This window comes from Diplotaxodon limnothrissa, linkage group LG2 (genome assembly GCF_057381915.1).
Source record: "Diplotaxodon limnothrissa isolate DT_005_m linkage group LG2, D_limnothrissa_male_GT1.1, whole genome shotgun sequence".
Taxonomy (NCBI): domain Eukaryota; kingdom Metazoa; phylum Chordata; class Actinopteri; order Cichliformes; family Cichlidae; genus Diplotaxodon; species Diplotaxodon limnothrissa.
The window spans coordinates 24,782,426-24,926,604 of record NC_140597.1 but is presented as its reverse complement, the minus strand read 5'-3'; the positions used below and the strand labels follow the sequence as shown (position 1 = coordinate 24,926,604).

Genomic DNA, 144,179 nt, shown 5'->3' with positions numbered 1-144,179 from the left:
GCAGATGTAAGAACATGTCGAGCCACACTCCAAACAGCTACCAGATCAGCCTTTTTTCTTCCTTTTTTTTAGCTGTACAGTGCTTACAGTACAATACCCTGCATCAGACTTCTGGAGGTATACACTGAGTATCGTAGCCTCTCAGGGTCTTAATGAGGACTCTGACATTACACCATTTTTCGTAACTGAATACTTCATGACATGTTTCCAACAGTAACACTGGTTTTATGTCTGTGGAAGTCTGTGTGTTTCACTTTTGTACGCTTCATTTTTTGCCTATTGTGTTACGCCTTAAATCCCCTTTTTAATGGTTTAATTATAGGGAAAGCAACCCAACTCAAGAGTGACGACAGTACGTTTTTAACGCCATTGTCAAAAATAAATAAATAAGTAATAATAAATAAAGAATAAACCACAGATAGACAAAGTCAGGCTGGCTGTATTATATCCACCAGTGAAGAAGGTAAAAAAGAGGACAAAAGAGAATTAATCAACCTAACACAACAAGTTTTTCATTTGAAAACTTTATAATCCATCACAAAATCGCCCTTTGCTTGACAAGTGGAAAAGAAAGCAGGCGCTGAAGAAATACGACCCCTGTCACCGCGCAATGTTTAATTCTCTCCTCCAAGTCGGAGCAGAGTGGCACAGACACCGGTGGTCCAGAGGTGTGGATATTGACCAACAACAGCAGACAGATGAAAGAGTCCAGCTCGTCTGCTGTCCTTCATTAGGACTTGTCCGGGATGCAGCTGGATGTACTTACCTTTAATAGTGCTGATAATTAGCCCTGCCATTCTAACATTCCCCCCTCGACATAAACACACCGCCACTCACACACTCGCTCACACAGCAGAGTTTATTACTTGGACGGGAATCATTATCAGGGATAATTTGAAAGCAATTTTGAGGCTCACCTATTACCTCTGTTTTGGTTCCTTCTGGTCATTAGCAGAGCTGTCAGGAAGATTGAATATTACACATTTAGAGGGGGGTCCCTGACTCCAGGTGTCAGGAAAGGTTAGGCAGAGCAAACGCAATGACACACAAAGCCGCTGCACCGTCCCGTGAACTCCATCTACGTTTGGGCTTGGAGCTGAAAAATGAGTTTGGTTAGTAGTTTTGCTAGTTTGTGTATTTATCGCATGGGGATCGGGGGATGAGGGGGGTGTATTATGACTCTGGTCAAGATAATTCAGGATTCTGCTCGGTTAAGCCAGTCGTACAGGAGGAAGTTAAGCACGTCTCGCTTTTTTCTTACCGCGAAAGATTAATCACTGTTTCAGGTGATGTGCCAGAGAGGCTGTGGAATATCAATAAAGGGCCTAATTATGAATCTGAGGTGCGGCCATTGTCTGCAGAAGACTTCCTCTTTGCTGGATTAATTATGAGGCCGCGTTTTACCTGCTGATTTTATTAAACCTTTTCATGTCTCAACTTCCATCGACTCTTTGGGCATTAATATGCAGATCAAAAAGAGAGACAGACTTTCTCTGGCAAACAGTGAGGTCATGCTTCAAATTAGCATATAACTAATCTACATAAAATATCTCCAAAGACAGAGCCTTGTTAGAGACACAGCTCTGGGTGCAGTTTCGCGTCGACCGAACCATGACAAGGTTGAGCGAGCTTGTTATTCTAAATGTAACTCTATTAACTTTACACTGGTACATTCCATGCTGTGCGCTTGCATATATTTCGCTTTAATGGCGACGCATCCACGGTATGTTATTTCCAGCTTTTGCGTTGGGTATCGGTGTGTTTTAAACTTCGCTCACTCTACTGTTTCATCCGAGTGAAATCAAAGACAGAGAGAGATGTCTTTGGCAATGTCTGAAGGATTAGTGAGAGACACTTGTGGAACAGGAAAGTCTAAACCTATGAATAATCTGCCTGAGTGTTGTTGATATTTACAAGCTGAATGCAAATGTCATCGTCTCTATAGATCATCTTTTTACACCCCCCGCCCGTGCCTGGTGCTTTGGTCTGTTTTGTATTCTCTCAGCACTTTAAGGTAAAGCCAGAGAAAATTAAATCATGAAATCATTACTGAGAAAGGTCAGAACATAAATATTTCATAATCTGATATTTTCTGTGTAAGATTGAGTTTATGCATGGCGACGTTAAGGCTGGGAGAATACCGAAATATCAGGCTACTGTGTCTTAATCTCGGGTAAGCAGCTTCGTGGAGTAATGGAGGCAAATATTTTTGGACAACGATAGGCGGAAACCATAGTGGCAGTGCTTCTTTGTAGTCGCTGCTCCAGCTGCCTTGCATAAGTTGGTTCTTTTTACCACTTCAGGCAGATCAATAGGGCTATACCTGCTGGGCGGACTAATAAAATGGTCGAGTAACCCAAGTCTCTGCAGCCTGTCCTGGAGTGTCGAGGCCCACAAGTCTGCGCGCTCTGGCTTCCACACACCCTTTCCTTTCTTAATGATCAGGATTAGAGAGGCTGGGGCCTCTACTGTAGGAGGAAGCAGCTGCTTCCATGCTCATTATAACCTCACAACTCCGGAGAGTGGTAACAGCTGGAACACACGTTTTGGAAGGAGAGGGCTGGGATACTGAGAAGATCTCATGTGGCAAGGAGCATTCCACATCGAGCGGCGAGCCGAGGCGTCGCACGACAAGATGACAAGGCAAACAGAAGTGAGGCTGACTGATGCATTCGCTTGAGCATTTGTTTGGAGATTCTGCTCAACTTCCCATTATGTTCATGCCGTATTATAATCACCCAAATTTCTGTATAGATGAAGAGATGGATTCATGGCAAAATAACAACAGTGTGTCAGTTAATGGAGCACTTTAATCAAGGGCTGCGGCGCGGTTAAATGACAACCGTTATCTGCAGCAGACGATATCTGCTGCTGATGATAATAACAAGACGAGGTGGGCTAATGAAAGGGACGGTGGAATACGCCGATAAGGCTGCATATCCACGGTCCAGGCTCAAACATTACTTTAATGACTTGATCATCCTTTGCATTTATAATGGGATGGAGCTCGTCTGCCCTGGATTGATAAAACAGTTACAGTTGGCAACAGTGACAGGCCATTTGCTGCACGTAAAGCCTCACAGCCATACCTGCAGGGAATGTAGACGTATGAGTGCAGCTGGAGGAGAAAAAAAAGGAGTCAGACATTAGGCTTGATGTGCACACTTCTCACAGTAATGTTTAAGATTTTGAAAGGCAGGAGCCGCCTCACTCGACATCTCCTAAATACCTGTAGAAATGGAGTTTGCTCCCATTTAAGTACTCTGAGAGCATCCATTTTCTTTCTCCTGCCAGCGACTTTGCAATCTCCCCGCTGTGCAAAATGTGTAATATCCTTCCACGGATGGCAAGGCCAAGGCTGGGGCAGAGGCGAGACGGACTCTGTAAATTACCCGACGTCTCCCCTGCTATAATTCTCCGCTAATTGTCTGGAAGGCTCTGCATTCAGGTGTGGAATAATACTGGCCGAGTGGCGTATTGAAATTCCGCTGCTCTGCTCCCTGGGGTCACGTTCACAATATCCAGCCCTACAGAGCTGTGAATCTGGAGTTTAGCCTTTCTGCATGAGGTAATGAATAGCAGCATGCATTCAGAGGAGTTCCTCATCCGCCACGATGAGGCAGTGGCACCAATGGGCCTATTATCGCAGCACCGCTATGACAGGTACGTACGCCTCACACCCAGACACCCTGAACTTTCATTACAGAGAGACTCAGAAGAGATGCGGGAATCATAACAAGGACTTTTATGTTCCTACATTCATCGAATCAAGCCCGGGATAGAGAGCTCTAATAATAGGATGACACAGAAGGAGAAGAGAAGAGAAGAGAAGAGAAGAGAAGAGAAAAATAAGCAAGACAATAACAGAGAAGTGGGGAAAAAAAGATTTTGCATAATAAAGTAGCTCGTAACAAAGGCTCCACAGCAGACCTAAAGCAAGCCTCCTTTCTATTGTAACCCTGCCATTCAATGCATGGGCACCATGTGGGTATGCATACATCCTCCACCACCAACTCCCCCGTGATGACTAATGAAGTTGACACAGGGCTTTCAACTATTCATGACTTGAGGCCTGAATTATTTGTTGGGTTGATGTAAGAAGGCAAACTGTGTTTCCAGCGATCAGACCCTGGAAAAAAACAGAAAAGAGAAAAAAGGGGGAGAAAAAAACTGTCCCCCTCTGTGGGAATCTTCTGACTAGGCGTGCCTTTGATTTCAAAAACACTGTCTCTGTTTCCTACATCAGCCCCTCACAGTTTACAGCAGCTCCTTGGGGGTGGACGTTCTGTGCAGCTGTGGGCATAAGAGAGAGAGAGTGAGGGAGATGGAGAGACAGATAAAAAAGAAGGAGAAGAGGCAGAGCTAAAGCTCATTATGCATCTTGCTTACAGGCGTTGTGTGGATATTCTATTAGCCACATCTAAAGTGTAATTGTACCATTGGGGGGGACAGTGTTGTAGGGGTGCCAGGCTTTCTCTCAGCGACTAGCGAAGTGTGGTAATCTCACACACCATCTCATTACAGTTTAAACCCCCAGCAGCTGCTCGCATTAGACTTTTATTACACGCTGCCGCTCACAGCTGTGCTGGCATAGCCCTGGACAGGATGGTGAGAGACAGGAACAAAGACAGACAGACACAGGGATTCCAGCACAACATTTGGCTCCCATCAAAAAAAAAGGGGAAAAAATTGAAATATCGAAGCAGAGGGTTGTAATGACCCTAACAGCCTCTCAGTGTGATAACTCTACACCCCTCCCTTCTACCCCAAAACCCTAAACCAAGGCCAAGGACAGTCGCACAGATGGACCAAGTCAAACTCAGTCAGATTGGGATTCAATCAAAACTGCCAGAGTGGTGGTCACGCAAAAGTTTCACGCAGGGACAGCTTTCATAAGCATTTGTCTCATTCTGAAAACAGTATGCGGCATCGCTGCTCTGTTATCTCAGCACATCACATCTGTTTTACGCGAAAGTGTGCATGATTAATGCGTCGCTGTCCTTCCGCACAGGCCACGTTCACGGAAACAAGAGCAACTCGGTAACATGCTGGTTTAGCAAAAAATACTTCATGTTCTGAGACTGAGATCCTTGAAAACACTGTTAATTCAGTTTTCTTTTTGGATGATTATGGGATTTCCCAATATGAGGTAGAGCTCTAGATTAATACAAGTCAGATATGGGTGGGGTATGATCAGCCTGGTTTTCCTTCTATTTATCCAACTCTGTGAAATCCAACTACTCAGTTTTACAGCATTAATACTAGGCGAGCTATTTAAAGTAGACCAAATTTAATTCAACCTTTATTTTAAAAACTTTTGTACCATGGCGACATGCTGCAAAAAGGACCGGTAAAGGACACCTGGAAGAGTAACTGACCATGTTTTTGGTACACTTAGAGCAATGATAGTGTTTCTGGCTCTTCTTAAAAACATGGAGACATACCCGTGGAAATGGTTTCTCTGATAAAAACGACAGCATTTTATCCTGACATCCTCTCACTTGTGTTTCTGTAGTAATGCAATCTAGTCTCCTCAACTTTAGCTGGTTGGTTGTGGCAGATGGCTGCTGCTGGAAGTTTCTTCCTGTTTAAAGGGAGTTTTTCCTTCCCACTGTTGCCAACTGCTTGTTCATTGGAGTTCGTTTGATTGTTGGGCTTTTCTCTGTAGTATTGTAGGGTCTTATAGGACCTAGATAGGGCCATGCAGTATAAGGCAACTTGAGGTGACTGTTGTTGTGATTTTGTGTTATATAAATGAAACTGAAATGAATTAAAGCACAAAAACATACAAGTTTTTTGGATAGTTCCACTTGTCACGTCCTTCTCCCTGAGATTCTGTATATTTAATTTGAAATGAAATAATTTCAGCATTGATTTGAGTGGGTTTGTGTCAGTGATGAAAAAAAAAAAACTGTGTGGGAGATATAGCTATTTTAACCACACGGTGCCCAGACGGCAAGATTCAAAACTAATTGGAAACTGCCACAATATCCCTTTGAGCCAGGTGTGTGTTTATTCAAAGTTTCCTTCATGCATAAAAGAGCTCCGAAGTGGCTCAGAGAGAGAGAGAGAGCGAGAGTAAGATGAGATAACATGGCAGAATCTGTCAGAGAGAGATATCAAAGGTAAAATCAACAGTTGGTTTCCTTCTACAAAAAAAAAAAAAGAAGCCTGTGCACACAAGAAACTTGAAAATGGCAACCCATTTGAATAGTTCAGAAAAAAAAACCATTTATGGCTGCACAAGTCCTCGATGGTCTCCAGGATGAAGGCATGCAACATCTGGTAAGACTCAGAAACAGATAGGCCAAGCATCAGTTCACAAAAATGTACAAAAGTGAGGCAGTGTTGTGGAACAAAGTTCTTTGGTCTGATGAAACAAAACTTCACCTCTGTCAGGCGGATGAAAAAGAACAGCGACATGATTAAAGCTGCCACTAGCGCCGGTACGCTGGTATTCGTTGATGATTTCACTGACGCTGCAAGCAGCAGGATAAATGCAGAGGTTTGCAGGGGGATTTCTGTGCGCTCAGGTTGAGCCAAACGCATCAAAACATATTGGACGTTTCACAATTCAGCGGGACAACAATGCTGAAGCACACAACGGAATCGGCCTTAAATGTGTAGGCTGGAAATCCTCGTCTGCTGATCTCAACCTGATTGAGCTGCATTCCACTTTCTTGGAGCAGACTAAAGGTGGAGAGCGCCCACAAAAAAAAGCAAAAGCTGAAAACGTGTGTGCAGTAGAGAAGGTGGATTGAAAGGATCTGCAGATGTCTTTGTGTCAAAGACTCCAGGCGGTCACTGACTGCAGAGGAATTTACACAAACCTCCAAATATTATTTTAGTTCATCTGGTATAACTTTGGCCACACTTGTTTATATTGACATAACACTCCTCTAAGTGCAATTTGATGTAAAACTGGGTTGTTATAATTCAAATTGACTGAGCCTGCAGAACAATGCCAGCTTCTGCAAGCTGACTAAACTAAACCTTTGTCCCAAATGGAATTCATGCTACTTTGTCTCTCTTCTTCTATGCAGGGGAGATTCTCTCTGTGTGGATTTGAATGAGCCCCAGCATCGGCTCTGTGTGTGGGTACACTCATCTTTGTGTCTCACCTTGACTTTGCTGAAGGTGGCATACTTGCAGAGGACACTGGGACACAGAGCCCAGCTGGGGAGGGAGATGAGGCACAGCTGGGAATAATTAAACCCAGCACTGTCTCCATGAAGGGGCCGGGCAGCCAGGCTGGCTTGGTGTCCCCCCCAGACAGAGCAGCTTGTACAGAGACTGCATACACAACAGTCTCCCTTACTCTATTCCCCAGTGAGGTGAAAAAAAGGCACAAATCTGACAGTGACTCAGTGGTGGAATCCCAGTCACACAGCCAAGACACAACTTGACTCTAATGTTATTTCCCTAAAAGAAAAATACTCCTACATACTTATTGGCTCTCATCTGTGCCCCTGGAGTGATAGACAAGCGCACAAGTGGAGGAATCTGTACAGATAATTGGCCGGAGCTGTGATAACGCAGAGGTTCTCTGTAACAGACCTGGCCAACTTTATCAGCTCTAAATTTGCCTTGGCTCTAGAATGCAAGCTGGCCATATCACACAGCCAGGGTTTGCCGGCATCAAGCTGGGGCTGGGGTTTGTCTCATTTGAGGAATGCTTTCTTCCTCTTTCTCCTCCACAAACCTGATTAATTTACAATGGCATGGCTTTCTGTCTGTGCCGCGCTGATCCACTATCATTGGAAGTGAAAAAGGTTTACTTTGGATGTTGCGTTAGAAAAGTGAAACTCTCCCCAGATCACTAAATATCTTTTTAAAAACCTGCGCCGCTTGCCAACTCAAACACTTTTAGGATGAATGAATTGACTTGTGCTACATTAAAAAAAAAAAAAGTCTGCTCTTGGTGCGATGATAAACAGCGCTTTTTCCAAGAGCCATCCAAGTCCTTCTCAGTGCCAGAACTGCTGAGGTGAATGACCCAGCGCGCAAAAATTCTAGCGCGATTAATCAGGAAAGGCTTGGGAAGAACGCACTGCCGGCTGTGGCTGTGCTATCACCGCTCTTTTCACTCCCTGCTGTTTGTTTGAATAAGTTAGGCCGTTGAATGGATTCATTTGATTACAAAGGCATTGAGTTGGCTCATTAATGATGCTGTTAATGGCATCCTCCATCATTCTGGGATCACTATGTTGTTGCACAGGCAGTCAATGCACCATGCATTTCACCGCCTTTATTAAGTTACACTTTACTGGTCTGTAAAATTTGACTGCAGACATTTTATTTGCCACTTCTTGATAGCTGTGTGTGAAATATGGGCCATGTGGAGCATGTAGGGGCATCTCTTCAGCCCGTCTTACGCCAACTAAGTTGTAAATAATGCTTGGCTGGTTGTCTCCCATCTCGCTTTACCAACTAATGGCTGCTTCATTGCAACCTTCACCTGTGTGCAACTTTGTTGCCTTGGTTGTAAAAAGAGAAGAAAAAACTAGTCCAGTGGGAGATTATTAACTGTGGCTTGGTCAGTCATTTTCCTGATCCGAGCCTCAGCAGTTAGCATGAGAACATTCAATATATCTCTCATACAGAAATCATTATAATGTATTCCTCTGTAGTGGAGAGCCTGATCTCAACACTTGTAAGCGAACAGCTAAAGGATTTTTGATTAAATCCCAGGGTGCAGACTTAGATGAAATGAGCTTCATTGGCAGCAATATTACCGCTTATTGCCCGAGCTTTCACAAGAAATTAAATTTATAACAAAGCACAGCTCTTTTTACGTTGCAATCAATTCCACCAATGCGAACAGCTCTCATTGGAAGATACATCAGTAGCTCTGCTGTAATCAACACACACACAGAGACACAAAGACACGTGCACATACCATGACCAGTCAGGCACGGGTTGCAAAATAGACTCTGGATTCATTATCAGGTGGATTAGAAACAATACTGATAAACCCTGTGAGCAGAGCAGTTCACAAACAACTCATCTGTTTGTTCATTTGGCCTCCATGTTTACTCCGGTCTCTGTAACCGGGAGTGAATGAGTACAACACTCATTTCATATCTGGTAACTATAGAGATTAGCAAACACGCTCTCTGGCTTCACTTGCAGTCGTAGCGGTGATAACAGGGCTTCTCGCCTCAGTTTTACACACGACACAGCGCAAACCAAACATTTTAATTTAAGTGCATCTCCATGTCCACGGAAGGATCATTAAACTAAGTCCTAATAAATGTGTATAACCATGATGGATGGCTGAACAACACCGTAGTCCTTCTCCCCTCCCCCCCCCTCCCGCTTCGATGGAGATAAGTTGCTGCTGCGCTGCTTCGTGTATTGTGACGTCTCCTTCGGGGTTCTTGCAATGAGGAGAACTCACTCCACCCATCGAATCCATCAGGCTTTGGAGGGAGGCTTTATTCAGCTTGTTAGAGTAACACGTATGACCATGTAGGAGCTCTAATGAGTGGGGAGCTAGCCGGGAGAACCGTGTCTGGACGACAGAGAACATAAATCTCCTGTCCTGCTCAGCGCCCTGGGGACTGCACGAACACCAAAATTGTATGAGCCCACAGAATGTGTGTGTGCATGTGCGTGTCTAGGTGGATGTGGATGCATTATGTGTGAGCATGCAAGCACACACATAATGCAGATGACTACAACAGTACCCTCCTGGGAGACTCATCCACCATAGTTGAAAGAAGCAGGTTGTCTGAATTATGATCTAACAATAGTGCTCCACTCCCACTCTATAAAAGAATCCAATACGGGCATATCTATCATTACTGCAGCCCTTGCGCTCAACTCGCTTCTTGTTATTTGGAATGAGTTTCGGAAATCAATCCAGCCAAACTTTGCTTTGCACAAACTCCCTGCAGGTTATGATAATTCTTTCACTCTGTTTTTTAGATTCCCTATACATAAACTGCAGTCTGTGGTACAGATCAGACTCGGTGCGTCTGACTCACTTCCTTCCTGCTTCCTGACAGAGAGAGCTGTGTCTGATATGCTTATCAGCTGTATCCAGTGATATTGAGTAACATATACACTGGTATGCTCTTCCTGAGGCATGCCTTTCTTCACCTTGCGGGACAATTAGCTGCAGCAAGAGGTGTGTAATGAAAGTACGAAACTCCATCAGAGTATTGATTTGTTGGCGACATTTATCTTCCCATGGCGGGATGTGAACTCAAATGCAGTTTTAAATAAAAGTGTGTGCTCATGCCTGGATTTTTTTCCCTTATTAATCCCCCTAGGGGAAATTGATTCTATGTATTTAACCCATCCTAACTGTGAGCAGTGATGCCTCTCTTCTGCAACTGCTCCCACACAATTCAATTTAGTTTTATTTATATAGGGCCAAAAATCACAACAAGTCGCCTCAAAGCCCTTTATATTATAAGGTAAAGACCCTACAATAATAAAGAGAACAACAAGAGAACAGCCACTAACAACTCCAACATCATTGTGAAGTTTGCGGACGACACTACAGTGGTGGGTCTTATCACCAACGGTGATGAGACGGCTTACAGGGAGGAGGTCAGCGCCCTGACCCACTGGTGTCAAGACAACCATCTCACCCTCAACGTCGCAAAGACAAAGGAGTTGATAGTGGACTTCCGGAGGTGCAGAGAAGTACACACCCCCATCACCATCAGCGGCGCTGCTGTGGAGAGAGTGAGCAGCTTCCGGTTCCTTGGTGTACATCTGGCTGAGGATCTTATGTGGTCAGTACACACAAACAAAACAGTGAAGAAGGCGCAGCAGCGCCTCTTCTTTCTCAGGAGACTGAAAAGATTCGGCATGAACCCCCGCATCCTCAGGACCTTCTATCACTGTTCCATTGAGAGCATCCTCACTGGATTCATCACCACCTGGTATGGCAACAGCACCGCCTACAACTGCAAAGCTCTCCAGCGAGTAGTGCGGTGCTCTGAACGGATAATTGGAGGTGAGCTTCCCTCCCTCCAAGACATCTACAGGAAGCGGTGCCTGAGGAAAGCGGGGAGGATCATCAAGGACTCCAGTCACCCCAGCCATAAACTGTTCAGACTACTCCCATCAGGAAGGAGGTTCTGCAGCATCCGGTCCCGAACCAGCAGACTGAGAGACAGCTTCTTCCATCAGGCCATCAGACTGCTGAACACGTCATAGACACCTCAGCTTCACTACTGGAACTTCAACATTATGCACTACATACTGTACAGTAATGCCACTGTTTTGCACATATTCAACTCTGTATATTTTTATATATTTTATTTATTGTTGACTCTATTTAATTTGTAAAATATTTATACACACACACACACACACACACACACACACACACACACACACACACACACACACACACACACGTAGAAAAACATTTAGTATACACATCCAGAAATTATTATTATTTTTGCATATACTATTATATATTGTACATATATTTATTAGTTTCAGATTTAGCCATTCGTATATTTTGCCTGTTTATGTTATTGTATTTTGCACAACTCTGTTGCTTGTGAAGCTCGCACACAAGAATTTCACTTGCATGTGCTGTACCAATGTACCTGCACATGTGATGTGACAATAAAAGTGGTTTGATTTGATTTGAAAACAACAACAATCAAATGACCTCTTTGAGCAAGCACTTGGCGACAGCGGGAAGGAAAAACTCCCTTTTAACAGGAAGAAGCCTCCAATAGAACCAGGCTCAAGGAGGGGCAGACAAGAGACACACTGTGGAAGACAGAGATTAATAATAACTAATGATGAAATGCAAAGTGATGTAAGGATTTTCTGGACTGAAATGATGATGTTTTTGTATGAAAAATGTATTAGCATCACTTTACAGCACAGCTTTATACTATTTGACATTTGACAAGTGTTCCCAAGAACAATAGTTTGCATGCTGTTAAATGATTGTCTGTTTATATAACTCCCACCGTCATATTTGTACTTTTTGTGCCTCTTTTCTGTAAATTATTTATAACAAAATAAAGATTATTCAAAAAAGAGTTTAAGGAGCAACAGGCAACCACAACGAAGTGCCAAAACTCCAGCTGTAAGCCAGAGCCTTAGTTAAGCAAATACAGAGAAAATATTGATCTTGGCTTAATTATGGCGGAAATGGAGCCCCCAGATGAATCCGCACCAGCGCTAGGTTCAAACCCAGGAGTGACGTGCTGTGAGGTAACAGTGCTAACAGCCGCTGAGCCACAGTGCAGCTTGGGTCTACAGAATGTGCTATTAGAGAAAGAGAGCGAGACAGAAGTATGGACAGTGCGTTCCCATGTGTGCCACAGGAATGTATACCAATGTGTGTGTGTGTGTGTGTGTGTGTGTGTGTGTGTGTGTGTGTGTGTGTGTGTGTGAGAGAGAGAGAGAGAGAGAGAGAGAGAGAGAGAGAGAGAGAGAGACAGTTTATGTAGCCTCAGGGAGCTGCTATGGTCATATTTTAATAAGTTGCAGTATGTTGGATTATGTACTGCAAGCTTGTAATATCACACCGTCAGGGGCAAAGCCATAACAGATTCTCTGTTAGCTGGTCCTTAGCACAAAAACACACACACACACACACACACACACACACACACACACACACACACACACACACACACACACACACACACACACACACACACATATATATATATCAGGGGACTCTCCAAAACATTGTTTTCTGTTCTGCAGCACTTGTGAAAATGTGAGCTCCCACATGATTCCAGTTCAAAGGTACGCCTTTGCCGTTTTGTCTGCCTCAGCATGCAGTGGTCTCTCTCCCAGCCACAATGAACAGAGCTCCAGGTTTAATAGGCCTTAAGTAGCACACCCCTTTGCTGCCTTTGAAGAGCAAACACTTTGCTGCTCTCTCTCACACACACACACACACACAGAGTCATATATGTACACGCACATTGCTGTGTGAGCAATAAAAAAACAGTGGAACAGTGGCTAGTTCTCTCTCTGACACATCAAAAGGGGAGCTGAAGGGAGTAATGTGTGGAATGATGTGTGTGTGGACCAAGGCTGGGATGCCATTCATGGTTGTAGTGTTGTGGTTTTAACTGCCTGAGGAGACTTTAAGGCTGTGACTGGCAAGTTCTTTACAGTAGTTTTAACACATGGCCTGTCGCAATCTCAAACGCTGTTTGCGTCTAAAAAAAAATGCTGCTTGCTTCAGAATCTTTTTTTTTTTAAAAACAAAATTTTATTTGAGCAAAGTGCAGAAGATATAACTATATGACTATCATGTGCTTGACAAAATAGCTGCAGTGTCACTTACCCTCATTAAAGCCACGTGCCTCTCTCTATAAAGCAATAAAGACCACAAACAACCTTGGGAATTGTCCCCGTTTTTGAGAAACTGAAGCATGGGTGCGTACGTGCGTGTTTAGGAGCACATATGCGTGTTTTCTGGGTCTCGAAGTGAGCGATCGCATAACTCAGGCACTGAAGGAGAAGGGCAAAGTTACAATTAGCCTGCTGCCGAGAGCGTAGCCTCATTGTATGTGGCATGTTTATGCTTTGCTCATGCTGTAATTACATATGTCTTCTTTTGTTTTCTATTCCCATAAAATGAGGAGCATAATGAGGGAAAAAGCTCATTTCTACACAGAACCGTGTAACGCTACACAGTGCTCTTTTTGTCTTCAAGCTCATTTAGGCCTAGGAGAATGTCTATGGGGTTTGAAATGGGAGGAGAAGGGAGGAAGAGAGGACTGTAAACAGCGACATTGCTTCTCCAGATGGGAAACTTCTGTTAAGCTGTAATGAGAATGCATAATGACACAAACGAGCTTGATTAAGCTAGACATGCCTGCGCCTTTGTTGGGGAACATGAAACCAAGAAACCTATTACAACTTTTCTTTTTCTTTTCTTCTATTATTCTCTGTGATATCCTTTTTCGAGCCATAAGAGGAAGAGAGATGTCTTCATTAAATGTTTGGGAACATGTTTCATTTCTCTCTTTTTTAAAAATAAAAAAAAAACAAAAAAACCCACAGCCATACCCAATAGGGAGAGACGATGAAAAGGCAAGAACAAATGATTAAAAAACAAAGCAAAGGAGTGACTGCTCCTAATGGGACTGTTTTCAACAGCTGCATTAACAAGCCTGCTTGATTTCCTTTGCCTAAGTGAAGTTGTCAGCCCATGTGTCCAGTGTGCTATGTTTAGGATGTCTAAAAGAGTTGTGTTTTCTGGCACCAGCAGATAATAAATGCGAAATGGTTGACCTAACGTCTCTTTCCCCCGTGTTGCTTTACGGTCATTCTCAAAACAGACCCGAGAAATCCTCCTGAGTCGAGGTCAAGAATCCATCACCATCCCCCCCTCCCCTTTTCCCTACATGAACATGCATTTCCATACCGGCTCTGTGTGAGAAGCAGGCCCGAGGGAAAATGATAAGAAGTGCTTCTACTTGCACTGAGCCCCTCTCAAAACATCATAAAACCAACATATTGCTTCCAATTGAATCTCTTGTGCTTCAAATTAGGTTAAAATACTTGTACCTCTCAGAGTGTGGATCTTTACATATGCAAATGCGGGAATACCGAATTGTCTGCCTTCATTTCCATAATGTGAATCATGAATAGGCCTTAGATTTGCTTGGTTGATTTCCAGCTATGCTCAGAAACAAAATCCATATTTGGCACCGCAAAAAGGAACAAAGATTAGAGTTTTTTGAAGGAATGCTAGATTACGCACCCTCATACTGTATTAGACCCAGTGTATGCACAAAAACATACACTTTTCATAAAGCAGCATGTTGTGAAAGAGTCCTACGTCACGGATTACTTTACCATGACTCCTTTGATGAAAATGTATTGCTTTAACCTTGGAAACATGGCACGGCAGTCGATATGGTTTGAGAGACTTGGAAATACTCGTGCCTGTGGATTCAACAGACTAAAGACGCTCTTCGACTGATGAAACAATAGCAGGAGGAGGAGGGGAAACATTCTTCTGCCGAGTCAGCATTATTGGATTTGGATTGTAACATAGTAAGTCAGGCTGAGAGGGGGCCTGTGAATATCACGTTGGAATCATAATAGACAAGGGCCGATTGTTATTGCACCACACATCCATTAATAATTCAATCATTTGACCCGTGACATGATTTCCCGTAAAACAATCTGATCCTCTGAGGGCTGATGGAGATATTCGAAATCTATGAGTGTGTGTGTGTGTGTCTGTTTTTGACCTTCCCAGTATGACACAGAACTGATGCCCGGGGCGGCCACTCTTAGTCTAAAATTCAGAGGGAAGAAAAGACAAGATACCAGAAAGTGTGCACGCTAACTAAAGTGTGCTGCAGCATTCCCCCCCCCCCGAACTAGATATGTGCCCGCCCCAAGGGTGCGCCAATAAGCACGCCACAGGAATGGAGGGTCTCGCACGAAGCGTGCACTTAAAACTGAGCAGCGCTCTGAAAGTTAAGCGCAAAATCAGAACAACGTATGCAGAGTGCATTAGATATAAAAACACTGCGCGTGAGTAAGTGGAAGCAAAGCCCGGTAATATCATAACACATTGTTTCAGCGATTACTACTGACAGGGGAAACGTTGCTGTTCTAAGTTCAGGCCTGCTGCAAACACAAAGACTAACACAGGTGCAGACGTAGATGAATGTAGGGATGTAAAAGCACACACAACTGTGTGCACGCCCACAAAATAACAACACTGGAGCATGCACGCGCAAGAAAAAAGCAGGGGTACCATCTATCAGGCTGCAGACGGGAGCCTTGGAAGGGGAAATCTGTCCTGTGATGGCCCTAAATGAGGGCTTTGGCGGCGCTGTCACATTGTATTTGGCTGGGACATAGGCGGTATGAGGGCCTACAAGAGATGGCCTGTGTGTACAGATATAATGAACTTGGGAGGTGTGTGGAGCATGGACAGGCAGTGTGATTCTGTCACAGCTAGCGGTGCTCCGTGCCTGCTGTGAGGATGGAGGGAGGGAGAGATAGAGAGAGCGGCGGAGAGAGACGAGATGTAAATTGAGTGCGGAGAGGGAAAGAGTGAGGAAGAGGCGAAAGCAATGATCAAGACAGAAAAAAACATCAGAATGAGAGATGGAGAGGGGCCGGGAATGAATAAGCAGCCCTGCAGAAAAACACAGAGCTAATCGCTGCCGGATTGGTGAGGCAATACCGCTGTTATACCAGAAGAATATTTGCTCTAATTAGAGCCAGCTAATGTGTCTCCAGGTATAAAAGCTGTTGGCGTTTTCCTGAGAATAATGAGAAACACAAAGCTCGCAGTGTCCTGCACTCAGAAAAATTATGGTTCTTAAATGGTTCTTCAGATGTCTTCATGGTTCTTTAAAGAACCATAATACGTCAAAGAACCTTTTTATTTTGTGGATGGTTCTTCAGCTATTACAAATGGTTCTTTAAAGAGCAAAGGGTTCTTCATCCTTAGCAATCTAAGTTTGATGGTGTAAATGGCATAAATATTTATTCACTATAACGAGGCTGTGAATTATACTGTGTATTTTCTTTGTGTGCATGTGTGTGCGAAGGGGGAGGGCGGGATACCTGGCAATTACCCTTTAAGAGAAGATGGTAGGAAACTGAATATTCAAATAAAAGTTAGAAATATTTGCAAACAGTAGACACAATACACACATTCAAATACTGTACTTTAGTTTTAAATTTTAATAAAGCATTACTATTTTCTACTCCAAGGCATTACTTTTGAGATTATTATATTGTTACACCCCAGCCCAGGGAAAAGCGGCATGCGACAATTTTGAAAATATAGCATAATGATAATACTAGTTATTGTAAACGTTACAATATTATTGTAAAGTCAAATTATAAAATACAAGTGAATAACAATTGCAGAACAGAATGTCAGTGTAATGAACACACACTTCGTTTTGACAAAGCACTGCTTAGGTAAATGATCTGAGTAGTTGTTCATCACTGAGCAATTTGTTAATGTGTGTTTCGAGCCAAATAAATGACAGGGAGAGAGAGTGACGTCAGAACACGTCATACTATAACCTCCCGGGAGCGTACGGAGGGGGTCAGTCGTTGGGATGCGCATGCGCATGCGCAGACAGAGTGTGCGAGCGGCGGGCCTTGACCTTTCGGGAAAAAAAACTCACGGACGGTGACAGCGAAACGGATAACAGTCTTCAGTACCTGCTAGACTTTGAAGCTGTGGATTCTGGGACTGTTAGAAAAGGTAAAACATTTTCATTAAAACCTTATTACTGTTTTGTTGTTGTTACTCGTCATTGTAGCTTGCTGTTAATGTGCTAACAGTAGCGATTAGCTAGATACGTTAGCCGTTGAGGTCAGCGCAATTTAGTATCCAACTGTTTTCCTAACAAAACCACTGTTATAATTAAGTGAAGCTGCTCCCAGCTAATTTGAACCTTTGGCTTCTAAAATATGTGGTTCAATTGCGTGCTGCGTACATAACCTAATGTCAGCTAGACCGAAATTAAAATTTAATATATTGTTAAAGTCACTAAAATGGCGCCTGAAGCCTGTTGTGACGTGAGCTCTGTGTCTGATCTAGAAACTCTGAAATTCTGTAGATCTGAGCTGTACATTAAATACTCACATGAACCTGTACTTTGAATTCTGTAAGAGCTGTATAAAATACAGCTATGCATGAGTGTTTTGAATGAATAATTAGATTAGATACAGTAACTCTTTATTGTCTAATCAAATTATATAGAAATGAATAGAAATGTGACATGAGAAGGTGTGTCTTTGACTGTTCCTGCATAACTTAGTTTCGGACTAGTTGACAAGTTATGCTCCGGTCATTTGATGTTTCCAAGATAGATGTTCTTTTGTAATATAGTTAATTTTTTTGTATATTTCATTTATCCACCATCATACATCATACATACAAGCCAAGAAGAGGTCGTTATACTAACAAGAGGTATCAGCGCTGGGCCAAAGTTCAGCACATGGTTAAAGTTTGTAATCCAGCCAGGGTGTAAATATCACTCAGCAGCCAGAGCTGAAGCAGGTAGCATCAACACATAAATCTACTCTACCCGGCTTAAATCACAAGAGCACCTCTGACCAAAAAGCTGTAGATTTTTCTTGTTTGCACAAATTAATCCAGATTCACATTAATTGTGTTCACAGCTCCAACAAAATGAGGAAGAGGAGGGGGAGAAAAACAATTAGGTTGAGTTACAATTGGATGGAAGGCGAGGACAAGGAGAAGGAAGCTTAGGATGAGGAGGAAGAGAAGCAGCAGGAGCATCTTTAGGGATCCCTATGATGTCATTGAGGTTTGTTTCATTAGTATGGTCCTCTCACAAAGAAAGATGACTTGTTTTAGTTCACCTACTTCCTGTATTAAATAGTGATGTGCAAAATGTTGTGAAAAACCATGGAGCAGGCACGTATAGTGCATCTGCAGGTAAATGAACATCAAATCTCTAAGACAGACTGAAATCTGTATATTTATCACCCTTATGATAAAACCCATGTCAGCCATTGGTTTATGGACTTTGTATTTTGAAGCCTCAACATTTGCTTTATTGCTGTTGCTATGTTGGGACCATATTAGGATGAGGGATCAAGATCTGGAGTCATGCACACTATTGTTTCATTTAGTGTGTATCCATAAGATTCGTACAGCAGATCCAAGTTGTGCCTTGAAAACAGGAAAGTCGTCTGCATAGAGGAGAACTGTAATAGCAGGCTTGTACAAAGTGAGGCTTTGTGCACTCGTTTTACTTCTGTCACCCTGTTTTGCAGATTTCACTTGAAATCAGGCAAGAACTGGACTTATTTTTTATGTGTTCTTGTGAATTGATTGTGTATCGCATACATTTGATTTGACTTTCTGCAAGACAACAGTCGTCCACTGGCCAAAACAGTTTTCCAAATACCTCCACGTGATCTAGCCTGGATTTAGAAAAGAATAGCAAAAAAAATCTGCACCTCCTGCTTCAGATGCAATTTGTGTTTGTGTGTTCAGAGGCAGCAGCGAGAGGGGAGACCTCGGCTCATCCAGCTGGAGAGCCTGACCAGGAGGAGTCGAACATTAACTCAGCTCTTCCAGGGCACCCTGCAGACTCGGCTGTTGGCGTCGACGAGGGATGACGTGAACGCCAAACTGGAGTCCATCACAGGTCAACTGCAGGTATGCGAGTCAGACCTTCTGAGGAGGGTTTCACTTTTCTCTCTTCTTTATAATTGACTCTTTTCTCTCTCTTTCAGCTCCTTGTCTCAGAGTGGGAGGGATTTGAAGCACAAAGGGAGGAACTTGTTGTTTGGTTGGCTGATATGGATGTCTGCCTGAGTGAGGTTGACCAGCTGACAGGAAACACCAGTGAAAAACTGAAACAACTGCAGGTGTGGGCTTGTTTTGATATGACATATATTTGATATGATACATACGTCAGAGACATTGTCCTAAACTGGACTAACAAAGGGCCATGAGTACAACATGAAAAGTACATTACATAGCGTAAGGCTGAAGTTCATTGATCATTTTAATCATAAACTTGTTGTTGAAATGTTTTTACTGAACATGCAAACATCTGCTGATGAAAATGTGTTGATTTATTGGTCTGTTATGAAGCTATTTCTAATGTGTTTTATCACTTTCTGATGTTTTATTAATTAAACAATACATGTGTTATTTGTTGTGTTATCTGTAGCTATAGTATTTATATATATTTATTTATAGTATAGCAAATATATTTAATTATTACTGTTTAAAACACTAATATGTGACATGTATTAGTAGTGATGTTGTGCTGAGGGTTAAAATGCCTTTTTGTCTTTTGGTAACTACAAAATGACAATAAACCATTAATATATGTCTATGCTGTGCTCGTATTTATTTTACCCTGCTCAAATTCAATTTATGATGCATTTTATTTTGAAAGATTTAAAATGGTTTTTTAAAGAACCACTGAAAAAAGGTTCTTTAAAATGGTTCTTTTAAAGAACCATTTGAAGGACCTTTTTAAAAATGCTTCTTTAAAGAACCATTTTTAAAAAGGTTCTTTGAAAAACCTTTAAAGGTGCCCCAAAGAACCATTTCTTGATGGTTCTTTGGGGCACCTTTAAAGGTTCTTCAATGAACCACTGAAAGAAATGGTTCTTCAAAGAACCATTGTTTGAAAGGTTCTTTGTGGCACCAAAAAAGGTTCTTCTATGGCATCAGTCTAAAGAACCACTTTTGGTTCCAGTTGGCACCTTTATTTTTCTGAGTGTGGAGAGAGGTGCAAAACTCCCTTTGTACATCATTAACAGTTCACTGACAACAAAAGTGGTCTTAATAGAATGTAATGTGGTCTCCTCACCTATCTGTTTGTTCAAATGTCCATTAGGGGAATGCAGAATAATTCTCTCCTTCTGTGCTTCAACCACAACCCATTTTATTTCCAAAGTTCTGCCTCCATTTGCTTCTCTCACCTCTGTCCTCCACATTAAGATGATAAACATGATTTCACGGAGCACTACAATCATCAGTCTTTGTAAAACACGCCAAAATCCTCGATAAAAGAATTAAGCTCGCTTTGGAGAGACGGGGCCAAACGTATAGATTTACAATTCCACACTCAAGTTCCCCGCCATGTTTTAATGCATCATAAACACTTGGTGTTTTTTGGTCTCGGTTCCAATAAAAACAGGAGTGCGCGGGGGTGTAATATCTGGAGCTGGGGGAAATTAAAGCCGAAGTTCCTCTCGTCTCCTCCTCCGGTGCAACTCCCGGCTCGCGCGCTCACACTTGAGCACGCGCGCACGCAAACACGTACGCACGGCTAATCAGCAGCCCGGAGAGAAATCTAAGACCACATCTACACCCAGTGGAGGAACCTGATACAACCACGTCGCCTCCTCCCCCCTGCAGCCCCCCTCCGCCACCTTCCCACATACCCGTCTTTCTCTTAATCATCAGCTCACACACACTAAACGCTCCCGCTGATAAATTAGACGCGAGGTTCAGTATGATTAACTAAAGTTAATGAAGACTGAAAGCGATCGCAGGCGATGTAACCATAGAAGGGAGAAGCATTTGAGAAAACATCAAGACTACATTAGAAAACCAGCAGACATTCTTTTTTCCCCATTTCTGCTGCTATTTCCAAAAGTCCTTTCAGTGCGCGGTGACAAACATAACCCTTCTGACTGCTGGAAAAATAAATCATACTTTCAAGTGAAGACAAATGCCTTATCCGTTGGGAGTAGCTGCAGGCTATAGTCATAATGGCCTTTCTCTCTCTCTCGCTTTCCTCTTCTCTGAAGGCAGGGAGTTTCCCTGAACTAGTTTGAAATGTCCACAAAAACCAGCGTTACGCAGCATAAAGCAAGTTTAGGGCTGATCGGTAGCAGGAATGTTGCTCTTTAAGACTTATTTTACGATGAACCCCGTGATGGTGAGAAGCACTTATGGTCCTGGAAGCAAAACTGCTACTCAGCCTCCCCCCCCCCCCCCCCCCCCCCCTTCTCTTCTTTTTTGACCAAACAGCAAAAACGCTCATCGCTGACATCTTTAACCGATAAAACACGCTTACGCTCAAGATCATTACTCATCATGTCTGATGTGGTGTCACAGTCTCAAAATTCGTGGATTTCCTATCACTGCAACCCCCCTCTACACCCTCTCTGTACGTTTGGCCCTGCTCAGGCTTGGCTCGGCTCGGGGCAGACCAGCTGCAGAAGTCTGTCTCCTCTCCTCTCTCCCCTCCTCTGCTCTCAGTGCTATCAGGTTGCCACTCCTCCTCCTCCAGCCCATTACACAGGCCTCTTTATGCTGCGCTAAAAGCTGCTCATGTTCAAACACTCCAGGGAAAAGCTCCTTAAAAACATGTCAGGATGAGAGGCCCTGTCTGGTAAAATATTAATAGGAAGTTAATTGGTTGTTAATGGACTGGTGCTTGGGTAGGAATCACCCTCCATTAGATAGGCCACTGAAACACCCCATTCAGGGGTGTCATCTTACCACCTCCACCATCTAATTGGTTTCCGGTCACCGTAGCAGTTGAGTTGCGGTAACCTGGTGTTAAAGACATTATCGCTTGAGTTTTATATAAGCTCTGGCAAAGAAAGTATTGTACCAAGCGCAAAGCGCGTTTCCCCACCACTCTGGTATTGTGGGTGTTCAGTTACTTTGGGGTCAAGCTCGGCGCGCCCTTTCTCTTTTAATTGGGCGCCCTTTTTGTCTTTCCTCGTGTTAATCTTTCCTTCTTCTACACATAAGGAAATAGTTTTAACTTTTGTTGTTTGTGGTCAGAGTCACTGCGCTTTCTGTGGTCGTCCTTACCCGAAAGAAAAAAAAAAATCCCCTCCTCTCTCAGAGCAGACATGTAATATTGATGCGGAACAGACTCGGAGAAACACAAAAAAAATCAAATGTCGACTTCAGCGCATACATTTTTGATCATTGCAAACCTACCAGATGCAATTCCCTTCAAGGGAAGCCACAGGGGCACGCCGAGCAAGGGACGTATTTAGAAATAAGTGATATTTCAGCGTGTCTTTCAATCCCGACTTCGTTCAGCTCCGATTCATTTATGAGAGGGACAAATACTTGCTGAAAGAGGTGGTTCAGGAAATGGGACTAAAAATGGCGGCAGAGGTTACCCATGTTTTTATGGATGAGGCTTTCAAATGTACCACGTAACTAAAATGAGCCAGCTCTTAAAGTAATCTCATTGTTTATCTAGACTTACAGACGTTATGTAAATGCTTTATATATACTGTTTATAGTGTCTCATACCTGAGTCTTTCTCTGGAAAAGGAAAGAAAAACATTTTTTTAAATCAGTTATTTCAACATCACAGCCTGGTTAAATGTGAGGGTCCTACACTCAACATTTATATTAAGTTTTTCAATCCTGAATCATGCTTTTCATGCAGCCTTTACTTGCTGTTACTCTTTAATGCACTCAAGTCCACTCTCGTGCCTCGGTCTATTTAATGGTAACCTCACTCAAACATTGAGTGAACCCGTGTCCAATTACATTACAAAGCAAATGTCAATGGATCCAACAGATGTTGTGCTACTACACAACTTCCAAGTTTCATTTCACTGGTGCAGGTTATCGCAGCCGCCACTAGATGGTAGCGAAAGGCTGGAGTTACTGATTGGCAGACAGGCTCAACTGATGAAAGAAATCCTCCAGGCCTGCTATTAAATATCCAGCTCTGTGCCGTGTTCTGCTGTAATGTATTACTTGACTGGATGGAGAATGTGTGATAACCCCGACTGTGGGTAATGCAGTAGTAGAAATGTCTGCCTGATGTTTCGTTCGCCCTGCTCAGCCAGTTAAACTCCTCGCGGGCTTGAATTGAATGAGGCGGAGGGGAAAAACTGGAATATTCACCCGTATAATCATCAAGACAATGAGATTAGCAAAAAAGAAAAACCCATCAGGTATGCACTCAGACTTTGGCTTTATTTTGTTTTATTACATGTCAAGCTGTAAATGTTGCAACAATAGAGCGGGTTCTTGGCTGGACCTTTAGCAAAAACTGTCATAAGCTACGAGGATTACATGGTAATACACAACAAAACATTTGCAAAGAACACTTTAGGAAACTGTAGAAAAGTTACAACAGTATGAAACGTCCACTGTGGAAAAACTTTACTTTAATAATACTTGGCACTGAAAAACCTTTTTTTTTCCTGATAAAAAAAAATAAAATAAAGTCACCCGTGGTGTTTCTCGACTAATGGAGTCATTTTGTCCAATTACGTCCTTCACTGTGACTGCTGTGACCTTTTTGGCATCAAAAATGGATAAATATACATTTGAAATTTGGTGACGCTCCAGTCGCACCTTGAAAGTGCTTTCATTTTGACAAAACAGAAATCTAGTAATAGTCCGATATTTTTTTAATAGATGATGACAGCTGTCAAAAAAATGTTTTTATATGCCTCCGGGCCAGATAGCTTTGCTTCCAAGCATGAACGTCACAACCGCTTATTAACTGTCAGTCACTGATTTATTAATTTTTTTCCTTTTTTCATCTCAGGTGCACACAGTAACATTCATTGTGAAAAATAGCTAGTTCAAAATGTCATGCTAATGCACACAGACAAGCTACCGGGATGTGCTGCCTTCAAACTTGGCCCCCTGCACCGCACGCCCCAGAAGAGTTTGTGATTATCCACATGAAGAGCCGAAGAAGTTCACATGCCATGAGGTTCACCATTAGTATGTGGACAGAAATGCATGCAAGTATTTTAATCAGCCCCCAAAAAGCATTTGTGTATGTGCGGGATACATTCAAACAGGCAAGAAGAAGAAGAAGTGAGAAGATGAAATCAAACTACATTAGACTGGAAGAATGTGCTGTCTGCCCTTCTGTTAACATCTGCTTACACCTTGACTGCACCCTACTCTCAGGACAGAAGTGTAAAAATCATTGAGAACTCTTTCCGGTCGGTGTGGCTGATGAAAAGACAGTCTTGGAGACTCTCACTCACTAGGCCGCGTTGTGGAAAAGGATGGGCTTGACCATCCCAGAGAGGATTTTGGGCACGTGGACGCTCACAATCTCCGAGATCATCTCTGGGAAGCTGACGTGCATTTGCATGGACTGAGCTTGGATGAACAGATCGTAGGTGAACTGGTGTAATTTCCTCACAACCTATGTCAAGAGACAAACATGATACATACATGTGTTGGGGTTATTAGAAACAAAGAGATAAATAAATATGTAATGTGGAAAACATGTAGATGCTGTCTATTGTCCCTGTATAATAAAGACTAAAAATGCCCAAATAATAATACGAATGAACAAAAACAAACGAGACTTTCATGGCACAGCTTAAGAGGCGGTTTTAGGAGATAACACTTATTGTGACACTAAGCTCCACAGACAGGGCAAAGCTGAAGGAGTCCTCATCAACTCTGATCTTCTTCCTAAAGGGCCCTTCCAGACAATCTCTGGCTGCCCTCCAGCTCAAAAGCCACAAAGCCGAGCATTTAAAGGTAAATCCACAGTGAAAGACAGGAGGCTCAATCTGTTGTGGCTCCTCTCCACATAGCGCTTTAACTCTTCTGGTCATACTCATATAATGATGTAAGGGGTTTTTCCTTTGATAGCTAATTGTTCTCATCATTGAGATAAAAGTACAAAAAGAAAAAAAAAATCCTAAAAAGGGTTAAAAGTAGTGCATTTACACCCCCTAGTGGTTGCACATCTACATCAACACACTTCCCCCTCCTAAACCTCAGTAAGGATGAGATGAGTGATTAGTGTGTATTACAACAACAAAAGAAAGTTCACCAAATAAAAAGAAAATAAAAATGCAAGAAATGCACATCGAGAAGTCGTAACAGGAAAACTACATGTGTTTTTAAGTAGATACACCTGCGTACCTACAATACCACGTCAGTCTTTTACGGCTTAGAGGTAAAAAGGAAAAAATATTATTAACAAAATAAACAGAATATAAATCTAGAAATACACTGATGGCTATCAGCGTGTGTCTTATTTAGGGTGAATTTAAACTAAATTAAAGACCTTTTATTACTCATTCAAATCTACCTCAAATGCCTGGACTTGGACTTTTATGCCTTTTTTTTGGTTCATAATCTTTCCATTTTCTTTTTTTACTGAAGGTCACAGCACAACTTGACCTTTCTATATTTTGTTAAAATATAATAAAAAGCGCTTTTAAAAAATCTTTTCAGGTGTTGCTGATTTTGCTGGTATTGGGTATATATGTGCACAAATGTTTGACAGAAATAACAATGAAACTCGTTAATCAACCTTCTGCATGGTCGCGCATATGAAGGCAAATCTTATGAACCTGCTTTTTTATTGCTTATGCATTTGTTTCGAGGTTTAACACTACTCTTATGACATCACGTCAAAATTATGGCCACAGATTAAAGTGTTTGGTGTGTGAATAGGTACATGTGGCTTGTAGTGAAAAGTGTTTTGAGTGAGAGTAGAAAAAGCAGTCAGATGCAGTCAAATTCAGTCAGAGGTTGGAAGTAAGGAAGTACAAATACTTTTTATACTTAATACTTTTTCTAGCAACTTTTTACTTTTACTCACTAGATTTTTAAACAAATATCTGAACGTTCTACTCCTTACATTTTCAAAACAGGCTCGTTACTTTTGTTTTAAAATGATCATTTATAGCATTTACACTCGGGGTTAAAGTGGACCGATAGAAGTGCAGGTTCACGGTACGCGGTACAGCATCTAGCTAGCGCTGCAGAGGAGGACAAAGAAGGAAGGAAGTGACATGTTTTTTGGTTTTCTGGTGGTTAAAAGGTGGTAATTTCAAATTCAACGTTTCTATCAGCTAAGATAAGAAAGACAGGACAGGAAGAAGAGAGGTTTGAAGGTAAGGACTGCTCAGTAATACTTGATAAACTGCAAATTTAAAGCTTCATTTTAATCACATATTGGATTTGCATATGATATGTTTTGATAAATTATGTGTTTTCATGTTGTGAAATGTCCTGCAACACAAACTAAGCTAAACTCATTTTGTGTTGCATGAAAATATTAGGTAGTTTCGACTTTTAATTCCCTGTCACTGCACAACAGATTGAAACTGAGTGGATTTCTTAAAGTTAGACTCTAGATTCAATAGCATTGGTATTCTCATGTACTAACATTATTTTATTATATTATTATAGTGCAAAGTTCAGTTGCCTTTGTCCAAAAATGCTTTTTCACATTTACTTGAGTAAAGTTGTTTCAGTGCTTCAACTTTTACTGTTTTTTTGACAAATGTATCTGTGCTTCTACTTAAGTAAAGAAAGTCTGTACTTTTTCCACCTCTGTATTCAGTCATGTGAAAACAGCCCATAATTTGGTAGCTTGTAAAACCACATTAAGCAGCAATAACTCAAAATAATAATTTTCTGTATGAAGGTCATATGAGAGAGGCTGATAAAGGTTATCAGCCTCTCACATAATTCTGGAGGAATTTTGGCCCTGTGTTCTTTGCAGCATTGCTTCAGTTCTTTGAGGTTTGCAGGCAATTGTTTAAGCACAGCTTGCTTATGTCCTGCCACACCATCTCTGTCAGGTTAAGGTCTATACTTTGGCTGGGCCTTTGCAACACCTTGATTATTTTCTTTGTGAGCCATTCTGTTAGAGATTTGTTGCGGTGCTTGACTCTAGAAACCTTTGGTATACTGAAGAGTTCATGTTGAACTCAATCACTGCAATGTGTCCAGGTCCTCCGGCTGCAAAACAAGCCCAAATGAGTACTATGCATTATGACCAAACATCTCCAGTTGAATTTTTTTGACGTTGAAAACATTGTTTCTCAAAATCTCCAGAAGCAAAATATTCAGTTGCACCTTTTCAAATTAAGTTATCCTGCCATGTTCTTTTCAGAGAGAAGACTTTCTCCTGGCACCCCTTCCAAACAAGCTATACCTTTTCAGTCTTTCTCTAATTGTGCTGCCATGAACTTTAACATTTAACATTCTCACGGAGGTTTGAAAATTTGCTGGGACGTCCACTCCTGGGAAGACTGTGGCATTGTGTTAACACACATGAACGCTTTCACAGAGCTACTCACAAAGCAGTAAAGGCCTCTTTAAACTTTATTTTTCACATGACTGTAATTAGCAGTTCATTTACTGTGTCTGGGTTATTCTTCAGTCCATATAAATAATTTACAAATGGAAATCATCTTATTGGCTTTAATACAGCAGCATCTGGCACCACTATTCTTTTATAATTGTTAATTATCATGGTAGGCTGTTATGGATTAGGCATTTCAAGGAAGCAAATCTCAAATCCAGGTTATCATATAATCCGAAACACAGATACACAGTAGCTAAAAGAGAATAAAAAAATAACAGGCTTAAACCTGTGGAGAAAACAAGGGCTTAGATATTAAATGCAATGTCTGACAGACTCCTTTTTCAGGCAAGTTTTGTTTTTTGTTTTGTGTATTTTATGTTCAATATAGGTATTTGTTGTGCCTGAAAATGAATAAATAAATGAAATGAAATGAAATGAATGAAATTCGGTTGAATGAATCCAGCCGTGAAATTTTAAAACAATAAAAATCTTGCTTGTGTGTTCATAATAAGTTTACAGTTGTATTGCAAGCCTGTATAGTGTTGTGTCTGTCATTTTGTGCGAGAGGAAGGAGCATTATTTTAAGATAAGATAAGATAAGATAAGATAAGATAGAACTTTATTAATCCCTCGGGTGGGTTCCTCTGGAAAATTCGATTTCCAAAAAGCACATCACTGACAGAAGTTACAGTTACAGAATATTATATATATATATAGACACACACACATACACACACATATATAAATACAGAGAAAAATATAAATAAAATATACGAAGGGGATAAATAGAATAAATAGGAATAAAAATAAAAATACAAGTGATTTGCGCTCACTCTAAAAAAATGACATGTGCATCCATGTCCAGTGTCACAGCATGGTGCATTTTTTGGAATGCGGTTGTGTGTATTACCGACTGGAGGTAGTCCAGCAGCTGCGTGAGCTGAAACAGTCTCTGCGTGCGGGTGGTCTCTCCGTGGTGGCTGGCCAAACGGTCTAGCTCCTTGATGTAGGAGGTCCGCAGTTTGTCAAAACAACTCTGGCTCTTCAGGCCCTGCACTGGCACTGTGACCACAAAGCCAGAACACAACAGTAACTCTCACAGACTTTATCCAGCCCATCAATTCTCTAAAGTATGGCTGTACTCTATTGCAGTTGTATTTCACATGTTGAGTTGACATTCGCGTCATTACTCATGGTCCCGGGTGACTCACTGATGCTGAGGAGGACCAGGACCTTCATGCAGAGGAACTCCTCCTGGGTAACCTTGAGCATGCACAGCCTTTGGGATAGTAGCTTCATCCTCACACAGTGTTCATACATGCTGGACACTTGCATCCGCTGGCTTTGAGGAGGGATAAAAAAGAAAAAAGGGGAAAAAAAACGTGACACAGGAGGAGGGTCACGTAGTGAGAAATGTAGAAAGGAGTAGTTATTGGGGCCATGAAGGGGAAAAAGGGAGAGAAAAAAGGCACCAGAGGTGAGAAAAAACGAGTTAGATGGATAATGGAAAATAGAGAACGACAGTGAGGCACTGAAAAATGAGGGTCAGCAACAAGGGCATGCGTATCCATTACTATGCAGGTCAGAAGCAGCCTAATAGAGTGACATGGGTGTAACACAGACAGAATGAGTGCTAACGTCACGCAAAACACTGACCAATTCAGAGCTGCCATGAGAGTTGGCGAACATCGTCATACCTTCTTTGTTCTTGACACAACAATTTACTGATAACAGCCTGGGGGGGGGGGGGGACTCATGTGCAGTGATTTTTGTGACACAAACTCTGTTGTCTGGGTTTCTTTTGGGAGTAGAAAGAAAAAGACAAAGGCTGGAGTTGAGGTGTCAGAAACATTTTGATAAGGGGCCGAGGGGGTGAGGTTGGAGTGTAAATTAAAACTTGTCAGAGTGGAAGTTCTTGGACACTGATGAATGGTTATGCGATGATGAAAAAGAGCAAAGCATTTGAGACGATTCCCTCCGCCAGCCGCATTTATCAAATGCAAAGTGACGGGTTTGCTGGTGTGCCCGGAGAGACATTCGCTGTTTGTTTTCCTCCTGCTGAAAAACACCAGAAAAGTGTCGCACCGTGCCTTTCATCGCATTTCACGATGACAAGTGAAGTCTCATGGCATCGCAGCAAACCCCATGCCACAGTGATAATTTCTCGTTTCTTAGTTTGATAAAGATTTTGTGTCTCCTTTTTTGTGAATTCGTTGTTTGATGTTAAATTGAATATTTGCTGAAACTCACTCATTGAAAACCAGGTCTGGAGCAAAGTACAGCATAGAGCTGTTAGTCAGCGTGTAGGATCTCCAGCCTAAGGCAAACACCATCACCCCCATCCATGACAGCTGAATCAGTGACATCTGGTCATCCACATACAGGTCCCGAAACCCTGTTAACAAAAGTCGCTGTTATCAAGCTCTCCTCAGGGTTAAGCATTCACAGTTTTATTATTTTTAAAAAAAATCAGCTGATTTGGCTTAATTAAATAACTGTTGAGGCAAACATGGATACAATGATGGCCATTCTCAGCCTTCCTCTATTTGATCTTTTTTGTTTAAATGGGAAACATCCCCCTCTAGTGGCTAATATTTGAACAACTTTGTTTGTTTTGCATGGACACTAAACCAGCGCAAACTTCTGGAAAGGTATCTCATCTTTTGACCTAGGTACTGAGGCCTTGCTCAGTGCTGGCAGATTAAATACATTTCCTAACAGTGGTACTGCTCATCCAAACCGCAGGGAATTCTAATGTCATTTTTGATTGAATTACGCTTATTTCTTCTCAAACTGCCCATTTACCATCCACTGTCTTAGTCAAAGTTGTTTACAAGTCTGATCTTTCAGGGTTTTGCTTAACAAGGAATGCAAGTGGTATGTTTGACTAGAAACCAAAACGGAAGCAGCCATGGAAATGTGCTCCCTACCAGATTCTCTGGAAGAGCTACTTGGAATTAATTACCTTGGCTCAGATTAGTTTACCTGGTATTGCCTTGGCCCAGTGGACCACGGTTACCAGCTGCCGTTCTCCCAGCTCGTTCAGGCTGGTGAGCAAGGACACGGGGCTGTCTGGCTGGGCAGGATCATGCCCGGCATTGACCAGTGCTGGCTCAATAGCCTGTAGGATGCTGAGCAGCGACAGGCAGGAGTGCAGGGGTGGGGGGATGGCCGCAACCAGGGCCTGGGAAGCTGCTCGAGATATGTAGATATGTAAAAACAACATGAAGCAGAAAGTGTGGCAAGATCGAGTCTTTTCTGGCAAAAGTAAATTTAGCGTTGAATAAACGTGACATTTGAGCTCTGTGCAACTAATCCTTACCACCTTGAGCCCTGACAGCTGCATTTCTGGACTCCAAGACTGCATCTTTCTTCGCTGCCCTCTCTTCTTTTTCTCCGTGTCCCCAGCTAGCTGGCTGTTGCTCCTCTTCTCCATTACTCGCCTGCCCGGTTCCCTTCAGCCTGCGACCTAGAGAGATGATTCTGTTAGAATTCAGATGGAGGGCTTCTAATCTAATAAATGTAAGGAATCTGACCATGCTGACCTATTTTTTTAAAACTGCAAAATACTTTCCTTTATTTATGTCTCATTATTTCCTCGTCTCTGGTAGCTCACCTTTAAGGCTCATTCCCGACATGAAGCATCTATTTAAGCGACACGACGCGCAGTTCTTCCGCCTCAGTTTGTCGATGGTGCAGTCGTTTCGGCTGGCACACAAGTGGTTCTGCTTACCTGGAGGCACACAAGAGTGCTGGGCGATTAGGAGTGCGAGTTCAACAATGCCTAGGCTTCCACTCATAGCAACGATATGTGGGCGTTTACTGATAACAAATAACTCGACCTCATAATGTCAGGGTCACTGTGCCCTGTCTACAGGAGAGAGCAAGTGGGTGTAAGAAATTAAAATCAGTGCGTGAGTAATTGTGTGTGTGTGTGTGTGTGTGTGTGTGTGTGTGTGTGTGTGTGTGTGTGTGTGTGAGTTGCACCCACCTGCAGCGGCCCTCTTGAAGAATACTTTGCAGCTGCCGCAGGTGACTGCTCCATAGTGACAACCCGAGGCGTCATCTCCGCACACTTGACACACTCTCCTTTCTGACAGATACACACCTGGAAAAAAATCCTCATGCCTGGGCGCGCGCGCACGCACACACACACACACACACACACACGCGCGCGCGCACGCAATGGTGTTGTTTTAGTGTCTTCCCTCAGTTTTTAAACCCTTTTACCGTAAAAACTGAGGGAAGACACTGATGAAGAATTGCAGCAGACATTAAAAAGCACTCACACAGACGCTATCGGTTTTGGGTGTGGTTGACAATTTGTCAGCAAAGGGAGTCAGTTTGCTCCAAAGTAAAAGTTGTGATTAGCACATGCCAGAGTGAAGTTTTTTTTTAATGAATCCGTAACTTGTAATAAAATAGAAGGTTTTCTTTCTAGAAGCAGAAACAGCAACAGGTGCTGTATCTCTTCTTTATAGGGACACTGATACATTTCCTACTGCTGCAGTCCCAGGGCTTATAAGGACATTTCTGGAAAATCTTAAGAATAGGATAAACTTTAAGTTGCTGTAGCTGCATGCTATAACATGATTTAGAGAAAGCCAAAACAAAAAAACAAAAAAAAAAACCCCACACCATGCTGTTGGAGGACAAAGGGTTCAGTGCTGCTGAACATTTCAGGACTCCACAGAGTATCAATAGAAGTCATGGCTGATAGCGATATATAATGATCGCGTTCGCTGCCTTTGATTTATTTGTGCTGACACTTATCCAATTAGCTTATGCTTTGTGGCTCTCACAGAAACGTCAAGAAACTAAGCATGAAATCCGGAAAGACAGTGCACCGTTAAACATCTGCGAACTTACGCCTAAACTCATTACAGCACTCCTTTTAGAAGACAAAATGACCAAAGCCCGACTGCATTGAGCGCAGTTACTGGCACGATGCTCATGCTGTGTGTTTCTCATTAAAGAAACGTGTGAGAGATGGGAGGGATCGGTAATACTGAATGTACTGTACTCAGTATGAATGGGCTTTTGACCTGACGCACACAAAACAAATCATTCGAATCTGATCTTTACCTTAAACTGCGATCTGTGCAATTCATCCACACCGAAGGCTCGCTCTTGATAGTGGAGAAAGTGCTTTGCCCCTGAGGAATCGCACTTGGGTAACTTTCCATTTGGCCATATCCTTGTGCCGTCGCTCGCATGCGACCTTTGCCACCCTTCTCACCTCTACCGTACCAGATACAGCGGCATTCCTGCCTGTTTCCGCGAGGAGCTTGCCCACAATTACAGTATTTGCACAAAAAATTATGTTCCCCTGATTCTCCCCTCTGTGGCTGTGGCTGTGGCTGAGGCTGGGATCGGTCGATGTATGCGCGCTCATTTGCGCACCACATTTGCGGTGGGAAATCCCTATATAGGTCTGAACTGGCATAGTAAGACGAAGGTGGTTTTAAGGGTACGACCTCGGCCACCTGAGGGGTCGCGGGCAGCTCCAGCGTGGGGTTCATAAACACATTTGACTCCCTGCAGACGTATCTGGATATCACCGAGCCACGCGTCACAGTTTGCGCACCGTCCATTTCGCCCGATCCGAACAGATCCATACAGCTCACCTGCTGTATGCCCTGGCACACTTCTCCAAAGTCGTCCTCTCTAAGGCTGCTGTCACCCAGGACAAGCAGGCTGCTGTCGGAGTTCATATTTCCAGTCCTTCTCAACTCTGGCACTCCCCGAGAAGTATCCGCCACAGTGGAGTCGCATTCTGCGAAGGCGCTGCTGGAGCTCTGGTTCATATTATTGGGCGGAGAAGACACCGAATCCAAACCCAAAGACACCGACACCGCTTTACTGAGCTCATAAGCCGGACACGCATAGATGGTGGTATCCAACCGATCCCCTTCATTCATCGTTAAAGAGTTTGTTCCTTCCAAAACCGAGTGAAAGGACATTTTCGGCTCCGGTTCTCGGAGTTAGAGTGCACTGGGTGCGCGGCGAGCAAACAAAACAACACTTTCCAGGCTAGAAAACGCCTACCCAGTGACACTACTCTCGTGCGTCTAGGCGGATGGGAAATGCACATCAGTCGTCGACGTAAGTTACGAAGGGGAAGGGACGTCCCGCCGGTATGATTTACAAATGACGGGGGCTTTTCGACACTTTTATAGTAACTTTCTTTTTTTTTTTTCAACGCAGGATTAAAATTCACCTCACGAATTACCAAAAACCAAAAACAAAGAAAGAGAAACACCAGCATAGTGAGAATTGGTTTTCGCACAGACTCTTCTTTATACAGTGATTAACGAACCCAGTGTAGGTTAACTTTTAGCAATTTTAAAACCCAGCTGCGTGCCTCTCACTATTTTACGTGCAAATCTAATGGCGTCTCAAGAGCATAGCTGCGATTAATCATTACATGTATTAGTACGTTTCATGTGTAGCTCAGGCTCAGCGTCGGGTTTCTCTGCAAGCACTCTGTGCAGTAGTTTGTTTTCCTACTTAGAGTTATATAAGCTTGCTTGTGTTTGTCGGTCTGATTCACACAGAGAATCAGGTTAACAACAAACCAGAATGCACAATCATTGATGTGTTTAAACCATATTAAAATAACAACTAAAAAGAACGGGGTGGTCAGTGGAGGCTCTGATAGGTAGTCACGCAGTGCTTTCAACTATTTATTTTTGGATAGCTTGTGATGACTCAGCACACGACAGGAGCTGGGGACTGCAAATTAATTTTACCCAGTATATAGAAAAGGTCTGGATTGGGTTGGGGCGTTTGTGGAAAGCTTCCTTTTTGGATTGCAGGAGGAGAAGAAGTTAGGCAGACCCTTTTTTTAATGGGGTGACACAAGAGGGAGTGAGTGGCGCACACTCACATTCAGGGTGGGCACATGGGAAATGAGAAAATCCTATCAAAAATGTTGTGCTTTGCAGGACAAGACAAGATAATTTTGTCCGGTTTTAATCAGAAATATGGTTTATCGTACTGAGTTGGCGAAATAAAAAAAAAGTCTGTGCACTCATCTTGTTTTAGGTTCCTCTTTGCAGAGTGAAAGACTTAATGAACACTGTAAGAAAAACCCTGTAAAATTTAGAGTAAAAATATTGGCAGCAGGGTTGCCTGCCCTGTAGTTTTTGTAAACGTTTTTTTTACAGGATGATGCTGTATTTGTTTTACAGGACAATTATGTAAAATCCTAAAGATGCTGTTAAAATAAATATATCAGAATCAGAATCAGAATACTTTATTGATCCCTGGGGGAAATTATTTTTTGTTACAGTGCTCCATTTTAAACCAACATTAAGACAAGACAGACAATACGCTAACTAAGAATAGTACAATATATACATATACATACATACATACATACATACATACATACATACATACATAAGTCACTTATAAATAAATATTTGGAAAAGAAACATGTGTAGTTGTAGCAGCAAACAGTGTGTTAAGTGGATGCGTTGTACAGGGAGATGGCCACAGGCAGGAATGATTTCCTGTGTCGTTCAGTGGTGCTTTTCGGTAATCTCAGTCTCTCACTGAACGAGCTCCTGTGACTGACCAACATGTCATGGAGTGGGTGGGAGGTGTAATCCAACATTGTCTTTATCTTGGACAGCATCCGCCTCTCCGACACCACCTTGAGGGAGTCCAGCTCCATCCCCACAACATTGCTGGCCTTACGGATCAGTTTATTAAGTCTGTTGGCATCTGCGACCCTCAGCCTGCTCCCCCAGCATGCAACAGCATAGAGGATCGCACTGGCCACCACAGACTCATAGAAAATCCTCAGCATTTTCTGGCAGATGTTGAAGGACCTCAGTCGCCTCAAAAAATAGAGACGACTCTGGCCCTTCCTGTAAAGTGCTGTGGTGTTTTTAGCCCAGTCCAGTTTATTGTCAATGTGTACTCCAAGGTATTTATAGTCCTCCACAATGTCAACACTGACCCCCTGGATTGAAACAGGGGTCAAGTGTTTCCTGGTCTTCCTGAAGTCCACGATCAGTTCCTTGGTCTTTGCCACGTTGAGCTGCAGATGATTCTGCTCACACCACGTGACAAAGGAGTCGACCACAGCCCGGTACTCTGTCTCATCATCCCTGCTGATGCATCCAACCACCGCAGAGTCATCAGAAAACTTCTGAAGATGGCAGGTCTCTGTGCAGTGGCTGAAGTCTGTGGTGTAGAGGGTGAAGAGGAAGGGGGAGAGGACAGTCCCCTGTGGTGCCCCTGTGTTGCTAATCACCTTGTCAGACACACACTGTGGGAGACGTACATATTGTGGTCTTCCTGTCAGGTAATCAACAATCCAGGACACCAGAGAAGCATCCACCTGCATCGCTGCTAACTTATCACCCAGGAGGGTCGGCCTGATGGTGTTGAAAGCACTGGAAAAGTCAAAAAACATGACCCTCACAGTGCTCGCCGGCTGGTCCAGATGGGTGTAGACACGATTGAGCAGGTAGATGATGGCGTCCTCTGTTCCGAGACGAGGCTGATAAGCGAACTGAAGGGGATCCAGATGTGGTCTTACTATGGGTCGCAGCTGGTCCAGGATGAGCCTTTCCAGGGTCTTCATGATGTGGGAGGTCAGTGCCACGGGCCTGTAATCCTGGGGGCCACTGGGACGAGGCGTCTTTGGTACAGGGACGAGGCATGATGTCTTCCACATCACCGGGACCCTCTGCAGACTCAGACTCAGCATAAACAGTTTATGAAAGACTCCACACAGCTGGGGGGCACAGGCCTTGAGGACAAGGGGACTCACTCCGTCTGGTCCAGCAGACTTGCCTGAGTGAAGTCTCCTCATTTGCATCTCAACCTGGTATTGAGTGAAGGTGATGGGTGGGGGAGGGGTGTCAGGAATCTCACAGGAGGCAACATGTGAAGAGAGAGGCTGGCACAGTGGTGTGGCTCTGGATTCCAGGCTGACTGCAGGTGAGGTTGTGGGGGTGTGAGCAGACACTGTGGTGTCGAATCTATTGAAAAACAGATTCAACTCGTCGGCTCTATTCTCACCTCCCTCAGCTCCCCTGCTGTTGGTTGGCCTGAATCCAGTGATGGTCTTCATGCCCCTCCACACCTCTCTCATGCTGTTCTGCTGGAGTTTCCACTCCAGCTTCCTCCTGTAATTGTCCTTAGCCTCTCTGATCTTGTCCTTTAGTAACACCTGGATCTTCCTCACCTCCTCTTTGTTGCCCCCTCTGAAAGCCCTCTTCTTGTTGTTGAGGAGGGCTTTGATGTCCTTAGTCACCCACGGCTTGTTATTTGGGTAACAATGAACAGTCTGAGCTGGAACAATGGAGTCGGTGCAGAAAGTTATGTAGTCTGTGATACACTCAGTAAGCCCATTGATGTCCTCGGCGTGAGGCTCACAGAGTGTTTCCCAGTCGGTCACCTCGAAACAGCCCTGTAGTTCCGCTATTGCCTCCTCTGACCACCTCCTAACAGTCCTGGTGGTCACAGGTTCCCTCCTCACAATTGGCACATAGCGGGGGGTGAGGTGAATCAGGTTATGATCTGACCTACCAAGTGGGGGGAGGGAGGAGGAGCTGTATGCATCCTTGACGTTAGCATACAGTAAGTCTAAAGTTTTCTCTCCCCTGGTGGGACAGTCCACATATTGTTTGAATGTTGGTAGTGTATTGTCCAGTGATACATGGTTGAAGTCACCCGAGATCACAATAAAGGCACTCGGGTGCTGAGTCTGTAGCCGAGCTATGGCAGAGTGGATAGTGTCACATGCAGCTGTGGGGTTAGCAGAGGGGGGAACATAAACAGCCACCAAGATGACGTGAGAGAATTCCCTGGGTAAATAATACGGCCTGAGTCCAACAGCACACAGTTCAGTGTCCGGGCAACAAATCCTTTCTTTGAATGTTATGTTGGCAGGGTTACACCACCGGTTGTTAACTAAAACAGCAAGCCCACCTCCTTTACGCTTACCGCTAGCGATGCTGTCCCTGTCCGCCCGAACAGTGTGGAAGCCTTCCACGGAAGCATTCTCATCGGGAATGACCTGGTGCAGCCATGATTCGGTGAAACACATCAGGCTACACTCTCGGTATTCCCTCTGACTCCGTACCAGTGCTGAGAGCTCGTCGATTTTACTTGCCAACGATCGCACATTTCCCATCACGATAGACGGCAGACACGGTTTAAACCTCCTCCTCGCTTCGAGCCTCCGCTGTCTCACCGTCACCTTTTTTCTTCTCTTCTGTCCTTGACCTCTGCATCCCCGATGTGTTTTCCTCCAAATTTCAGCTGGTACTTCTGCGGGCACTTCTGCGGGCCGGCATCAGGGCGATCAGCTGATCTCTGGAGTAAACAGTCCGTGCGTGTAGGAGATGTGCCGCGGTCCCGTTCCATGATAAAAGTAACAGTTCCACGGCCACCAGAAGAACAAAAACTCTCTCAATCCACATGATTGAGTAAGAGATAGAAAACGGAGGAAAATACAAGTCAGAAAAAAAAAAGAATACGTAAGAAAAAAGAGCTAAACTAAGAGAAAAGCAGGAGCGACTGTAACAGGCTGCACGCTGGTTGGCGCATGCGCACTAAATAATGAAAAGGTTTGGTATTACTTGCTGAGCACATCAACTTTTATTAATTTAACCATAAACTAAATTCGTGATTTGCAAAATTATGATTAATGCTGAAAGCTGACCTTATGTATCAGTGCCAACAGCTCCTCTGTATTCACTTATTATTACATCAGCAACAATCAAGCTAACCTTAACCTTGTTAGCAGAAAATGAGCGGTGATATAACATTACTTTCAAAAATGTCGAATTTAAAGCTGCTAAACACAAAGAGTGAAATATTAAAATTAAGAAATGAATTAACTAAGTCACTTACCACCACTAGAAATCCCTCCACGCATTGCTGGAAATTCTCACGACTATTCTAAATCCCACAATGCATCTGTAAATATGGAATTTTACAGTAGCCTATAGACTTTATCCAAGCTCCCAGAATGCATTGCTGTTTACAGAATATTACTGTATTTTTTGAAATACTGAAAAATTATGTTGTAAGATTTTTATTTTTACAGCAATTTGTTTTCATTTCTCATATCATAAAAATCAAAATCATCAAATAAAGTTGTTTTTTTTTTATTTATAAATATGCTTACAAAGGTGCATTTATACCAAAAAGGTTCATTTCTTCCCTTGTTTTCATTGACAGGGCCAGTTGAATTTAAGCCCCCTTCAGCCACATCCCTGCTCCACAGTGGCAAGTTAACTTCGCCTATATCACATTATATTACACAAACATGCATTTAAAACTGATAACCAGCAGCAGATTTACTCATTAGACACCCAATATTGCTCATGTGGAAAATAATGCACCCAACCCACATCAGTTGTGTCTCTCTATTTTATTTTTTACTTCTATTTCCAAGATAAAGAAAAGATGATTTCACATTTTGCTAGAATAAAAACATTTGCCTTAAATGTCACTGCTTCAATTAATCAACATTAATAAGGTTTTCAATAGGACATATTGGAAGTGCAGTAAGATGTAATCAGACTGATAAGGGCAACAGCAAACCTGTTTATAAATGAGAAGTGGGAATGTGGGTGTGTGCAAAATTAAAAATGCATCTAGAAGAACAGCTGCTACATTCTCACTGACTTGCTTACTAAAGAAATCGTCAACATTGTCTATAATATAATTTGTTTTCGGGTTCACACTGTCATTCTTAAGCTAAATTTACGATTAATGTGATAATGTTTCCCCTACACTTCTAAAATCTCTGTGTGTGTGTCCAGCTCATCCGAACTTAGTCTCTCCTGCAGGCTGAGCCAGCCGACAGCACTCCCGCTCACATGGACTCAAACTCATCGATGCGTTGTTTAGTGTTGCCCTGACGAATCTGACGCAGGGTCTTGTATTTGTCACGGCCCGCCCTCACATTCTCAGCGTGGATCAGGTCATTGGGGGTCTTTTTGCTCTCGTCTACAGCTCGAGCCAGTTCGGTGCTCAGGAACTGGGGAAAAAAAAGAACACAAACACAAAGTGAATAAAATCCTCTTACCTCAAAGTACAAGACTGTTCACAAGCCTTACCCCACTCCCCTAGACTCCCCCTCAATCCCATCTAAAAAACACTCTATTGTGCCCAGTTATAAAGTCTATTTTTGTGTTGCGTTGTCTATGCAGCATCAATTCTCGTCACGTCTGTGAGATAGGGGCACAGACGGGATTTGCAACTTGAATAAAAACAAAAGAATGATAATGTACCGACCCACCAATGTTTAACCCTTTAAGACCTACCATAGAACCAAGTTCGCCAGAGCTTATATTATATTTTTACATGCTGTGGAGCCATTTTTGGGAGCATTTCAAGTTGCTATACATCAATACAACCATTATAGCCCAAACTTTAATAATGTGTCTGCATTAGGTGCATAGTAATTACATAAATTGCAAAAAAGTGCAATAAACTACAAAAAAATTGAAAATCGTTTTTGTTTTTTTAACATATATTTCTAGTTAGAGAAATTTAAGAGGCTTATCCCTCAAAACTGTAAATACAAAAAAGTTACACAAACTAGTTTCCCACCACAGGAAATTTATTTTGAGTGTCTTCATAGTTTTATTTTTGAAATACACCAATTTTTATATACTGCAGGAAAAACGAAAATAAATATTATAGTGCAAATTTGCAAAATAACAGCATATGCATCAAAATAAACTATTTCCAGCAGTGCAATATGAGTCTTAAGCATCCCAGAAACGACACAGAAAGTCATAAAGTCAAACATAACTTTTTAAAACACATAACAAGTAAAACACAAGCTCATAAGGCCCCGATCGTAAAAAAACTACATTTCCGCAAAATGACGTCACTTCCGGTTTCGGGCAGGTCATGCGGTCATGTGATAGTTCGCGCTGATGGACGTAGGAAGTGTTACAAACAGCTGATGGATCGGCGAAGCGTGTTTCTGGAATATCATGTTTTTGTTGCTGCAAGTGATTTTTATGCAGTTTTTGCAAAGCTATATGTGGAAGGAAACTGTGACCTAGGACAAGCTGATGGCATAAGATGTAAGTACAACTCCTCCAGTTTCATATGCAAAAAAAATTATTGCGCTAGCTTACTTGGTTGCAGAGCTACCGGGATTTAAAAATAGTTACGCAAAACAGAGCGTGCCCGCTCCGATCGGCTGTAAAGGGTTAATTATGTAAAGTGCACTTAGCTCTGGTGAAACACAATTTGTGGCAGTAATTATGTGGCACGTCTTTACAGCAGAGTCAAAACCTCCATACAAATGTGTCAACAAAATGTACAGAAAATTTAACAAACTAGTTTAAATGTTTGTGACAGCACAACAGGACAGCAGGAACTAAAGATGCGATTTTCAGACTGTAGGAAAGAACAATCAGCTGGTTGGCGGAATAGGTAAGAGTTCACAACTCCAAACCAGATTGCAATGGTTATTTAAAATGAACATGACGGCTAGGTGAAGAACAACAATCTACACTAGAGGATGAGGCTCACTGAGGATTGGCTTGATATCTATCGAAAAGCATGACTAAGAGAGAATTTGGGAGGGCAAGTGGAACATGGAAACGAGAAAAAAATGGCTGCGGCGGACAGTTATGCATTCGCTGCTGGAAAGGGTCGGTTTGAGGTGTGGTCCCACTGTTAAATGTCAAATAAATAATCTCTAAAAATGTAACTCAGCCACTTACTACAAAGTATGTAACACCAATACAAATTTAATAACAGATTAGAATTCGTTTTTTTTCTCGCAAAGTTAATAGTTGGAGCTGGATGGGTGTAGGCTCTGGGGAGATCCCATGATGCAATGAGTGTTTTTTCTTCACTCACCTTTTTTAACTCTCTGTGTGCTTTCACACCACTCTGCGTTTACTCATTAGTTATTATTAATCTCTGGCTCTCTTCCACATCTTGTCTTTGTGTTGTCCCCTACCCCTAACCAACAACTTGCAGCTGCAGATGGCCCCGCCCCTCCCAGAGCCTGGTTCTGCTGGAGGTTTCTTCCTCTTTAAAGGGAGTTTTTCCTTCCCACTGTCGCCAGGAGTTGTACGATTGATGGTGTTTTCTCTATTTTCTGTATTATTGCAGGGTCTTGACCTCACAATATAAAATTGTGATTTGGGTCAATATAAATAAATCTGTATTTATTATATTTTATTATATTCACCAAGTGGCACTTACAAGTTTGCAGTTTTTCTCAATCGCTTTCACACATTTCTTGAAACATGTTTGAAAATATTATAACTGATACACAAATTAGTTAAACTACAAAAGCCATAACTTGCTTAAAAGCTTATTTTCATGCTTCAGAATCCAAAGTTGTGTCAACAAATAGAGCAACAGGGCAAGTAACTTTAACATGACACCAAAGTGGTAAAACAATTGCTGATATTCTACGATAATGACAGTGTACTCCTATCCTTCCAGTCTTGTCCTACACTGACATTGAGCGCTGTGTATCAAAGGAAATACTGATGGTTTGAGATGCATATGATTTTACATTGTGTTTTGTAAAGCAAAGGAGCCCTTTGCATATAATGAGAGGAACAAAGTGTTTATTTTGGAGGCACACAATGCAATGGCCACTCAACATATTGCGATGCAGTAAAGAAAAAACATAAAAAAACAAAATAAAATGTGCAAAAAAAAAAGTGGACAGAACAAAAACATTTAAACTATTAAGACTAAAAAGCAAATAAATAATAATCGGCACACTCTGTGCTACACTACAGCCGCTTGTTTCGGTCACAGAGTCCCAGTGACCTGACCTCTAAAGCTGTCCATTGCAAGGTTATAGTTGGTTAAGTAGAAACTAAAACTAGATGTGAAAAATATTTGATGGAAGTTAGAATGAAAATAAAAACTAACAGAAGTTATTTTGTAAAACTTGTAAAATTAACTAAAATAAAATAAATGTATGTATTCAAAAATGTATGATTTTATTGCTATATCTTGTCTCTGCCTCATGCTTTTATAAAATAACTACAAAAGCTAAAAGTAACACTGAAACTAATTCAAACTAAACTAAAACTAAACATCCTGAAAGGTTGGTTTTGTTCATCTGAACGTAACGTTTTCAGAGGGAGAAATGTTTCATCACTCGTCCAAGTGACTTCTTCAGTCTCAGCTGACTGCAGGTGTCTCCAGCCTTATAAACAGTACATTTGCACAATGACTGAAACTAGCACCGAATGAATGAACAATGAGGTCAGTTCCTTGATTATTAATATGCAAACTGTCATGTCCATTGATAAACAACATCAGATCAAAGCTGACTGATCATTGCTCATAAGCTGCCAAAAGTGAACACCCTTAATGTTCCTGTACGTGTCAGGAGTATCGAAACGGCTGAGACGCATTTTTTCTGAAAACAGCGTTTCCGTGGATTTTAAACCCCAAAACCTGCTCCACCAAAAACTGTTCCAGCCCAAGGATCGGGTCACCTGACACAAACAGAGTAACATAGTGTACGCTGTTAAGTGCCAGGAGGATTGCCAGGATTTATACATCGGGGAAACCAAACAACCTCTGGCGAAGCGGATGGCACAACACAGAAGAGCTACCTCGTCGGGCCAGGACTCTGCAGTCTATTTACACCTACAGGCCAGTGGACACTCTGAGCGTACACATCTTGGACAGGGAGGAACGCTGGTTTTAGCGCGGACTCAAGGAGGCCATTTATGTGAAAAGAGAAAGACCATCTCAGAATCGAGGAGGGGGCCTAAGGGTACATATTTCACCATTGTACAATGCTGTGACTGGAGCCATTCCCCAACTCTCTGTGAATGGATCTCATGGGTTTTGATTAGTGGGCTTTGATCAGTGGCTGTTGATCAATGGTCATGACAATTTGCATATTAATAATCAAGGAACTGACTTCACAGCCTGTTGCTCATTCAGTGGGCTGGTCACTCATTGTGCAAATGTACTGTTTATAAGATTGGGGAAACCTGCAATCAGCTGACTGAAGAAGTCACTTGCATGAGTGACGAAACGTTTCTCCCATTGAAAACACTACATCCAGATGAACACCACTAATCGTTAACTGTGTGGAGAGGGTGGCAGACTTTTGCTTCTTGGGGAGTTAATATAGAGGAGAACCCTTCCAGGAGTGTGAACACCTATGAGTTGCTGAAAAAGGCCCAGTACAGACTGCACTTCCTGAGAATTCTCAGAAGGAATTACATCAAACAGAGACTGCTGGTGTCCTTGTACAGAGCCTCCATCGAAAGCATACTAACCTACTGCATATGCACCTGGTACACTGGCTGCACAGTGGCTCAGAGAAAAGGACTCCAGAGGGTCATTAACAGCGCCCAAAGGATCACTGGCTGCCCTCTCCCCACACTGGAAGACCTACACAGCTGTCTGTCTTAAAAAAAGCCCAGAACATTACAAGAGATACTACTCACTACTCACTATGGCCACTTCCTGTTTGAACTGTTGCCCTCTGGCAGACAGTACAGAGCAATCAATGTAAGGACAGACAGACTCTAACACAGCTTTTACACAACTGCAATAACAGCTCTTAATGTTGCTACAAAATAATGGTCATTATGCAGCTTATATGGTTTATGCACTGAGTGAGGTATGTGTGTTTGAATGTACGGGAATTGTTTGTTCAAACTGCTATATTATTCTTATTAGCACTTTAAGTTTTTTTAAATTTTTTATCTTTATTGTTTTTATTTAATTTTAATTTTATGGATGATGCACCGATCGGAGACCACTTTCATTGTACCTGTGACAATGACAATAAAGACATTCTATTCTATTCTATTCTATTCTATTCAGAATCAACCTTTTGGGATTTACTTACCTGGATGATTGAGCATCCATCAAGCCTAAAACTAAACATTTTCAACCTGTAAAAACTAACCTGAAACCCCTTGTGGAAACGAACTGAAACAAAACTGAACCAAAATAGAATGTCAAAACGAAATTATAAAAACTAATTAAAAACTATTAAACTGTAATAACTGCTCACATGCAGTCTAACAGGAGGATGGCCACCTGCATGTCTCTGCGTCTTCACTGTTGTCTTCCCCTTTCTTCACTGTCACACCCTTTTACTCCTCTTCCTTTTCTTTGGGCAATCTGTTTCCCTCCTAAAATCTTCATCTGAGCAGTCCGTGCATGGTCCCACACTGCGACCGTGCTCTCTGTTGTGCATATGCTCTGTAAATATGTTTACTTTGGGGCAGATTTTGACTGTTCAGTAGGACTGCTCTGAATGTGATGTCTAACACTGTGTACATACACCATTACATAATACCAGCATATTTGAGAGTAAAGACATTAAACTGAGAAAAAGTACATAATCTATTTCAATCACAAAGGTTTATACAACCGACAGTTTTTCACCCTGTAAACAATTACGCTGAGTCTTTTACTTAAATGTGCTAAAATTTGCAAACGGTAACAAAGAATGAGAAATGCTTTAGGTTGTGCAGAGGACAAAGGGCTTTGAAAGACTTCAAATCCTGTCGTGTCAACAAGAAAAACTGTAACATTTGGATTTACTAATTAATGCAAAAGGAATTAGAATTGATTGCATGTGTGTGTTTGTGTGAATTGTTCCCACATTGGTAGAATGGGCTCATTTTAATCCAGACTCATTTTGCAGGAACTGGCCATTTACTCATTGTCACATTAGTCTCAGTATTCAGCTTGAGTGGTTTCTAATTTACAGAATATTATTCAGAGAACCTAAAGCTTTTCAATTAAAAACAACAACAACAATAAAAATCGAGGGTATTTTGTGAATAATTTGTCCGCTCTCTTAAACAATCCATGACTGCTAACTTCTAGCTGAATAGGACCTCTGGCCAGACTAGGTGATGTGTTACTAGACAGACATTTGACTGTGTTCAGCTGACCTCACCTTTAGGTTTTTCTGTAGTCTCTGGTTCTTCTGGGCCTCTGTGACTCTTTCCTCCTCGCTGCGATCTCGGACCATCCCCGGAGAAGTCAGCTCAGCGCTCGCTTCTGCGCTGCTCTCATCCGTCTCATCGTGGTCGAGGATGTTAGAATGGACCGAATCCTGGATGTGGACACCCATGAGTTTAGTCTTCAGCTCTTCTTTTGTTTGCTCCAAACCAGCTTCTACCATCACTGCCTGTTGACAGACATGACTTGTACTGAAGTGCTGGGTTGGAATGTTACATTAAAAGTAACTGAGTAATTGAAGTAATTATTCACTATTATAATATAACTAACATGGGAGTCCCATTCTTAAAAAAGGTCTTATGGATGTACAATCACTGAAATAGCTGACCATGACATCTATTTATTATTTTGCTTGACATTTATGATTATTTTTATTAATGATATATAAAGGGGTAATGACTGATAATTGTTAATGCTTCAGATTCCCTCATCAAACGAATTTTTTTTTTTTTTTAGAAAAAAGTCGCTAAGGGGTCTGAAAACTCGCTAAATATAGCGACAAAGTCGCTAAGTTGGCAACACTGATATCAACATATTTTTAGTATTAAGGCATGGGTGCTATGTGATAGTAGACTATGTGGACTCACAGCTAGTTTAAAAGGTTTTTCATAGAAGCTCTTAGGTGATCAAAGAAGCCAGACCTTAGCAGAATAAATAAAGAACTATGATGATGTACAGTTTATGGTTTGGATTATCTGTTTCATGTTTTCGTCTTTCATGCAATTACATTATAGTATTTGCAGTATAGCATTTATAGCTAGATAGAGAAATAGATAGATATACTGTATATGATAGTGCAGTGATGTGGGTAACACTGTATTTGTCTTTTGTACTCAGGTCTGTTGACAGATATGTGTATAAGCTTGAAGCCCTTCTTGATTTCTCTCATGATTCTTTAATTTACCCTCACCCTTTTCTGCCATCTTTTCGCCTCTTCATCCTTTTTCTTCTTTGCATCTTCCAGCTGAGAGATCTTAGAAGTAAGGTCTGCCAGCTCAGTGGCCTATACAACAATGGTTAGGAATGGACAGAGAGTTAGAAGCCCTCCTGGTATTAGGTCATTGTGCTCTTTTAGTGCAACGTGTAGGAGAGAACGTATGCTTGCATGCACTTTGCATTTAACTGAAATTGAAATTAAAAATCAGATTTTATAAAATAATCTCTTTCCTAGCTTCACGGATTGAATCTGTATGTAGGTTCGTCAATATAGGATTCTGTGAATTTGACTGAAAATGAATAAAAGGCTGCTGTGTGCAGTTGTACCAGGTTTTCCTGATTTTTGATCTGGGTCTCAGAGTGGTGCAGCAGGGCTGCTTTAGCCTCTACTGCAGCTCTGCGGTCTTTGTCCAGGCGCTCAGCCTCCTCCAGAGCAATTTTTCTTTCCTTCTCTAACTCAAGCGCCCTACGAGTTTTCTCCTCCAGCTCTGAAACAAACGTGCACGTTCACACAGACACATCCAACACACATCCGTCCCAGCACACCCAAACATGCCCGTTTAAACTTTACAATCACGAAATATAAAGTGTTTAAATTCGCACAGCCATGCTTCAGTGTTTTGTTTTTTTAACAGAAAAATAAAACCAAAGTTAAGAAATATTTGCATTCAGAAAGTCGTCAGACCATCTTGAGCTCGCTTTGTCTGTTCCTCAATCTGTCTCAATCTCTCCATCAGCTCCATGGTCTCCCGAGCAATCTTCTCTGTTTCCTTCTCAGCATTTTCTCGCTTTTTTTTCTCACTCTCGAGCAGAGCCCTGACAGGAGAATTGTGCATAAATACACATCCAAAGAAAAAAAAACATCATCTCCTGACAGTCCTTTCTTAAAGCAGAGAGAACACACTGTAAACTGTAAAAATAAACTTACATTATTCACTCCCTGCCCCCCAAACACCACCACCACTTTCTTACCTCTCCATTTGTCGCTTGTTTTTCTCCTCACGAGCTTGGGCCTTCATCTGCTGCACCTCAATGGTGTCGGGCTTGCGTCTGCGCATGTACAGATCATGATTCCCCATGCACAATGCCAGGATGCGTTTGTTGATGCGAAGACGAGGTACATAGAAGACAAAGTCCTATACCAAACACAACGCAGCAATCGTTGAATGTCCAAGGATTGGTTTGTGATAGGCCCCTAGCACATCAAATCCATTTTACCATCAAGGATGGGTTTAAATATTCAAAAAGGATAGTTTTGTTTTTGAGGAAAGCATTAGTTTTTCTAAACTCTTGGGCACTTTCCAAGTCTCTGCATGCAGTCAGAAGGCAAATTGGACTGAGGGTCTAAACTCATGTTTGTAAATTAGATCAAGCAGAAGCTCATTACACTACTTGCTGTAATTTATGCGTTTGCAAAGTTTTTTATTTTGGCAGTAATAAAAATATGGGATTCGCTCACACCTCCTGTTTACAGTCACAGCGAAATATCGTGAAAAAAGCCTATGTTTGAATACTAACATATTATGTACCCTCCCTGGTACACAAGGAAAGACTATTTAATACCGTCCATGAGCATCTATGAAGTGAGTTACGATAAGCACACCATCAAGCTGAACAGAGAGGTTGTTGCCAGATTTTAGTTTAGCTTCATGGAAGGCGATGTTGCCACCGTTAACGATACCGTTTCGCATACCGGAGCTTTCCTGTCGATGGGCTTGATGACAAATTTCTTGTCGTTGAAGGAAATATTTCTGATCTCACTCCAGGGAAAGCCAATCTTTGGAGTCAGCCTGCAAAAAAAATGGTGTGTGGTTTTTCATTATACTGTGGTGTACAGGGAATGTAACAGATGTTAGCATGTTGAAAATACAAAACAGACGGAAACTGATTGCCTACTGATAGGAGCTCTGTGACTTTAGCACTAACATCAGCATGCAAATATCTTCACAATCACTTTAACATATTAGCATGATAGAATTTGATAATCAAACAAGAACCAAACTACATGGTAGAGCCTTTTTCAAGCACTTGATTATATGGATAGAAAAATCGACAAAAAGTAGCTCATTTCATTCAAATGAAAAAATGGTGTCTCTAGGATAAAGAAAAGCAAAGTCATCTGGCCACCATGAATGCCAGTGGTTGTGATCCACCAGTGAACAGAAAGATTTACAGACTGTGATGTATGTAAATGTCTCAGAGGCATTCATGAATTATGACTCACTTGTCCTTTTTGTCATAGATGTTTAGCCCCAGTGCGTCCACCCCTAACCACAGCTCTGAGCCTTTCTTGTTCTTGATGTTGAAATAGTTGACCCCATACATCTCCAGATCCTGTGCTATCTTCAGGTACTCTAACATTGCATCTTCTCTGTGTGGAAGAAAGTATCATTATGAACAAAACACCAGAATGCAAAAAAAGTGTATTCAAACCTTTTGTTTTGTTTTGGTTTTTTTGCAGTAAAACTGTAGTACCTGAGTATCCCTTTATGCTCTTTATGCCACACCTGGATTCTTTCCTCCCACTGACTCTTGTTCAGCTTGTGCTGCTCCAAAACCCTGGTTCAGTCAGTAGAGTAGGTACGCCAGTTAGAGTTAAGGTCGCAGAAACTCGAAATTAAGGTGAACTCTGGCTAATGCTAATATTCACAGGATGTACTACCTCTGTGGCAACAGCTTCTCTTTTGCGAGATATCCCGGTACATGATAATCGTCCCTGTAGTCTCCGAGCTTGACCTGAACAGCATATGAGGCCAAGAGCACCGCAGTCTCAGGTGGACAGTATATATCATCATTTAAGATGCTCTCCTTTACCTAAAATAGAGAACAAAAACTCACGAATAACCCATTTTATAGTAGGACAAGGATTGCAGTATTGATGTATAAATACACAGAGAGAAACCCTGTGTATTCTTGTCTTTAACTAGTGCACCCGAATGCACATTTTCCAAGGCAAGCACTCTCTTATGGAAACAATGCAAAACCTGCTGTTTCTTTTTACTGAAATTTGTATTATTCCTATTGTTGTTGTTTTTTTTTTTTATCTAAATGCAAATGTTTCTTATGTTTCAGTAAATTTGCCATTTGCAATAAACTGACAGGTGTGAGTCGTCTTAATGGAAAAAACAAATGGTTCCACATGAATTAGAATGACTAGGAATGCTCATCATTGCAATTTTTGGTGCAAATTTACATAACCTTCCTTTCAAAAGCTTGGGTTTTTGTAAATGTGCTCATCTCCAACCTGCAGAAAAAAGAGCCGCTGAGTTGCCTCTTGGATCAGCTCTTCGGCGACATCCTCGGGGTAAAACTTGGCCCTGAACTTGATCAACAAAGGGTTGTCCCGCTTCACATCTTGAGCAGTCACCTGATTTATTTGTGTTTTTTTTACAAGCAGAGGGATGAATAAGTAGCTAATAATTAGCCTCACAATATGACACAGTGGAAACAATTTACATCTCGTTCACCTCACCCTCTTGTTCAGCTTGAGCCAGGTGGAGAAGCCTTTGCTGTCCTTATATTGAAGCCCAAAGAACCACGTCTCCCTCAGCCCGATTGTCTTCACTATCTAAATACATGAAGGAACACAATCAAAGTCATGCTTTTGCAAGTCAGATGATGTCTTTGACTGTACTTGCACGGCATACCTGGTCAAAAAGCTGTTTGCCAGTTGTGCTGGGCAGGATGGCAAACTCCAGCTCTGCATCCATGGTTGTAACTCGGACATTTATCTGCCAGAGAAAAACACTCTCACTGAGATACAGGGGGAAATGCTCCCTGCTGTGCATTCATCTGCGTCACTGGAGAAGCATCAAGGAGCATGGAGAGCAACTGGGTGGAAAAAAAGAGCACTACAAAATCTGTACTAACATTGTTCGTTAAAAAAATGCTAAATTTCTTGGTTCTTTTACAGCAAAACAAAAAGAGAGTGTTCCTTACATTCTTCTGTTCAACCAGGAGCATCCAATCGCAAGAGGTTGGTGGGGACTACAATCAAAAAATGAAGCCCACAGTGTATTTTAGACTTAACTTGCAACATGTTGGGTTTTTTCCATGATGCATTAGTAGTATTTATAATGATGGGTCAAAGTAGCGACACCATATATATAGCACATACTTTTTGCAGTTGTTGATATAGACCAGGGGTGTCAAACATGTCGTTTGGGGGCCAATAAAGATTCCACTCTGGTCCACTAGCTGACTTTGGAAAATGTGAAGGAGTGCATACATTTTAAAACTTAACTGTATTTTCAGACGTTTTATGTTTTTCCTCCTGATAAAGACATCCCTCATGTTACACTAAAGTAGTTAAACAACAGTTTTTTCACTATCTACTATTGAAATGTCTGTTTTTTCCAAATTTGTCGACAGTAAAAACAACATTTTCTGTGACTTAACAAAAATTTTCTGCTTTATAATTACAGCACAGTCCGGCCAATGAGCTGCTAGATGCTTTTCTGTAATTTTGCACATGTATTTCTCACAATTTAAGCACAAAGAGCTGACAAATTTCTCTCACTTACTACAGCAGCGTTTCTTTATCATGTAGCAAACAAAGATAACTCAGAGATTAAATGTGTAGTTAAATTTCTTTAGACCCACAGAAAGGGGAGTTTCACTCTTCCAGGCCAATCAAAGTGGGGTGTATGTGGCCTACAATCTAAAATGTAAGTTTGACATCCCTGGTATAGATTGACTTGTAAAATAGCGAAAAAACAAAAAAACACCAACGTGGGGGGAAAATTGTTTGCGCTGTTCCCCGTAAGGCTTTTTAAAGCTTTATTAAGCTTCCATTAGAACCTGATTTAATTATGACAGAAACAATAACAATGTCGCACAGCTGATAGTCTCACCGAACACACTGTTTCAGTGAATAGGCTACACATGAAAGAAAGAACAGAAAGCTCAACTTTGCAACTGTTTTGTTTGTATAGAGAAAAAACTGAAACAATAAGCTTCGATACATGCAGGAACACAAATGCAAATAATCAGAAACACCTTTTTAATATCACAGCTTGATAAGAGAAGCACTAAAAATACCTCTAAGAATCTTGTAGCTTTTACAGACGAGGTCCAATTGCCATACTTAAACCACTTATGTAGCGCAGTATAATAAAAATATAGAAAGATAATAAAAGTCAGATTACTTACAGTTGACATTTGTATTCTGTTTTAACCTATAGTCAAAACACTTCTTCAGAGAGGTGCTTGTAGTTGCCTTTTTGCTGCCGAGTCATATGAAACTGCTTGCAATACCTGCAAGGATTATACTGAATGAGAATGGGCCATTGTATTATTCCCAAGTACTTTTCATTTAGTTAATCCAGTGGCAGCCCTGGCCCACAGGTTTTAAAGTGGCAGCCTTCACCCACTGTCTACGCTTTTCTTCATGAATCATTGAGGTTTTGACCTTGTATCACTCGCAGTATCTCAATGAGGCATGATGTGCGTCTGCCAAACCTGTCTGTAGACGGATACAAATCACCAGTAACTAACCACAGGCCATTATTTCTCAGTATCAGTGAATGCGGCAGTGCATTCCTCTAATCTATTAATCCTCTCAGAAATGTTCAACGCATATGTTGTTATGGCATACAGTTTAAAAAGGGAAGAGTGTTTGTTTTTTACTTCACCTGGAAGTAAACTGCAATAAGCCCCCCCCCCCCCCCCCCCCCCCAAAAAAAAAAAGTTATACTAAATATTCCTTGTTTATGCACTCCATAGACTCTAAGATCATACATTTTCAAAAGTACATTTTTCTCAGCTTTACAAACACACACAACCAAGTACAGAAAGTTTGAAGAGTTAGAAACATCTAAACTTGTGAAGTGAAAAAATTATGTTTCTGCAGTATTTAAACACCAGCAGTGTGTTTTTAAGTAATTCTATGGAACTGATCCCTCTAACCGCCTTGTGCACATTGTCAGAAGTTACTGATTTGCATCCCTTTTGCTGAAGCAGTGTTCAGATTACACTCGGGGGGATTCATCAGAGTGTACTCATCAGAGCCTTGTTAAAGAAAATGAGTTTCCAGCCGTTGTTCTTGTGGTATAACAAGAGAAGTCTGGGACTGCATACCTCCTCCAAGACTGAAAATTTCCTCCATAACATGAGTTTAGTCTCCCAGATCCAAAAGGATATCTTGATCTGGATTAGTTTGTGTTATTTCTTGAAGACATCATGATAATGTCTCCCATTTCCCTCCGTATTTCCATAACTTTTTGATAAAACCTTCTCTCAAATTAGAACAGGCAGCTCAAACTAATCACACAACCTCCTTGGCTAAGGTAAATTTGGTTGTCCTGCCAGTTTACAGCAGAAAATTTCAAAGGGAAACCATGAGCAATGTAGAGTTTGACAAAATCAGCGACAGTCTGACCAAAGAGTAGCACTCAGTTATTTAGGGACATGCTCCAACTTCTGGCTTGCACCTTTGTAGAAAAGGATTCATACTGCAGTGCCGTAATAAGCCCAAACACACTTCCGAGCTGTGCAAGAACTACTTGAAAGAAGACCAGAGAGTGCTGTCTTTTGTGCGCTTTTCTTCCACAGTCACCTGACCTCAACCCCATCACACTTTCATGGAGCATAACAAGCATCAACCCCGCGGGAGAGCTTGGGAAGTACAATAGAGAAATTCTTAATTTCATGAACAAGTTTTCAGAATACTCTCTTAATTTAAACTATTAAGCTGGTCTTATTTGTAAAAACTGTGCATGCTATGGATTCAGTACTGCAAATTAATGCTTGGAAATAGCACTTTAGACTTTGACATTTTGGCTTAGATCTGATGCCATGTTTCCCACTGCCAGTGCTACTTCGTAAGCTGGAAACTTGAGGCACAGCCATATTTATAACAGGTGGTGAACAATGACTGCATGATGATTTAGCTGAATAAGACTCTGATGAGTACATCAAATCCATCTGAACCTCAGTGAAAGGTTACAACTTAAGGAAACGTGATCTGTTGCACAAAGCACTTAACACAGTCACAAGTATATATATATATATATATATATATACTTGTGACTGTGTTAAGTGCTTTGTGCAACAGATCACATTTCCTATATATATATATATATATATATATATATATATATATATATATATATATATGGTTCTTGTGCTTTGTTTGTTTGTTAAATAGCTTTTATATAGTTACTTTAGAGAGAGGGAGTGGACAGTTTGTACTTGAGTGTCTCGCAGGTTGCTTGGGGTTGCTTGGAGCAGGGGGCTCGCGGTTCCACTTGTCATTACGTAGCCACGCTTTTACAGTACGGACGCGTGCTCGTGTGCGCGCTCGCGTTGGCTATTGTGTTTTTATCAACAAGGGGAGCACCCTGGCCTCGCGGGTAACTGAGCTGGCCAGCTGAACGACTAGTGACTGGTGAATGATGGCAGACGAACAAGAAATAATGTGCAAACTGGAGAACATCCTGGAGATACGGTAAAACTCAGATGTCGGATACAGTTAAAGGTTGCCTGAATGTTTGGCACGTACTAAGTATACGCTATGTTAGCTAACATTAGCCGACCAAGGTAAAAGCCCCTTTGGCTTCGCTTTTGTTACTGAGCTAGCTAATATTAGCCGATCTGCTCTGTGTCCTTTCTTTAAACAGGTTTGAGCGAGTGTAGCTCTGTGTTAACTTGTTTTTGACCGAAGTGGCAGGCGGGCTGAATATGACACATATAAGCAAGTTGTAATTTAACCGCATATTTGAGCCATGTGCATCCACATTCCAGATGTGTGACAACAAGATGCCAGATGTGCGTTGCTAATTGTTACTGTCTGCCAGGTAGCTCCTTAGCTTAGCAGGCTGTCGGTGTAATGTAATGTAGTGTAGTGCAAAGTAATGTTTCCCTTGCTATAACGCTTTGATAAAGTAATTATGTATGAATTAATTACAGTGCAGGCTCACTTAAATAGGTCATAACATTACTGCAATTAGAGCTTAGAAATATGCACAAATTCAATACCGCAAAGCAGATGGAAATGTGTTTGTGTTTGCTTTTATGTTTAAAATCTTTTGCGCCGTGTGCATAGGAGTGACTGAGACAACCTGGCAGCTCATGTCTTTTTCCTTGTCCCACTGCCTGCAGGAATAAGACTATCCAAATGCAGAAGATTAAGTCTCGTCTGAAGATTGAGTTTGAGGCTCTGGAGTCTGAGGAGAAACATTTGAAAGAGTACAAACAAGAAATGGATCTCCTGCTTCAAGAAAAAATGGCCCATGTGGAGGAGCTGCGCCTCATCCATGCAGATATCAATGTGGTGAGTGGGTGCTGTTCTCTAGTAAGTGCCACTAAATCACTGGTGAACTTTCATGTGATTTCACAACAACTTCTAGTCACTGCAGTGTCTGCTGGTGTAATGTAGCAGGATGAAAGATTCCAGTGGTTATATGTTACTACAGATAGCTTAGGCTGAGTATATTACATGTGCATTTCTCAAAAATCAGCCCCTGCTTTGCTTGTGCTTTTAGATGGAGAGCACGATCAAGCAATCAGAGAATGACCTCAATAAACTGCTTGAAACAACTCGGCGCCTGCATGATGAGTACAAACCACTGAAGGAGCATGTTGATGCCCTGAGGATGACTTTAGGTCTACACAGACTCCCTAACTTGAATGAAGAAGAGGAGAAGCTCTCCTTGGAGTCAGTAAAAACACACACACACACACACACACACACACACACACACACACACACACACACACACACACACAGTGCATCCAACGTCATAATATTTATGCAGTAAATCTCATCAAATTTTTTTGTCAACATTAAGTAGTTGTGCATACTACTACTTGTTCAGTAGTTCAGCTGTTGAGTTTGTCTATTGCCCTCTTGAGATATTGCTGTCTAGATGCAACAGGATGGAAATGATAACAAAGAATGCAGTGCTGTTAAAAGACAATGTGATCTACAGTGTGTCATGGGTAGAAAAAATACAGCAGTTTGAAAAACTGAATACAAATTTAGTGAGAATGTTATGACTTCATATTGTTTTAGTTGTGCAGCTAATATCCACCAACTTATCTCCACTTAGAGGGAAGCTGCATCACGTAAACAACATTAAATATGATTTCCTGCTGGAACAGTAGACTTGAGTGACCTCTTGTTTCTTTAGTTTCCTTTCAAAGACCCAGACTTTCTTGTACTTTTTGTAAAGTGGTATTGAGCAATAGTTCTCCAGGTTTTCAGAATGTTTTTCAAACTTATTCTTTGGATACTGGCTGAATTCTAGTCCTTGTACATAGGGCTGGACAACTGATTGAAAATCAATCAAAGCTGTCATGGATGTGACTTGTGACTTTTGATTTGTGGTCATACAGCCCAGCCTTACCTGCCCATTTTCAAAGGACTGTTGTTTATTTTTTAGTTAAGCCACTGAACACTGAATCATTCAAGCATAGACACCTAACCCAACCAGACAAACCAGTGCTGTATCTACACATAATAGATAAATTAGCAAAACAATAATTTTAAATGATTACTAGCAACCGATTCTTTTAGTTGAATCTACAAAAATACCATCGTTACCACAGTTTGACAGGCATAAAATAGCATTTTTGTACCGACAAGCTGATTCCTAGATATTAGCCAATAACTTAGCATATTTGTGTCCTTTAAAAAAATTGAGGAAACTGATTAGTGGGAATTGCATTTGGCCCTTTGAACTGGTGCCTTGTACACCCTGTGTTGATCCACAAAACAAGGCACAGAAAGGCAGCCAACAACCAAAGAAGAGCTTTGGAATGTCCTTCAAGAAGCCTGGAGAAGTATTACTTTTTCAAATTTCAAGGAAGTGATTTCAGGCTCTGTTGAAAAGTAAAGATTTCCATACAATATATTGACTTTAAAGCTAGTTAAAGTGGTAAAAAAACGTTTTGTATACTTGCATGTTTCATTAAATCGCTACACTTATTTCCCATTTCCCAACAAAATATAAACGAACAAGGCACAAAACAAGAGTTTTGCACAGTACTCTATATGCATACACCATTTTTTTTATGCTACATGTGGGAAATAAATGACCAGATGTTTCCAGTCTCAAGTATCCAAATCTGAACAGGCAGCATTTGAATAAAACTTCAGGAAAAGGTGACAATCTCACTTTAGCTGATGTATTTCGGTGATGTTAACAGACTGACATTATGTTTTGTGGAAGTGCTACCTGTTTACCTTTGGATACTTGACACTGGATTGCGGCTGATGGATTAAGACTACAGATGAGTATGCTAGGAAAGCTCATCCTCTTCAGAGATTGAATTAGCAAATTCCTTGGTGTCTCTCTTTGGCTGCTTTTCCAGCATTCAGAAGGACACATAGATCTGACCAACCACAATCACTAAACCTTAACTCCCTTATCACAGCCATCAGGTCTAATAGAAACCCTGTAGTCATTTTACTATAATGAAATAGAAGTATTTACACATTTAAATGTTGTCACTTGCAATGCCCAAAGGTAACCAGAATCATAATTAGTAGTTAACTTTATTATTGCATTTGCAAAAAAAAGGTCCAAAAGTGGAACCTTGTGGAACACCTCGTGTAATCATTGAATTTCAAATGGATGCAAATTTCCATTTGGTAAAAAAGAAATAAAAACACTCCAGTTCAAATCTAAGAGTCTGTTGCTTCAGGTAATAATGATACACAGGTGTTCGACATTAATCATGAAACACAACCAAGCAGCAGGTTTTATTTCTCAACAGGCCCCAACTTGTAATTAATGACCCGATGACAGGATCTGTTTCAGAGACACTGTGTCAGAGGGATGAAGCAACAGCGGAATTCATACTTGAAATTTATTATTGCATTATCCAGTCACTAATGGAAAGTGGTTTGTGCAAAGGCATGTTGTTATTTTTTAATTTTTAATTTTTTTGGCAAATGTGGCACATAAAAATATTCACACACAACCAAAGGACAGACAGCAATTTGGTTTCTACACAATTTTAAATGAGCGGGATTCTGTTGAGGTATTGCTGACGGGGCTAGAGGACTTGTATATTGGGATGAATTAATTCACACAGAGGGATCAGTCTAGTGCATCTCACTGTATTTTGATAAGGGTAGGGAATGTCAATAAAGAGATCTAAAAACACACTCCTAAATTTCTAAGATTAGAAAAATTTCGCTGTCAGTACTTAAAAAGAAAATGACACCAGGATGAGACATAAAATAGTTAGCCTTTAAAAACGTTTATTGTTCTTGTTGCTCTATTGCTCTACTTTTGCTGTAATTAAAACAGAGATTGCAGTAGTTACAGAAAGGAAGATTTACTTCTGGCTTTGGATCGCAAACAGCATTATCTAAGCATCAGGCTCAAAGTCTATTCAAGTGATTACAAAGTTATCAAAGTCCAAGACGTTATCTTTTGAGCAAACAGGATAGTATTTCAACAGTTGTGATGTAATGTTCATGAGAGAATCTGCCTGATCACGAAAATGAAAATTTAGTTTGCCCCAACCATGGTGAACTTAGGCTACGTTCACACTGCAGGTCTTAATGCTCAATTCCGATTTTTTGATCAAATCCGATTTTTTTGTCTGCTCGTTCACACTACAAATAAAATGCGACAGCAAACGCTCTCTAGTGTGAACGCTCAAAGCGGCCCGCATGCGCAAAAGAAGATGTCACACACAACGCGCTCTGTTTAGACCCAGAGCAACAGTATTGTTTGACTGATGGCCCTTAATATAAAGACTTCGGTCTTCACGTTTCCCAATTTTTGCTTTAAGTTATTTTGTTATTTACATAATAATGTAAATAACCTAATAATGATCCTTATTGCCGTTTAAGAGAGGAGCGGTGCTTCAAAGGATAGCTGCAGATTTCTGTCAGAATCTGCAGATTATACAGTACAAATAAAATGTTTACGTTGTCTTCCCAACAGTTTCACTGACATCTACACTGGATGGCCAGGAAGCGTTCGCGATGTCTTCTCGGGCGCTTCTCTGGCGCTGATAATTGGCTTCAGTCTTGTGTCGGTGACGTAAAAGGCGGATTTAATGCGACTTGACCGTTCAAACAGCAGTCGCTTTCTAAAACATCGGATATGTATCGGATTCAGTACCACATACGAAAGTGACCCAGATCGGATTTGAAAATATCGGATTTGCGCCGTTCACACTGTCATAGCATGATCGGATATGGGTCGCATAGGGTCAAAAAATCGGATTTGATGCGCTTTCGCCTGCAGTGTGAACGTAGCCTTAGTACAGTCAGTGACTTATGTGGCTATAATTGGCAGAGTAATGGCTCTCCTGTGACTTCTGTGCCTTGGCTTATTTAGTACCATCACACAGTAGTTAAGTCATTGGAGAAAACTGCTGAGATGAAAGACCATTGGATTGGATAAATATCTACAGAGAATGACAGCTGCCTTTCCCTCTCATCAATATGGTGGAGCAGGTCCTTAAAGGAAGACTTGACAGTGCTAAAACACAGATGCGAAAAAGAAGGAGAAAATTCTTTTAAGAGCAGAAATTTGGCATGCTCCAGTGGCGAGGCAGATGATTTCCTGGAATACTGCTTCATTGTGTGGTCTCGTGGCCATCTCTGGTGTGTTGGATCCCTTAGTGTTTTTAATATTTGGAGTATTTGGTTTATACTAAGTTTAGTTTACAGTGGGGCAAAAAAGTATTTAGTCAGCCACCGATTGTGCAAGTTCCCCCGCTTAAAATGATGACAGAGGTCAGTAATTTGCACCAGAGGTACACTTCAACTGTGAGAGACAGAATGTGGAAAAAAAAATCCATGAATCCACATGGTAGGATTTGTAAAGAATTTATTCGTAAATTAGGGTGGAAAATAAGTATTTGGTCACCTCAAACAAGGAAAATCTCTGGCTCTCACAGACCTGTAACGTCTTCTGTAAGAAGCTTTTCTGTCCCCCACTCGTTACCTGTATGAATGGCACCTGTTTGAACTCATCATCTGTATAAAAGACACCTGTCCACAGCCTCAAACAGTCAGACTCCAAACGCCGCCATGGCCAAGACCAAAGAGCTTTCGAAGGACACCAGGAAAATTGTAGACCTGCACCAGACTGGGAAGAGTGAATCTACAATAGGCAAGCAGCTTGGTGTGAAAAAATCCAGACCTCAACCCCATAGAAAATCTGTGGCGGGAGTTGAAAGTCCGTGTTGCTCGGCGACAGCCCCAAAACATCACTGCTCTCGAGAAGATCTGCATGGAGGAATGGGCCAAAATACCAGCTACTGTGTGTGCAAACCTGGTAAAGACCTATAGTAAACGTTTGACCTCTGTTATTGCCAACAAAGGTTATGTTACAAAGTATTGAGTTGTATTTTTGTTATTGACCAAATACTTATTTTCCACCCTAATTTATGAATAAATTCTTTACAAATCCTACCATGTGGATTCATGGATTTTTTTTTTTTTTTTCACATTCTGTCTCTCACAGTTGAAGTGTACCTCTGGTGCAAATTACTGACCTCTGTCATCATTTTAGGTGGGGGAACTTGCACAATCGGTGGCTGACTAAATACTTTTTTGCCCCACTGTATATACACTGCCAGTCAAAAGTCTTAGAACACCATATTTAAAAAAATAAATGGTACAGAGGTAAGTGATGAACTAACTGAAGTTTTTTTTTTTTTTTTTTAGTAGTAGTAAGGTTATCCAAAACTGAAAACGATGTATATTTCAGCTATCCAAAAAGGTTTTTATTTCAAGGAACAAGAGATGGGTTAACAATTTATAGCTGTTCTGCAGCAATGGAGGTTGATTGAGCTTTCAAAGTTAGTGCTAGCGATTCCTACAGGTGTCCCAAATTTTCTTGATTACTTACAACTCCATATGTCTCCATAAAAGTACAAACACTGTGGTGTCGTACCTGCTTGAGCATTATTTGAACAGTATTGTACTGCAGAAAGTAGTGTGTTGTTATAAAAATGGTGAGAAAAAGGCAATTACCAATGCAAGAGAGACAGACCATCATAACATTTGAAAGTGTAAGTTTTTCCTACAGAGAAATTGCGAAGAAAGTCAAGGTGTCAGCGAGTACGGTTTCCTTCACCATCAAAAAGCACTGAGAAACTGGGGGAAACGATGACAGGAAACCACAACAGAATCAGAAGACAGGTTTTTGAGAGTCAACAGCAGGTTTGCTAGGCGGCTCACAGGAACACAGCTTCAAACACAGCCTAATAGCAGTTGTAGGCACATCTCAGTTTCATCTGTGAAGAGAAGCTTCATGTTGCAGGTTTTACAAGTCGATTTGCAGCATGAAAGCCATCAGAAACCTAAGACATCAGAATGAGAAAAAGAGGCTTGTCTGAGCCATGAAACATCACCAATAGACTACTGAAGACTGGAAGAAGGTGTTATGGACTGATAAATAAAAATTTTAAATATTCAGTTCATCACTGAGGATTTAAGCAAAAGGATGGTTCCACACTGTGTGACATCAGCTTTCAAACATGGAGGAGGAAGCATAATGTTCTATGGCTGTTTTGCTTTGTGAGAGAGTGAGAGGCACACACTGAAGACGGCTACCACAGCATTCTGCGGCGCCATGCAGTTGCCTCTGGAATGCGCCTAGTTGGTGAGGAGTTCATTGTACAGCAGGAAAATAATCCAAAACATAAGTGCAAGCTATGCCAGGACCACCTTAGGAAACAAGGATAAGGTAGTAAGCTTGAAAACATGGAGTGGCCAGCACAGTCTCTCACCTTAAACCCCATCGAGCTGGTTTGGGATGAACTGGAAAGAAGAGTGAAAGCAAAGCAACCTACAAGTGCCACACTGAGCAGCTCCCTCTGCAGCTGGATCCTTAGCTTCCTGTCTGACAGACGCCAGGTGGTCAGACTGGGCAGCATCACCTCATCCCCCATCACACTGAACACTGGTGCTCCACAGGGGTGTGTACTGAGCCCTCTCCTGTACTCACTCTACACCTACGACTGCACAGCCACTAACAGCTCCAACATCATTGTGAAGTTTGCGGACGACACTACAGTGGTGGGTCTTATCACCAACGGTGATGAGACGGCTTACAGGGAGGAGGTCAGCGCCCTGACCCACTGGTGTCAAGACAACCATCTCACCCTCAACGTCGCAAAGACAAAGGAGTTGATAGTGGACTTCCGGAGGTGCAGAGAAGTACACACCCCCATCACCATCAACGGCGCTGCTGTGGAGAGAGTGAGCAGCTTCCGGTTCCTTGGCGTACACCTGGCTGAGGATCTTACGTGGTCAGTACACACAAACAAAACAGTGAAGAAGGTGCAGCAGCGCCTCTTCTTTCTCAGGAGACTGAAAAGATTCGGCATGAGCCCCCGCATCCTCAGGACCTTCTATCGCTGTGCCATTGAGAGCATCCTCACTGGATGCATCACCACCTGGTATGGCAACAGCACCGCCTACAACTGCAAAGCTCTCCAGCGAGTAGTGCGGTGCTCTGAACGGATAATTGGAGGTGAGCTTCCCTCCCTCCAAGACATCTACAGGAAGCGGTGCCTGAGGAAAGCGGGGAGGATCATCAAGGACTCCAGTCACCCCAGCCATAAACTGTTCAGACTGCTTCCATCAGGAAGGAGGTTCTGCAGCATCCGGTCCCGTACCAGCAGACTGAGAGACAGCTTTTTCCATCAGGCCATCAGACTGCTGAACACGTCATAGACACCTCAGCTTCACTACTGGAACTTCAACATTATGCACTCCACACTGTATATAAATGCCACTTGTTTTGCACATATTCAACTCTGTATATTTTATATATTTTATTATTATTATTATTATTATTATTATTATTATTTTATTTTATTTTTTTACTATTTAATTTGTAAAAATGTGTATACACACACACACACACACACACACACACACACACACACACACACACACACACACACACGTAGGAAAATATTTAGTATACACATCCAGAAATGCATACACTATTATATATTGTACATATATTTATTAGTTTCAGGTTGGCCATTCTTGTATTTTGCTCGTTTGTGTTGTTGTGTTTGCACATCTCTGTTGCTTGTGGGGCTCGCACACAAGAATTTCACTCACATGTGCTGTGCCAGTGTGCCTGCACATGTGATGTGACAATAAGTGATTTGATTTGATTTGATTTGATTTGATTTGACATTTAACATAAGCCATTGCCAACATTGTAGTCTATGAAAATAGTGGATACCACAGCAATTGTGCCAGCTGTCTCAAACAAAATGGTAATATGAGGTGTAGTCCTGCTTTGGATGTTCATGCAAATCAAACTTAGTTACAGGCTTTTAGGTGCTTCGCTAAATTGGAAGTATTCCTCTCTTGGTTCTCGAATTACAGTAAAGAAGTAACAGTAACATTTTTTACATATTACGTTTTGGGAACTCAGTTAACAGTTCTGCAAAATATCTTTGTACCCCACTCTGCCTTTCTTATCAGTAAGTCTGGGTGGAGCCATTGCAACACATCTTCCACGTGTATTCCTATGCCTGAGCGTGTCTGCCTCCTTCTTCTTTAGCTTGTACAGATAGATTCAAACACTTAGGCCTGTGCTACCTACAGCACATATGGAATTGGGGGAGGAAAAAGCAAAAAAACAAGTTCCAGGACATTTTCAGTCTTTCCATTTTTTAAAGTTGTTGTAAGTATTACGTCTGGTGACATCCCTAGACTGTATTTGGATGGCAACAGAGAAACAACTGCAGTTATTTGTAAAGACTGGCAAGTTAAATCACCTCAACAGAATCAGCATGACTATATAAAGAGTAACTGGGGAAATATGTGCTATTAGAAGCTGGCACCTAAAATAGGGGTTATTAGAAACTGGCATTAAAACTCTACTGGTGGTGGTCAGAGGGCCCGGTGGCGCCAGTGTCAGGCAGCCTCGCCTCTGTCAGTGCGCCCCAGGGTGGCTGTGGCTACAATGTAGCTTGCCATCACCAGTGTGTGAATGTGTGTGTGAATGGGTGGATGACTGGATATGTAAGGCGCTTTGGGGTCCTTAGGGACTAGTAAAGCGCTATATAAATACAGGCCATTTAAAACTCTAAAGACCAGTATTTACTTTTTTTTTCACACACTTTTAGAGCCTCTGGCAAATTTTCTTGTCTTAGCAGGAACCTTTGAACACTTAGGTGTTTAAACATCAGATAGGTATTCTTGTGATCAACAGATTTGTTAGCCTGTTCAGACATTTAAGTCTAATATAAAATAATTCCACTTGTCTAGATTCCAGTTTCAGCTGCTGACAGAAATTTCTTGCTTCAAAAAGTTCCTGTTATCCACAACACCAGAGGTACATCTTTGCGGGGTGGGGGGGCTGATAAGTAGACTCCCAGCAGCACAAACTGCAGGCTGACATCCATCAACAGTAGGTGATTGTACATTTTACGATGTGGAGGAAATCATAGTTAATGGTCCTAATAGTGCAGTGGATCCCATTTTTGGGCTAGGAAGTGAAGTATTCCACAGCTTTGGCTTTGTTTATTGTATCCTCTACATTTTGCTGTATAGGTGCAAATATTTTAAAGTGATTAAATTAATACTGCAAATGCATGTTGTTTTTTTCAGGGCTGTGCTAGCACAGCTGTAGAAAAGCAGTCTTCAGTGGAGATATCACACTTGTGTATTTTCACTAATGATTCTACCAGACTGATGATGATCTGGGCCTGTATCCCTAAAGAATCTTTGTGCAAAAAGTGGCTCCTAGCGGCCAAATTCTAAGAAAATTCTCAGAGTCATGACGTTTTCTTAGAATTTCCCCTAAAAGTGACACGACTATCCCAGTTAATATAAAAGCTATTCCTCAAGATTCCTAGCGCTTAAAAGGGCTCCTAAGGCGAGATCTGCTAAGAGCAGGGAAGAGGACTTTTAGTGGCTTAGGAGTTCCCCTAAGCAGCTGCACAAAATGGCCAACAGAAGAGGCAGGAGAGATGTCCTGCAAACACTGGATGACAGAGAATTATTGAGACGCTACAGATTGGATCGTGCAGGAATCATGTTTGTGGTGGATCTCCTTAGAGATGCAATTACTTCACCAACTCGACGCCACAACACTATTACACCGGAGACGAAAGTAATCACAACCCTGAGGTATTTGGCAACCGGGAAAATGCAACAATGCAGCAGTGATGACTTGGGTCTGCAATCACAGACATTGCTAAAAGCTGAGCCGTGTTACCCTCGTTAAGACCACACTGGACTTGTAACGTTGTGATTTCTACTTCATTAAGGACAGCCCCTTGAGATAGGCCATCTTGTTTTCAACAGGGTCCATATGGGAGTGAAAGTACAAAATATGTCAGCTAGGATATTAATATGAGCAAATAAGACACAAATCATTATTTTAACAGGGTGTAATGAGTTTAAGTTTTCACATATTTTAGATTCTAATGGCTATAACCCCTACAGCTTACTATTCATTTTCCAGATATTTTCTTGAATGTGAAATATTATTTACAATTACAGTCAGCATAAGGTTAGAGTGTATAATTATGTTTATTGATTTGAGGGTACATCCTTTGCTCATTATCACCAAAAGCTCATTTCCATCAAACTTGTAGGATCAACCAATCACGGCTTTTGAAATGATGACTCATACCTAGCAACGGGGTCAACCACACCTCCTCACTAAGATAGGATTTTCCATCCATTCCTTGCTCAGAGTTCACTGAAAATGTTCTGGAATCACTTCTAAGCTAAAACTCCTGGCAAGGAATTTTTAGGTTAAGTTAGGAGCTCTCTGAGAGGATTCTCAGAATCTTTAGGGATACGGGCCCTGGTATTTCTCTCGCAGTATGTGACATTCCTCCCTATGCAAGGAAAAACTTTCTAACTTGAAAGCACATTGGGGGAAAAAAAGAAAGAAAGGGGTGTCAATATATTTGTTGTTGGGGAAATTCGGCAGGCTGACATTGTTGGCAGTTTGGATTCTTAATTTAGCCGCGTGCTATGAGGAAGCTTAGCTGATTAATTCATTTTTGGCCAGGTGGTAATCTTCCTTTTTTCTTAGTGGCATGCTCCTTCATGTTCATCCTGAATGTATGAGATACTTGAATACCAACTTTAGTACTTGGTAAATGCAAGTTCTGGCTTATACCGCTGTTGTTCTTAAGTGCTTTTCATACACACAAGTCACCACAGTGAGAAAAAGATTCATGAGATGTCGGAGGAGACGTTTGAAGCACCATTTGCTCGAGTTTCGTTGAGTAACCGTACTTAGTAGTAATAGTAGCCACTGTAGTTGTATCACAAGTTGTGTTGGAGCGGTTTCTGAGAAAATTAAATCACACCTCACAGGCCTGTGGGGTGCTGCTGGGTATTTTTTTTTAAAGAGACCGTATAAGAGTGATGTCTCAGCACACAAATGAGCACGCTACACCTCCATAATAGCAAGAAAACCTCACACTGAGGTATTAACTTGTATGAAAACAAAAATGGCACATAAACTTTTAGCGCATGAATCGATGTGTGTGTTAATGTGGTGCTTGCAAATGATCTTTATTGTTCGGAGCATTGGTGGATCATCGAGTTTGGTTTGTGAATGCTCAAAGTTCTGCTCTATCGCAGACTTATTTTGAGAAAAATCAGAGCGTAATGAAATAGGATATCACTTTTTTTTTTTTTTGAAAACGAGCCAGTCAAGCATAAAGTCCAAGGCCACATTTCTTTTTCCAGCCCTCCCCTGCCCACACACACACACGTTTGTATGCATGCAGACAGTCTCACATGACTGTGCTTTTGCTCAAAGTTGTGCATAAAAAGAGAACGTGTGAGTTCCACTATAATGTTCAATTTAAGTCTTCCTTTTGTTCAGTTTTTGCCGCCCCTCGTCTCGTGGTGCACGGTGTAGATGGGGTAATCTCAACTGGAATATGATTCATAAGCATTAAATAGGACTCACTGCTAGCCAGGTTTCACTTTTCCTTTTGAACAGTTACTTTGAGAAGCAGAAGGCAGAGTGGCAGAAGGAGACGCATGAGCCTGCCATTCCAGAATCCCTTGCTGCCGCCGCAGCCGCAGCACAGCAGCTTCAGGTGTCCAGGAAGCAAGATGCCCGTCAGACAGCCACCTTCAGACAGCAACCTCCACCTATGAAGGTATTACCTACACACAAATAATGATGCCAAAGCACTGTGAATTTAACTGACATAAACTTCAGCTATTTATACACCAATCAGGCATAACATTCTCACCACCCGTCTAATATTGGGTCGGTCCCCCTTTTACTGCCAAAACGGCTCCGACCCTCAGACCCGATCCGCAGACCCTCCACTAGACCCCTGAAGGTGTGCTGTGGTATCATAGCAACAGATACTTTCACTCCTGTAGTTGAGAGGTGGGATCTCCATGTATCAGACTTGTTTGTCCAGCACGTTCCACAGATGCTCGACTTTGGAGGCCAAGTCAACACCTCAAACTCGTTGTTGTGCTTCTCAAACCATTCCTGAACTATTTCTGCTTTGTGGCAGAACACGTTAATGGTCTGCAACAGTGGTAGGTGGTACGGGTCAACCTGGCAGAACAATATCCAAAGCATTGCGCTGCTTCTGCTGGCTTGCCTTCTTCCCATAGGGCATCCTAGTGTCATGTAGTCCTTGGGTAAGTAACGGACATACACCTGATTCATCAGACCAGGCCACTGTCTTCCATTACTCCGTGGTCCAGTTCAGGGGGGGCAGGGATAGCTCAGTAGGTAAAGTGGTCGCCCCATGATCGGAAGGTCGGCGGTTCGAATCCACTTAACGGCTACCCTGAGGTACCCCTGAGCAAGGTACCGTCCCTACACACTGCTCCCCGGGCGCCTGCTTAGTGGGCTGCCCACTGCTTCACTGAGTGAATGGGTCAAATGCAGAGAAAAACAAGTAATTTCCCCATGGGGATCAATAAAGTATCCATTATTATTATTATTATTATTAATGCCAATCTTGGGTCTTTCGGTGGTGGACATGGGTCAGCATGGGCAGCCTGATTGGTCTGCAGCCCTGTAAACAACAAACTGTGATGCTCTGTGTATTCTGTCAGAACCAGCGTTAACTTTTTCAGCAGTTTGAGCCACGGGACCTCGTCTCTTGGATCAGACTAGACAAGCCAGACTTCACTCCTCACATGCGTCAGTGATCCTTGACCGTCTATGACCCTGTCAGTGGTTCACCACTGTTCCTTCCTCGGACTTTACATAGATACTGACCACTGTAGACTGGGAACATCCCACAAGAGCTGCAGTTTTTTAAACTCTGACCCAGTCATTTAGCCATCAGTTTGGCCTTTTGTCAAACTCTCTCAAATCTTTACACTTGCCCATTTTTCCTGCTTCTAAAATCAGCTTTGGGGACAAAATAAGGACAAAAGATAAATTTAATTTGTGACCTGCCCACTTTTCATTGCTTGTGGCTATTTCTGTACAAGTTGATGAGTTTCACTCGTGTCTTTCTTTAGTGGTGCTTCAGTCAACAGACACTATCCGATGGATTACGTAGCTGCATGAAACCTGTGGTGCTTCTTATCTGTACAACACAAGAAAGTCCTCAAATTAAGTTCTCGCACTAACCACCTCCACCTTTCTCCAGGCTTGCCTGTCCTGCCACCAGCAGATTCATCGTAACGCTCCCATCTGTCCATTATGTAAGGCTAAAAGCCGCTCCCGCAACCCAAAGAAGCCCAAGAGGAAGCCAGATGAGTAGACTCCCACCTTTAGCTTCAGAGGAGTATAAAGACAACTGGTCCAAGACACTGACCTTGAATCAGCCGTGTACAGTCCACGACTGGTCTGACAGGTCTGTGTTTCCAGTTTCCACACAGTCCCCCCAGTTTAACAAACTGTCTTAGTAACTTGCTCCTAACCTGTCAAGATTTGGTTGAGCATCTAGTAATGTTATTTTGTAGTTTTTCCAGTGCTTTGGATGTGTTTATATGTAATGTACGACTTCCATGGTAGTTTATTAGCACCTGACAATTGTAATTGTAATAATGCAGAAAATTTGAACTTGTCTGAATAATGTTGCCCGTGTTGCTATTGGTTATTGCCTTGGATATTTTACTGTATTTTCTCGTTTCTTTTGCAGTGCATGCCTGCTGCCACGGCTGTCTGTTGTGTTTTTGTTTTGTTTTTTTGTGCCAAGATAAAATCGAATAGGTTTAAAAGTGAAATGCAACACAGTGTTGTTTTAATGTTTACAGTGTTTCAGTAACCACCAAAACTGGAGGGGAAAAAAGGCCAGACTCATTTGCTTTGAATAGTTTTGTGTGTTTAATACAATGATAAGAAAATAAACTGCTGTTTTGTACTAACCCTGTTAGTGTGCATTCCCCCCCTCCCCCCCCCCCACCACTATTACACTCAAAACAAAGGCTGGACATTTGTGTTATTTAGGGGTGTGAATGTAAACAGCTGCTGCCGAGCAGTGCAAGTTGGTGGGTTTAGCCTGTGTTTGAAAATAAAGAGGCAAGAATATGTTCGACTGCACTTACGCCACTGTCCCTCGCTCCATTAATACCGCAGCTGTCATGTCTGCAGCTATCTGTCTGAAAAAGGACAGCGAGGTCTCCTAAATGAGTTCCTGTAGCTTTTTTGTCAGGGTAACCCCTCATTTCATCTGTTGCCAGGGCAACTCCACGTTCCTTAGCGGTTGCTAAGGAAACCCAGGTTGCTGTGACCTGCATATCTTTGCCAAGTAGTTCCTCTCAGATCCAGAGAGGGGCATTGGAGGGCTTTGAGAGATTCTGTGCCAACTCCCCCTAAAGTGTCCAATCCTATAAGAGAAAAAAACCCAGAATCAGATAACAGATGTGATCAGTTACTCTGACATGCATGTAAGCTGGCGGGTTAGCTTAAGATGATCACCTCTTAACAGTCACTTACCCAAACGTGTGTTTAGTCTGGACTTTAGGGCTTGGATCTGCAGTTGTGTCTTTTTCCTCCTGATAAAAGTTTTCAAGGCCAGAGAAGCCTGTTCCTGCGCGCACACGCTGCACACAGCGGGACCGTGCAGCTCCACCTCTGCAGCCTGTCAACAAATAAGAGCACATGAAGGCTGAAACAGCCGTAATGACATCCAGACAGGGCGAAACAGAGTCACACAAGGATGTTTCATAACCCGTCTCATCTCCTCCTTCAAGGTTTTGATCCTCAGCATCGTAACTAGTTGAAAGGGGGCGTGTGGGACAGCGGGACCTTGACCCACATGAGGGGAGGCTGGGTCTATGTTGCGTTCAAGAACATGGAGGTTACTCCCTCTGTGCGCTGATGCAACTTGTCTCTCAGTTTCGGACCAGTTGCTCCCTTTGGCTCCTCCATGTTTGTGCTCCCGGGGGCACTGGCGCTTGTTCCGGACACGAGAAATCATTGTTCTGCAGTAGTTTCTCAGCGCTTCCTCCTCTTCCATTCTGTGCCAAACAGACGCAGAGCTTCACTACTATCTATTTAAACGATAAAGTGGCATTCAAGAAAATGAATACCGCAACCGATTAACCTCGACTAAGTTTAGCTTATGGCGCTAAATTAAGTGTTGGCACCAAGTGTTTATTTTTTGGGAGGGATAACAGAGTATCGAAACCAATCGTTGTTGTTTAGCTAAACCAGGCCCTAGTAAAACAATTGAAAACGTGGCACACGGCTCATTAAGAAAGTGGCTTTCCCAACACGTCACTCGCTTCTTTAGTTTTTACTACAGCTGCACTTCCTGCCATCACTGCGCCACTACCTCCATCTGGCGGTCGACGGGGGAATTTAAAGGGTACCAATAAAGCATATTTAGTTTTTTTCTTTTCTTTCAATTCAATTAAATTAAGAAACTATTTCTAGACTTTAATAAAACAGAACATTATTGTTCTTGATGTTATTATTATTACATTATTGTTTTATTAAGGGCTAGGTGAAGTTTCTTAAATTTCTTTGCAAGCTCCTTTGACTACGATGACCTGGATGACTGAGAACCTTCACAGACTTAAATTAAGAAACTTCTTACTTTAAAAAAGAGAGCGATGTTGTGCAGTTAGTTACACATATGTTTATTTAAAAGAAATTTAAAAATGGGACTGTTGTGTTTAAAATTTGGTGCTATTTTGTGTGCAATGTATTAATTGTAAAAAATTATAAAAGTAGTACAGTCAAGTTTAGTGACACAATACTTTTTTGATGTGATATGTCACAGCAGGGAATGTGACGTGAAGGACTAAACATTTCCAGCAACCGCATTGCTTTCATGGTCTGCATAGTTTATTTTCAAACTGTCTCACTGATGTTATTCGTTTGGCTGTGGTCAAAAAAAAGCCCACTGTATTTCTTATTGCATTTTTATTCCAGCTTAGAGATTGCGCCATTTTTCAGTCCGTGTTCTTGAAGTTTGCATTAAAAGCCAATCCTCCATGTCTGTATTTAATTGCTCTTTGTGCTCAAATAAATTAAAACCTCTTCGTGGGGTTTGAACAATGCTAGGAATCTGGTGTCTTGTGCCATCTGCTGAAAGAGTGCTGTGTGTCAGAGCCTCCCTTCTGAACGTGGGACAGCATGAAGACATGGGTGGGTTTGGCAGGGTAACAGCTGACTGGCTTCCTCTCTGAAGACCCTGACAGTCACACAGCTGACACTCACCAAAATGGCTCCCTCAGTGTGAACCAGGCAAAGCGGGGTGATGACAGGACACATGCAGCAGAATAACCACTCTTCTTAGAAAAGAAATATAGAAGCGCAGCACCTTCCAGCTTAACATGCCACACACGCTGACCTGTGGCAAAGAGACAGCAATGTCCCAGAGATAAGTCACACTGGGCAATCGCTAAGTGTCACAACTCTATCACCTTTCTAATTATAAACATGAGACTCAAGTCTCCAAGAATGGAAGTTTAGTCAGGCCCATCTGTGGCCTAAAATTAGCCCCCAAACACCCCCCGCCCCACCCCAGAAAGGAGCTCTGGCACCTTTGTCAGTTTAAGCACACACATACACACACTGCACTTTTCTCAACTCGTTGCACCAGTGGAAGCATTGGGCATTCCTCAAGGACCTTTACTTCACGTGACTTGTGTTTTATTGGAGCTCTGAAAGGGTTTCGACTTATCCCGTTGGAAACACCATCAACAAGCAACAAGGTGAGGTAGGTGTCTTCCCAGTGTAAATCCCACACTGCTGCAGTTGCAGTTGGCACAAACTGATTTATCTCGTGATTGCGGTGTATGCTTGTGAGCCTTATTCTTTCATGTTTCTGCTATTCTGATGTTAAAAAATGAGTCTTAACAAAACATAAGCCGATAGACAAGTTATGGTGTTATGGTCTTTCTCTGCTGTTGCAGATGAAAGGGTTTTAACTTGAACTAGCCTGGAGTCCCAGTATGGTTCTGGGCCGAGCTGCCAACATGAGTTTGATGGACATTTCTAAGATCTTCTCCCTGCTCCAGCCCAAGGAGGAGGATGAGGACGGCGAGCAGAGTCAGGCTCTGAACAACGCCGTGAGCAGCGACGATGTAGCTCTGCTCTCAGAGCTTCTGTCTCAGGAGGATTACAGAAAGTCTATCAATGCTCGAAGTGGGTGGGGGGTCCCCGTAACTCCCTTGCGCACTGCTGCTGCACTGGGACATCTGAGGTGCCTGGAGCTGCTACTGGGGCACGGAGCAGAGGTGAGACTTTGTAGAGAGGATGATGAAATGTCGAGGGTGTAACAAGTTGCCTTCATTTTTTTATTAACAAAAATGACATTTTGGACTTGGACATCATGGATTTTCTTTCTTTTTATTTTGTTCAAAGGGAAGAGTAATAAAACAAGGTGTGATATTACAATATATTGCATCATTACATTTTACAATTTGGGCATTAAAGCTGGCGTAATGATTTTTTAAATTCGAACAATAGATCAAATTTTTAAGTGCAGTGTGGAAGCAGTTACTAGGAGTCACAAGACCAACACAGTCCAACTTCGCAGCACGTCTCAGTTCTGCAGAGCATCTATTAGATGCTTCTTTGGGTTTTTCAAGCTATTAACAATGTTTCTCTTTGTTTCCAGTGCATTCAGTGCACTGAATTGATTATCTTCAGTCAAAGCCTAATCAGTAGCCTTGGGGGGTTAGATTTCCCACAGCAGCAGAGCAGAGTCAACATTGTCAGTTCAGCATTTCACTTACAGTGAGCTACAGAGCTGCTAACCATATCGTACTGAAGTAAAGGTGACAGCTTGCGGTGGCACACATGTGGATGTTGGGTTGTGCAAATGATACCTTCACTTAGAAGGGTGTTAAACTGTGATCCAGTCACTTACTCGCATGCACACAGGACGGTATTTGATACTTACTCAGGGGAAAAGTACTTGCGGTGATAAATCAGTGGCGTAATTTCTTGTATCAACAAACTTTGTTTCTACTTTTAAAAAAGCCTGTTGGTTTCTTATGTCTGAATCCAGGTTGACAGCTTGGACGTGAAGGCCCAGACGCCTCTGTTCACAGCTGTCAGTGGGAAACATCTGGACTGTGTAGTTTCACTGCTGAATGCTGGAGCAGATCCCAATGGCAGCCAGTACAACAACTGCTCCCCGGTGCTGACCGCTGCCCGAGAGGGTGACGTCGACATACTCAGAGAGCTGCTTCGGTTTGGAGCTGAGGTAGATGTGAAGCCCAAAGTCCCCGAATGGGCCTCCAACGCCACAGCGTGCAGAGGGCCCCTCTACATCTCAGCTGTGTATGGACACTTGGACTGCTTTAAACTGCTCCTTCTTCACGGTGCAAATTCCAACTACAACTGCACAGATGAGAAAATGTTGGCCAGGATCAAACAGCCGAAGACAGTTTTGGAGGTGTGTCTCCGCTACGGCTGTGGGGTGGAGTACATTCAGCTTCTTATAGACTTTGGAGCAGACGTCTATCTGCCGACACTCATCATTGACAAAACCACTAAGCAGAACGAAGCTCTGCTTCTTCTCCTCAAGGAGAGAGGTGAGAGCGAGTCACACCCGAATTTAATTTAAAATCCTTCTCCTCACATACAAAATCTTGAATGATCAGACCCCATGATGATAGAGCTTTGCTTTCACGCTGCAGCCTAACTTATTGTTCTTAGAGTTTCTGAAGTAGAATGGGAGACAGAGCCTTCAGACCCCTCGCCTCTGGAACCAGCTCCCAGTTTGAATTCAGGGGACAAACATCCTCTGTGCTTTTGAGATTAGACTCAAAACTTTCCTTTTGGGTTTTTTTTAATAAAGGTTATAGTAAGGATGGATCAGGTGACTTTCAACCATCACTTAGTTATGCTGTAATAGGCTCAGGCTGCAGGGGGCTGTCCCGTGATGCAATGAGGATTTCTTCTTTACTCTTTACATTTCACATGTGTTTATACACCACTGCTGCATGCCATTCAATTTTATATTCTCTCGTCTTTCTTCTTTACACGAACCAGTCATGGCAGAAGTGCTGCCCCTCCCTGAGCCCGGTTCTGCCAGAGGTTTCTTCCTGTTCAAAGGAAGTTTTTTCTTCCTACAGTCACCATGCGCTCGCTCATAGGGGATCATCTGATGGTTGTGGTTTTCCCTTTAATACTCTGTGGGGTCTTTACCTAAATTGTCATAAAGTGCCTTTTGTTATGAGTTGGTGCTATAATACCTCAGCATACAAATGTTGTTTTCTGTTTCTTCAACAGTTTGCCCCAAATCTCTGATGTCACAGGCTCGACTGGCAATCAGAGGATACCTCCCTTTTGCTAACAAGGAGCCTGCAATTGACAGCTTGGACATTCCTCTGATCCTGAGAAATTACTTGAAACATGAAACCTCAGACGCCATGTGATGCTTTTCTTCTTTTTTAAAAATTTTCTTTCTTTTATACATTTTTTAAATTTTTACCAGAACAAGCTAAAGGACTGTTTTACATCCGAATTGTTTATAGCTGTGAAGTCAGATGATTTTCTTTCATGTCTATGAAGCTTTTAGAAGCAAAAGGAGGGCTCCATGTTGGAAAATCCACTGTATCTTTGGGAAGTGTAACAACATCAGTGGCCACTAGAGACCACAGTAACACCATACGTTGTGGATATCAAAATCTGAGGCTCCTCACAGGCACTATTGTTATTCTGATATTACCTCACTAAATCCACTTTGGCTCACTCCTTCACTCGGGTAACATTACACAGACACATGTAGTCACCTTACTTATTTAGACATCCAGACACACACACACACACTGTCTGCACCACAACAGGATGTCTTAGATCTTGCCTGAAAAACATTCTTGTGTCTTTGGACTTCAAAACACCAGGAAGCAGAATGAAAAGCCTCCACTTCAGTGCCTCCAGCTGGGAGAATATATTTCCATAACGCTCATTACTTATTGATTAGAGCATAATTATTTTCAGGATTCAATTTTAGTGTTTAGAAGTTTGTTGATTTAAAAAAAAAAGTTTTCTTTTGTGTGTGTGTGTGATTAGTGATTACCACTGTAATATTATTTATCGTACATAATATATCCTGGAGTTAATGTGTCAACTGTTAGGAATGGGCCCTACAAACAAACAGGAGATGATGTCACACGACAGGAAGGCCAGCACAATGCTCTCACTCACAGACTGATGCCTCGAACCCTCCCCCCCGCAGTTCTGTAGTTTTATTTTCAACAAAAAGTACAGCTATATCAGATATGGATTGATTTTTTTTTACAGCAAAGTACAACATATTCCCAGTGCTTCTGATTACATCAAAACATATAATGTACATACAGTTGACATTTCCACTCTCCCATTCACAGTTTCTGGATTGAATAGGCATTATTTTTCAGGTTTTTCATCTCTACAACAAATAATCAAACTCAAAAGCCAGCAAGAAAGAAAATGACAAATGTTTGCATATGATGACAAAGGATATGGATTCTGTGAGTACATTTTTCACTTGAGAAAAAAAAAAAAAAATCCAGACACCCCCCCCCTCCCAAACCAAACCCTGAAACCAGATGGTAATATACAATGAATAGTGTCCAAATGTGGGATGTCAGTCTTCTGTTTGTTGCCATTGAACACCAACATCGGCATATGGCTCATTGAAGACTTTTACCCTGACTATTCTGGAACAGCACAGGACTGCATAACCGACTCCAAGGAGTTCCTACTGAAGATGTTGCTATGCTAACTGTGAGTGAACGCGTCTACTGGCTCACCCTGGACTAGAAGGAATTACATAAATCTGTGCAACTTCTGATGCATTCAACTAACTTGGCCTTAGTTATATGACTGGAAAGAGAAAGCGAAAAAACAGAAATAAATTTGCACAGAAGGCTATCCTCTCAGCTCGGAGCACAAGGTCAGATTGATAGCTTTATAAGAAAACTCAAACCAGCGTATATACATCATTGAAACCATGTGGCCAAAATGGTACTGTTTAATACTGCTGTCAATAAATACAAGCGAGGAACTGCTTTGTAATGTCAAGTCATTGTACTTAAAAGGAACAAGAGTGTGATATGAACAGCTGTGAAATACTGTGTGTGTGTCTCTTCAGGATTATGTTTATTTTTAGCCCGTCCCAAGAGGTTTCGAATTTATTCAGCTCTAAATCTATACACAAACACCCAAGATCAGTGCTAACTCATATTTGGTTCACTGTTGTCGTAGAAAAATGATTACCCGTTTTGCCTCTGCACATAATGGCACTCCACAAAAAAATAAAACAAACCAAAAAAAGTCATATATTTAGGAAAAAAATATTAACCAGCAGTCTGTAGCATAGCAGTGTGGGTTTAAAACGATGCTAGAGTTTATAGTACCCATCATATCTGGGCTAAGAGAACATCAGTGCCTTTGATTTTCCCTATCAGCAGTTCAGTGTTTTATTCAGGAAAAGATGTTCCCCTCTTATGTGTCAATAAATAATAATAATAGTAATAATAGTAATACAAAAAACAGAAGCTACAACCTGTAATGCCAAGTGAGCAGGAGACAGGTGGACAGAGAAAAGAACTCCCTTTAGTGAGATGGTATGGGTACACACAAATGAATGGTTCTGTGTTGCCGGGGGGAAAAAAAAGAAAAGAAGATTCAATTGGAAGTTAAACAAAACTAAATGATCTCGTTAAGTGTTGCCTTAAGTCTCATGCAAAATATTGGATGCCACAAGCATGCAATTACCTGGTACTGAGATCTACCGCACGCTAGAACTGGAACAACATTCGTCTCCAACGCAAAATACCGATATCCAAATATATGATCTGTTCTTTTTACAGTATTTACAGTGTGTAGCTGATAAAGGTAAAATAGATGACTCTTGATTCATAACTCACTTTTAATAATATAGATCGACACGCGAACCTAAGTTGACCAATGGAAATCTGCTTCCTACTATATATTCAAATTAAACTGTTTTTCAGCGTGTTAAATACACAATAAAAGAAGTCGATGTTTCTAAACATCTGAAATTGGAATACATTTCTAATGTGCAATAAAACTGCTCCTATGTAAATGTGCGATAATATATGAAAATGAGTCGTCTTTCAATTTTTAAATGGGTCGCAGTCAAACAGCACAGTATCTACTTATATGGAAAAAGTGGCCTGACCTCTAAGGCTACGTTCACACTGCAGGCTAAAGCACATCAAATCCGACTTTTTTGACCCTATGCGACCCATATCCGATCATGGTATGACAGTGTGAACGGCACAAATCCGATATTTTCAAATCCGATCTGGGTCACTTTCGTATGTGGTACTGAATCCGATACATATCCGATGTTTTAGAAAGCGACTGCTGAATGGTCATTAATTAAATGGTCATGTCGCATTAAATCTGTCTTTTATGTCACTGACACAAGACAGACACCAATTATCAGCGCCCGAGAAGACATCGCGAACGCTTCCTGGCCATCCAGTGTAGATGTCAGTGAAACTGTTGGGAAGACAACGTTGGAGAAATGTGAACATTTTATTAGTACTGTATAATCTGCAGATTCTGACAGAAGTCTTTAACTATCCTTTGAAGCACCGCTCCTCTCTAAAACAGCAATAAGGATAATTATTAGGCCAAATGTAAATAACAAAATAACTTTATAACTTAAAGCAAAAATGGGAAACGTAAAGTCTGAAACAGTCAAACAATACTGTTTGCTCTGGGTCTAAACAGAGCGCGTTGTGTGTGACGTCTTCTTTTGTGCATGCGGCCGCTTTGAGGGTTCACACTAGAGCGCGTTTGCTGTCGCATTTTATTTGTAGTGTGAACGAGCAGACAAAAAAAATCGGATTTGATCAAAAAATCGGAATTGAGCATTAAGACCTGCAGTGTGAACGTAGCCTAAGTTTCTGTCCGAGCGGCTCTCGTGCACTGGGGAACGAGGAATTCCCAGTGTGCATGAAGGAAGGGGCGGGGGTTGTGGGAACAGAACGGAAGAGAGAGTGAGAGATGCACTGAAGGGAAAATACATGACTAATTCAAATCTGCCTGTGAAACTGAATAGATAATCACTAGTGGAATGCTGGAAGGCACTGTTAGATAGCATCTCTCCTCTCCGCAGCAGAACGGGCCAGCAAGTAAGCATGATTATTAGTGTGTGCGTTTGCCTGCATGCTTGTATCTGTATGTTGGTACTGGTGGTAGTGTTAAGCAGGGAGTTGGAGGGAGCAGGGAAGGTAGGCAGAGCGGGCCATAACAAGGGACCTGAGGTTACGATAGCCTAGGAACCATATCTTTTTTTGCCGTCCCAGCCAGGAGAACTATCTTCCAAAACAATCTCACTGGGAGCCATCTCTACAGACACCAGCAGCCAACTCACCCAATTTCTCAACTTCCTTTACTGAAACAAAACATAAATTACAACATACAAAGCAACTGTAAGGTCTGTTTTTTCTCCAACAGGTTATAAGGCCTATAAGAAGGCAAACAAATGACATAGAACAATATAACTCTTTCATATCACGCTGTAGTGAATAGTGATAGATATAGAATGATATATCACATTGCACAAATTGTCAAACTGTATATGTACTGTCCATCTGGTGATATAATTCAACACAAAATGTACTCCTGTGTCTGAGGTCAAAACGTGGTCACAAACCGTGGACAGATGTTTCACTTACATTCCAAGTGTGGGAAAAAAAGAATACGTCTTCACGATGCATGTAAGATTTTCCTCTTCACTTCCTCAGATCTTCTCTTTTACTGCTGAAGGACTCTATAATGCTAGGATCTCTCGCAGACCACGGCTTCACACACGTTTTTGTTGATTAAACAAAACCAATCTGATCACGCCACAGTCCTTTGGAAATCACTTAAGCAGAGCTGGAGCTAACTGCCAGATCTGGGGGGAGTGGGGCAACGTGAGGAGGGGTGAGGCAGAAAGCAGAGGTTTGGAGCTGGAGTCTATAGAGATGTATGAATGTGTCAGAGGAAACCTGCATGCTACAGATTAAATTCGCCTTTCTACCTCCGTATACGGTATCGACTTGCGCTGCTGCGGTGGACTTTTTTGTTTCCCCAGTTAGTTTTGGTCCACTTCACAAATCATTATCACTTTTTTAGACACCCCCCACCCCCTTGAATACTGGATGGGCTTCTTACTTATTGGTCACACTGACGTGTTGATATTTGTATCGCTCATACTCAAAACGGGAGTACGTGCTGTGCTTTTTTACAGTGGGAGTGACACAAAATAATCAACCGAAGTCTTTTCTTTGACAGCTGACATGTTATTCTTTTGGCCAATGCATCACAACTTCACTTTTACCGCTCGTTTTCTGGAGGTAGGCTGTGCTTTTTTCTCTCTTTTCCACCCAGGTGCCAGCACAGTGCTACAGGGGTGGTCTCTAGGGAGGGCGGGATGGGAGAGGGGCTGTGGCACAAGGGAGGCGGACCGTTGCTGGCCTATCTCCTGCTCCCAGCTGCTTCATCTAAGCTCACTGCCAAATCCAGCGCGCGCACACACCCCCTCAGCGCGATCGGACATGAATACCCTGTCACGAGTGGTTGGTGAACGGATGTAAATATACTATTGATGTTCCGCCTATTGATTTGTTCCCTGACCCATCATCACATCACGGCCAATGGCAGGTTTACAAAAGAGTGAAACTCTTCCTCTGAGAGCCACTGACTCACAGAGGCAGAGCAGGTGGATGGAGAGATAGAGAGGACGAGTGGGATGTGGAGAAGGAAGGGAACACCTAATGTCAGACTGTGAAAAGAAAGAGAGAGGAGGGGGCTATTATATGCAAGCTGCTACAGAGAAGAGAATGAAGCTCTGAGTGCGAGGAGGAGGTCCAGACGCAGACATCAGCAGCGCAGAGATGGCTGGATGGGTGCATGATCAGTGGCAGGATGGAGCTAACTCAGAGGTGAGGTTGACAGCCGAGCTTGGCAAGTCCTTCACAGGCCGCGGCGATCGGCTGAGGTCGTCGTCTCGCATTCAGAAGAATGCATCAAACAATCTCTCATAGCAGCACAGCAAGATCTCAGCTTTTTTTGTAGTTTTTTTGTTTTGGTCACAATCATACTACTGGGAATGACTTGGCTTGGCCTCGTGTTTCTATCCAGAAGATGGATTGAAAATGATCTCATGTAACAATCTCGATGACTTCAGGACATTCAGATGGCGTGATTATCCAGAAAGGGGGGAAGAGTTTGTGACAGTTGACTCAGCCGGAGAAGCATGATAACTAAGAATGTTACTAACATATATGAACTGTAAAGTTGTGTTTATTTTTTTATATGTTTTTTCTTTGTTTTAAATCCAAGTCTTCAGTCCTCTCGCAGCTTCCAATCACACTCTATATTAACATTGGTCCTTAACTTCAAAGTCTCGTGTTTGTGTGTTGTTGTTTTTTTTTTTTTCTTCATCATGGGGGGGGAGGGGGGACATGATCATCCAGTGTTTAGTGCTTCTAAGAAAAATAGCTGGTCCATCGGAAGAGTCTGTGTATCTCTATTTCTTAAATGGAGCTAATCTACTAAAATTCTGCCAGAAAGGAGCCTGGCCTCTTTTGGATTGACTGAATTCAAAAACCTCTCCTTGTGCCATGTCCTCCGTTACCTCATACTGCCCCACACTGAGGGGGTCCTGTGGGGGCGGGTATGAAGGGGGCGTGCACCTGTTTACACCTGGGAAGGCAGGCGCCAAAAAAACAAAACAAAAAAAAGAGCAAGAAGGTTTTGTGGGGGAGGGAGAGGGGACAAGGAGGCAGTGCAGGGCACAAAGCAAAAGAGAAAAAAAGAAGAAGGAGGGAGGCAGATAGCAAAGAGGAAACGTTATCAGTACTGCATCTGGAACAGGCACAACAACACAACATCAAGTCATGCTTCCACAAAAACAGGCACATAGACATACAAAATGGGTCTTCACTGTTAACATTCCTGCATATTAATCCCGAAAATATGATGAATATATGATGAAAGCTGAACTGGGAGATTCAGCTCTAGCAATGACACAAGGGAGACTAAGGATGCTATTCAATCAAACTCTGTGGCGGGCAAACAAGAGAAGCAGCAGATTACAACTGATACGCCGATGAAATCGAGCATTTGGACAAAGGGGCGCTGTTCCACCATGTTTGTTAACAGCACGTTTGTTTGAATAGCACCCTCGACACTTGAGAACACAAGAGTGGCGAAAATAGAGCCAACAGAAAGCTGTTAATATGCATTTAACTACAGTCTACAATGTCGTCGAGCTACAGTCTACAAGCATCACAACTATGCTACTGTCATTATTAAATACAATCAATATTTGGAGATGAAATATTCAAAAGTTGCCATGGCATCTTAGGAAAAGAATATGAGAAGATGAGAAACAGTGTCTTTTGTTTTTGGCCAGACACTGTTTTAGCAGTTAGAAGGGTTCGATCTCTTTGTGTTAGTGGAACCTGTTTATCTGTTTATAGACAGCATAATGCTTGTAAACAGATTGGACAGTGACCGCATGCTCCAATGCCAACGTTAGACACAACACCTCCCAATGCTGCTTAGCAGTTGCCATGGCATCTTATTGTGCTAGCTCTAAGGAGAACTCTAATGCATATACCTTTATCATTTTCAAACCATGTCCATACAACATGGCCCTCTTTCTCAAGATGAAATCTATAAATGAATCTGAAATTCAAGAGAGTACTTCACCTTGTGCCAGCCAATGTACACATATAGCACTTAGAAACAGACAACATTTACTTCTGACAGACATCTACTGGGTTCCTAATGTCAGAGAGAACATTCCAGCAGTGGTCATTAGTTCATTAATACCTTAATGGATGGTCATGCTTATTGTGAAACTGGCAAGAACATCAGTAATGGTAAATGTACAAACATCTAGCCTAGCACTAAAATGGCTAAATAGTAAAGGATGATACCGGCAGTTTGGACATGTGGGTGCTTTGTCGCCGATGCTTCGTCGAGAATTATCATTCTGAATAACTTGTTCAACGTCTTCCTTCTTTTACCGAGATAAGTGGCAAGTGTAGGTCTCTATGCAGTTTTTGATACCACACATGTGTCATAGATTTTTAATGTCACATATGTAGCATTAAAACAGAACACTTTCAATCTGTAAATTAGAAGAAAAGGCATAATCTCCCTATTTTATTATAAATCATGACCAACTGTGGAACATGTTACGAGATATCACAGCGTTCAGTGTTCACCAAAACAGCTATTGTTTTGTTTCTGTTTGCACCAAAAGCACCAACAACCACTCTCATGGCCAATTCCCACTGAATGCAGCATTTGTCTTATAAAATTGCATGAGACAGACAATAATGTCTGATCATTAAAATCAATTGGATGTCACTGTTTGCATTTCAACAATCCTTTCGGTAAATATAGGATGAATCAAAAAAAATCATATGATTTCAAAATGCTTTAGTCGTTCACTATCAAAACACGTACTTTTAGAAGGAGGAGATTCGTGAGTCTCACATGGTTGTCAGTAGAGGCTGCAGTGACTCCACACATGCTAGTATGTAAAGAATGGGATAAGTTTGACTAATTTACACACATATGTATTGTGTCTGGGGAACAAAACACGTTTTGTATGCAAAAACTTTAAATCAAGCCATGTATTTTAAAAATCACTGCAAGCTTGTGTGTCCATTCCTTAAAAAAAGAATTCTGATGATTCTTCTCATTACATTTTGTGAATACTGTGAATACCCAGTCTGTTATTCCAATGCTACACTCTGCAGGCTTTGCATATTTAAGCTATTGTATAACCTCTCGGTCACATGCAGCATCTACTGCAATCAAGTCCCTCTGTGATGATATAAAAGTGTGGATAGGAAGTAGGGAAGCTCACCCTATCAAACAAAAGAAATCAAATAAGCTAAGTTTTGATCATTTTATTAGATTTTCTAATAATACTTTTACTCATACATAAAAATTACGTAATCAGGTTGCCCTTGTAGTTCCAGTATGAGCTTTGGGATCAGCAACATGTGAAGCATCTAGTAGGATTGGTGAGGCACTGTTATATACACTATATTGCCAAAAGTATTCACTCACCCATCCAGATCATTGAACTAAGGTGTTCCAATCACGTTCATGGTCACGGGTGTATAAAATCCAGCACCTAAGCATGCAGACTGCTTCTACAAATATTTGTGAAAGAATGTGTCGCTCTCAGGAGCTTGGTGAATTCCACCGTGGTACCATGATAGGATGCCACCTGTGCAACAAGTCCAATCGTGAAATTTCCCCACTTCTAAATATTCCACAGTTAACTGTTTGTGTTATTATGACAAAGTGGAAGCGAAGTAGTAGGCCACGTAAGATCACAGAGCGGGGTCACTTGATGTTGATGTGGGTAGAAGTCGCCAACTTTCTGCAGAGTCAATCGCTACAGACCTCCAAAGTTCATGTAGCCTTCAGATCAAGATCAGTGCGTAGATTGCTTCATGGAATGGGTTTCCATGGTCGAGCAGCTGATGCGTCACATGCAGTGGTGTAAAGCACACCACCACTGGACTCTAGAGAGCTCGATCAGTTCTCTGGAGAGACAAATCACGCTTCTTGGTCTGGCAATCCGATGGACGAGTCTGGGTTTGGTGGTTGCCAGGAGAACAGTGCATGTCTGACTGCATTGTGCCATGTATAAAGTTTGGTGGGCGTGATATTGTGGTGTGGGGTTGTTTTTCAGGAGTTGGGCTTGAACCCGTAGGAACTCTTAACGTAGTCCAACATGACTGTGCACCAGTGAACAGGCATGAGCGAGTTTGGTGTGGAAGAACTTGACTGGCCTGCACAGAGTCCCGATCTCAACTTGAAAGAACATCTTTGGGATGAATTAGGGTGGAGGCCTTTTTATCCAACCACACAAATGAGCTCCTGGAAAAATGGTCAAAAGTTCCTATAAACACTTCTAAACCTTGTGGAAAGCCCTCCCAGCTGTTAAAGCTGCTAACGTTGGACCGGCATTAAACTCCACGGATTAAGAATGGGATGTCACTCATGTTCATATGCGTGTGAAGACAGACGAGTGAATACTTTTGGCAATATAGTCTATATCCTCAATTGTAAAAAACAGGTTTCAGGATTTTTTGTATAGGGGGACTCAAACTGGATCCGGATTAGGATCACTTTTCCTTCAAAGAGGGATCAATCCTGCTGTTCCCGAATAATTGGATAATAATTCACTATACTACAGTGTGTGCTTTGCTATGTTATGAGTCCTGAAGTTCTTATATTCTATACTTAGCAATGCAAATTAACTTATTAGCCCATGCTGTGCTGTGCGACATGGTTCATGCTATGTAGTCCCTATTCGAATAAACAAATAAATAAAAGGTCTGCATTGAATAAAAATAGACAAAACAGTAGTTGGCTCAGAAACCAAGCAGTTTGTTTAAATCTAAAACAGGGTTTTGAGTGTTTCAGCATTAGAATTACAAGTGATAAAACGTTTTTCGGCACCTTCTGCGAAACATGTGCAGTGGGAAGAGGCCTTTCCTCAGTAAGAGAAGAAAAATTCAAGCTCTGTGCGATATTTTAAATCACTTTCAAGGCAAGCGTGACACAGGACCCACATGTCATGAACACCGGCATCCTCCTTTAAACTCAATACTTCATGCAAACAGCCCTCTGTCTTTTCATTGATGCTTAACAGCTGCTTTACAACTCATATCAGGTCATATCTTCAACGTAGTCTCATGTATAGGCTGACAGACATTTAACTTAAAAGGAGATACATCTGAAGTAATATAGCGAGAACGCGTGAATGCTCATGACTTACAAGGCTAGTCTAGGTCCATCCATAAACAAAGTATGTGTCAAAAAAGGTGTAGAAAGCAAAAAAACAGAGCAGGTAAAGGGAAGAGTAAACAGCGATGAGAAGACAGAGCACACCAGCGAAGAAAAAAAAAAAAAAGGGAAATCACCTGATATCTTCTTGTTGCCTCACCTTTCTGTTTGGTCACTTTTCTCACTGTCATGGCTGCCTGTCGCTTCTGGTACTCAGAGATCTCAAAACCTAAAAGACAACAGCGTTATGTGCTGGAGAGAAGTTTCACACAGGGTCTGCAGATTAAAAAAGTTTTATTTAAATAACTTTAAAATACAGTAAAACTTCTTTAATTTGGAATTCACAGAGCTCCTGAGAGCTAATTTTACTGTATGTGGAAACTAGAGGAAGCATCATTCAGTCCCAGCAATAAACAAAATCCTGTCCAGTCTGAAAAACACTTTGTAGTTTATCACCTTCTGCTACATTTTGATCACAGCCCAGCCAGCCGGAGAAAAAGCCCAATTATCACTTTGGTCTTTCAGATTCAAAATCTATAAACCTCAGAGATAAAAAAAGGTGCATCACCCTGCAGACAGCAATGGCCCTGTAACCATCACAAGAGGCTCATGCTTGTGACAAGAAAACAACACTGATGTCTGCATCTGCTGAACTGTAACGTTACCTACAACCACGCTCCTTTTGGTTGGAAAGAACAGGTCGCACATGAAACTGCTGACAACAAGGTTTGTAGACATTGTGGGCTATGCAGGTCATGATTTCTAGGAAGGGGCGCTGCTGCAATGTTTTCAAAAATTGTTTGATTACCTGCATCTCCATTCAATTCAAGTGAAGGCAGATAGTTCTAAAACTTGTATTTTTAAAACTAGACAACTTGCACTGAAACGATCTAAATGGTTAAATGGCCGAGGAAGAAAAAATGTAACTTTTTGGGTGAACTGTCCCTTTGATGTTAGCTCATGTTTTTTGCAGTGAATTCCAGCAAAGTATTTGCCCCTTTCTTATTTTCTTTCTTATTTTTTTGCATATTTGTCACACTTTCATCTTTCAGATAATCAGGGAAATTTTAATATTAGACAAAAATAACCAGAGTAAATACCAAATGCAGTGTTTAAATGAGCATTTCATCTATTAAGGGAAAAAAGTATCGAAAGCCTACTTGGCCCTGTGTGAAAAAGTAGTTCCCCCTAAACCTAATAATTGACCGTGTGACCCTTGGCAGCAAGAACTGTAATAACGTGCTTGCAATAACTGGTAATGACTCTTTCACATCACTGTGGAGGAATTTTGGCCCATTCTTCTTTGCAAAATTGTTTTAATCCAGCCACAGGGGAGGGTTTCAAGCATGAATGGTCATGCCAAAGCATCTCAATCAGGCTGAAGTGATTAGGCCACTCCACAACCTTAATTTTTGTGTTTTCAGAAGTGGACCTGCTGGTGTGTTTTTGGATCATTGTCCTGGTGCATAGCTTAAGTGCTATTGAGCTTCAAGGCATGAACTGATGGCCAGACATTCTCCTTCAGGATTTTCTGGTAGAGAGAAGAATTTATGGTTTCATCAATTACGGCAGGTCATTCAGGTCCTGAAGCAGCAAAGGTAAATGGCCTGTATTTGTATAGTGCTTTACTAGTCCCTAAGGACCCCAAAGCGCTTTACACATCCAGTCATCCACACACACATTCACACACAGGTGATGGCAGCTACATTGTAGCCACAGCCACCCTGGGGCGCACTGACAGAGGCGAGGCTGCCGGACACTGGCGCCACCGGGCCCTCTGACCATCACCAGTAGGCAACGGGTGAAGTGTCTTGCCCAAGGACACAACAACTTAGACTGTCCGAGCCGGGGCTCGAACCGGCAACCTTCCAATTACAAGGTGAACTCCCAACTCTTGAGCCACGATCGCAAAGCAGCTCCAGACCATCACACTACCACCACCATGTTTGACTGTTGGTACGATGTCCTTGTTAGCTCCTTGCCAGATGCAATGGGGCTCAAACTTTCCAAAAAGTTCCGCTTTTGAAGATATTTCCCAGTTTTATGGATCATCAAGATGGTTTCTGGCAAATGCAACAGAAGATTTTGTGATCTTTTTGGTCAGCAGTGGTTTTCGCCTTGAACATTTTGCCGAGCCTCTTTCTTATTGTTGAATCATGAATGCTGACCTTAACTGAGACGAGTGAGGCCTGCAGTTCTTTTTGATGTTGTTCTGGGTTCTGTTGTGACCTCCTGGATGAGCCGCTAATGCATCCATCCTTGGAGTAATTTTGGTAGGGCAGTCACTCCTGGGAAGGTTCACCACTGTCACCGCTTTCTGAATATTAGTTCTCACCATGGTTCGCTGGAGTCCCAAAGCCTTAGAAATGGCTTTGTAATTACTTTTTCACACAGGGCCAGGTAGACTGGCATAGCTTTTTTCCCTTAATGAATGAAATCACCATTTAAAAACTCGGGATTTACTCAGGTTTTCTTAGTAAAATATTAAAATGTGCTTGACGATCTCATCTATGTAAATGTGATAAATATACAAAAGAATAAACTGAAGTTCCAGCATTTTGTGAACAAAACTAATAGTTTTCAAACAGGGAGGTGTAGAGCGGTGTGTGACTAACCAATTTTCTCATCCTCCTGCACCATCTTCCTCTCCTCGGCGAAGGCCCTGAGCCAGCGGATCTTCTCCTCTGGCTTCTTGGCCAGGAAGATGTGGATCTCCTCGCTGTCTTTGTTGCACAATTTAAAGGCATTCTTCACACTAACGTTGAAGTCTTCGTCACGCCCGTCTATAGTGTCCCGCACCTCGTAGCGATCCATGTCAATGCGGCCCTTATAGTACAGGATGTCCCGGCGTATCAGATCCTGGTGAAGAGCAGATAGATTTTTGTCATTGTGTGTGTGCTGAATCTTAGAGGAGCCGACAAACACGGTATCTCGAGAGTCTGCCTTACGTGACACCTTTCACTCACACGCTGCAGAAAACAGCCCTATTTTTCAGTTCTTTGCCTAATATCACAAAAAAGGACGCATGGCACTAGATTATCAGATACACACTAAAACCAGGCGAATGACTGTAAAATGACACCGCCATGAATCGAATATTTGTATAGCAGGGGTCTCAAACTCATCTAACATCACAGGGTGCATCCAGTGTAATTTCATATTAAATGGGCCACATCAGTGAAGGTGCCTAATAACGCCTGATAACAGTGCCTAGTAACTTTTTAAAAAATGTCCATTTACTAAGCACATGAAGACGTTCAACTATAAATGTAATTCCTGAGCTATCTTAAGATGAAAAAGCTTAATTTTAGCAATATCTTTGTTTTTTCGCATGAAAAGAAAATTTTATTAAATCAGAAATGTTTCAGGACGGCCCATTGGGTTTACACTGTAAAGGAAATAAAGAAATAAAAGAACCTGAAATTTAAAAAATACATCTCATGTGAATTCATAGAAAATATCATATTTTTTTTTACTGTGTAAAACTGAAAATTCTGTTGTAAATTGTGAAAAGGGCTTTTTTTGGTGTATGTCAGGTCATGGAATATGTCCTTTTTAGTAAGAAGAAATTTCAGTTAAAGGTTCAAAATTTATGTTCTGAAATTTCAACTTTCTATCTATTAATTTCTGAGCAACATGATTTTTGAGTACCTGAGCCCAACACACCAGCAGCTATAAAACACATACTGCAAAAGACACAAACACAACTAATGAATGAGTATTGACTGACATTGTTATTGCTTTGCATTTCAGCTCTCCACGTGCGCACACAGCACAATAACTGTAACCCTTCTAACTTTCATCATTTGCAGGAACAAGATGGCCACGTGAAAAATTCTTCGCCGCGACCCCTCCCTCAGGAGGAAACGAACATCCCGTTACGCTGCGAGGTCGACGAAGGTACAAAGAAAGGATCGGGGCGTCTTTTAATAAGCATGCAGAGGCAAATGTGCATCTTTGTGCTGATAAGGAAGAGATGAGAGGAAAAGAAGGCAGGCAACATGTAATGTGCTCCTCACGCATCTCGAGGGCTCTTAGGAGCCGATACATATGTAGCACTGAGGATGCTGGATAAGCAAGAATAAAAACAAAGACTGGAATTTATAATGTAGAATGACTCGGAGCAGATTTTTGTTAGTGGACCAGAACAGCAGGCACACAGAGAGGTCTGAGGACACACCTGAGTTCATTTCTGGTGCCATAGATGTTCAAATGTGACAAGTCAGGGGAGGGCGTGTGTGTGCGTGGAAAGACAATATAACTCCAAGTCTTTGTTTTTTGTTTTGTGTGTGTGTTTGTCTGTGTAGTGATAAAACTATTGTTCCTCTGCTTCCACACGTGTGTGTTCGTGATGTAGTTTTTCAGCCTCTGTGTGTGTTTGTGTCTAAGTGTCTGCCTGCATTTGTGTCTGTATCTCTGTGCGTGTATTGAGTCAATCCAGGCGTGAACATTCGTCTGACAGGCGAGCACAGCCTTGGTGCATTAGAGCCTAAACTACCAAAGCTCCATTTTGTGAAAGGCACTGAGGATTTGAACGCATCTTCAGCGAGGGCTGGTGCGTCTCATGCAGCATTATATAATCTGTTTTCAGGTTGTAAGAATTCACATTGTCTTCAAGCGTCTCTGTCACCAGCCATGTGATCTTGCAACTTCCAAGAACACGAGTGGAGGCTACATTTTAGCTTCCAAGCATGTTTTCACTCAATAAAGTCTTTAAATAAAGGGAAGACGTTGAAGAGAGACACAGCCTTACCTTCTTACAGAGGACCAGCTGGTGATCAAAGAGGAAGAAGACTCGCTGCTGGCTGCGTCCATACGGCTGATAGATCCATGACAACTCCCCAGTGTAGATGAGCTCTGAGCTCCTGTCCAATATATCATCCCCCTAGACATAAACACAACAGTTAAAGAGTTAACGAATGAAAAGAATACTCCTGCTACAGCAAAAATTTATTTACTCATCACCGTTAGTCGCACTCAGCCTGTGGAAACAGTTACATAATATATTTTGTGGTTCACAAAGAAGTCTTGGAAATTAAACCTGATAATGTCATAATCATGTCATCAGGGATAAATCGGAATTATGGAACGTTTTTTACAGGCTGAAACATCTAAATGTCTCTCCAGGTTAGGAAGGGGGAGTGCTTGAAACCAACCAATCTTGAAACCAACTAGTAAATAAAATAAAATCTTATTACAAGCTGCCCAACTTTGCAAAGTGCAGTAGTAAACTGCTGGATTAATCCTTTGGAAATCAGTCAACACACAGTTACGTCCTGCTCTGAAAATCAAGGTGTCTTTTTCAGTTTTTAAACACTCGCTTTCCTGCTGTGTGTGTTTCAATCCTAGCTCATCTGTTTTTTGGTATGTTAGTAAAAAAGCACTCGTTGGCCTACAGGTATTTAAAAAGAGACTAAGACAGTCACATCATTTAAACATAAGATGGCGGTCCAGAGTGTTCAGCTGGCAAAGCAAGTCAAAACAAACTACCTTATTTATGTTATTTACATTACTGCAGTCATTACTTTGAAGGCCAGCGTGAGAGTCTCTGCCTTATTAGTCTCCTCTGCTTTGTGTTTCACCGTGTCTCGACTATGTGTGTAACAATGAAAAAGGAGCAGAGGAAAGATGTTACTCAACTTCAAGTCAAGCCACTACGTTACTGTAAGTACAACTAAAACTTCCCAACAGGAGATCATCTGTCGACTAAAATGCACCAGGATGCCTTGAAGTAGTTATAAAGACATTATTTTGTTTATTATTTCTTTATTATTTAAAAAATTACCGGCACAAGTAAATGTTTAAATTTAAGATTAAATACAAAGGACACATCTGAAATGCAGCAGGAGACTATAACGTAACCTTTGGATTTTATTTTTTGCGTTTTTGCTCATTTTCTTCTGCTTGTTTATGAAAGAGAGAGCATAAATATATTATGATATATTCTTATTGTTATTATTGTATGTTACTGTTTTTGTTGGTGGTAAAATAAAAAGTATGCTCTGAGTAAGTGTGTGTCGCAGTGTGAATTTCTACCATCAGAGTAAATTAATTATTATCAACGAGCAGCACTGTTGCCCCCAGGAAGGCCTGTGCTTGATTCACAGAGTTTCTTGAAAAGAGTCTGCAGATCAAATCATCTGCATTCATTTGTTTCCCTTTCTCAAACAAACACTTTCTCACACACGTCAGTCTCGAGCACGTTAACGGGCAATTTAACCGCTTTAATCTCTCTGTATCGCTGTTCTTAACATTTTTTCTCCAGTTTGACACCTCATAGTTAACACTAAACGTCTGAAAATGCCGCCAAAATATCTCAGTATTTTAAACTCACTCGACCCGAATCTGCCATGAAAAAATTAGAGAAAAGCCCACAGGGAAAAGCAGTGGCAGGGGAGCTTACTGTAGCATATCACAACCATTCAATGTAATTTACATTGCTACTACGGGCTGCTGGCCATGGCTGGATTTCTTTTATTGCCATTTGTGCAAAGACCCTTTCTGGTGGTAAAATGAAAACAAAGGCATAGGTGTTGCTGATGGACCCTTTTCTTTAGTCTGAGATGCTTTGGGTGTAAATGCTGTCTACGCCCCACATTTTAGGAATTAATGGCACCATTTGGGAAAACATAAAAACATAAACATTAAGCTTTTGTTCAGTACAGTACGGTACATTCATACACATACCTCCCAGTCCAGAACCGAGGCTTGCCACTGGGCGATCTTGTCAATATTCTCCAGCCGTCTCTTCCTCTCGTTGATTTGCTGGGTGACGTTCCGCATTACTGCCAGCGCTGCTGCCACGTATCGATAGTCACTATAGACACAGTGCACACATAATTACTCTTGGGTGTTTAAGAGGGTTGTAGCTCTTGGTGGTTGGCCACTCAAAGGCATGTAATGTTGTAGTAGTTAATGATACAGAGTAGCCTATTAAAGAGCGGGGTTATAAACTCAAGTAACAGTAGTAAATCTGCTGGAACACACTCAAAAAAAGGGAAAAAAGACACTGCTATTTAATTTTAATCAGCCACTTTCTCTATTCACAGTTAACTCCGGCTGCGTCTTTGCTAACTGAGCTGGATTTATCCCTCTGGCTTAGATGTGCTGCAGATCCAATCCTCACTTTGGAAGATAATATGTGTGTGTGTGCTTGTGTGACAGAGAGAGTCCTATATCTGGCAGATTCTCCACTGCTCCTAACAGTCAAACACTGCGATCTGGCAGGCCTCGCTGGCAGAGCTGGCACCTGTCCCTCTCTGGCTGAGAACGCGTGGTTTGTGAATGACCTGGAGCTGGCTGAGACATGCTGAATCACTTACACCATGTTTCCGTGGGTTTGCACGCATGAGTTTGCACATCTGGATGCGCACATATGCGTTTAATGCATGAAAGCTCATCAGCAAATGTTTAGATTACATACTCTGCTTCTGTGCTGCAAAAACATAGATTGTTTTGTGTGTGCCAACACCCGAAGAAAATAATCCTCAATTCATATTTAACCTGTTATCTCTCTCTCTACATATATATATATATATGTGTGTATATATATATATATATATATATATATATATATATATATATATATATATATATATATGTGTGTGTGTGTGGAATGGAATACTGTATATATGAACAGTGGAATTTAGTATTTTCAAGACAACTTAGAGTTCGTAATGAGATGTTTTCTTCAAAAAAAAAAAAAGGAAAAAAAAAAAAGAGTACAAAACAACATTTGCTCCAGTTCATGCATGGATAATTACCGCTTCAGTGGTTTAAACCCAACACCTGCAACAGCTGCATTGCAACACAATGCATCTGGAACAAAATGATGCATCAGTAATGACTTCACTTTTAGAAGCAAATGCATTTCTATGAAAGGGCAACAAATGAAACAGCTGAAAAGTTATTCGTGGCCTCGGCGTACTGTACCTGTGCTCCTGTGCGGTGTATTTAAGAAGCTCGGCCAACTGGAGTGGATATTTGCAGATTTTCTGGACGGGCGTGAGCAAGAAGCCATCTATGGCGATGTCAATCATTTGCTGGAGGAGGCGGCAGGCTTCGAAGAAGTGCTGGTACCTGCCATCCCTCATCAGTTTGCTCAGCTCCATACAGGCATCCAAGTGGTTGTTACAGTATTCTGAATAAATCCAGAAACCGTCTTGCTGTAGTGCAAAGGAGTAGAGATGGACATCGTCAGGATAATTAAAAAGAAAAATCATATAAATAGGGGAGTGATTATGGTTTCTAAAACATTAATTTCTTCTTATCTTAGGATGCTGTTAGCTGGTTAATTAGCTCCACAATTTAAATATTATCTCAAGATAACGAGACGAGATAAAAGAAAAATCTATTTTCTTCTTCTTCTTCTTTCATTTTTGGTCGAAGTTTGTCTAAAATATACTCACGTGTTCTAAAAAGCACGGCCCGATTTCAGAGAGGTGCGGCTCCTCTGTGTTGTACTGTTTCTCCAAATCTCTGACAAAACCCATCTGAAAGCGGTAGATGTCCTCGATGTTTCCAAAGATGACCTTCAACTGGTCGTCGTTAAACATGTCCACGCGCTTCCTGCACTGGCGCAAGTAGCCCTGCAAACAACACCGGTTACAGCTACAGTGAGGCTTTGACAGAAGATCCTGTTCAGATGAGCACAAGCATTTTTCAAAATGAGTATCAGGTCTCGAACTGTGCCATGGCTGCTTGTAGTTAATTAAATGCCCTGAAGCTTTGGCACTTTGGGAACAGATCTGATATAAGATAGCCAGACTTCTCCCTGCTGTCATTGTGAAATATGCATGCTAATCCTTTTTGTTTTGTTTCTTAAAGTCAGGCTCAGTTCAAATATGCATAATCACAACAGGGACTTCACATTATTGTATCTGAGAAATGTGACATTTCAACGATCAAGTCATTTACTGGTGATGAATTAAAACATCTGAGAAACATAAAAAACATTACAGGCATCTAATAAATAATTTTTTAAATAACAAAAAAAAAATATCTTAGCATCATTTTGAATTCAGCAGTGCAAAATTTCTTCTTCTTTGTAACTTTTCTAAAACACCGAAGCAACTTACTTTAATGAACTGACCGGCTTTTTAAATCCAGAATATTCTACATCTGTATTTTTGATTGCTTGGTCTGGTTTTTAGCTCTTCAACTTCAGTTTTTATTATTTAAAAGTGAGCTTGTTCAAATCTGTTCCTCAGCTCAGAAAATCCTTTGCCCGTGCATGTCCTTGAATATTTGGAAGATCAAAGTTGCTTACATTAGCAAGACGTGCAGAGGTAAAATCCACGCTTTATTGCAACTATTCTTAAACAAGATGCTTACCTAGATATGATCTGGAATACAAACATGTATAGAGCAGTTTAGGGAAAGATGATTGGAAAATATGTGATGGAAATCGTCTAAGTTCAAAACTGTTTATTCTAGCATAGAGCACTGCTGTGTGCTGTGCATTACGGCCAAACATCTCCACTTTGGTCTTGTCTGTTCAAAGGACATTGTTGCAGAGGTCTTGTTGTTTTTTCAGATGCTTATCAAAACATAAGCATGTTCTTTTTAAAGAGAAGAGGCTTTCTCCTGGCAAAGGTTGCAAACAAGCCATACCTGTTCAGTCTTTCTTTGATTGCACTGTCATGAACTTTAAACATGCTAACTGAGGGCTGCAGAGTCTGAGATGTAGCGTTGGGGTTTTTACGAGCATCACGCAGTCTGATGATGGAGTGAATATGCTGGGACGTGTACTCCTGGGAAGATTGTGGGATTGTGTGAGCACACACCTGAACAGCAAAGTGCCAAAACGTCTTCCTTTAGGTGCTCACACTTGCTGATGATTAATCAGTCAAGTGCCTTTTATCATTAGTGTGGTGGCCAGTAAATAACAGTGATTGTCACTTAGATTAGTGAGTTAGATACCACTGTTTAAAGACCAGACACATGCCAGGGAAAAGCAGGCTGTATGTAGTGTATGTTGTAAAGACATTTAAATCAAATGATGCAGCATATAGAGGCAAAATTGTACTAGCTCCAAATATTTTAGAAATTAAGTTATTAATATATTCAAATGTTACAATGTGTGCACTTTATAGAGGATACATGCCTGTTTATTATTTATTAGACTGAGATTCCTGGCTTGGGAGCATTTTTAAAGAGCTGCAATTCTAATAATATAAAAATGGCCAGGGTTTTGTTTATTTTTATTAGGTGTGAATTTTAGCTTGTCACTTCAGGATGATTCATAATATAATGACAAATTTGGTCTGGACTGCTGGGACCACTGTGTACAGCTGACATATTGCGGTTTTGCATTTAGCTAAAGAAGCATTATTTTTGGCCTGTTTAGCAAACGAGAAAGAAAAAAAATGCCTGGAATAAAAGTGTGAATGTGGGAGTGTTACGAATTTATGCAAGATACTAGATGCGTAGCATCAAAAAGACTGCTGCTTTTTAATTAATTCAGCTTCATACCATATAGTTTATAACCTGCCCTGCTCTTACTTGACATATTAAAGCAAAGCCGGGAACAGCAGTGTATATAGATGTGTGATTTATGAATGTGTGCCGGTGTTTAGTACCTCACAGATGTCCTTGAGGTGTTTGATATAATGTCTCTCTGTGCTCATAATCTCATTTATAACGTTAGCCCTCATCTGGTCTCGGTTTTGGAGGGGTGAGCCCAGACATAAGCAGTCATTGGTTGGATCCAGGTGCCCGTTCTGTACCTCGCTGGTTCCTTCAGCTGGCTCTGCTCCACCGTCTTCCTGGTTCACCCACAGCTGAGGACAAATACATTCATGCACACACAAGAGCCACATGCATTCGAATGAGTAAAGAGCTTTCTTAAAGGTTGGGTGGGGAAAAAAAGGATTAGACAACATATTTATATATAATGATTATTGTTAGTATTAACAAGTAATATTAGCTCTCCTAATGTGTTACCAGTCACACATGAAAGCATACACACCCAAACATCCCACACATAAACACAGCGCTTCATTAAGAGGTCCTCTGGTAGTTTAGACAGTGAGTCGCTCTCCAGCATGTCAAAAAACACACTGCCAAACACTCCAGAGTATAAAAAAGCCTCTCTCAGAGACCGAGCACATATTCTGAGGGCATTTAATGCGTGACTCAAAATCTGCCCCCTACACATATGCATGCATGCGCTCAAATACCACCTCGTGATTTCACCGACACTCACGCACACACATAGAGATCCACATACATCGTGTATTCCACTCTCGCTCGTAGAAAGGGCCAAGTGAGCGTGTTTTCAGATGCCCAGCAGCCAACACCTGATGACACACAGTTTGCCAAGAGAACATCAAAGAACCGACGGGTAGAATGTCAAACACAAGATGAGGAATGTAGCGCCACAGACAAGCAGAGTGACGGGTGGTAGAGCACTGACTGCAGACGAGAACTAGTAGCACAGCATTAAGACTGAGAAATAGTCAGAGTCAATAGTAAATAGAGTACTGAAGAGAATGATCCATAATTGAACTATAAAAAAAAAACATGAGTAATTTTTCCCAAATCCATCTAATTCTACGTGAATACATCTGTACAATTTTTTTTAGAATGGCCCTTTAAGGAGACATTTCACATTAGCTTTACTTTTGACTCATCAGTTCTGCCTCTCTATCGAGCCCGTTGAGGAATGATGTGATAACGTTAATGTTTGGTAATGTCGAGGGCACGTTGCGTGGACAGACTGGAGCGGGCGGGTGGGCGGGCAGGCTGGATGGGTAGATGAAGCTGGGAAAAAAAACGCACCTTTGACGTGGTGTTTTGGAACCGTGGAGTTGCTATGGGGTTGATATAGAAAACCTGTTTTGTTTGGGGCTGAGGAGGGTGGGGTTCCACCTTGGAAAGAGAGAATGACAGAACAGAAAGATACTTTTTGGTTGACAGTCAGTCAGCCTGTCTGCCCTGCCCTCTCAGGAGTGAATATGGAAGGGTGGACAGGTGGGAATGACCATGGAAAGTGTCTGGGTGGGTGCTCTGCTGTGGGATCCCTTCAACTGCAGCAAAGATGCTAATTCTTCCTTCCTTCATAAAGACACTAAACCATATCAGGAATGTTCAACGATATATTCTACTTTGCATCATAAATTGTGTCTAATTAAAATATTTTTTATTATTATATGCCTTGGACTAAGACTTTAGGCGAGAAGCCTTCTGCTTTCATCCAAAGAAATTTCAAAAACATATCGCAGAGTTAAACTATGAATATACATCTTCCTGTACAGTCACGCTTCACCATTCCAAGAGAAGTGCAATTACAGAAAGCAGAAGTAAAAGTAGTAGGGAAAGGCATTCAGCGGCAGCGTGCAGTTTTTGGATTCAGCTGAACTAAGACATGGGTGCTATTACATAATCATGATGTAATGCGAGGATGTTGTAAATTTAATTGGATTTCAAGGATAGAAGTTGAAGGTGATGCTACGCTAAAAAAAAAAAGAAAAGGGGGCTCATCAGCATCTTTGTTTTCTTGTCCCTGAACATCCGATAAAGGCACCTAGCTAGCTGTTTTCTCCTCTCTTCAGTGTTATGTATTATTAAAATAAAGCAGCACTTAACAGTGGAACTGTGGAAGAAGCATATTAATGTGTGTGCTTTGTGAAAGTGTGTTTGTGTAAGGCGGAATAATTGTGCATGTGTACCTTCCAGTATGTTTATTTATCAGCTCGGGTGCATATGTTCATGTGCCTCCATTTGTGTACGTGTGTGGGTGTCTGTTGTGTCTGTGGTCGCTGGCCAGCCATGGCTGCAGCTAACTCACCCGTACAAAGCTGGCAGGGAACCATCCTTCCTCCTCATCAATCTGGCCCCACCACCAGTCCTTGTTGGAGGCGTCCAGCACCTTGATGACGTCACCGGCCTTAAACGCCAACTCCCGGTCCGCCATGGTCACATGGTCCCATACCGCCTCAGCGTTGACGATTGAACCTCCACTTATCAACTGTAGGAATTGGAAGGAGAGACAAGAAATACCTTATGTATTATTCTGATCACGTGAAGCTGTGAAGCAGGAGTAAACACTAAACATTGATCAACAGAACACAATCCAACGTGATCCAAAACGGTAAATGAATCAAATCTGAAACTGAATGCAGTACAGTAATATGCCAGATTTTGGCTCCAGTATGTGTGAGTCCTTGTTGTTAAACCCACTCAGATTTCTAATGGAGTTAAACATAGGCCCTCAAAGCCAGGGCCCGCTAGCAGCTCGGGGACTGCACAGCAAATAGAACGGCACAATAGCCAACACAGATCATAGAACAACACAACAATAAAACAACGATACAAAAAAGGCAGAGCCGTTAGTGGGGAAAACATTCTGTGTTCAGTGGCACAGCACCAGTCTCCACACAGGGACGGTAATTGGCCCATTATGACATTAGAATAATTACATGTGTTAATGTAATATAAATGCTAAGGAGCAAACAAATGTGAAGGGATAATCTCCTTTCCTTCATGCTGTCACTGGGGCTTGTTATTTTATCTGCAGCAGTCTTCTACCAAACATGAAAGGATGACTCATCAAATCTTTTCTATTGACTTTAAAATCATGAATAAATAATGTGGACATTATGCGACACTAAAAATAAAGATTGAATTTGTGCAACGTACATGAGCAAAGTTATTTGATGTGCATCAATTAGAGATTGTAAGGTGATCAGTAGTCTTTAAGGGGAACCGGAGAAGCTAAAGGTTGTTCTCATTAAAAGACATGTTCTTTAGTGCCTGAAATCATCAATCTAAAGCGTCACCATCTGTCGCACTGATCACTTAGCTCTGTTACCTTGTGAAGCACAACCCCATGCATGCGTGCAGCCCCACGTTTTTACTCTGTATGCATGAAACCTGTGTATGCATCCGTGGAACAAATCCAACTGTTTGTCCCAATTGTTCTCTCCACAGTAGTGTTCATCAGCATTCTCCAGTCCGGAGCTTAACCACGCATCCAGTCCCTGGGGCTGTGGGCAGAGCAGCCAGCGCTAACCAACCCTGACAAGGGATGCTGTGGCTCTAGGTAAGGACTTATCAAAGGCCTGCAGAAATAGCTGTCACAGGGATGGCTACAAAATTAGTTCCTTACTTCTCTTAAGGCCTTTGCATAATCCTATTGAGCTACTTTCATTTTATACGTTTAGCTAATTGTTTTTTTTCTCTTTAATTATCTAAGATTATTTTGTCTATTGTAAAAGACAAAAATGACCCTCCTACCTCTACCTCAGTCTAGCACAAAATTGCTTTTCTACCTTCCTGCCGATGCAGTGAGTTTGCAGTGTGTCTATAAGAAACAACACAGTGTGTGCATGTGTCAAACTCAGAAGCTACATGGGCCCTCCAACCTGTAGACAAGACCACCACCCTGATGGATTACTGAGACAGCTACAGGGGCTATAAGCCAATCAGGGCAGAGAAGTGAATACAGGGAGGGACGGACTTCCATGCCTGGAAGTGAAAGAACAGCCGTCGTCATGGTGACAGATGAGGATGCTTCACTGATATTGACAAGATGATGGGATGAGGCAAGGACATTTCAGGGTGCACCACAATATTTCCACATTTAGGCGCGTGTGAGAGAGTAGTCACACACAAAGAGTGACCACCGAATAACTGCAGTGTCACTCAGCTATTAAATATTAAAATCAATCACAAACTGCAATTTCAAATTAAATCTAAAAATGCAAAGGAAAACAGCACGGGCCTCTGCAGACAGTTCGGAGATCAAAGATGTTTAGCCAGGCATCACTTTGGACAGGTAGCTGGGGTAACAATAGCTGTAGCCTATATCTCAAAGCGCTCCACTTCAGGAAGAGAGGAGGGTTACCGCAAAAACATGTGTCACGCTGCCATGGAAACAGGATCAATAAGTAGTGCTCAAAAACATTAAAAAATCATTGCTGGTTCAGGAAAGGGAATTTAAATGATCTATTAGGGAAAAAACACCTGAAGGAATAACTAGTGGAAGCCAAATCAGCTCCACTTGACTTACACCATAAAAAGAAGCCCATAGAAGAGATGAGCCTTGGCACTGAGGTCAGCCTTGCTTCTTGCCCTCCCACCCCCTCGTCGTCCCTCCAGCACCACTCCATTTTCAGCCCCATTCACTACAAGTGCAATCTCTCTTGTCCCCATCAATCTGCTGTAATACGGGCAACAGACAGAAAGAGCAAAGGAAAGAGGGATGGAGATCCATTCACAGTGTTCCTCCCTCCTCAGTTCTTTCCGTTTATCCCTCCATCTCTCTAATGAGATCAGTACTGCCCTCTCCAATATATTGCATCCTTTTTTCCCTCTACATGTCTGAATAAATTAAAAGCATTACATAATCAATCTTCCCCCGTTCCCGCCTAAGCACGGCCCCATACCTAGCTGGATAATACAGTAAACACACAGAGCCAAGCACAGAGAGGGCTTGCTCATCATACTCATCATTACATGTGTGTCTATCAGCTGTCATGACCTATGTCATCATTATGGGCACACTGCAGTTCCTACATGAAAGATCAGAGGGCTAAGCAGATATCTCTGAACTGCAAAACCCATATTTGGGTCAATGCAAATGAATGCAGAGGAATCTTTCCCTTTATATAGGCATTTGTGACAGGGCTTTCTGTTACATGTCAGAGCACAGACATGGAGCCTGACACGGAAATGTGTATGAATAGAAAGCAGATTCACTTGCTTATATCATCTTTGCAGCGCAACACATCAGCATTCACTGCACTGGCAAAGCCACTGCATTCCAACATCCTCCTCTGTATCCAACCTTAGCACAGCTGCACCAAAGTACCAATAGCATCCCTGAACAAGCACGCATACACACACACACATACGCCTTTAGCCAACCTTACCATGTTTGTGGCATGTAACTGTTCGGAGAGTGTATGCATGGAGAAGTCCGGTTCATACGATCATGATAATCGAACTCCTGTTTTGGAATAGGTGATGGTCCTCCGCGAGAGCCTGAGCCGTAAAGTAACAAGGTAGTGTATTCCAATGCACCGAGTGAGTCTCGCGGTCCGTCCTCCCTGTGTCTGCCAACCCTGTTATGTAATACACTTATACCCCGAGTCTGGGAGCCAATCAAAGATGCTCTGCTTAAAACCGGTGAGAAATGCACACACATCCTCACACACGCCGCTGTCCCACTCGCGCACACCATCTGCACATTGACACTTCTGACTGCACAGCATTTAACAGAACTCTATTAGAAGGCACCTGCCCTGGTGGAATTACAAACGTGTGAATGCTCGGGATGTGCGCAGGATGCAGACTGAAAAGGCACAGCACATAACACCCACTCGAGACTACCTCTCACCCACATCACTTAACATGCTCGCATACTTACATGTGAGCAACACATCTGTAATTAGCACTCCGTTTGTTGGCCATGTGACCCATAACCACTGCGGTGCACGTTACGATCTTGTGACGTTGCGACGATTTGCATGCTTACAGTCCTGCGAGGGTCTCCGAAAGGGGGATGCTGTTTATGCGTTTGTACCAGCCACAGAGATGAAAACACCAGCCCTCATGCAACAGCATGTGATGGAGGTATCTGTGTTCATAATACACATCTCACAGCACCTGCAGTCCAACATTTATCACTTAACTGCACACGCACAGAAAACACACAGCACTTAGCAGTGAGTGTGAGGAAGCACATACAGTATCTTCAGAAAACCTGGTGAGTCTAACATCCCTATTAATAGGACTGTCATGGACAGCTCTGGGATAGGGCTTTCAGAATATCTATTTCAGACGTTCATTCAACATTCATGACACCTGCCTCCAATCCTTTATTAGACTATGGCGATGCACTTGGAAGGGAATGGAAGGAAAAAGACTTTTTTTTTTGTCATCTCCAGCTGACAAGCCTTTTCACTTGGACTGCATTGCATCTGAAAGAAATATATAATGATGCATTTTTTATTAGTCACCATTTAGTGCCTGGGTGACATAACGTGTGGGCTTCAGAAACAGGTGCTACAAGTGCAAGAGAGAAAACAGGGCACAATATGGGGTGGGGGCTGTGAAATGGGAGCTCAGTTTAGCTGAATCTAAAATGGGGGAAACCTGGAGTGATGAGGCCCTGCTTTATTAGGCCTACCCTGCCATGCTGTTGGTTACTGTTCAGCTGAGACTACAATGATGCTCTAGAGTGTGTGATCAGCAGCACAAACCTCTCACTTGCACCGCTATTTGCTACAAATATCACACTGACTTGTGGGGAGATATCACAGCACAGCTATTAGCTGCCATATTGTGGATGAGGCTACAGTGGATCACAAAAGGGAGGAAAAAAAACAAGTCCTTATGCAGCAGTAGGACGTTGTTAGAATAATTTTTAAAAAACACCGTCACATTCATTTCCCATCTAAAAGTCATATTATTATAGAATAAAATTCATCAATGCGCATAATCCACAATATTCAACATGGAGGAGAGGGGAAGATCGACGTGGGGTTGGGGAAGGTGGGTTGGAGAGGAGATGTTTATACTATTATGCGGGGAAAATGAATTTCCAGTCACCACAGAAAAAGGTAAGCGCATCACAGATCTGTATCCGCACAACTACGACCACCACCAGACAACACTAGCTATCACAAACGGGGGGGAGGAGGACACAAAACATAACGAAGGATTGGAAGGAGGGAGAGGGTGGGGGGTGGTGGTAGGGTGGTGGGAAGAAACAGAAATACATTATGTTGTACCAACGTCATTCATTTCAACGCGTAGCCGTGATGGAGCGCCGGGTGTCCCCGCTCTCGACCAACGCGCACTGCTGTTCTCTCCTCTCCTGTGTGAAAGTGCGCTGCGCTGCGAACCGGGCCCCAAGCGCAGATCCATTTAACGAGTACCGAGGATGAACATCAACAGCACGTTCACAAGCACCAGAACCGCGATCACCGTAAACACCGCGCAAGTCTGGACGTCCAAGGCCATGGCGCAGCGCTGCGGGCCGATGCTGAGCTGTGCTCTCAGTTACGGGCGGTATTCAGCTCTCCACACTTAGACACGCAGCCTCAAAGCAACCAGAAATCCTCCATTACAGTTAGGCAAGAAATGACGAAAAGATGCCCCTACTTCTCTCCACACAGCGCGATGCGATTCATAAAGATAACGGGAAGAGATGCATCATCCTCACCATCATCATCGTCATCAGTCTGCACCGCGATTTCTCCCCGCTAGTCAACACCTGCCGGTGTTTCGCCTCTTCCCTCAACCCGACCGTCTCTCAGGCCAATAGATTCTCAGAGCACACAAGAGGGAGGCTGTGCGCAGGCTGTTCGCAGCTGCTGAGCTGCCTTCCGGTGAGTGGGGGACCAGGGAGAACGGCTGTGAGCCTGAGAGGCGGTCCTGTGTTAATAGTGATCAGCTCTCTGCCGCTAGACTACCGGCGTCAGCCATCACCTACAGCCGGGGGAGGGGCACAGCCAGCCCCTCGCTGACTACATCGACCACTGAGACCAGAATCATAACCTCATTCATCTCCCACCCCATCTAAAAATATCGTGGTGGTGCCGTGGTGATTTATCATTTACCATTAACAACCCCGGCATGAAGGAGAATAAATGTCAGAGTAATGGATGCATGTTCCTCAAAGTGATCACCATCTTATAATTTTATTGGCATAATGTCTGCCAATTTATCAGTGGCAGCAGATTCATCGACAGGAGCTGGTTTGATATTCAAATACATGCACTTTCTGCATTACCACTGGTGCACCGGGCGCACCTCACTGATGCAAGAAGACCGTTTAAAGGTGCCATCTCTCGGACATGCAACGGTTTCTCGGGGATCAAAGGTGTCCAATTCAGTCCTGCTGGAGTGGATGAACCTCAAGAGATGAACCTCAAGTTTTAAGTTCTAAGTTCGTGTGAAGACCGGTCCAGCGTGCACTTAACTGGAGAACTTGGACTAGATGTACTCTGTGGAGCTAACCTTAAAAGTTATTTCTTTCATTTGCAGTGCAACCTTTTTTGCATATGCAGTTCAAAGTCCAAGCCACATCTATGCTACAATAATTCTGCCTGATGCAGACTTACCTTTGCTCTAGTATCTAATAAAGTGCTCCAAAAACAAAGGAAGTGCATCCATAAAGAAAGAGTTCCTTACATAAAAGGACACTGACACTACTCTCTATAGAGGGCAGAGATAAAATTAAGACCACCATTTCCTTGCAATTATTTTTTTTTCAATTTCTGTACAGTTTTAATATTACCTGTTGCTGTTGTTGCTTTTTTAAAATGGAAGATGCCTCCACAAATGTAGTATTAATCAATTAAGTTGCAACAAAGTAAATTTTTTTCCACTAAACTAGATTTTTTCTGAATGACTTTATTGTTACATCATACACGTTTAACCATGTACAAGTCTTCAGTAGTCTCACTATTTCTATGGGGTTTGTCACGTCTCTTGGGTGGACCCTTGCACTCCTCACTGGTGGCAAATTTCTCACAGGATATCTGCCCCCATGAACAGATATCCTGTTCATGGGGGCCCAGGATTTAGAGTGGGTTGCATAGTTTTCAGAAGATTGGTGAGTCAATCCCCAGCTCCTGGATCTATATGCTGAAGTGACCGTGGGCAAGAAACCGAACCCCAAGAATCCCCTGATGTGTGTTAGCATTGAAAATGTATCTGTGGATGCAGCCTGCAGTGTAAAAAGTGCTTTGAGGGGAAAAAAGGGGAAAACTGGTACTACATGAACGTTAATGAACATGCTGTATGTGTCATTGCCATCATTTTATTTTACTTGAAAAGAAGAAGCTCTTAGGTGCTTAGGTTTCTAAGTTATAAATTTGACTTCATAGAAATTTTAAATCAAGAGAAATACCTGTGAAATGTATCCAGTGGTTGAAATTGTGTAATAAATCAGTTTCCTTAGATAGAAGTGATGGGTCAGTTGGAAAACTTTGAAACTTCAAGCAGCTAATGGGATTTATAAAACTAATGGCTCCAGAGGGACAAACGTGTAAATTTCAGCACTGGTATCCACTTTTGAAAAATTATTTCAGTTGCCTGCTGCAATAAAAAGGCTGAAACTGATCTCACGGAGGAAATGTCAGTTCCAAGCGGTGCCTAATTAAAAGAAATCACCCATTGGACGTTTTTACATTTTAATATCTTAGACATCAAATGATTGGGTATTTGATGTGCTTTGTTTGACAATGATCTATGCAAACATGGATTTATGGACATGATATGTCAAACCTGACAGTGCTGGTAGACCTCAGACCCCCAGCTAGAGTTGCGAAAAACTAAACAATATACATCACTTGTAAAAGAACCAGATCATAGTAACTGTTTCCCAAAAATAAAGGATATTTTAAAAAACAACAACTGTAATTATACCCCAAAGTGTATTTTAAAGGCCATAATGGGCCATGTGACATCATCATAGTCTTAAATTATGTTTCTGTAGTAGTAATAACTGAAGGTGCAGGCACTAGAAAGGGAGATCACAAATCTCCCGCCCACACTGGCTCAGCGGCTCCCTGTAAATCACTTCTCCTTCGATCCCCTCCCCTCGACACCAAATGTGCTTAGATGCCACAACTGCATGTCGTTTCTCTGTCTTCTCTCTCCTCTTGTTTGCGTGTTGTCCTGTTTGTTACTTGTGATCTCTGTGCTTTTCTTTTTGCCCCCCCAACCGCTCGTGGCAGATGGCCTCCCTCCCTGATCCTGGTTCTGCTGGAGTTATTTCTCTCCACTGTTGCCAAATGCCTGCTCATTTCTCGTTTCTGTCATTTTTGTAGCTTACACTGTAAAGTACCTTGAGATGATTACTGTTGTGATTCGGTGAAGCATAAGTAACAAAACTCAAGAACAACTTTCTGACTCTACGGTCACTGGGAAATGAGGAGGATTTCAACAGCAGCCCACTGTAGAAATAAAGTATTTAAAAGTCAGTAGCAATATATTCTAAACTGTCACATTTGCAACAGAAATATGTGAAACACAGACTGCTGTTACTGCTAGCTTAGTTAGCGTTTTACACCCATGGCCAACATAAACAAGTGCAGCTGTGGTTTGATATCTTTTAGTGTGACTGGAGCATTTTGAGCATATTGATTGAATGGTTGAAAAGGAGGCTGTGCTTGTGGGGTTGTTCTGTTAAGTTTCTGCGGATCAAAATCAACTCTAACTGCTAGAAGTTTGTGCAGGAAACAGGTGAAGTCCTCTGAAAAAGAGAGAGGAACAACTACTACAACTACAGAGCAGCCTTTCAGACCTAAAGGAGACTAGTGTCTGGTGTGCAGTGCAATGTTTTTCAGTGTTGAGTTGTTTTAAGTTTATCGAAAGTGACAGGACAAAATGGCCCAAGTTCCGATCTGATGCACGTGTTTGCCATTGGCATGCACATAATTTTGGCCTTCATGTTCACAGTGATACCTTAGATGAACATGAGCACATCCCAGCCTGCGGGATTGTTGGCAGATTATGAGTGGAGCACAACGTGATTGTGAATAAATTAACATAGGAGAATCACTTCAGTTCCATCTCCCTAGTCAACCATCCTACACACGGATACACACTCCCTTTCCAAACTACACTCTAACTTCACATTGAGCTGTGAGCTTTGGAATGAATCAAAAGACCTCAGAATAATTTTAAGAGAATAACACCAAAGGAGTGCAATATATCAGTATTTTTAAAGCCATAAATAATTTCCAGGGCACTTTCTGCACATACATGCTGATAAAAGCAATGGCTCCTGAAAGCTTGGCTTTCAGAGAACCATACAAGGCATCACAGCTGAGATATGACAACCGTCCTCAAACAAGCTTTTTCCCCCCCTTCTCTCTGCTTGTGTGTGTGCAACACAGAGTGAGGAGATTACATAAGCCTACCCTACCTCTGTGGGCTCCCTCTCCAATCTCCCTGACATTTAGACAACAAAGGTCACATCTGAAAGTCTAAATCTGCACAGACACCAATGCTAATATACTCATACATATACAGAAGAAAAAAAAAGATGGTATAAACGGCAGAATATTTCCCACTGGCAGAGAATTACGTTAAATGAGTCTGAAATTACACTTAGTGAATGTGCATTACTTAGGGAACGAGCACAGACGCAGCTCAGTCGTATGACTTGCACCAATTTCAGGACTGTCAACCACTAAACCAAACTGACAGTCAATTTAGTGACATCACTCTTCATCCTCTCATGTGAAAATGACCCTGAACCGCTTTCACAGAAGCAGCTGCTGGCTCCCCACTTCACTGGGACATGTTTTACCCATGAGAGAACAGCTCACACAAACAAAGGTCTATTTTACTAATCTACAAATAACTGCCTTTCATATTTACCCGAGTAACAATTAGGAAGTTCTGGGATTCTGCCTACAGACATTAAAAACCAAACCAGATCAGTATTTATCCGATCCTACTCCGAAGGTGATCTTATCGTGCACCTCTGGACTTTCTCCAGGACTGCTGCTATATTTAGATCCCATCACGACTACCTGCACTGCACGGTTTGCAATTTTACAGTGAACCTCAAATTTGCATCTAAGGTTAGAAGCAAAACCAGGACCATGGTTATAGTTTTTATGAAGTATTCACAGGGTTGTACAGTATTAATTCGTTCTAGAGGGTCAGACTGCAGCATCTGAGGGAGACAATAGTCTTTCTGTGCACTGAAAACATAGGTTACTTAAGCCACACTAACACAATTCAGGGTTCAAATTCAAGTTGAAATGTTGCTGTTTTCACATACTCGGGAAGATCCACTGTGCATACCAATGACACAAGTGCAAGGGGACAGAGCAGAGTGATCTAAAAATAGCATCTATGTGGAAAGCAGTCCAAAGGGCAATCAGAAGATGACCTTGAAGGAGAGATGAGTGAAATTTATAAAAGGTAAATTGTGGGAATTCTTTTTTTTAATGGGTGAAATCCAGCCTCAGTAGGTCTGAATATAACTACTGATTCATTTGTATATCGAGTTGTGAAAAAGAAAGTGCACCCTTTTTCTATTCTATGGGTTTATTGACAAGAAAAAAAAAACATTGTCTAGACCTCAGCAGATCTTAATATGAGATCAATAATAATGTTTAATATTTAGTATTTACAGTTATATTCCCATATATCATCGTGATGTTGTTTACTCTATTGCTCTCGTTTTCTTCTGCTTGTTTTCTTTTTTCATTCTCAACAGGTGAAATTAAAAAAGTATCTACTGTTATCTATTGTTAGCTAGTTTATTGTGATGGTGTTGTTTTTATTATGTTGCTCTTTGTTGTTTGTTTTTGTTTTCCTTCTGGTTTTTTATCTCCATACGGTTGATCCAGGTGTTTTGTTTGTTTTTTTCTTTTTTTTTTCTTCCCCCCTTTCTCACCATCTCTTCTCCCCTCTATTTTTCTTTCTCTCCCTCTCTTTCTTTCATTCTTTCTCCCTGTCCTATCCCCCAGTCATGTCTGTCCTGTCTTTAAAAAACGAAAATAAAATAAATACATAATTATAATAAAGGTCAATCAAATGGACCAATATGGCAAGGCCATGATGATCCACTTGGTAAAGTAAATCCACTTGGCATCTTTCTTGGCCTTCAGACAACAATTCTGATGGCTAAAGATCCAAACGGGACAGGCAAAAAAAAAAAAAAAAAAAAAAAAATGAGTTCAATACAACCTTATAACATGATGTTCATGTTCACAGTGACTTTGTACTCTCTGAAGATATTATTACTGTAAAATGTTTTTTCTGCTTACTGTGTTTTAATAAAAAAAAAAAAAATTAAAAGTCAAAACTAAGCACCAAAGGAAGAAGATTCCAATGGTGACAAGTTTTTGTAAAATATTGTGTTATGTTGCTAACGAGTCCCAAACTATGTCCATGACACACTGTTGACAATCCATTTGCATGCAAGTGATCAAGTTGTAACAGCATGTAGAAAGCGTCATTCACACAGACTCATTTACTGTGTAAGTTCCCAGAAGTTAGTAGACAGCAGCCTTGATAAAAACACAGTGAGTCACATGACTTTTCAGTCAACTGTTGCTGTCATTACACACCCAAAGACTTGACAAACAACTCAATGCAATTAAGGAGCATTTTTACATTTCCTAAGCATCTTTACAAATTTCCTGTGAATTGCTTCTTCTTCCTTCGGCTGATCCCTTTAGGGATTCCCGCAGCAGATCATCTGCCTTCATCTAACCCTAACCCTACCGTCCTCCTCTGTCACACCAACCCTCTGCAGGTCATTCTTCAACTACATCCACAAATCTTCTTTGAGGTCTTCCTCTTTTCCTTCTGCCTGCCAACTCCATCTTTAACATCCTTTGTGCAGTATATCCACTATCCCTCCTCTGCACATGTCTAAACCATCTCAGCCTTTTCTCTTTAACTTTGTCTCAAAGCCACTCAACCTTAGCCGTCTCTCTAATATTCTTGTCCGTTTACTCCTAATGAAAATCTTAACATATTCAGATCTGCCACCTCTCTTTTTATCAGTGCAACCATCTCCAAACCATACATCACAGCAGGTCTCAATACCATCTTGTAAATCATCCCTTTCACTTTTGCTGCTGTTCTTCTGTCACAGTGTAAATTGCTAACACGTGTAATGCTTATTAAATCTAATACTAAACATGTGCTGTTTGAGATAAACTGCTTAAAATAGGTAGACAGACTTTTTTCCTACAGGTCTGAATACATTAGGGGATACTGATGCCCCTGAACAATATGGTAGCTGTGTAAACGCGTCGGTCCAATGAACAGCAGCTAATGCAGTGCGTGTTTATATATCAACTTGGTGGTTAAATAATATTAGAATAAAGCTAAGTAAAAACTGCCGTCCTTGAACAAGGCTTGCACAATGTGGAAAAAACACCCTGCATATGACAGAACATTAACCAGTAATTTATGCCCCAGGGTAAAAGCTGGATTCTACATGATATCAGTTTAAGACAAGTGCTGCTCATTTGCTGGTCTGGGATCAGCTCTTTTGAGACTTACTTTAATTCTTACTTTTCATTTTTGGATTAGTTAAAAGCCGCCACTATCTTATGACCTCTCTCTGAAAAAGACTGCTAAGTTTCAGTGCTAGCAAATGAATCTGTTTGTGGTCAGTAGGTATTTAGTTAATAGGAGGCAAAGCCCACCACACCCATTTCCCTTCTGTCTGCTCCAATTCTTTTCTTCTCCTCCCATCCCCACGGCAACCACACTGACTTCCTGCTTCCTCCCAGGCCTTTCAGCCACAAAAGCGCCCTAAAAATAAAGTGCTGGACTTTTCCTGAACGCAGTTTTGTCACCATTGTTCAGGCATCAGCTGTTTATTCGTTCAGCTCAATTTGGCTTTTAGTGTAAAGTCGAGTCAGTGGGTCAGCGCACGGAGATTTGAGAAATAGAGTAAGATAGATGCCAAGTAGGGCAGACAAAATCACGGATACATATTTCAAAAGTGATATCAAAACACTCCAGGGCCTAATAGCTTCAAGAGAAATAGTCCTGCTCATGCATGATACAGTCACGAGAATGAATTGCTATTTAATCACAAATCAATACAGTATCTGTGTGTTCTTGAGACTGCAAAACAAACTGAATCTGTCCAGCGACTGTGGTCTTTGGGTCAGTCCCTGGTGAGACTGCATAGCATTGTGCAGCACTAGCAGAACTAAAGACGGAAAGTCTTTGAATAAACACAGGCTGAACTTAGGGAATGCCACATCAAGTCTCTCTGTGGAATGAAAGCAAGCCTTTGAAGATTTTTGAAACATATAAAATTAGAAACTCATTTGATGCACGCCTCACCTGTTTTCCGCACTTCTGTGACAGAAGCTTACCACGCTACTGTCATAACCGTATAACACAGAGTAATTTAATTGTGCATTGATAGCTTCAAAAATGCAATAAACAAATGAATCTCAGCATTATCCTCCCGCACCTCTATTAAGAAAAAATCCTAATGAGATTGAAAGCACTTGTTCAAGCTGTCACTGTTTGCTGTAAGCCACACAGCTGCTGGCTGTAGCTTCACATTTATGTGAGTTGTAACGATAGTTTCATCTCTCTTCTTTGAGAAATACGTGTAATTTCCCAAACAGAAAAAATGTTTCTTTAAAGACGATTAACGAAGATAACAGAAGTGACTATTTCATTAAATGATGCCATTAAATTATCATCTTGATATCCCTTTCACTCATTAAGCTGCCTCCCTGAATCATCTCAGTGATAAAACATGCATTTAAATGACCGCTTTCAAATGTCTTCTAATATAGGGGAGAACTCTGTTTCTGTTAAAATATTTACTTAACATAACAAAGTATGTAATGGTGAGGCAGCTTTTGAGACATTGCAACCAATACGAAGCACTGTTGTAACTGCAGTTTCTTAGTTATGGTTCTGTTCAGCGTGAGAGTCAGTGTGTGGTTTCATGAAGCCCACAGACTCGTCGCTGGAGAGACCCCAGCTAAGGTGTGAGGGATAAAGTCAAGTGGCATTTGCTAGGTTGATTATAAAAACTGGCATTGCTTCACTACACTCAACTGTGCTGGCTGTGTGTGTAGTAAGCATGTGTTATTGTCACCATTCATCAGAGCCACTGGGTGCCACCTGCAGCCCAGACCCCCCCGGAAGCATGTAGAGAGAAGTGCCTTCCTGTTCTTCCTGACTTTTCCAACTCAGGATGATTTGCATGCGATGCTTGTTGGGCACGGCTTTTCAGGAGTAAAAAAAACGTCCATGTTTAGATTTTTCCTGTAAAACATTTCTCACATAGTCTGTGGGACAGCAGTTAGCAGTGATGAGTCCATGCTTTCACTCTAATCTACTATCACACAGTGCATGCCATAGATGTGCGACTAGCTACAAACTGCAGGGATGGTTAGAAACCTCTACCTGTCCTCTGAGCGAAAACGATTTTACATTCTCACTGCTTCCACGCCACAAGAGTTCAAAAGCAGAACAGCAGATTGAAATGCAAAACTCTGCAGTGAAACCATATTTGGGTGAAAGCTTGTTTGGCTTGTTTTCTGTTGCTGAGCACCTTATTTCTTTTTTTTGTTTTGTTAGGGTAGCTCTTGCCATCAAAGACTTAATAGGCTGTCTGATAACCATCTTCCATTGAAAAGCTAAAATATACGACTGCACACAGCCATGGATGCGCACTAAAACTTTGTGCTCTTGTGCTCACACACAAGCTTTCACATCCACACAACAGGCCACAGGAAGCAGGTGTTTTCACATGCCTGGAGGGAGGAATAGAGGAAGAGGGGGGAGAAGGTAAGCAAGCACAGAAAGAAGTGGGGGGGAAGAAAACTTGATGTGAACAGAGGAGAAAACAGAGATGGACGTGATGGAGGAAGGGATGACGAGCGCTGAGGTCATGAAGAAAGGGAGGCGGATCGAGATGGGGGGGGGGTGAAGAAGAAGAACTACAAGGAGCAAGGAGATTGCATAATACGTGGATGTGATGGAGGGTTTTCTCTGATGCTGCATGTGGCGTAGCTGGGAGTCAGGGAGGTCAAAGGCAGAAAGTTAAGCTAAATAATGTACACAAGAAGTGGCAGCTGCCAGAAAAATACACCATCTTTCACAGAGGCCTGCAGGATACATTCTAACTAGGAGAACACTGTACAGACAGTTAGCTTCTGTCTCATTATTTTAATGCAGGATAAAGTGACCAGGGCCGGAGCTATTTCTTTATTCAGACTCCAAACACTCAGCAGAGTAAGTTAGTTATAGTAATTCAAATCAGAGAGACTGTCTCTAAATGTGCACAGAGAGAGTAAAGAATCACAGATAACATAGGGGTTTCAAAGAGCTGACCATCAATATTAACTGAATACATCCAGGGTTAGCTCTTTTAATAAATTATTAAATATAATAAATATATTTTACACATATTCCTTATGAATATGCGTCATATTGAAAGTTAGCTACTTTTTATTTATTGACATTTGTATTTTCTAACCTATTTCTGTATAGGCGATTCAAATTACAGCTTTCTCTGCTAAACCTGGCATCATTACAAGTCTCTCTCACAAACTTAGTTTAATTGGTTTTATATATTATACAGGACAATGCAGTGCACCTTCAAGGTGCTACAGTAGCACTAGCAGTGGATAGTGATGGCTGTGGGTAAAATCAGCCAGGGAAGACTTGTACACATGGAACTACAACTGGTGCTGGATAACAAGCCCTAAGTCCTTTAGGTCTGAAACGGTCTCATAGGTGAAATGACTGCATGTTGTGATATTGCTGAAATCATCCACCAGTATTTCTCCATTGTCCCACACTGTCAACAACATATCACAGTTTGAGAGATAGAACGGTGGAGTGTTTTTCAAGAAAGCATGAACGCAAATCAGTACTTGCACAGGCATGCATGCTCTGACAAAATACAGAGTGTAATGCGGAGCTACTGTAAAACAGGATAAACCAGTGACTCAGAGAATTAATACGCAGGCACTGTTCTTCCAGTCCCAGGGAACGTGCAGCCATCTGAAAAGTGGAAATGGGTTTTGTAGACAGTGAAGGCAACGCTCTCCTCAGTTATATAAGAGAAAGGCCCTTAGCCTCTCTGCCTCACTCGCTGACACGCAGAAACACACACCCATACATGTAAGCACAGTCACATGGGCATTTATGCGCCATTAACAACAACATGCACACACCTGACAGGCAGAAAATCATTCTTAAGAAGAAACAGCCTGGGGAGGCTCTAACACAACCATCTACTCGGGTTTAGTCAGTGGCACTGCTATTTATCAGATTCTACAGCGTCCTACAAAACAGCATTAGCTGGTGGCTGCGGTAAGTTACAGCACCTTGACTGAGGAACAATGCTGAATGAACACTGATAAAGGATTCTAGGTCGCCACTGGCTCTGAGTGCAAACTGTACAAACGTGCAGTTATTTTGAGGTGGAGCTATTCCCATGGTTTCTCTCTCGGGACTCTAAAAGAAAGCCCAGGGTGAAACAAACGCTACACATTCATAGTGTGGTTGACAGAAATATCACTAGCTGGTGCTGTTCATTCCACACCAAATAATGAAGTTGTCAATGCAATGACTCATACATCCTGACAGATGAATACTGAATACATCAGAAGAGCATGTGAAGTGTGTGTGTGCATCAGAGGGTTGCAAAGAGGGTGTATCACATGGGGGCCAAAGACCCAGGATGCAAATACAAACGAAATCTGCGAGTGTGTCCGATTAAATTAGTGAACAGAAATTTTGTGCACTGTTACTCCCCGCGTGTGTTTAAGTGTGTGCATAAGGACGTTGTCCTTTTTTATCATTGCTCCATTTCTTGCCCAGCTAACCACTGCCTGCTGAGTCATGCGTTCATAATAAATAGATAGCATTGCATAATATGATTATGTCCAGACAGACCTAGGTTCGCCCAAACTTAATCATAGAAGATTTCTGTTGAAACTCTTAATCTGCATGAAGCTGTTAATAAGACAGTCCCCTTCACTGACAAGCTGACAGCAGAGCTTCAGGCACAGCATTAGTAACACACAGGAAACTGTCCTCTCATCTGCATAGGAATTAAAGACGCCTATTGCCAGAGTTTGTCAGAGGAGAGGAAAGGAGAGGAGAGGAGAAGAGAGGAGAGACGAGGAGAGGAGGTTGACTGGGGGAGAAATCCATTTAAATGAAAGGGAGAAGAGAGGCGTCAGCATTAGCAGTTAATCCACTGCAGTGAGAATGCTTTCTCTGTGCCTGCGGCCTCCGGCCTCTACCAGTCATCCAAACAGGAAGACTATAATATACACTACGCTGTATCACAAACAAGAGCTTTTTAACAATGAAGACCTGGAGAGATCCATCCATCAATCATCTATATACTATCAGGTTAAGTCACCATGCGCCCCTTTGCTTTTTAAGGAGTCATATGAAATTTTGTTAAACAGTAACTATAATGACAATAAAGCTATCGTTACTGATTTTATTTGGATCCCAGCGTTTGAGCCTGCTCCAAATAAACTTTTCTCACCACTCAACCGCACACATAAGACACTGCCAGTGTTATGTGTCCATGTTCCCTACCCCAGGGGAGGACCACGACAAAGGGAGCATCTCTCTTCTTTTCTCTCCCACCCCTTTTTCTCTGCCTCTCTCTCTCTCACCCACACACTTTCTCTATTTAGCTCACGCTTAAAAAGGCTGCCTAAAGATAGAAGCAAGAAGATGAACTGGAGCCAGTGAGTGTCATGGCAACAGTGCGCAGTGTTTCACAAACACTATTTAGATCAGCAGGAGAAAAAAGTTATAATCAAAGCCTATAAATGCAGTAGTGTCACTTCTTCAAAGGCACAGCTTACAAAATTTCAATGGGAAGACATGCCAGGACCGAAAGCCCGGGGATCATAATTCAGCAGCTGAGCAGACAGCATTACTGCTATGAGAAGAGACTCCTTAATGTAATTCATATATTGTAGTCAGTCCTCATTGACTGCTTGTAAATAACTGGAAATTTGAGACTGATGTGGAAAATGCAACTTGTAGCAATATACCTTTGCAACTAAAAGCATTGAATTATGTGATTTCTGAGTAAAATAAAAAAATACTTTTCTGATACTACAAATAAATAATATTCGTTGAAGTTTCCATATTTACCCCAAAGCAGGCTGGTAAGCTGACTTTTAAACATGTAGCTCCATTCTGATATAATGTAAGAAAAATCTTTAAAACAAAGAGACTGTCACAGTGTGGTCTAACCGGTTTTACACCGCAGGAAATGCAGATTCTACATTCAAATTTTGGCCCTCTAAAGCAATGAAAAGGCTTAAGAGCTGTCTCATCCAAACTGTGATGTTAAAGAACTGAAGGATACATCTGATCTGAAAAGAAGCCTTTTTTTTATTTTGAGCTTTTTAAAAACACAAACATAATTCACTCACTACACTTGTCGAAATAATGATGACAAAAGACTGTTTCTGGGGAAAAAATATCTTTTACGAGTTTATATCGAGTCCTTTAGAGACCTAGAAAAACTGAACACACATGGAACAAAGACTTGGAACCTGAAATCTCAGCGGAGGATTGGAAATTAGCTACTCAGATGCGCTTCAGATTAAAGCACTTTAATTATTACAATAAATGAATGATGCACAGAGGTGAAAGGAACAGTGAGTTTGGGAGTGCAGAGAGATTAAAACATTCTGGAAAAAGTAATGTGAGCAAATTATTAAAAGTTTCATTAGACCCAAAGTCATTTCTACTTGGATTGTACCCACAAAAGCACAGTTATATTAAAAAAGGAATAAACATCAGTGAACCTAATTTTTTCCTTTTTTGTGTCAAAAAGCTAAAAGCATAATTTTAGTGGTAGAAAAAACCCTAAAATGTTGCTCAAAGTTAGACAAATCATGGCAAGTTTGGGGGTAGAAAGAATAACATAAAGAAGACAACCAGACAACGTATGAAAAGGTTTGCAGACCCTTTTTGGGCACTGTTTGCTATATTGGGTCACGTGTATCAAAAAGAGGAGTAGTTTCCTGACACTTTATTTTTAGTCTTAATATTTTTCAAAACAAAAAACAGTGTTTGTCTTGTGCATTATAGTTCTGTAAGTAGAGCTGCTGGACCCAGCACTAGAAATGTGTGCCACTACCCTGTCAGGATGTATCAGAAGACTCTGTATCTCCTTTCACTAGAATCCTCTAGAGGCCACTTCCACTTCAAAGCATCGATTCCGAAATGCCTGGTTTCACCTCCCGAGCAGCGTTATTCCAGCATACTCTACAGTCAATTTTACACAACTGACACTCTAGACAGTTTTAAGAGAATCCAGCATGCAAAGAGTATTATTTAGAATTTACTGCTATTTCTCTATCTGCTGTGAAAATTAACAATTTGGTCTGAGTGAATTGCACTCGACACATTAAACAACACATCTGAAATGTTGGGTGTGCAACTCAGGATGAGTAATGGCCAAAGAGTACTGCGTGACATTAATCCACGTGGCCACCATCTTCACGGATCAGTCCCTTCATTATCTGATGAAACACTGAGCAACGCCTTGTAAACTCCAATATTAACGGTATCAGAGAGAAGCTATCAGTCATCATACCGTCCACTGTGTGCAGTGTTTTTTTTTTTAAATAAATCTGTCCAAAGGCCTGAAAAGTCTAAAAGGAAATAAAAGAAATAAAATTACGCAATGCCATTATTTGCAAGCGTGTGTATATTATACTCACTATGTTGACCTGTAGCGGTTCTGACCCAGGTCTTAACAGCCTCCTCCTCCTGCAGCTACCAGAACCTCCAGACCGCAGGCGCACTGAAGATGAGGACTGCCCCATGTCTGCTGGATAGAGACAAGAAGACATGCAGAACTGAGCATACATCAATTAACAATCTGCATATTTAAACGAATAAAAATATGGAACAATACCTGACTGTGGCAGGAGCAGGGCCAATGCAGTGAGAGTGCTGGGGGGGAGAGGCAGGGAGCGACACCGCTGGAGAGACGCCCTGTGTGGGGGCTCTAACGGTGACACACCCGGGGGGCGAGACAAGGCCTGGAGAACACTGACTAGTCAGGACACCTCAAATATTCCATACACGGTTACTCAGATGCACGCACACACACACAAGGCTGAATGCACACTCTCTCCTGCCCTTCACATTACTGCCTTGTCCCCCTTTTTTTTCTTTTTTTGTGCAGAGAATTAAAGTATTTCACATCCAGCAAGTCTATTCTGGTGCATTGGTCAGTGTGCATGCCCTGCAGCAAACCATGAGAGACTATACATCATGCCAACCAGGCAGTCTCTCAGGTTAAAATGAACTGACTCTGAGTTAGGGCAATGAGAGGTAGAGCTTATGGAAGCGATGAGGCAGAAAATTGGCCACAGAAAAAGAATGAGAGTGAAGGAGAGAGAAAGGGGAACCACAAGGGAGGACAGAAGAAAGTAAAAAGAAAGAAAGAGAGAGAGAAAGGCAGAAAGGGAGTATGAGAGCTAGGGATAAAAGCTGCATCCAAAAATGCAGGCAGAGGCTGAGCATTGTTGCAGCTAAACAGTGAGTGGTATATAAATACTGGGTTAGTACTGGGATGCCCTTCATAGTCTGTGGTGTGTCTTTGATTCATTATGGGCTTGTGCTATATTTGTCAGTGAGTTGGTGGAGACTACTAGTGAGACTTGGCCTACCTATTTTCCCTTTTTCAGTGTAAAAATGAGATATATTTATGTGTAATAGACACACCTACATAGACTTTATATAGCTGCATGTGTTGGTATATATATGGGACTACTTGTCGTGTCTATGTTCATATTTATATGTTTGCTTTTAGTGAGTTTAACATCTTACTCTGTGATGCAGTTCCGTGGACTGCGTCTCCCTAGTAACACTGGTTTCTATGACAGAGCAAGGCCTGGCGCGGGAAGTCATCCCTCTCTGCCCCAGAGAGTGTTGCACTGTGGTAGCAGGCCTGCGTCTCCTTCGGGAAAGTGAGCCGACCTCACTGTAATGGCTGTCGAGATCTCGGTCCGGGTTGGGTCTCCAAAGGTCCAGGACAGCTGATGCCGGGCGAGGACGAGGGCGCAAGCGCTTCTGAGGTACAGAGGTCTTCTCTGTGCTCGAGTGGGGCAAGGCCGGGCCAGGCTGTCTTACACTGCAGCCTGTCTGGCTGGCAATCTGCTCACACAGCTGCGATTGGCACAGATACTCAGCAGTTTGGCCCAGATAAAGGTGCAACAATACATTTCTTGTGTAGGGAATTGAGAAAAATGTCTCTGCAGGTTCAACAAAATATACCTCAAATTTTTTTTATTTTAAAAGTTTCTACCCAGTAGCTTAATTGCAGTGGATCAGTAGGTAACTGAATGACAAGACTGTTGGCAAATCAAGGGAAACATCAGCACAACAGACATGTGGATTTCATTTTTAAATAATTTGTGATTACTGAGAAGGATTTTCTTGTCACACGCCATCACGTCCCCTAAACAGGGCTTTGCAGTGTAAATGTGACAAATTATTTTGGCACAACTTTGAGCTGTAACGCTCTTTTTAGCAAAGCTCGGTGTACACAGCTTCACAGTTTTTGCTGTCCATGTGCAATGCTCTTGCCAAACTTGTGTTAATTCAATAACTTATCTTGATGACAGGCCAAAACACATTTGTGCTGCTGTCAGGTTTGTATCACCTTGACAGCAGGTGATACAAACCTGATAGCAGCAAAAACTTTGTAACTACCAGCCTCTCACGTTCAAAATCATGAGTGCACGGCTGAATTAAATAGATCAATTTCACTTAATGAGGTACCACAATACTTGAAGCAAGGCTTTAAGTATTATGGTACTTGTATTAGTAGGGAAACAAGTTCCCCCAAAGCCAGTGGGTTGCAGTTAAGTCAGTGTGTGAATACATAATCAGTGTTTGCAGTTTCTCTTCTACTGCTGATCTGTGTACACATTTGGCACAAACAGTTCTGCAAAAAAATGAAGTTGTGTTTTATTCCATTTTCATGCCACAGCTACTTGGCTTGTGAACCTTAATTAGGCTGACATTTATCACCCTACAGATTTCAGCTAGCTCTTTTAAGGCTTACTTGTTTAGTTTTTCACTGACTTCAAAAAGCAGAACTCTCAACACACGCAGGTTTACTAAGCCCTTTAAAAAGATTTGGGTTAAATAAGTGAAATTCTGCCCTTCTTAAGGCTCAAAACATTTTACATCTTGTAATACTGTTAAACATGAATTATTTTTATCTGCTAATTCCTCCTTCTGCCCCTATTATCTTTTCCATTTAAGAGTGGTATCAGCGTAGAACCCTGCTAATTTACAGTGGGACCAAACATTAGCACCCTTCCCAAAACACATGCTCCCAAAGCCCTTGCCTTTGCATAATAAGCCCCTATGAAAGTGTGCTGAGTACTGAGATGTCATATCTGATTTTGTCATTAGGAGCTGGGGCCAACATGTCCTGACTCGTTGCTGTGACTAGAAGGGAGATGACTAATTCTGCCACTGGAGTGAGAAGGGAAGGGTGCTGTCATGATGCGCGGATGTCACAGAACTCTGGGCTGCCGCAGTCCCACACACACACGCCTGGCTCTGTGGGAAACGTGGGGTTTTGTTGCAGGCTACAAAAGGCCGACTAAGCAAGAAAAGGCCAAATTCCTCCACTATGATGTTGTGCACCTTTACAGTTACTATTTCCTCTTTTCTCCAACAGATGGGGCAAAAGGACAACTGCAAAGCAGGTGCCCAAATCATGTCATAGTCTAGCTCTTTGAATGATTTTTGTTTTTTCCTGACACGTATGCTACCTGCATGCAACCAAATCACCCCTGGTCCCTTTTAGCTTCTATGTTTGTTGTTTTTTCAGAAGCAAAAGAATGACCATGATTAAAGCAGTTACATAAATGATATTTCCAGCATTTATGAAGTAATGACATGACGCATGCTTCTGGCAGTGTTAATATTGTGAATAAAAGCCTGCAATGGAATGTAGTTATGGCATAAAAACGTGACCCTTTACACATGAAAATGCCTTTGTCTAAAAAATAACAGAAAACCAAAGGTGGTTTAACAACACAAAGTACACACTTGTTTACTGAATGCATTCATTTGAATTCGGTGGCTCATTAGCTATTTAAAGTTACCTACCTTAAATATTTCCTCTGTGGAATCTGATGCTGGTACGCTATTGGTTGTGCTCTCTTTATCACCTTGTTGTGATTGGACATTCACTTCCTGTATCTGGTGGGAGTCAAGCGGAGCATCTTGGGAATCCTGCTCATTTCCTGTCTGTCCCGCTACATTTTCCTCTTGACAGAGAGAATCTGATTGGTCCCTTTCAACTTCTGCTTCACTTTCAGCCTCCGTGTTTAAGCCTAAATGAGGGACATGATTTTCTACTATGGCCTTGGACCGGAGGTTTGTCTCTCTGTCAGCAGGTTTGTCTGTAACTTCAAAACTCTGAAGGCCATTGACAGCCTGAGGTCCTGAGCAGGGCCTAAAGGCTTTAAGGACCACTGGAGGTGATCGTCCACCTGTCACAGGTGCTGGAGTGTCACCATTAAAGCTATTGGAGTGTAAGAATTTACTAGTCACTGGTGATGAAGGGGTAGGCTGGGATGTTGGAAGTCCTTCATTGTGAAGTGTCAGAGACACACTGTGAACATTGTCCACTGCGCGCTGTGGGGCCCGTGGGGAGCTCATCGGAGTCTTCTCCCCCTCCGGAGGAGAGAAGGAGCGTGATGTTGTTCGCCATCGTCTAGCTGTCTCTGCAAAGTTGTTGAAAAATTTGAAGAGACCACCAAAGTGCCCCTTGGTGTCCGACTGTTTTGGGGGAGGTGGCTGAAAGTCTCTGACACTCTCAAAGTCCACAGAGCCATAGTCTGAGTCTATTGTTTTGTCCAGTGAGGGAAGCTCAGAGTCAAAGCTCCTCTCTGAATACACAGGATTGGTCTTCCCCAAAAGGGAAATCCTCCTCAGGTAACTCCACACATCTTTGTGCCTCCTTCCTCCACTCCGGTGGGTCCTCGGGCTATCTCTAGTGCTTAGTTCTTCACAAGCTGCAGCAGTTTTGTTGCAGTTGGCTGAATTGTTGTGGCTTCTTTTAGTATAAGAAACTTTTTCAGATGGTTTGCAGCCATTCTGAGTCACAGCCTCGCCCGTTATAGTGGATTGATGGCCATCCATAGAAGTTGAGAGGTCAATGTCTTCAAACAAACAGTCAAACTGTGCTGTATAGCCAGCATATGAATGCCTCTGGCCACGCTGTCTAAGCGTGCCACCACTGGGCTGCTGAGGTGTGCCAATATCGCGGCAGAAAGACTCCTCATCCACCAAAGAGCTGGTAAACTTTGCAGTGGACAATTTCCCTGCCTTCCCTCTGAATACAGCCGGGGATTTAAGCTTCTTGAAGGATCGAACTTTGTCAGCGAATGAGAGTTTCGGGATGGAAGCCTCCCCAGGCAAAATCATGGAGTGGGGTCTCCTCTCCAGCTCTGAGACAGCTCGCTTTCGGTTCAGGATCCTCCAGATGCCCCCTGTGGCACGAGGCCTCCTGTTGACCTCCTGTCTGTCCTTGACAGGGGTCTGAGAAGAGGCAGCCTGGGTCTCTCCCTGCCCCTCTGCAGGCCCTGTTCCAGTCTCCTGAATATAAACACTGCTGGTCTCATTCTCCACATCCAGAGAAACATTAAACACTCGGTTGACAAACCCATTAGGGTTGTTGCTCTCAAGGGCAGGGTTGCCTGTCTGCTCCATCCTCTCTCATTCTACGGTGTCAGCTATCAGTTCCAATGGACATCATGTTTCAGGCCCTTCCCTTTCTCAATCACCTAGAGGAACAAAACCACATTTTTATTCAGGAGTTTGACATTAAACTGACTGCCTTGTCATTTTATATCATCCTTACTCCAATGTAACTCGCTCAGAATGCCTGCCTGTAGATGGGCACCACAAATTTGGGAAATATCAGCGGAGGATATTAAATAAACTGAATTTTATTCGCAGGTCAAACATTCAAGAATAACCAATACAATGAGCTTAAATACTGAAACGCCATGACAGTATTCAAAGTCTCATTCTGTGATTGCGAGAGGCAGACGTCTGTGCAACAAGTCAACACCCAGCTCCCCACTTTCCCAGTATTTTGCCCATATTATTCAAAGTAATTATTTACGACACAGTTGCCATCCACCATTTAAACCGAGAGGATGTGTTGTCATGGAAACACCCACTACAGAGATGTGTGGTTATTTCAGGACCGCTCCAGCTGTGACATCATCAGAGCTCAGATAAGCTCCCTCTGAGGAAGAAGATGCTCGGTGACACAGCGAACCCACCACATGCTAATAGCACCCCCTTCTACTGTAATCCCTTTAAATGTATGGAAGCATTTTGTGTAATTGGAGGCCCCCCAGCACAAATCTTTGTTGTTCCCTCAGATCACAACGAAAGATGCGTTTCAATTAAGCTGGCCTCTCAGCACAATTTTACAATTCAATTTACTGATAAGCCTTTCAGAGGGCTATTTAAATAAACAGTAGCTGCGCAAAAAGTTTAAAAAAAATAATTAGAAAAAGAAGAAATGACAGTTTTACAAGCGCTGTCTAATTACACACATTAGCTAGTATTTATTTTAGCATTTAAACAGAAAAGTTCATGTACTTTTTTTAAATGGCTTTAAAAGACTGTTATTCTCTGATAGCAGCATTATGAGTTTTGCTCAGTGTTATACACCCTGCTTGGTAGTTATACTGTAATGAGATATACACTAAGTTTCACTAAGTTTTGGCTTTCAGTATTTATTGTGTCACAAAAGTTTTAAGGGCACCAGCAGCTCGCTCTACCCCGCTGTCAGTGAACGACAGACGGCTGCCGCACTGGGCGTTTAAGTCATTTTAAAAAAAATGGCGTCAATAAAATTAACGTTTGCCTAACGCTAGGCTGAAGTGTAAAACGGTCTTTTAAGTTTTTAACCACCTCAAAAGTGTTTTAAAAAGTGAAAACAAGGAGTCGAAATAGCGCAAAAGTCAGCCGATGTGGGCTTCGCTGTGAAATTCACGAACTTCATAAACTTGCTTGTCAAGTAACACCCGCGAAAAACGAACTGTCTTTTTCTCCCTTACAAGTCCTCCTGAAGAGAAGTTAGCTGTTGGAGCTCACAACTTACCTGAAAGCAGAAAGCTTCCCCCCTCCGTGTCAAACAGGCATCGTCGCTGCTGTCGTCAAAGTCAATAACAGCAGTCGCTATTAACGTCAGCCAGACTTATCCGCTGTCCTCTGCGGGCTTAACTTCTATCCATGAGTTAAGTCGTGGACTGCAGCGACTCCTTTGCCGATCACGTGTGTTTTGGGGCTTTTTTGTTGCCTGTGAAGTCCGTCCGCTATCCTCAAGACTCCGAGAACGAGTTGGACAAACCGGTGAACTCTTGCCCTGTAAGCTTCTACAGACGCCGACACTCTGATTTGTGATAAAGCTCTCACGCAGACAGAGAAACACACACCAACACCCCCTACACACACACACACACACACACCTAGACACACATGCCTGCACACCAGCAGAGCAGCTGTAATTATTTGAGTTAAACAGGCTCATAACAACGCGTTTAGAGCTAAATTATGCTGGAAACATTTCATTTTATAAATAATATTTATCACATTTTTAATCCCATTTTAAGTCTTCAGTTCATTAAAAACCCCTCATCTGTTTTCCACTCGCTTTTTAAGCACATATTTATGTATGTTTTGGTTTTTTCTCTTCTCTTCTATTTGTTGGGTGGATTTATGAGAAAGCACTTATAATTTCTAAAGGAACATCAGTGAAAACAAGTGATTGACTGAACTCTGGTCTCACTAGCTGATCCTCCTTTGGGATTTGCTCTGAATGTGAAAATCCTTCTATTGAAATGACACAATGGGGAGAGGGAGCTCTGGAGAGGCAGGGTGGTGGGGGGGCTGAAGGAATTCACAAAACTAAACAGCTCCAGAGCTCCATAGCTGTGAAAGAGGAGATGGTGGAAGAAGGGGCCTAAATTTAAACATTTCCTCTTTGTCCTGTTTTTGGGCCCATTGTCATCACATAGCGTTCTCCCTTCTGCACAGGAAGGAGTGGATCTGACATCAACGCTCTCGGGCTGACAATGCCAGGAAGTCTGTCTGACTGTATGTAAATATCTCTGCGTGTCCATGCTTCCCTTGCTTGCCCATGGAGCCGTACTCCTCTCCTCTGCTGTCCCTGGAGTGCTCCAGGGTGTAGCGGTTGTAGTAGCAGCAAGACGGTGATTTACATGCTACACTTCCCCAGATAACTCATAAGCAGCTGTCACTGCGAATTAAAGCCACCTCATCTTCATATGACCCCCTCGTATGATGGAGCATCTTAGGTCACGTCTTCATTTGCCGAGCTAATGGCTTGCCCCCCCCCCCCCCCCCCTTTTTTTATACTATACATATAGAAAGCTACATTTGACTGATTTAAATTAATGCCTTCTGTCATTTCTTATGTGTTCTGTTCATCTTTTCTCATAAAGTTAACTTATGTCTTTGATCCTCTCCTTTGCCTCCAGTCCCTCACTCCTTTCCTCCCTTCCCTTACTCACACTTCCTCAGAACCCCAAGCAGTCTTCCTGCTGTCCCCGGGCCATCACAAAAGACATCCTGGCTGAAACGGGACAAATGTTTCAGCTCAGATCTGGTTTGTACAGACAGAAAAAGCAGCCTCTGATCTTTGGAAAATAAACTCATTAAAGCAGCATCTTGTATGAGGGAATAGAAAGCGGGGAAATGGGCGATGAATGGAGATGGGCTTCTGCCTGAAATGATAAGTTCTGTTGGTGTCTGGCGAGCCGCGTGCATTACAGCGAGTTTATTTTGTTGCCCATTTACCCCGAGTGTTGAACACTCGGAACAGAGCTCTTTGAAATGATGTCACTGGCTTCTCGTTTTCAGAACAATCAGCCTCTTCCTCCTCTTCCTATGACACGGTCCGCACTCATTGGTTTTTGGTGGAGATTACTGGAGACAAACCCAGTTTAGGCCCAGCTGTAATTATTTCGCCAGTCTTTGTCAAAGCCGCTGAGTGAAAACAGGCTGCCGTGAAAAAGCCAGACAGACAGGGAAGGGAAGGAGGGAGGGAGGGGTTGGCCGATATGTTGTGATATCAAATGAAAGGCTTACTAAAAGCCTGGGAACTGGATTCGGGAGGTGTAGGTCATGTGAGAACAGCTGGGAAGTCGGGGAAATCTTGTTTTTCGGTGCAGGTGTTTGGAAAACACTGTGGAACTTTAGCACATGTCCCTAGATGGCGCCGATTGCTGTCACGACCGTGTATAAGACTCCTTATGCATGACCATGCTCTGATGTAAAGTCACACACACACCCATATTTGCCCACTTTTGGTGTAAAAACTATTTCCAGGTAGCACTCGCCTCCGGTGGCAGACAAGAGTTTGAATTACACTGACATTCCTGACATTCCCTCTGCACTGACCTGCATATTTCCTTGGCTTGGGTGCACATGGCACAATCCCCAAATCTCACTCACACACACACATCTGAGCTCATCCTACAAGCTAACGCTTTGACATTTGACTCTTTGAACCTTCCAATCACTTGGGTTAATCAATCATGAGCCTTTTTTTTTTTTTTGCACACTTACACACACACATAAATACCACCTCAGTCGGCACACGCATACGGACAGCTGGAATGTGCTGAAAGGTCTGAATGTTGCTGGTGATTGGAAGGTCTCACAAAATGACTTATCTAGCAGTGATCTGAGAGACAGCAAGAGGGAGAAAGAGGCGCAGGGAGGGAGGGAAAAAAAGGAATGAGGGGGATTTGACAGTGTGTGTGTGTGAGAGAGAGAGAGGCTTTCAGCTGGGGACTTTCAGCCATTATCAGGATGAATCTGAAAACAGGAAGGCGGGTTCCAATAAACAAGACGAGCGGAAGGCAAGCACAGTTCTACTTCCTGTTTTAGAGCAAGGGAGGAAACAGCAGATTTTTTAGGAATTTAAGTCATAAGTGCACTCTGGATGGACTTTCTTCATAAAACATTAAATGTTCTAGTTTTTTGGCATTTTCGGCATTTTTAGCATTCAGCATTTGTCCGGCCTAGTTTCGCATGTGGCTCAGTAGTTTCCTGCATGTCCTCTGTGTTTTGTGGCTGTCAAAAATCTAAACTTCGATGATGCAGATATTCACCCCAGTTCTTTATCAGTGCGTTGTTTATTTGTATCTTTCTATACGGGCCCTCGGGGTGAACTGAACTTGGCTGTGTTTTTGGGTCAGTAAAAGTGACAGAAAAGCACCCTGGCACCATTTCCACTCATCTGGGTGCTTCCAGATTCTTCAGAGAGCAGTGGTTCTGACTGGGAAAACCCAGGGGACTTTGGAAAAGAAGGGTGGGATTATAGTCAGCAGAGGAGGGCTGAGGAGAACAAAAGGATATAAAAACTTTGAAGATCATTCTGCATCTTCTCAGCACAATGTGTCAGTACAGCTGAGCTGAGTCAAGGTCTGAGATCTTAGGCGAGATCTCTTACACGATCAGTAGCATGATTGATAGTAAACCGGCATTCCTCGCACTGAGTCGTCACTGGAAAAGTCCTTTTAGAGTTGTCTGTTTTATCTCCGTGATGAATGTTGACCTCTGACCACGTCATTGTTTCTGGTCAGTGTCCGCTGTGCTGGTTTAGCTGTTGAAATCAAGTTTAACCAACTGTGTTTTTAACAGATACGAAACAATAGCTCTATAATGAGGCCTATCATTTATCTCCCTTTCTTCTCCCTGTGTCCTCTCAGCTTTCTGTGAACTGTCTCCTGGCAAAGGGAAATACATGGAAGTGCTCTTCCAATCATCAGATACTCTGTATAAAGGAAGGTGGTAAAAGGATGCCTCTATAAGTAGCATAACAAAATTATTCTTTTATAATCCCACAAAACTCATCCAAAAGCAAATGCTGCTTATCTGGTAGTCACTTACTAAGTATTGTCTGGAATTCTAACACAAGCCTCATTTCTTTAAACTAAAAATTGTATTTTTATTCACTTAGTTGCAGTTTTTATGTCTATGGGCCAACCCAGCTCTGTGTGCTATTTCTATAGCCACAGCAGACCCTTAGATTACAATAGCAGAACATGGTTCAGCTCTTGGCGCTGAGAAGAGTGCATAAATGTGCAAATGCCAACATACCAGTATTTACAATATATGGAAAATGGACAGACATTGTATATTCTGGACTTTGCATGTACTTGTGTACACTCAGTGCCATCTGAACAACTGTCCCCCCCTAGATCCTCACTGTTTGGGATTGTGTGATTTCCCAAATATGCAAATACAATTGGGTAAAGAGAGACATCTGGAGGAACCAACTGAAACTGTCCTCTTTTTACACCAGGGACATGAGGGATGTTTTTTTCTTCTACTAAATCAAGTCTCTAAACAGAAAATACACAATAAGTTTCAAAAAACAATAACTTAGGTCACTGAAATATGCTGTCACTCCTGTAAATACTTTTAATAGTGTAACAGTTTATATAATGCAGTCCACACAGCACCCTGCAGTTAAATATGTCCTCCACATGATGGCACTCTGGTTCTTTTAAAGCGTGCCGCTTCATCTCGCAAGTTGCTTTGGATTACAAGACAATCCTTTATTATTAAAAATCAGATATACAATGCATTTGAGAATATTATCTATTTCACACAGGCAAATCCAGTTTTCAGGGGAATCAGAATGATAAAGTGAAACTGGAGGAATGGATCTAAAATGATGAAATGAAATGAACCAAATTTCCAATGAGGATTTTAATTAACTACCAGAGTTCCAAGGTTTATTTCACTCTCTCATCGGATTATTGGCAATTGTTGGAGGTTCAATAAGAAACTGCTACCAAACCTGATAAAGGGGTTGTGATTGTGTTCAGCACTAGTCTGCACCTGAATCCAGGCTCGCTATAAATGAAAAAAAGTTGTCGTAAGGCTTTGGGCACCGTACTCTGTAATAAATATCTCGTTACATGTGCAGTAATTCCACAGAAACAGGCAGGATTCCTGCTACTGCATGTGCTTTACGAGGAATCCTCTCCAGTGGGATTCAGCCTTTAGCCGTGTGTCAATCAATGGATCATGGCTGTACTGTTCAAGCTGTGACCACAGATACATTTTTTTTTTCAGAAAATGTGCCCTGGGATAAAAAGTAATTTGGTGTGAAAGTAAAGCATTAGACCTCGGAGATGTGGCTAGCATTAAACTTAGATGTGATTAAAGCCACAGGCATCGATTGGATCTCTGTTACAAGGTACCGAGCCTCGGGATGTTCTTCAAAACAGCGGAATCCCTCCATTCAATATCATGATTTTCCCATGTAACACTGTGAAATCATTTTATTTGCTTTGCACATTTGCAAAAATGTTGAGAAAAATAACAGTAACATGATCTGCCACTTTTTTCCTGGCCAGTTCCATAGAATCCAAGGATGCCTAATTGATGCAAGTTAGGTAATGGCTTGGTTTAAATTAAAAACTACAAGTCAAGTGGAACTTTCTCGTTTATAATTCAGTGAAGCACATCGTCCTTGCTTAAAGGCTTTAAGAAGCAAGATAAGAGGCTTTTTAATCTGTATATGGGGAGACATACCTCTGTTTCAGCTCTCAGTTCCAATCAGCCAAGACGGAGCAAAACCAGTAGAGATGGTTCTCACATGTGTGTTTGTGTGTCCTGTATGTATTACCTGAGTTCCACATTCATCTTTTCATGCATTCCTATTGAGGTTATGTGAGAGGAAAGAGATATCCTGGTTATTAGGGGAAAACTGTTGAAGAGGTTATAGAGCCCAGCACTCCAAACTGAAGCCACTTTTGCTTTCATGTTAGCAGCTGTCCAAGTCCAAAATGGCCAATTACCATCATTTTTTGCTGCTGGTGGTAATGTTAGTGAGATTCAGAGAGAGAGAGAGAGAGAGAGAGAGAGAGAGAGGCAGAGACGGGTGTGAGATGCTGTCGGAACAGGGAGCAGATGAGGTAGAGGCAGTCGAGATAAGCCGGGAAATAAAACCATATTTCCACCAGCATGGAAATGTGACAACATCCACCATGACAGAAGGTGAATCCATCATCTGCAAAGGAAATAGATTCGATTAGATAGGTCCCTCTGGTGTGTGAATATACACAGAGATTGTTTTTATGGTAATAATGAAGGTAATTGCAATGTTTCTATATATTGATATACACGTGCATGCGTGTGTGTGTGTGTGTGTGTGTAAGAGACCCTAAAAGAAGAAAGAAAGTGATATCTTTGCATTCTCGACTCTGTAACCATGGATGTTATTATCATTGGGAGCAGGAGGGAGACTTAATTTTCCCCAGAGACTCCTCCACTGATCTGTGTCTCAGGCTCTCAGCCTGATCTTTGCTTGAAGGTAAATGCTGCTAAAGCTCGCGTGTGCATTATTTCATATGGGTAATATATGATATTCACTTAGAAAGGGCATTATGTTTTAATCAGTCCTTCTCACAGTGTGCTCAGCCCAAGCCAATCAAAGGTATGTAGCATGAATTAAAAAAAGAAGCAAATACCACTTGATCATTTTCAACTCTGTTAATTTGAATAATCCCTCAAGGAAACACATATCTTTTCAGCGGACGATCAGTAAACAGAAATGACAAACAAACTTCAGCACAGGCAAGGTCCCGCTGAAAGAGATGACATTTCCCAGGTGAGATGAAAGATTGCCTCGTGTCTTTTCATCAGGATTGATAATGCAGCGCACAGTATTACATGTGGGTGGCTTTGGTTGCTACTGAAAAGGAATACAGAGTCTGTCTTCTGACCTTTCATTCGACTGGCTAGACCTTACCAATGGATTGACATCAATATGAGACGGACTTGTCTGACAGAAATAAAAGAGCGAGAGAAAAAAACAACTCGCACCCTTTTTGTGACACAGTAGGATTGTGGAATTAAAGCAAACAGTGGCAGAGCTCTAAAAAAAACAGGAGAAAGGAGGAAAGAGTCAATTAGTCATTAGTAATTTAATTTATAACATTACTTGCATTAAATAATCTGGGGTGATTTATATAATCTATAGGGTTGAATGGTTTTACACACACCTGTTTAAATCTTGTGAATGTTTAATGTTACCATTACAGGCGTCTCTGCTTTGACAAACAGGTAGCAGTTTTCTAGCTTTCATCTAGGCTCACTGAATGAACTGAAATGGACCTCTTCACCATGTTTGTGTTGCTAGTGATGATGCATCATTTTTAAGGCGATAATCAAGCAAGTAATATGGCTCGTTTGGTTAATTAACACCCCATCTAATAAGCCTGCTCCACCGTTTATGAGTCAAATTCTAGTATCTCAATAATATATTATTTAGCGGTAATTAGAAGATCTCTTGCTGTGTGATACATCCTTGCAGTCTGTGAATGTGTCATGCTAGCTTAACTGCAACTTTGTATCCACCCTCTCATCCAAATCTCCTTTTTCTTTCGGCTCTTTCGGCATCTCACCCTATCTCTGGCATCCTCTTCTGTCACACCAACCCTATGCATGTCCTCCTTCATCACATCCATGTGTCTGCCCTGGGGTCTTCCTGGCAGCTCTATCATCAACATCCATGTCAGAGCCATCCCCACTTTGCCTCTCTAAGGGTCTCCAAAACGCTCAACGTGATGTCTCCCTTTGATATTATCATCCACAATCAACCATCACCTGCCCGTCTGCATTTTTCTCCTTAACTCCACACCTACCCAACACCTCATCATCTCTGGTCCCTTTACCTACACATCCATTGACGTCCACTCCAATCATCACTGTCTCTTCTAACTGACATCCAACCTGTGGGGGCATACACACGGATAACACTCAACACTTCAAGCTCATGATCCTGTCTGATTCTCACTTAAACTCCACAAAACTGTTACTGTTACATACTTTTTCTTCAGGATTGCCCCTTCTAGCTACACCATGGTAGAACAGCTTGAATCCACACCCAGTACTCCTGGCCTTGCTTCCCTTCCACAAGGTCTCCTGAGCACGCAATATATCTATTTTCCTTCTTTCTCTCTGTCTTATCAGGCAGCTCTCTCCAGGGGCGGAGCGGGGGTATGGCTTACTGGGCTTAAGCCCGGGTTGTTTTGTCAGAAGCCCGGGGTCTTTTGGAGTGTAATTTTTTCATAGTTAGATGCCTGGCTGACAACTGTATAAAACAAAAACTACACACAATATTCGAAGCACATAGTGCACACTGTGGGAATTTACGACTGTGCGTGAATCCCCCCTGATATTGGTATGATCCGAGCTCAGACACTAAGCGGGGGGCGGGGCAGCTGCTGCCTGCGAGTGCGCTGTTGGAGAAACGCAGCCAGGCAGACAGAGGAGAACTGAAGTTCGACCAGGTACCAAAGCAAATCATTTGTACTGTACAAATAATGTAAATATGACAGTGCATCACGAAAGATTGATATCAAACTGATCACTTGACCAATATTACGTTACTCGCTCTTCGAGTGAATCAACAAATGGCGAAATGAAAAGCCGAACAACAACAAAGCTGTTTCTTTAGAGAGTCTCAGCTTACATGTGTTTATTTCATATTTTCAGTTGTTTCCCTCCACGGCTAAACAAAGCGTTTCAGTTATGTACTGATGAACACAACAATGGACATAAGGAGCTTCTTTCAAAGAAAAACTCAGGTAGATGTTATTTTATATATTATGCTTTGTATGTTGTTCAGTATAAAATAAATAAATATTGAAATATCTTTTGAATTAGTTAAATGTCAGAATAAAGAGAGACAGAGCTTCTATTTTTTATCACTTTCATCAAATTTAGGAGTACATGTACACTAAGTTTATTGTTAATTAATAAGAAACTGCAGACGATTCCATCCTGAGCTGAAGAAGCTTCTGATTGGTTCGTAGAGTCCATGTGAGTAAACTGGTGGCACAGCTGTGGATGCATATAAGGCAAAACACAGAGCCTGTTTCTGTGACATGGGAACATCAAGAGATGTCAACAAAACACCAGGAAGAGAACTGTGGAGCTCCATAAGTGTGGCTCAGTTTGAATACAATTTGGTGCCATTTGCAATTAAGAAATACAGACAGTTTCTCTCTTTACTCTTAAAGTTAACAAATATGTTTTTATATTTATCAACCTAAAAAAAAATAAACATTTAGTCTAATTTGATGTTACAATTAAAAAAGTGTTTGTGTGTAAATATCTGGTTTCAACTGTATATTTGATGATTGTCAGCACAAAGAAGGAGAGAGGAACACACAGAGAGAGGTGAAACAAGAGCAGGTGAGACTCACATGTTAGTCAAATGGTTGTTTACCAGAAGTATCACCGTATCACAGGTCCTCATGTATCTCGTACCTAGTGTTTCTTTTTAGGTTTACTATTTTTCAAATTCTATATTTATTAAGTTCTGCAGGCTTGTTTGCACAACAAGACTAAATAATTATATAAACTTTTCTCAATCTAAATATTGTACTTTGGTAGAATTAAAAAATAAGTGTAGTGCAGGTCTATGATGATTTTTAGTGCTGCTATCATCTAGTTCTGATTCTGGTTCTGTCTTGGTTAAGTCCCAAGTAGTCCTGATTTTGAACTGTTGTAGTCCTGTTTTAATTCCGGATCAGTTCTGGGTCTGGTTGAATTGGGGTTTAGTCCCTGTGTCTTGATACAGCCCTGATTTTGTTCTGCCTTGCTGCTTAATTAAAAACCTAGCTTAAGGTGTCCTGTATATGTGATATATTTTTTTCCTATATGAAGTCATTCTTTTTTGAACAAAACTCAAAACAGAGCCAATTAATCTTTCAGTCATTTCTACCTATTCTACCTATTCTAAAAAAAAAAAAAAATCCCACATGCATACTACCCTTTAGGGCTAAGCCCCAGGTGTTTCAAATGTCTGGCTCCGCCTCTGGCTCTCTCCCTTTACTAGTCAAAGCACTTCTTCCTTTCCTTCTTTCTTGCTGCCTCTGGACATGCCTTCCCCCTGTCCTCCTCCTTTGTCTTCAGCCAACAGTCTCCACTGCCACCCTGTTGGCCAACAGCACCGGAGGCAGTCGTTGTTAACCCAGGCCCTAACCGATCTGGTATGGAAATCTCATTCTTGATGATCCGCATGTTTGATTTGGCAAAGGTTTTATGCCGGATGCGCTTTTTGAACACAACCCTGCCCATTTATCTGGTGGTTTGGGCACTAGAAGGACTGGCTTGTGGCCCCTCCATGGCTGAGTTCTCCCTCTCATCCAAATACATCCCTTATTCTGGCTCCAAAATACCAAGGTGGTGACAGCTGTACAGGCTATCTTGTATTGACACATAAGGTCAAATATACAGCAGTAGCAAAAAAACCCTATTAATTGTGAATACTCTACTCTCTCTGCATCTTAACTGTAATAACTTTGATCTTGTAATTCTCATTTTAGGTCCTTGCATGATAAGTAATGAAGCCCTCCTCATGCTGAGTTTCTTTTTGTTTAATTAATTCTAATGCAGCTTTGCCCAGTCTGTGATAACAATGAGGGTTGTATGTCTCACTGCCTCCATCTGTCCTACTAGAACATGTCTGGGAACACAACATCACCAGAACAACAGAACGGTTAATCTGCCTTATTTACTTCGCCCAATATGGCTGCTTTGTCACACACATCATTTGTCCTCCAGGATAAATATTTCTCCAGCGTTGCTGCACACTAAATGTTGATTTATCCTCAGCCTGTTAAACTGGCCAATCTGCATATGGTGTGTTTGTGTTTTGTCAGGATGCATCCACTGTGACAATATATACTATAATTATCATCTAAGTGTGGCAGCAGAGCTGGAGTCCATTCCCTGGTCTGCAGAGACCTGAGTTTGTGTGAACTTGGTTTTCATTTTGTGAATTATGTACTGAAAATATCTTGTCTGATAAAGGGCTGATTTAATAGGCGAACAATTTAATGTTGTCTGATTTGATTGTAACGAACAAGATTTTGACTCATTTTGTTCTCCTCAAAGGGAGCTAAAGTGGGGAGTGGGAGAGAGAGAATGAGAAAAAGATGAAGATCTGATTTGTCGTCGAGCTATTTATGTTGCTGAAACAAAGAGAATTTGGAGCAGGCCATTTAACTTAATGCTCTCTCGTCTTTGCTAACGGTCTGATGATAATTAGTATTACTAATCAAGACACTTGTGTCTTCTCTCCCCTGTTGTGTCACCATCCCCCTGGGCCATTGTAAAATGTCTATTGTTATGAAGGGCACTCAGTTGTTCCTTTTATGTTTCCATTGGATATACATGAGTACAATCTAATGTATTTCCCATCTGCACTGTCTGTTGACGCGGCATTAATGGTCTTATTTTTTTGTTTCGTGTCAGCTGACAAATAGCAACTGAAACACCTAAATCATCACTTCATTTTCCTTGTTTGAACACTGCTAACAAACTTAATTTGCTGGATGTGAGTTGGATAGAATCGAGTGTTTCATGAAAACCAGGTGTTCTTGTGAGTGATGAGCTGCCGCTAGTTCAGTAACTCGCTGAATAAATAATGGGTGAATAAATAAGTTAAATCAGACGATTGTTCAGAATTTAAATACTTAAGTGAAATACAGAAGATTCATTGATTGTCTGTATGCCGTCTTCCCTTGAGTAGCTAGTGAAAAATGAATAACTATTTTCAATTGATGGGTGAAACGTCTGTTAATTGACTGATTATTTAGAGAATTTCTGCCAGTCTCATATGTGATGAAATTGATTTTATATTGCAGTCCACAATGAAGCTGCTTCATGTCTTGTTTGGTCCACAAAACACTGTCCCTGAGGAGAGTCTCACAATTTTAGAAGCTTGGACATTTTTCAGTAATTTCCAATAAAGCTAAAAGTTTGAGGCTCGGTAACCTTGCCTGAAAATTAGAGACTGGGCTCGGCCACCAAATGCTTACCTCCTGGAGCAGGTAAGCATTTGGTGGCCTGTGGCAGATGCATTAGCGCATTAGCGCCCTGTGGAGCCACTAACCACAGGGAGGTGTTGGGAGGGAGCCACAGATTAATTATGACTAATGGAGACAAACTTCAAGCAAATAGATTGAAGTGACTATGAGTGCATGATTGATGCAGGATACTGTTGATTGAGCCTGGAACTAGCTTTAGTTTAGCATGCTAGCATGCTAATTTAGCTAATTTATCTGTAGCAGATTTCACAGCAATCCTTCAAATAGAAGTCTGAACTCAGAGAAAACTACAACAAAAAATCACCATGTGAATTAGAACAGGGGTGTTGTTATTGAGAAGCAACACTGATATCCCCTGAGCCACTGAAGAAAAAGCAAAAATATACACAACGCAGCAAAGCTATATACATAAAAGATGAGCAACATTCAACAAGATGAATTACCAAGCACATTTAACTGAAGAGGGCAGGAAGCCGACTGTATATTTGCTGGTTTCTTTGTTGTAGCACGGTTTCCCTGTAGATTATACTTTACTCAAGGTGTGGATATTGGCAGAGTGGAGAAGAATCACTGTGTGTGACTTCATCTCAATAAAATACAGCCTGTCATGGATTACAGATTAATTAGTTTGTCTTTACCTGAGAGCAGTGAGTGGAATCCAGCGAAGAAAAGACCAATTTTACACATCCATGATTAAATAGTGTAAAATTACTTTTTAGAAATATGAGCCAAAAGGAAATTGTGGATTTTTACTTACTGGGGTGCATCATGAAGTCTGACTTGGAAAGCAGTTCTGCGTAATTTGAATTAATAACATGAATTAGACTTAAAATGAAAGGAAAATACCATTTGTGCTGACAAACTTTTCTTCCGAGATATGCCACTGGTGGGAGAAACTTGTCTTCAAGGCTTCCTGCCAGAAAGCCTTCAGGAAGTCAGGTGAGCTAGTAGAAAAAGTGTACCAGAGGCAGAAGGGCCGCAGAGGCAGCAGGCTGCACAGGATGACTGGGTTAAACACAGGATTTACACCCAGGAGATATGGATTCTAGTTCAGAAGTGATTATGAAGTTATTATTATTATGAACATATAAAGTTTCTTTTAATTATGGTCAATTTAGACAACAAAACAAAATGGTTCGATTTTGATTGGGCGGAAAATGCTTTTGATTAAAACACACCCTGCAGCAACTTTTAATGTGCTCTAGACCCCTCTCGGCAGAAAGCCCTCGTGACCAAATACATGAATGCGGGAAAATGTGTAGCATACATAACAAGAATCCTTTCAATATGTTTGGATGCAGTCTGCCTCCTGCCTGATTGTGACTGCAGTGCCAAGAATGAAGCCATATAAAGGTTTCTTTTACTGAGAAACTGCAGTAGAAGTAGTGCACGTACCTCTGCCACAATACAAGTCATTGACAAATCAATGGCTTTATAGGAAGAGATATGCCATTTAAAAAACACCCAGGACAAGCCATGAGCGTTTGTCTCTTTCGACATTACAAATCCCATACACTATACTTTCTGAACTCTTAGTCAGCACATAAAGTCAGCAGGCAAAATGCCCCCTGCCAGAACAACCCCTGGGGATGCTACAATGTAGCTGAAGTTTGTTTCAATATTTCTGACAAATGCATATTATAAATATTGCTTATGTTGGGGAATGGAACATCCTGAGAGCTTTTATTATATTTATATAGTTATTTAAAAAGGATGAACTCGGAGATTCAATTTGGATGTCATGAGTGGATTTGATACTGAATTTGGAATTTATGAAATGCCGTCAAACCCCAACCCACAGTGCATTCATCCAATTTTCAGCCAGTGGTTTTTAGCCTCTATATTGTTATTGTTGTGGTATGAACACACATTACCATATTCTTTAGTGTCTCCCGCAAGCCTTGTGTCAGGCGGTATTTCATCAACTCTTATATATCTTTTCTGATTTGCGGTTCTCTGTTGTTTTTCAGTAAGATGTAGCTGCTAGCTAGGACAATCATTTTGCACTCAAGAGCTAAAAACTAATCAGGGTCACAGAAATCAGTCATTCGCTGATAATGACAACAAAAACACCACAAGACAATTCAATGCTGTGCAAAAGTTTCGAGTCAGTCAGGAAAAGGTGCAATGATTTACTGAAATGTGTGCAAACATACATGGAAATACAGAATATCAAGTTCAAGTTCAAAGTTTATTCGCCACATTTTTGTTCGGCTCCAGCCTTGGGCCCGTGCAGCTGGTGCCGTGGTGTCCACATGTTGATGTCGTTGATTTTTCTTTTATGCGAGCAGCTCAGGAGAATTTCAAAGCTGTTCTTTAACACTCCGACACTGGTCTCTCAATCTCCCGTTGGAGAGCCGCGAGCCTCCCCATGATGGTATCAAACTTCTGTTCCGTGGTGTTGTCATTCTTTTGATTCTGAGACCCCACAACTGCAGTGAGCCTTTCTGCGATGTGATCCAACTTTCGCTCAAGGGTCTCATTTTGAGCAGGCCTCTCTTTGATGTATCCCATCATACGCTCAATGGTGTTATTTTGAGTATTCGTGGCAGCTGTAAGCGTCTCCAAGGTGTTAACCATGCTGCGTTCGTTGTGAGAGGTCGTGCCTCGTCCCATCGCTTCGATTCCAGCGGGCAGCCTTGGGGGGGGGGGTTTGAACAGCCGGTTCAGCTCTCTTAATTCTCCGATAAGCCAGGGCCAAGCCAGCTCCGATCAGCAAGAACCCTGTTATCATGGTTCCAAATAGGTAGATATCTTCAGCGTCCACGATCGACAGTCCCGCCAGGCACATGACCTGCATTGTGTGTTTTTCTATCTAGGTATGCTTTTACTGCATTGGCAGTGTGTTTGGGACCATTGTCATGCTGAAAAGTTAAGTCATTACCAGCCAGTTTTTAGATTGCATGGTGGATCAAAATCTGATGGTAAATTTCTGCATTCACAATTCCATCAAGGTTTGACAAGATCTCCAACATAGGTCTTTGCCCCAGCAAAAGACATCTGGTCTTTGCTGGATTTTTTCTTAAGAACAAGACTTTCGGATACTCTTCACCTGCTAAAGGTAATTTTTCATGCCTGCCACTTGTTCTTTTGTCTTCCACTTGTCCAGTTTCCTCAGCTCTTTTAAGAATATGTTGCACACATACCAAGCTTTATGCCAAGCTTTCAGCTGATAGATCTTATGCTACGTGCCGGGTTATGGATGAAATCCAGTAGAATGACGCTCCCACGGTAATACACCTTCCACCCATTTATTCCAGCCCAAACCATAACCTTATCCCTAACCTTAACCAGCACTTTAATGACGTTAGAGTTACTGTTTTCCAAAGGAATTTAAGTAAATGAATGTACATGTGTAGATTCATTGCAAATGGTTCTCATGTTTCCTCATTTTTTCGATCTTGTAATACAGGGATGTGTTGGGTGCCCGGAAGCGTAATATACAGATGATTTGTCAACTAGCGTAAAATGTTACGCTTTGGGAGTGAGAACGTATTGGTTATCTTGGCATTTCTCGTAGATCCCTTGAGCTAGGCTACATCCACACTAGCCCGGATAGATTTGAAAACGGCATTTTCGTCTGAAAACGCTCTGCGTCCACACTATCGTTTTCAGTTGTTTTCACAGAGTTGTGCGTCCACATTGAAACGGCCAAAAACGCTTACATTCCAGTCCTGCGCATGCATGAAACGTAAGACGATTCAACCTGCCTCATTTCTGTCTGCAGTTAATTTATTTTCCAGCTCTTGAAACGTCACAACAAAACGTGGAGGAAACGCACCGAGTTTTTTAAATGGACTATTAATGAGGTGGAGTTGTTGCTGCGAGTAACACAAAAGTACAAAGTTGCAAAAGCAAGTGAGAATTAAAGAATTTGAAGAACAGCTGTTTGGAGCATGTACAGACTGATATTAATCTTTAATCTCACAATTGAGAGCAAACAAAACAACTGCTGTATAACGCCCTCCGCTATCTTAGTTTAATTGGTCACTTGACTGCATCACATGACTAAAATGTGTCATCGTTTTTAAAAAGTCTCAGTTTTCGCCGTTCACATTGCGACGCGAAAGCACCGTTTTCAAATGTATGCGTTTTCGAGAGCGTTTTCAAAACGCTGCGTTTTCCTCAAGAGAAAACGCCATCTCAGTGTGGACTGGAGGCCAAAACGGAGAGAAAACGATGCGTTTTCAAACAAAAATGCATTAGTGTGGACGTAGACTTAGGTGCCCTTTTTTATACTGGAATAAGTCATAGAAAAATATAAAAATGTTCGTCAGAAAATGGTCAAGCGCAAGGACTGGAATTAAACTGAGTGGAAAAACAGCCAGTGTCCAAAGACAAACTTTTAAATACATTCAGAAATCCTTGACAACTATTGCTCAAGATCAAAGTCTGGCTCCTTGGAAGAAAAACACAAAGAAATGAGAGGTGGCTAAAGACTTTTGCACTGCACTTTATTATGGCTCTGTCTACTTTCTTTTCTACTATTCTGCTCTCCAATGGCTAATAATATATGATTCCACATGCTGTCATCTTACACCGTGTGAATACTTTCTGTGCTTACAATTTGTTGTGTGCATTCCAGAGTGGCTGGAAATCATTTCAAAAGCAACAGCTGTTTCCTTTCTGGCAATTTGCTGAAAAAATTGGAGACGTGTCAATGCTGTATTTATTCAGAGTGTTGTTATTGACATCATGCCAAAGAATTAATTTACCTCACTTGAAAACATATCATTATTCATGAGTCACCTTTAACAGCAAAAATCAGCGATCGTCCAAAAAGCTAAGCCTGGATCAAAACACAACAAGACAGTGAGAATGAGTGCGATTTACCATCCCTGGAGACAACACAACCTTGATGGGCTTCAGAAACTGCTTGTGTCTGACAGGGTTGTTTGGTCTCTCCCTAGTGACCTTATTCATGAAACTGTCCTTAAAAAAAAAAACAAAAAAGCAAGTAAAATCAGTGCTCTGTGTGCTTGATAATAGAACATTTAAAAAGAAAACAAGTTTGCTGTTTATTCTCAGATACATGCACAGTACGTGACAGCTGAAGAGCCAGCATGGATGTTATTTGAAATGGAGAAGGGGGGGGGCTAATTTGAAATCTCATGCATATTCACATGTTAAGGTAGGGCAAAGCTCTACTGGGAGAAGGTTCGTATGTTTTGCAAAAGACTCCTTTCAACATGTGCTTTTGGCAAGCCATCAGCCCCCTAGCCAGCTCGGCTGTGATATGCGTGTTCGAACTAGTGCATAATAAGAAAGTAGTCTTAAGCCTGAAAAAATACCATTATTTCTCATTTAGCTGTTCTAAACTCATCAGTGCAAGCTCTACCACTGAGGATAGGGTGCTCGTGCAGCTGCAGCTGTGATAATGTGCAATATGCACTCATTGTGTGTGACTGTGTATGAATTATTCAGCTGCACGTGTGTTTCTGTGCTTACATTTGTATGGGCACCGTGTGGGTGTGTGTCCCTCTGAGACAGGATTAAGTGTAGATAGAGTTTTCAGAGTAGAACCGATCTCTCTGAGACACGGGGGTCTCTGGGCTCTCTGTGCTGAGCCCCAGTTCTCCTCCTCGGCATTTCCCTCCCACTCCTTTTAGCACCATGCTTAAACACTGTTGGGCCTTGGGATGAAACCTGGATACAGTACTGTAGGCTCAAGGTTATGGTTTCCATTTGAAATCAGCCTGAATCTTTGTCTTTTTATATATATTTTTTTTCTAAGAGCAGTGAAGGGGAGAGGAGTCTGCTAATGGATAGCTAGAAGCATAGATAATATGTGCTCCCCACTCTTTCTGATCACCAGCTCTGTGGGTGTCAGGCTTTAGAAAAAAGAAAAGAAAAAAGCAAAGTAAAACTCAAGTTTTGTGCACTGCAACCTCCGAGTATGCGAAGGATGAACAGAAAGAAGGTCGCTGTCATATTTGAGGCCAAGAAGCAACAGTGAATACCCACAGTGTTTGTGTTTTTCATCACCCGATGTCTGTGGGAGAGTGAAGGAAGATTTTTTTTTACCTTTTGCGCACAGAGCAAAATTGAAGAGACAAGCGGACATTACCTTGCAAAGTCAAGACCCAACATTTGCAATGTGTATTGACATATTGATTTTCCTTGGCAGCTATTGGCAGAAGGAGTGAGGAGGATGGGGCCATGTGTGCAGGTCCACAGGAGCTCGGTGAGATCCAGACAGCATTATGCACACCAAGAGAATGAGGCTTAGCATATATTGAGTGTTTATGCTGCAGAATAGAAAGTGTGGAGCACCTTTGCTTAAACTCACTGACTGTTAAATTGGGCTTAACTAAAAATCCCTCTTACACAAACAGAAAGTGAGCCAGGCCCTTTCTCCTCCTTCTTCACCCTTTTTAAAAAATAAAATCTTTTTCATGTGAGCATGCTCTTTTTCGGGTTCTGCTGTACATGCAGATATACAGATGCAGGTGTACATGAAAAGGATCAAGAATGAGTAGATGAAGGATAATGTGTTGAAAGAGGTGATTTGGAGAAGAGTGAAAGATATCCATTGTTTGTCTTCTTAAGGGCAGGGCACACATGGGGGACAGAGCAGGAGTGTATCTGGATTAGAGCGAGGCTCCTTCCTGAATATATAACCAGCCCAAGGTCTCCTCTGCTCTCCTCTCCTCTCCTTCTGCACAATTGCCATTACAGAGTTGTGCGACTGTAAAATATTAACATCGGACTGACTGATCAAACAGCAACAAATATTAAATGCACAAGCGATCATTCATGTAGCTGCCTCACATTGCTCCCCAAGCTGAGGTTAGGTTCTATTGTTATCCGTCATAGTGTGAAATTCATTTCATAAAATGTATACCATCTCCCTGTGGCAGCATCAGTCTCTTAAACACCTGAAGTATTTCTGTGGCATGCATTTCAATCTGCATGGTCCTCCTATCTAACGGCAATTAGGGGCTAAATACAGTAAATGTATGTGTTGCCTGTGTAGAGCACGCAGATACATGAGTAATAAGGAACATGACCAGTCATGTCAGATCCTTCTCTTGTAAATTTGCCTAATGTCCAGCAGCTATAACGAAAGCATTGTTTGTGCAATATAAAAAGAGTCAGCATGTTCCCTCCTGCTAACCTCTCGCTGATAAGTGTGAGGAAATGATTGTGTTCAATTTGCAGCATGCTGTCTTCGAAAATATTTAGGCTTGACGACAAAAGTTACTGGACACAGATAAAATGTGTTTCTAGCAGGGTTATTCTCGGTGTCTTATTGGGTAAGTCAGAATGCTAATCAAATGCACACAAACAAGAGAGATAAAATTCAACATTATGTGGATTTCACATGTATATCTTTTTGTTTTGTTTGTTCTTTTTGTTTTACCTTAGCTTAGTATGAAGACTGAAGATGTGGTAAAGAACTCAATTCAGACACCTCTAGGGCTTTTTATACAACAAGATATAGCTGGGTTGCTTTTTACTGATCTTTTTTCACCTTTGGATAGAGACAAGCAGGCTGGGTGTTTCCCTCTGTTTCCAGTGTTTATCCTGAGTTAGTTGACTTTTGGCTGTAGCTTCGTATTTACCACCAAGTATATCTGAGCGGTTTTGACCTTTTCAGGGGAACACGTGCATTTTCCAGAATGTCGAAATATTGCCGGTATCACAATTCACCATTCCTCTTCACTCACACTTCCCCACAGTGAGAAAGGATGCTTGTCTTAGCATGCAGTGCAGCACTGAGGCTATTTTGGAACCCCCCTCTCTCCGGCTTGGCTCCTGTCAGATGAGATGCCATGAATTTAAGCAGAGATGTGGCAAGTGAAACTGCATGAATCTATAACTATAACCTCAGTGCCTTTCACATGTGATATCTGGAAACACGTACGTATATATTTGGACACAAGCTGAGACGCCGACTCCCACACGTGCACATGTAACGCAATTATGTTTCAGCTGATGCTGGAAGGCTGACGGTAAGACACAGCTTACCCCCAGCTGAGCAGGCATGACTTAGCCCGAGTTTTACAACTAGCCTTATTGATTTCCTCATTATCTTCTTCACAGGCGATCCCCCTGTAGGGGATCAACGGCCAGCACTCTACTCGCTTCTATTTAGCTCTATTGTGCTGCAAATGGAATGTGATATCACGACACTCCCCGAACAGATAAAGCTTAAAGCGTCAGTTCACCAACAGTATGAATATTCCAAGCGTCGGTGGGATGCAGGCTATTTTGGTTTTACTCAAAAAAAAGAGGGGGAAAGAAATTCAACAATGAGAACCACTTTGCACCAGTGAAATATTCTCAATAGAAAAAGCTGACGCCGAGCTTTGTCGATTACTCAGATGAACCTGAAAGACCAAGCTTCCTAATGACATTTTTCAGATCTTTGAGAACGCACAGGGAAGGCAGCTAATGGACCATGAGGTGACATTGACTTGGCTGGAAATTGTTCACTAATCCTTTTGAGTGTCCAGACTCTGAGTATGTGCAGTTATCCACTGAAAAGTTCACTCAAAAAAATTTGACAATGGCTAGAAAAATGCTGTGTCCACAGTATGTACTTTTTGTCAACAATCCCACATCGTGATGTGCCACATTTACTGATGCCAAACTGGCGTTTTAGGACCGGACAGCTGGTGGCGTTGACGTAAAATGACAATAATTAACCGTCTGAAATCTCTATCCTGTTCTCACTGTTGACTGAATTGCTGCTAGTGTTACAAAAGGCACAGTTACGAGTGACAGATTTCTATTTTTCCTTTAAAGCAGATAACCTCTGGCCATCTTTTCACGTTCTACATTATATGACTGTTGATGCATACACTGACAGACAAAGCTTCAGAATCAACATAATATTCCTTTGTTTAGGCTGATGGTATTAACAGTCAGCACAAATCACATCAGGAAGGAACTGTGTCATTGTGCTGTAATTGGAATTATGCAAATAGTTGCAAGGCAGGACTCTGTAATAACCACACTTATTCAGAAATTTCCTTTTTTATTATTAGTTCACTCTGAGGCATGGACTTTTCATCATTTATGTGGCATTCATTATTTCCTGTCGCCACCTTATGCTGCTTTTCTTGTATCGACTTGTAAACAGAAGGACATGAAAAAAACAAGTGCATCCTATTGAACGACGAGCAGGCAAACAAAGTTAACAGTCAAAGAAGCTTTTCATGCATAAGTGTTGA

At 41.8% G+C, this 144,179-nt stretch overlaps 6 protein-coding genes across 13 annotated transcripts; 2 read left to right on the top strand and 4 right to left on the bottom strand.

Moving 5' to 3' along the window:
• Positions 1-23,391: 23,391 nt before the first annotated feature.
• LOC146638486 (progesterone receptor-like) lies at positions 23,392-33,580 on the bottom strand. Of its 2 annotated transcripts, none has more exons than XM_085361667.1 (9): positions 32,604-33,580; positions 31,510-31,646; positions 31,135-31,251; positions 30,841-30,987; positions 30,504-30,710; positions 29,769-29,913; positions 28,730-28,860; positions 28,429-28,580; positions 23,392-24,602 (listed from the first exon to the last, which is right to left on the bottom strand). In XM_085361667.1, the coding sequence occupies exons 1-9, from the start codon at positions 33,479-33,481 to the stop codon at positions 24,438-24,440; spliced, it is 2,079 nt and encodes a 692-aa protein (XP_085217793.1). In that variant the 5' UTR covers positions 33,482-33,580; the 3' UTR covers positions 23,392-24,437. The 2 variants fall into 2 exon arrangements, with proteins under 2 accessions (XP_085217793.1, XP_085217801.1); XM_085361675.1 differs by having other exon boundaries at positions 30,844-30,987.
• A 5,786-nt stretch (positions 33,581-39,366) lies between these two features.
• Positions 39,367-51,670, bottom strand: LOC146638485 (moesin a-like). Of its 2 annotated transcripts, XM_085368814.1 has the most exons (15): positions 51,585-51,593; positions 50,373-50,420; positions 50,081-50,164; positions 49,906-50,001; positions 49,678-49,800; positions 49,096-49,247; positions 48,909-48,992; positions 48,658-48,804; positions 48,127-48,223; positions 47,406-47,569; positions 47,119-47,249; positions 46,761-46,921; positions 46,408-46,500; positions 45,433-45,666; positions 39,367-39,531 (listed from the first exon to the last, which is right to left on the bottom strand). In XM_085368814.1, exons 1-15 carry the CDS (start codon positions 51,591-51,593, stop codon positions 39,367-39,369), a joined length of 1,788 nt encoding a protein of 595 aa, XP_085224940.1. The 2 variants fall into 2 exon arrangements, with proteins under 2 accessions (XP_085224940.1, XP_085224932.1); XM_085368806.1 differs by lacking the exon at positions 50,373-50,420 and having other exon boundaries at positions 51,585-51,670.
• A 2,078-nt stretch (positions 51,671-53,748) lies between these two features.
• On the top strand, positions 53,749-70,998 carry zc4h2 (zinc finger, C4H2 domain containing). Its single transcript, XM_085361641.1, has 5 exons — positions 53,749-53,880; positions 54,534-54,705; positions 54,917-55,089; positions 66,356-66,518; positions 67,989-70,998. Exons 1-5 carry the CDS (start codon positions 53,825-53,827, stop codon positions 68,100-68,102), a joined length of 678 nt encoding a protein of 225 aa, XP_085217767.1. The 5' UTR covers positions 53,749-53,824; the 3' UTR covers positions 68,103-70,998.
• LOC146638484 (uncharacterized) lies at positions 68,948-69,936 on the bottom strand. The gene is made up of 3 exons (XM_085361653.1): positions 69,516-69,936; positions 69,281-69,425; positions 68,948-69,171 (listed from the first exon to the last, which is right to left on the bottom strand). The coding sequence occupies exons 1-3, from the start codon at positions 69,801-69,803 to the stop codon at positions 69,041-69,043; spliced, it is 564 nt and encodes a 187-aa protein (XP_085217779.1). The 5' UTR covers positions 69,804-69,936; the 3' UTR covers positions 68,948-69,040.
• A 317-nt stretch (positions 70,999-71,315) lies between the features above and the next one.
• Positions 71,316-75,829, top strand: asb12a (ankyrin repeat and SOCS box-containing 12a). 3 transcript variants are annotated; one of them, XM_085361630.1, is made up of 4 exons: positions 71,316-71,508; positions 71,710-72,033; positions 72,810-73,338; positions 74,039-75,829. In XM_085361630.1, the coding sequence occupies exons 2-4, from the start codon at positions 71,749-71,751 to the stop codon at positions 74,182-74,184; spliced, it is 960 nt and encodes a 319-aa protein (XP_085217756.1). In that variant the 5' UTR covers positions 71,316-71,508; positions 71,710-71,748; the 3' UTR covers positions 74,185-75,829. The 3 variants fall into 3 exon arrangements, with proteins under 3 accessions (XP_085217756.1, XP_085217736.1, XP_085217746.1); XM_085361610.1 differs by having other exon boundaries at positions 71,317-71,513; XM_085361620.1 differs by lacking the exon at positions 71,316-71,508 and having other exon boundaries at positions 71,521-72,033.
• Positions 75,830-80,175: 4,346 nt separating this feature from the next.
• Positions 80,176-123,505, bottom strand: arhgef9a (Cdc42 guanine nucleotide exchange factor (GEF) 9a). Of its 4 annotated transcripts, XM_085361598.1 has the most exons (15): positions 123,216-123,505; positions 120,197-121,878; positions 117,896-118,234; positions 116,976-117,102; positions 116,779-116,888; positions 97,374-97,553; positions 96,365-96,454; positions 95,164-95,364; positions 92,992-93,171; positions 92,516-92,748; positions 91,271-91,400; positions 89,337-89,468; positions 87,199-87,442; positions 84,744-84,812; positions 80,176-80,461 (listed from the first exon to the last, which is right to left on the bottom strand). In XM_085361598.1, the coding sequence occupies exons 2-15, from the start codon at positions 121,802-121,804 to the stop codon at positions 80,286-80,288; spliced, it is 3,819 nt and encodes a 1,272-aa protein (XP_085217724.1). In that variant the 5' UTR covers positions 121,805-121,878; positions 123,216-123,505; the 3' UTR covers positions 80,176-80,285. The 4 variants fall into 4 exon arrangements, with proteins under 4 accessions (XP_085217724.1, XP_085217699.1, XP_085217707.1 ...); XM_085361573.1 differs by lacking the exons at positions 96,365-96,454; positions 117,896-118,234; XM_085361581.1 differs by lacking the exons at positions 96,365-96,454; positions 117,896-118,234 and having other exon boundaries at positions 116,779-116,885.
• Positions 123,506-144,179: the final 20,674 nt, after the last annotated feature.

Bases quoted from the DNA above. Each gene is read 5' to 3' on its own strand.
- zc4h2 (XM_085361641.1), top strand. From the start codon at position 53,825: ATGATGGCAGACGAACAAGAAATAATGTGCAAACTGGAGAACATCCTG. The intron at 53,881-54,533 runs GTAAAACTCAGA...CACTGCCTGCAG, and splicing joins GAGAACATCCTGGAGATACG to GAATAAGACTATCCAAATGC. The intron at 54,706-54,916 runs GTGAGTGGGTGC...TTGTGCTTTTAG, and splicing joins TCCATGCAGATATCAATGTG to ATGGAGAGCACGATCAAGCA.
- asb12a (XM_085361630.1), top strand. From the start codon at position 71,749: ATGGTTCTGGGCCGAGCTGCCAACATGAGTTTGATGGACATTTCTAAG. The intron at 72,034-72,809 runs GTGAGACTTTGT...GTCTGAATCCAG, and splicing joins TACTGGGGCACGGAGCAGAG to GTTGACAGCTTGGACGTGAA. The intron at 73,339-74,038 runs GTGAGAGCGAGT...TTTCTTCAACAG, and splicing joins TCTTCTCCTCAAGGAGAGAG to TTTGCCCCAAATCTCTGATG.
- arhgef9a (XM_085361598.1), bottom strand. From the start codon at position 121,804: ATGGAGCAGACAGGCAACCCTGCCCTTGAGAGCAACAACCCTAATGGG. The intron at 97,554-116,778 runs GTGAGTATAATA...CAATTCCTACAG, and splicing joins AACCGCTACAGGTCAACATA to TTGATAAGTGGAGGTTCAAT. The intron at 93,172-95,163 runs GTACTAAACACC...TGTTGTTTGCAG, and splicing joins ACCTCAAGGACATCTGTGAG to GGCTACTTGCGCCAGTGCAG.
- LOC146638484 (XM_085361653.1), bottom strand. From the start codon at position 69,803: ATGGAAGAGGAGGAAGCGCTGAGAAACTACTGCAGAACAATGATTTCT. The intron at 69,426-69,515 runs GTTATGAAACAT...ATTTGTTGACAG, and splicing joins TGAAGGAGGAGATGAGACGG to GCTGCAGAGGTGGAGCTGCA. The intron at 69,172-69,280 runs GTAAGTGACTGT...TTTCTCTTATAG, and splicing joins CAGACTAAACACACGTTTGG to GATTGGACACTTTAGGGGGA.
- LOC146638485 (XM_085368814.1), bottom strand. The intron at 48,805-48,908 runs GTACTACAGTTT...TCTTCCACACAG, and splicing joins GAGCATAAAGGGATACTCAG to AGAAGATGCAATGTTAGAGT. The intron at 48,224-48,657 runs GTGAGTCATAAT...TTTTTTTTGCAG, and splicing joins ATCTATGACAAAAAGGACAA to GCTGACTCCAAAGATTGGCT.
- LOC146638486 (XM_085361667.1), bottom strand. From the start codon at position 33,481: ATGTCCTTTCACTCGGTTTTGGAAGGAACAAACTCTTTAACGATGAAT. The intron at 31,252-31,509 runs GTGGGTGCAACT...GTGTGCCTCCAG, and splicing joins CTTCAAGAGGGCCGCTGCAG to GTAAGCAGAACCACTTGTGT. The intron at 30,988-31,134 runs GTGAGCTACCAG...TCATCTCTCTAG, and splicing joins GTCGGGAATGAGCCTTAAAG to GTCGCAGGCTGAAGGGAACC.